This window comes from Elaeis guineensis, chromosome 2 (assembly GCF_000442705.2).
Source record: "Elaeis guineensis isolate ETL-2024a chromosome 2, EG11, whole genome shotgun sequence".
NCBI lineage: Eukaryota > Viridiplantae > Streptophyta > Magnoliopsida > Arecales > Arecaceae > Elaeis > Elaeis guineensis.
In genome coordinates this window covers 106502198-106645979 of record NC_025994.2, presented here as the reverse complement: position 1 = coordinate 106645979, position 143782 = coordinate 106502198, and the positions used below count along the sequence as shown (strand labels likewise).

General features: G+C 38.2%; 8 protein-coding genes and 3 long non-coding RNA genes across 21 annotated transcripts in view; 7 read left to right on the top strand and 4 right to left on the bottom strand.

The window, feature by feature from the left end:
- Positions 1–10929, top strand: part of LOC105046804 (uncharacterized) — an 11313-nt gene extending 384 nt beyond the window's left edge. Inside the window, exons 2-9 of the mRNA XM_010925529.3 lie at positions 4722–7937; positions 8026–8106; positions 8680–8832; positions 9034–9197; positions 9280–9427; positions 9557–9679; positions 9997–10084; positions 10568–10929. Coding sequence (XP_010923831.1) covers positions 4956–7937; positions 8026–8106; positions 8680–8832; positions 9034–9197; positions 9280–9427; positions 9557–9679; positions 9997–10084; positions 10568–10743 — 3915 coding nt within the window. The 5' untranslated portion in view covers positions 4722–4955 and the 3' untranslated portion in view covers positions 10744–10929. The remainder of the gene's footprint in view (positions 1–4721; positions 7938–8025; positions 8107–8679; positions 8833–9033; positions 9198–9279; positions 9428–9556; positions 9680–9996; positions 10085–10567) is intronic.
- Positions 10930–30217: 19288 nt separating this feature from the next.
- LOC105046796 (uncharacterized) lies at positions 30218–33096 on the top strand. Of its 2 annotated transcripts, XR_832337.4 has the most exons (3): positions 30218–31372; positions 31468–32714; positions 32798–33096. It is a non-coding gene; the product is annotated as an uncharacterized lncRNA (long non-coding RNA). The 2 variants fall into 2 exon arrangements; XR_012139021.1 differs by lacking the exon at positions 32798–33096 and having other exon boundaries at positions 31468–32760.
- A 2651-nt stretch (positions 33097–35747) lies between these two features.
- On the bottom strand, positions 35748–47211 carry LOC105046786 (peroxisome biogenesis protein 3-1). Of its 2 annotated transcripts, none has more exons than XM_010925517.2 (7): positions 46918–47211; positions 46640–46801; positions 46347–46546; positions 45974–46104; positions 42415–42542; positions 41659–41898; positions 35748–36357 (listed from the first exon to the last, which is right to left on the bottom strand). In XM_010925517.2, the coding sequence occupies exons 1-7, from the start codon at positions 46929–46931 to the stop codon at positions 36099–36101; spliced, it is 1134 nt and encodes a 377-aa protein (XP_010923819.1). In that variant the 5' UTR covers positions 46932–47211; the 3' UTR covers positions 35748–36098. The 2 variants fall into 2 exon arrangements, with proteins under 2 accessions (XP_010923819.1, XP_010923811.1); XM_010925509.2 differs by having other exon boundaries at positions 35818–36357; positions 46640–46804.
- A 3400-nt stretch (positions 47212–50611) lies between these two features.
- Positions 50612–55625, top strand: LOC105046778 (small ribosomal subunit protein RACK1z). Its single transcript, XM_010925500.4, has 2 exons — positions 50612–51575; positions 55330–55625. Exons 1-2 carry the CDS (start codon positions 50706–50708, stop codon positions 55429–55431), a joined length of 972 nt encoding a protein of 323 aa, XP_010923802.1. The 5' UTR covers positions 50612–50705; the 3' UTR covers positions 55432–55625.
- A 1292-nt stretch (positions 55626–56917) lies between these two features.
- LOC105046767 (uncharacterized) lies at positions 56918–61544 on the bottom strand. 2 transcript variants are annotated; one of them, XM_010925487.3, is made up of 3 exons: positions 61198–61544; positions 57177–57339; positions 56918–57093 (listed from the first exon to the last, which is right to left on the bottom strand). In XM_010925487.3, the coding sequence occupies exons 1-2, from the start codon at positions 61478–61480 to the stop codon at positions 57185–57187; spliced, it is 438 nt and encodes a 145-aa protein (XP_010923789.1). In that variant the 5' UTR covers positions 61481–61544; the 3' UTR covers positions 56918–57093; positions 57177–57184. The 2 variants fall into 2 exon arrangements, with proteins under 2 accessions (XP_010923789.1, XP_010923782.1); XM_010925480.4 differs by having other exon boundaries at positions 56918–57339; positions 61198–61543.
- A 7192-nt stretch (positions 61545–68736) lies between these two features.
- Positions 68737–73484, top strand: LOC105046759 (protein FAR1-RELATED SEQUENCE 5). 3 transcript variants are annotated; one of them, XM_019851758.2, is made up of 6 exons: positions 68737–68965; positions 70048–72372; positions 72456–72610; positions 72700–72912; positions 72989–73052; positions 73130–73484. In XM_019851758.2, exons 2-6 carry the CDS (start codon positions 70050–70052, stop codon positions 73135–73137), a joined length of 2763 nt encoding a protein of 920 aa, XP_019707317.1. In that variant the 5' UTR covers positions 68737–68965; positions 70048–70049; the 3' UTR covers positions 73138–73484. The 3 variants fall into 3 exon arrangements, with proteins under 3 accessions (XP_019707317.1, XP_073108652.1, XP_073108653.1); XM_073252551.1 differs by having other exon boundaries at positions 68763–68965; positions 72459–72610; XM_073252552.1 differs by having other exon boundaries at positions 68763–68965; positions 72456–72592.
- A 4422-nt stretch (positions 73485–77906) lies between these two features.
- On the top strand, positions 77907–95166 carry LOC105046755 (uncharacterized). 6 transcript variants are annotated; one of them, XR_012139020.1, is made up of 10 exons: positions 77907–78148; positions 78235–78356; positions 78454–83586; positions 83915–90152; positions 90240–90374; positions 91958–92244; positions 92686–92853; positions 94002–94076; positions 94178–94283; positions 94387–95166. It is a non-coding gene; the product is annotated as an uncharacterized lncRNA (long non-coding RNA). The 6 variants fall into 6 exon arrangements; XR_012139019.1 differs by having other exon boundaries at positions 92686–92857; XR_012139015.1 differs by lacking the exon at positions 92686–92853.
- Positions 95167–97760: 2594 nt separating this feature from the next.
- Positions 97761–100507, top strand: LOC105046747 (uncharacterized). Its single transcript, XM_010925451.4, has 2 exons — positions 97761–98116; positions 98758–100507. Exons 1-2 carry the CDS (start codon positions 98064–98066, stop codon positions 100274–100276), a joined length of 1572 nt encoding a protein of 523 aa, XP_010923753.1. The 5' UTR covers positions 97761–98063; the 3' UTR covers positions 100277–100507.
- Positions 100508–102384: 1877 nt separating this feature from the next.
- LOC105046740 (uncharacterized) lies at positions 102385–114413 on the bottom strand. The gene is made up of 3 exons (XR_003801564.2): positions 114275–114413; positions 103190–103269; positions 102385–102937 (listed from the first exon to the last, which is right to left on the bottom strand). It is a non-coding gene; the product is annotated as an uncharacterized lncRNA (long non-coding RNA).
- A 382-nt stretch (positions 114414–114795) lies between these two features.
- Positions 114796–133874, top strand: LOC105046722 (uncharacterized). Its single transcript, XM_010925408.4, has 15 exons — positions 114796–114954; positions 117662–118401; positions 118486–118562; positions 118646–118680; positions 118786–118864; positions 119005–119083; positions 121564–121644; positions 121731–121891; positions 122006–122062; positions 123896–124055; positions 127089–127374; positions 129991–130104; positions 130288–130413; positions 132143–132194; positions 133230–133874. The coding sequence occupies exons 2-15, from the start codon at positions 117828–117830 to the stop codon at positions 133386–133388; spliced, it is 2040 nt and encodes a 679-aa protein (XP_010923710.1). The 5' UTR covers positions 114796–114954; positions 117662–117827; the 3' UTR covers positions 133389–133874.
- A 2437-nt stretch (positions 133875–136311) lies between these two features.
- Positions 136312–142451, bottom strand: LOC105046717 (serine/threonine-protein kinase STN7, chloroplastic). Its single transcript, XM_010925395.4, has 10 exons — positions 141881–142451; positions 141704–141793; positions 141445–141564; positions 141238–141342; positions 140471–140639; positions 140297–140390; positions 137781–137874; positions 137625–137681; positions 136945–137358; positions 136312–136629 (listed from the first exon to the last, which is right to left on the bottom strand). The coding sequence occupies exons 1-10, from the start codon at positions 142301–142303 to the stop codon at positions 136471–136473; spliced, it is 1725 nt and encodes a 574-aa protein (XP_010923697.1). The 5' UTR covers positions 142304–142451; the 3' UTR covers positions 136312–136470.
- Positions 142452–143782: the final 1331 nt, after the last annotated feature.

Here is a 143782-nt window from a genome sequence, read left to right as displayed (position 1 = left end):
TCTTCGAAAACGCAGAAGGACGTTTATGCTTTGGTTATTTAATTAAGGATCTCTGCTTTAGAATGTTTGTTCTACTAATTTGATCGAAAATTAGCTCTATTCTGATCGATTATTTGAGATGGTTCTTCTTTTGAAATATCTGAAAATTTTACAATATTTGTAGTTCATTGATTCTGTTTTGCTTTCAGTTAATGTATGATGATTTGGTACTTTGGTGTTCTACTTGATGACACACACAGATGCTAATATCGTATCTAATATTTCTGTTTTTTTTTTTTTTTTTAAATTTTGTCTGATATGTCTATGGTTCAACTGGTTAACCCAGTGGTTGGATCAGTAATTAGAAGAACAAGGGTGTTGGACCTCCCCAATGGACCAATTTGAGAGTAGCTGCTTTCTTTATACATACATACATACATATATATATGTATGTATATATATGTATATATATGTATATGTATGTATATATATGTATATGTGTGTGTGTCTATATATATATATATATATATATATATATATATATATATATATATATATATATATATATATGTATGTATGTATGTATGTATATATATATATGTATATATATATATAAATGTATGTATGTATGTATGTATATGTATGTATATATATGTATATATATATGTATGTATGTATGTATATGTATGTATATGTATGTATATGTATATGTATATATATGTATATGTATATGTATATATATCAAACTGTTTGATATTGCATTTTTTACAGCAGAACCTGTCACTTATCCACATTTTAGGACTGGCATTAGTACCGAACTCCACTCCAACTTAGTGAGCAAATAGTCAATATTTAGAAGCCTGATTTTCTATGGTGTTGTTTGATTGCAGACTTAGAATACCCCGTAATAGCAGAAAATGAGGAATAAGTTAGGTTGAAAATGGAGGCATAATAAGGAATAACTATATTCTGGAATTTCCTTAAAATATCTTTATTTCAATTTTGAGGAATAAGTGGGCAGAAAGTTCTTTTTGCAAATCTCAAAATTGTCCTCAGATCCACGCTTTCAATTTCAGGATGAAATTATGGTGTTTGACAGGATAATAATAAACAACTTCAAAAGGATGGTTCTATTCCAAGACAACCCCACTTTATCCTGCAACCAAAAGTAAATTATTTTAAGGGCCATCGATCAGAATTAAGATAGATCTTATTGGATTGGTTGTATTAGTACAATCTCTTGGACTGCTATTCTGTTCTGCAAATGGGATATAAAATGACATAAAACCACTAAGAACATCCTGAAATATGTACCAAAGGTAAGAATGTAAGTGATGGATCATTGTACCTCTATGGTCATCCAATGCTAAGGGAAGTTCCTACTACTCATCATGCAAGGTTTACGCAAAAACACCCCATGATATGACAAGTGAAGTCCATATATGTGCTTTTGCAAGTTAGTTGAATTAGAACATTTTTTGGATAAGTCAAGACAATTTTGATTTTGTTTTTCCATCATCTAAAGAAGTAATTGAAGACCTTTAAACTTCCAGAAAATAACCTCATTTTCTTATCTCTTGGAGCGGAAACTCTCTTCACTCTCATCAATCTTTATCACCTGGAATTTTCAACATTCAAACATGCACTATCTGTCTTCCATTTGTTGTTTGCTTAGATTAAACAATTCTCCTTTCTTTTTCAATGTCTTTGTTTAAGCTGAACCCCTTATTTTCAGATAAAACCCATCTAAGCAAATGGATGCAGGAGGGCTATAGAGAAGTGTATTAGCTAGGTGTATCAAAAATGTACCAAGCTTAATGGAGCTCATTGAAATCAACAATTTTTTAAAGTTTTATTGCTCTTAAATTACTTTATTAGATAGCAAAACCAAAATCAGAAGTGAGTGGAGCTTCTCCAATGCTACTTTCATTACTCAAATTAATTTCTTCTTTGTTAAAGAATTTCTCAAATCGACTTCCAAAATAGTATTCATGGAACTTTGTCATATTATGGGGTGGTTTTGCTTAACCCTTGCATGGACTCCCTAATGCATGCTTGTGAAGGTATGAAAATCAATCGCTTCCATTTTATACCTTAGCACGTAATTTGGAATATTTTGAATGGTTTTTTGTTGCCTTTTACTTGTACTCCTGACATTTTACAATCTGAGAAAATTATAATAATGTGGATAATTGAAGAAGGTCTATCTTAATTAGATTTATGTCTCTAAATACTGCATTGAAAGAGGAATTGCAGAAAATGTGGTTTCAATAGAAAATTAGGTTTATCAATATTGATTTCTTGCTCATTGACCTGAAATGGAGTTTGATATTGATTTCTTAGTAGTAAGAATCTTCTACCTAGGGTAACATTACCATTTCAGAAAGATGGAAACTCCTTTAAAACTTGAACCCTTGCTTCTTGAGCTCTTTCTGAAAATGTTTTTAAGAAAATCTGTTTCCTGGACTGACTCATGCATCTGGTCCCACTTCTGGTAACTAGGATTGGTGCTAGTGCCAAACTTGTGGAAATACCACTTAGTATGGTGGTAACTTTCTATTTGTAAAATATACATTTACAATGCTTTGGGGGCTCAACAAAAATGTCTTGAGCAAATGAAGTCACTACCATGTGTCGATGTGCTAGCAATCATAAAGTTCTTGTCACTTTTATCTTCCATGTGACTTGTAAGCTAGTTGTCTTGTTCACTCCAACAATACATTATTTTGGTCCAACATGCTCGTGAAAAATCTGTCAGCACATGCATTAAGATCCACAGAGTTGAAGGAGAAGGGAGTATTACTTCTCATGTCTGCTTTTTGTAGGCTTAATTGTTAGACAAGTGTGGCACATATCTAGAAATGTAAGGAGATCACGTGGATTGATTGCATGAAAGTTAAACAAGATATCATTTTGACCACTAGGATCACATCTCATGTAGTTATGACGTATTCATTTGATGGATTTATGCCACTTTTTGTGTTTTGGTTTGATTGAATATGTCCTATCATAACCTAATAGGAATTATGGAATTTGAATTGCACAAATGTGGCATATGTGTGCAAGGTGACCTAATTTGGAACCATGTCCAGGTGTGATACGTGACGTGCAATCTCTTATTCTTGCAGACTGAGGTATAACCTCTGGGATTGTGTACCTTGAGGTTGAAATGCACTTTCAAGAATGCCTCTGCCACCTGCATATATTTATTAAAGAGTATGAATGATGCCTCTGGAATGTTTCAAAATATAGAAATGTAAAAGCCAGAAATGGCATTTGAAAGGTTGATAAATGAAACACAAGTATCACAGCAATCAATCTTTCTATAGAAAGTAAAGATGGTCTAAATCGACAATGCCTAGATCACCACATCCATATAGTCTGGATAAAAGATTGAGTTGAATGTTAGAAGAACTTCTTATGGAGAAACTCACATACTAGATGTTGCATTGTAATTGAACTCCAGTCTTAAATTGAATGTACACCTTCTGTATTTCAGAACCATGCCTTGCTGTTCTAAAGGTATAGCACATGTCAGGAATTTGAAAGAAGTTGTTGCTAAACAATCTACTTTGCAAGGCTAGATTTTTTTCCAAGTATACTGCCAGAGTAAATTTAAAATACTGTTAGGTCTTGAATAGTCAAGTGATATTTAATGAATGATATGTTTAGGCTCTCTGCTGTACTGTCATAAAATATGGTCAGCTTAGATTTTTCTCCTTATTCTTTGAGTTTTGGTATGGTAGTACATGGTCAATCATAGCCTATTACAAACTATAGGGTTACGAAGTTGTCAAAATAATTTAGATTTGCATTTTTCTTAATTGACTTTGGTATGATAGGAGATATCCAATCATAGCATACTGCAAACTATGGGGTTGCAATGTTTTCAAAATAAATTATTTACATCTTTCTTATTGGTATCGTACAATAAGACCAATCATAGCCTACTATAAATTATGGGGTAATGAAGTTGTCAAAATGTGTTTTTATGTTCAGACCATTATTAATCGCAGTGCGCGCGCCTAAAAGACTCTTAAAAATAGGATTACTTGTACAGTTGTGGGAACAACATGTTATATGATTAGAACAATAAGTTGAAGCTCAGCAGGAGATAACTAATGAAGCAGCTTGAGTTGTTGAAGAACTTTTAGAAAGCTAATGTATGCAATAAGCTCTAAATGGCAACGTATATTTTTACTTTTAGAAAATTATTGATAGCATGTGGGTGACAATGTTGATCTATAAGTAGTATCATTGAAACATCATAAGACTTGTTGATGTGATCATATTGTGGAGTTGCCATTATTCCCTCCCACCACCACTATCACTTAAGTCTTTTGATTGCCAGTGAACATAATGTTAAGATGTCTAACTCCTTCATGGACCTCCATGTTATAAAACGGAATAAAGACTTGGGACTCCTTAAAACTTTTTCTGTATAGCACTATATCTCAAAGTTAAATTTATAGATCCTGTGCATGACTTTTAATGTCTATCGTTCACCATTTAACTGGAACAACCGTTCCATTTACTCTTTACCATCTCTGATATGTACTAAATCTTTATCTATCCTGGATTTTATAAAGCATATTCCCTGAGAGGAGGCATGTATATATTTTTTTTTCTTTCTGCAGTGTGCTCTTAAAATCTGCTAAGCTTGTGGTGTATCTCTGTTCTTGCTTCATGAATACTGTGTCATAACTATTTGCCCTGTCTCATTTGCTCTATTCCATTTACAGGATCTGTTTGTTAGATCTAGACAACAAGTGCTGAAACCACATCTCTGCAGAATCTCATTTCCTGTTTTATTGTCCCTGCACAAGAAACAAATTTTGGTGGACTATTATAAGAAATCATCTTTCATGGTCTTGATCAAGGGATTCTTCCTTTTTGAAACAAAAGTAAAATGGAGATAAACCTATAAGAGTTGGTGGACTGTTTGAAAAGAATCCAGACAGTTGCACTGTGATCCAATGGAGTCTGGAAAAGGAGTTGGCCCTGCAAGCCAAAGATTTCCACAGGGTTCATCAGGCTCTGCTAACACCAATGCGAGGCCTCCAGAGATTATCATATCAGGTGGTGTTAGGCCTGTACTAAATTACTCAATTCAAACAGGAGAAGAGTTTGCTCTTGAATTTATGCGAGAACGGGCAATGTCCAAGAAGCCCTCTGTGCCAATTACATCCGGAGATCAAAATGTTGCCCCTGCTTACATGGACTTGAAGGGAATGCTAGGTATTTCACACGCAGGTTCTGAAAGTGGATCGGATGTTTCAATGCTTGCGACTGGTGGTAATCAACCGTTAAAACAGGTGGAGAAAACAATCTTGTCTGAAATGGAAAAAAAGGGTCAGTATGTATCATCAAGGTCAGTGCCACGAGTCTCATCAGGTGAAGGGAGTAGTCGAGGAATTTCTCATGGGTATACTTCTTCTGAGTCTTCTGATATATCGTCAAAAAAAATGAAGTTCCTCAGCAGCTTTGGTGGTAAGATTTTGCCTCGACCAAGTGATGGAAAACTCAGGTATGTAGGAGGTGATACACACATTATTCGAATAAGCAGGGACATTTCCTGGCAAGAACTCATGCAAAAGACCATGGCAATATACAACCAACCGCATACTATTAAATATCAACTGCCAGGGGAGGATCTTGATGCCTTGGTGTCAGTTTCGTGTGATGAGGATTTGCAAAATATGATGGAGGAGTGCAGCATCCTAGAAGGTGGTGAGAGATCACAGAAACCCAGGATGTTTCTATTTTCTTCAGGTGATTTCGATGACACACATTTTAGCCTGGGCAGTATGGAGGGGGATTCTGAAATTCAGTATGTTTTTGCTGTCAATGGCATGGATGTAGGAGCTGGAAAGGCTCCAAGCGGGCATGGCTTGGCAAGCACATCAGGAAGTGACTTGGATCAGTTACTCAGTTTTAATGTTGAAGCTGACAGAGCCAATGCAACCAGAGTTGCTACCGCACCTGTGGTGCCTGCTACTACTTTATCTATGCAGATGCAGGCAAGTCTTTCTAGTAACTATGATACCCATTTGCATTCTTATCAGGACCGTGACATCCATTATGAGGAAGGTGACCATTATGTATACACCACCAGCCACCCTTCTGACAGATTTCACAATTTAGATAGCAGGATTTCCATCCCTATGTCTGTGCCATCTGATTATGAATATAATTCTCAGTGCACACACATCAGAGGAACTTCTGGTCCAATGCCAATCCATGATCTTCCATCTCTCCATCAAGGCATGCAAGAAGGGCTACACAGTGGGATAGATTCACATGATCAAGAAGTATCAGCTAAAGAATCAAAGTTGGCAGTAGACAGTTCCTCTCAGAAAAAAAATGAAGGTGAGAATCTCCGATCTCTGGAAAATGCATTTACTGCATCCATGCAACAGCATGATGTTTCAACTTCAAATTATATGCAAGCCGAGGTACCCTATGTTGCTTCTGCACCAGAGCATTTAACATCTGTGCCACCTATAAGACATAAGCACATAGAGCCTGCACCAGTTTCATCATCAGCTGATGCTGTAAGTGCTGGTCAGGGTTCTGAGTTCAATGAAGATGAGTGCTGCTCATCCGGTGAAGCTTTTACAACTGGATTTTCTGACTACAAGGCTGATATGACTGATCTAGGGTACAATGATCCACCTTCACGTCCTTTCCGAGTCTATCAGTCTGAGATGATCCCTAGAGAGCAGGCAGAGTTCCATAATCGCTTATCAAAATCAGATGATTCAATTGGTTCTCAATTTCTAATGCTTCACTCACGTCCTGGTGTGGCTCAGGAATCTATTGCTGAAGCTCTTGATCCTTCGCATGAAGGAAATCTAGTTTTTCAGCCTGAGAAGTCTTCCTTAGTGATGGGACCACCACTAGAGGATGGTTTAATGCAGTCCGAAAAATATAAAGAGCTGGCTGATCAAATCACTCAAAAGAGTCACTGCAAGCCCATCTTAGCTCCTGAAGGATCAGAAATTGCAAAATTTCCTCGTCAGCCTATTGGTGGTAATGAGCCCTTGACTGGTCAGGCTTGGCATGATCTGGAGGTGCATGCAGTATCTGACCAAACTGATGTCATGAGTTGTGAACAGAGCCGTAAAACAGTGAGGAAGACTCAGACATCTGAATTGAGTCATGCACCTCTTGCCTCAGTTGATGATAAAATCACTATCAATGAGGCCAGACATGTAGAAAAAGGTCCGACCATTGTGGAAAAAAATTTGGTCAAAAGCTATTTCAACGAACCCACTGTTGATGGAGCTGCCATTAAGCAGCAAGGTAGTCCTGCTGTTGATACACACACGACTGATGCTACAGATTATTCCTCGGCTTTCCACTGGACAGGGAGCGGTACTCTTGCTGCTTCTCAAGCAGAACCTTCTGTTCCTCCACCAGAGCGGAGAGATATTATTATGAATAACAATGATCGATTCCCTCCTGATCTGTTATCTGATATCTTTTCAAAGGCTAGGATTCCTGAGGATTCATCTAGATTAGGTCCCCTCTGCAAAGATGATGCTGGCCTCAGCTTGAACATGCAAAACCATCAACCTCAGCGGTGGTCTTTCTTCAGAAATCTGGCCACTGGTGAGTTTGGACGTAACGATGTTTCTCTCATGGATCAAGACCACCTTGGTTATGCATCTTTGCTTACAAAGGTCGAAGAGGGAGTTTCTAGGCCATATCCATTTGCACCTTTGGAAAATGAGGGAGTTGATTTAAGTTACATGGAATCCCAAATTGATTTTGATGGGGCAATGCAACAGGAGGCGTCAAGCATCACTATAGATGATACAGGCATCTTGAACCCAAGTTTTATACCATCACAGATTGCTCATCCTCATGTAATGGACAAGGGTGAAGGTTTGCAAGTAGAGAATCCTTTCTCGAAGTTGGGAGAGAACTTAAGAGCAAATGCTTCGGAATATGAGGTATAGTTTTTTATTTGCAGCATGATTAACGGGTGTGTTTTAACTAAATTGATAATGTGTAAGTAAGATTTCCTTTCTTTGTTTTCAGGAATTGAAATTTGAGGTTGAGGATGTTGCTGGGTCAGCTATAGATACTTCTATGGGCGACTTTGATCTCAGCAATTTGCAGGTTTGATCCTTGGACATATCTGTTAATTTGTGTAGACGAGAGCATATTGATATTTCTGATGTGTCTGTTATCTCGTCTTCAAACCAATAATATTTGGCATTTTTGAAGAAAAAGATATTTATGATGCCCTATCTTGAAGTAGGCAGTTGTTCCACTCCTACTATATGATTTTATCTTGTATGAGCATTAGATCTTAGCTAATGAAAAATGGGTAGGCAGTTAACATTTAGCTGGTCTAATTGTGTTGTCTTTGTTATGCAAAAAATGTAGCATATGATTCTGCATATGTATGCATATGCATGTGATTGTGCTTATACAAAAGGAGTTGGTTGTGGGACTGGAATACATCTGATCTCTCTCTCTCTCTCTCTCTCTCTCTCTCTCTCTCTCGTGTGAAATGCATCTGATCTTGATATGCATGCAGAAGTACTCGGATACAGGATAAATGGCACTATATATAAAATTAATCGAACAAGCCCTGCTAGTCACCTTATTATTATTAATAATGTTCTTGGATCTTATTTTACATGTATTAAGAATTTGGTGAGTATTCTTAAAAAGAGGCATTGGCAGATCATAAAGAATGAGGATCTTGAAGAACTGAGAGAACTAGGTTCTGGTACATTTGGAACCGTGTATCATGGAAAATGGAGGGGCACTGATGTGGCCATAAAGCGAATAAAGAAGAGCTGCTTTACAGGTCGATCATCTGAGCAAGAGAGACTGGTGAGCTCTCTAACCATATTAGACTAATTAAATTATTTCATTCTTCTATTCCTAACCTGGATGTTTAGCCTCTGCAAGAGTCACCAAAACCCTTTTGTAGACAAACTTTTGCTCAACCGATTAACCATCTGACTGGAAGTAAAGGGTTGAGCAGTATTGTTTTACTGGTATATTATGAATGATGAAGAACGCCATTTTCAGACCCTGGAGTTTTGGCGGGAAGCTGAAATTCTTTCAAAGCTTCACCATCCAAATGTGTTGGCTTTTTACGGGGTTGTGCAAGATGGCCCAGGAGGTACCTTAGCAACTGTTACAGAATTCATGGTTAATGGTTCTCTCAGGCATGTTCTACTGCGGAAAGACAAGTAAGCACCTCTTTCTTTTTTTGTCCTATGCTATTCTTTTCCTATAATTGAACTGGCACTTTCTGATAAATGGAATTAACAGATATCTTGATCGTCGAAAACGGCTTACAATCGCAATGGATGCAGCTTTTGGGATGGAATATTTGCATTCTAAAAATATTGTACACTTTGATTTGAAATGTGACAACTTGCTTGTCAACCTCAAGGACCAATCACGTCCCATTTGCAAGGTAAGTTACTGTTTTGCATTTTGATAATTAGTTATTTAGTTTATGCTAATATATGTTCTGCATTCTGGTTTTTCACCCAAGCATCATTTCCAAATTAACTAAACTTTTTTCATAATGAACCTCATCTAGGTAGGTGATTTTGGCTTATCAAAAATTAAACGAAATACCTTGGTTTCTGGAGGTGTGAGAGGAACGCTACCATGGATGGCTCCAGAATTACTAAATGGAAGCAGCAATAAGGTGTCTGAGAAGGTAAACTTTTGATTTATATGGGTTCTTTGTCTTTGTTTATTTTGCTTTTTTGCTGGATAATTAAGAATGGAAGTAGGTGTGGCTCTGGCGACCTGAAACACTTCTCAGGATTTAAGTTGAAGTTCTTCCATCAAAAAGGAAAAAAAAAAAAAAGTTGAACCTTTATTCTTCCATTTTCTATCTGCCTAAATAAATTTCAAGTCTTGGGTCTGCCATTTTAAAAGTGCATTGATTGGTTTTTGAAAATAAAAGATATTGTTATAGCTAGGCTTGTATATTCACTAATATCAAGTACCATATGATATTGATAAATGCAGGTGGATGTGTTCTCCTTTGGCATCGTCATGTGGGAAATTCTTACAGGGGAGGAGCCTTACGCCAACATGCATTATGGGGCGATCATAGGTATGCTTGAATGGGTTTATTTATTTTGGATTTTTGTTTTTTTACTTGTAACTTTAAAAGGTGTGCCTCCCAATAGAGACCTCAGGTGGCAAGTTGCTTTAGTAATCATTCTCCAGGATCCCAACATCATTAGGTGATGGTCATAGGTTCGAGATGCAGAAAAAACTATAAACTTGGTCGGTAGCCTGGACTATTGTAGTCTTTGCCGCTGTTTCTGTATGTTGTGCGTTAGCATGGGTGACTTCATTCTAGAGTTTGAAGTAGCCTAGCTATTTTATTTCTTATATTACACCATCTGGTGTCTGTGCATGCCTTTCCTGGTAAAACCATTTCCCTATTACATCTCTCAAGCAGGCAACTACCGTATCTCCTATCATGCTGTTTCTTGAATGCCTGCTTCGAGCCATCCCGTCTTTATACCAAAAAAGTTATTAAGGGAAAGTGGATATTTTTGCGGCTATATTTACTTTGATTTCAACGCAGGAGGAATTGTGAACAATACGCTGAGGCCACCTGTGCCGGCCAACTGCGACCCAGAATGGAGAAGGCTGATGGAGCAGTGCTGGGCCCCTGATCCAGTTCAACGACCACCCTTCGCTCAAATTGCCAGTCGGTTGCGTGCTATGTCTGTGGCCAGTCAAACAAAACCAGCAAAATGATGAGAAACCAGTACTGATGCATATGGCGCTTGTATTGTTGTTGTCATCTTATAGACTATAAAATCTCATAAACCCTGTAAGATATGCGTGCAACATGTATTGTTTTGAGGAGAGAGATGGATTAGATCCCATCATCTGTGTCATAATTATTTTGAATTTGTGTGTTTAAGGCTTTTCTTTACTTTATGTTTTTTTTTTTTTGGGTTGTTGTGGGTGGGGGGGGGGGGGGGGGGGGGGGGTGGGTATGAGCTGTATGTTTTTATCAGTTCATGATATTAAAATGTATCCATATTTTATAAAAAAAAAGTAGTAGAGAAACTCATGTAACGAGAGTGGCTTTATAGTTACTGCATAAATCAAGTATCATGTCATGATTTCTGCCTTTCTGCATGAACTTGCTTTGTGAATGGATCTTATCCTCCCCAGAATCCATACTGATTAGGTAGATATGATAAATGCTGTTAATCCGCAAACCAGTTTATTGTCGGAAGCTGCTGTTGCCCGAATGAAAAATGACTCTGTTTCAATAGTGACTTGACCATGCTAAATGTTCACTTGGTCACGACATCAACGGGTTAAACCTTATTGAGCATCCTAAGGTTTTCATATGGCTGATTCCGTGCTGCATTGGATGGCATGCTATAATGGCTGAGACAAAAGATTGAGATCCAGCATGGGTGAGCTAACTCAAAAGCTCCATGCAGATAAATGCGTGAACCAACTTTGAACAGTTGTCCTGAACTCAAGGTCTATATGCATGAATATGTTCCTCTATGTGTTGAAGTGTTGCTTAGATTTCACTTCGAACCAAGCCAAAATGCCAAACCATGCCATTATGCACTGAAATCATCCACGTAATTTAGTGCTGCAAACAGTAATGGAAAAGCCGCAATGTAAACAGTACAGAGGTGAGGTGCTGGCTTTGTGCTTGGTTAACTCAAGGGCTTAATAACACTTAGGCTCTATAAAATTTTCTTGAATGAAAAACCTTAATATTAGTTGAATCAAGAAAATTATTTCTTCCCTTTTATGAACACTTGGGCTCTATAACAATCCATTACATTTGCTATGCTATTATGCAATACTTTAATTCGGAAACCAAGTTTTTATAGCACTCAAGCTTTATAATGATTTGTTACAATAGCTGTGACGACGTATAATGGTTACAGGGCGTAGCCGTTATTTTAATGTATATAAAAAATGCGTCATTAGATAACTATTTTCATGTGGTAGCACCTACTTTTTGTCCATCAGCAGATCAACTCTTTTGCTCTTCGCATCTACGCCGCAAAGAAAGGAGCATTCATTATGGCATGTAGATTACTAGAAAAATACACCTTGCCTCCAAGCAGACACATAGCTTTCAACCCCATCAAGTGGTTGCAGTTCAACAGCCAACCGGATGGATGAAAGATCTATTCCAACATATAAAGTAGTTTGATTCAAAGAGTACAGAGGAAATCAGTTAAGGGGAGCTTTCACAAACCTCACCACCAACCCAATTATCTGAAAGCGAATCCATTGAGAGGTCTCCGGGGGGAAATTAGGCATATTATATTGCCCGATTCAAACACCACCCAATCTTATCATACTTCCATTTCTTCTGCTGTGTCATTTCCTGTATCACAGTAAATAAACTTTTCTCATGTCAAATGGGGCCCACACAAGCTCACGTTAGCTTGACTTTTGGCACGTCCATTTGATGGCTACTGACTACCGAGTATTGATCTTAGATAAGATAATATACACAATGAGGATACCGTCATATCCTAATCTCAACAGCTAATTAATATCATACTATGGGCAAATTTATGGAATTTTCTTTGTGTAACCTACTTGGTTGGCTTCCAGTGATCATGATGGATTCTTTTTAACGATATTAAGAGACTAATTACATTATCTTGACGCATACACTCATATAAAGTTTCCATTTCAGAGTATATGGTAAGTCCTCTGTAAACTTGGTCCACCTTCAAGAACTAGATTTTAGGCTTAGCCTAAGCATGTTTAAACATGATGAGTGCTACCCAAACCTATCTAGAAGATACAAGAATGTCATTTCTTTGCTATCCAAGTGTCTATCCAAGTGTGCGTCCATGTTCTCATTTTAGTAGGCAAATGAAAATGAGAAAATAAATAAATCATGCCATCTGTGACAAGGCTTAGATGCATATTATTGAGAATGAGGGTGTCACATATTAGATTATATCTAGAGAATGCCCATCAGGAATATACTAGAACAACAACAACAATAATAATAATAATAAAGAGATCAAGCGATGGGAATTCATGTGCTCCCCACGTGCGTGGCCCAGCAGCCCAAGGACAAGCGGCAACTCCTTCTCCGCTTCCTGAAACCGTACCCAATCTAGATCTTTTAATCCAATCAGACGGCTCGGAATGAGAGGCACCGAGCTGGGCCGGCCGATCATGTACTTGTTGCCGGTCCTTTCAAACAGGCTTGGCCACACATGATTACTTGGACCAGGTCCAATGGGCCACGCAAAATCCGGTGGATTACACGCCACATTACCCCTTGTATTTCACCAAGCCCCGATTGCGCGTTAAGCACCGTGACATTTGCGCTGGTCCACTTGGACCTGGTCCATGCAATAATTTCACGAACCCGAGACGGCATCCGACGAGACGGGTCGGCCCTTCGTTGACCAGTCAACGACTAGGAGAAGATCCAGCGTTGGATTCGCTCTCGGGTGCTTGTCCGCACACGTTGCCGGAAAAGGCCTAAAGATACCCGCATAAAAGTTTGTGTGGGTACCGAAGCTTTCAGTCGTTCGTACCAACGTCATTGTATAAGAGAACGGGATGGGATCCACGTGGAATATTTGGACGGCTGATATAAAACCGCATAGTATTTTCTAAGTAGACGTTTGTTAGAGATTGTCCATCACTTTTAGATATAAATGTAGATTAATAAATAAAGAATTTATTATTTCTTTTCTACTGTCCCTGTGATGTCGCCATCACTTCCGCTGATTGCACGCTTCTCAATTTTTCCTTGCTTGAGACCCAACAACCCGAGGAGAGCGACAGTTTTCTACTTTTTTTTTAATAAAAGAAAATACCTTTTTATTTGTTTTTTGCTTTTTTTTTTTAAAAAATTTTTTCCGCCATCAACTGTGTAAAAGTATATTAGCAGATTTCCTGTGATATTTCTCAGAGCAATATCAATTGCATACTAAATATGACCTACAGAAATGGCATAGGCTGCTTGAGCTTGTTTAATCATTCTTGTATCCACCATCATGCCTGACTAAAATTATAATTAGAATGTCCAATAGAACACTACATCTATTAAACAAGCAAGATATACGTAACAGATTTAATCTAAAGGATATGGTTATGCAGTTGAAGTTAAAGATAGCTAACCAACCAATTAGCAATATTTTGCATTTGCTTCCGCTGAGGAGAGAGAAAAATTACGGGGATCGCTTAGCAGCTTCACAAGATTAAAGACTGAAGGAGAAAATTTATTGGATCACAATAACAGGAGTCTTAAAGTTGAGATCCTTCCCAAAATTGATTTCATGCTAACGCTGGGAAGAGTTTGAAGCGAAGGACTACTAGAATCCCATGCAATGATAAATACAAAAAGATAAAACGGCAAAAGAAGAGGGAAAGAAAAAAAAAAAAAAAAGGGGTGGGGTGGGGACAAAGGTCCCAGAGTCCTGAACTCCAAAACTTTCTTGATGTACATAAAGAAGTAGGAAAATATTTATTAACATGCTTTTTGGAAAAGAGCTCACATAAATAAATAAAATTTTTGACGAAGCGAGGTTGCAAGATCACACCCACCCATTAGTTTTGATTAGGTGAACATATCTATCCCATACGTTAAAGCGCATCCCTCTACTTTCTCTATATGCCAAGTAATATGTCAGAGCTCACTGTGCATACGTATTAGAAGCGAGAGGACCGAATATTTTTTTTTTTATCTTCTCTACTGTCATTGAAAAAAATTTCTATATTGGAGTCGATCGTACAAAAAATTATGGTCAAACCACCGTCGCCTACATGCATATATTAGGACATTCATAAAAAAAAATAATTATATAATATTTATCTAAATTATTTAAATATTTTTAAAATTTATTTATTTTTTTTAATATTTTAACGCATACGTATAAGCGCGTGCGGCCACCTATCTTTTGATAGGTATTTTTGAATAATTTTTTCTATAGTCAGTCTAACTACAGAAGTTTTATTCGCTGCATCTTTCTCTCCATCATCATCGAGCACTAACGTCGGTCATCAAGTAGTTTCCTTCTCATATATTTCTGAAAAAGAGAGGCCAATGTCCTCCCGCTCTCCCGCTGGTCTTCGTTGTTGCTTTCTTTTCGATCCTCACCGGCGTCGAATTCTATCCTCCAATCTCCGATAGGTACTTTTTTTCTATAGATTTTTTTTTTTTTCTTGAAATCTTTCTAGATTTCTTGCAGTAGACGAGGCACAGCTGGTGAAGACGAGGGGATGGGCCGGGGCAGCTGATGGGGGGGGTCTTTTTTTTTTTTTTTTCTTTCCATGAACCACGTGAAGGAAGGGGAGGGAGGGGGGAAGGTGGGGCTGGTGAAGGCCGTGAAGTCCACAAGAAAAAAAAAAAACTCCGCCCCCTCCCCTCGATAGCTCTACCGACCATGGCTCCCACCTCCCCCCACACCCTCACTTCCTTTGGCGGCTCCATCGATCATGCCTTTCTCTTTGTGGCTCCTCCACACCCCGCCCTCACGGCTCTACCGGCCGCACCTAATCCACCGTGAAGCACGTGCGGCATCCTAGTTTGACATACGAAAGCAAATAGTTTTTTGTAATTTAACCTACATGGAAGCAATTTTTAAGTACTCTAGAGCAATAAATATATATATGATGTTAAAATGCGATTATAATTTAAACTTGGGATGCAAAATCGATGGCCAATACTGGGATAACTCGGAGGAGTGCTGGCGATGTTTACCCATGTCTTCGACGCAAGCAGCGGTGCGTTGCCTCGCAATGCTATACACCGTTATCAGCGAAGCCAGATTCAATTCCTCAGAGGTAGTTGGATATATTAAAATTACCATGATGGTAGTTTAAATGACAAATTTGCCTTTGGTGATTTACAATTAACATAGGGTATATTAGATCATGCAATCTAGGGGCGCAAATAGATCTGATCAGACCAGATTATAATTGATCCGAATCCTTGATTGGATCCTATTGCTGGACTCAGATCCAAACCCAATAGAAGATCAAGATAAATCGGATCGGTTCTATAGTTAAAATTTTTGACCTAACAGATCATTTAGAATGGATTGGATCTAGCTATAATCCGATTCCAATCCGAAAATTTCGAATATATCTGAGTCAAATATATAGCCAACTATATTTGAATTATCATATAGCCCATTATTATTAATCACACAAAATACATAATAAATAATATTATTTTCAAAACACATTAGGATATAAATATAATTTTAAACCTATTTATACGTTGAAGATACCGCTCATACAAGTCTCAAATCACAACTTGGATGTTCAAATAGATTTGGATCCTAATGGTATACCGAGTTTACATAAGGTCAAATTGGATTCGAATTCAATAAATCCAAATTCAATCCAGAAAATGGAAGGATCCAATTTTAGAATCCGATCTGACTGTATAAATCCTTTAATTTGATGAATTAGAATGGATTTAAATGAGTGGAATTAGATTGGATTATCGGTTAATCCGATCTATTTGCAGCCTTAATATAATCAAGTCGGGGTCACAAAAACAATTAGGAGAAGCCCTGCAAGCGTTCAACTCTTGCATTGAGTAAAATAAGTCGATCACAACTAAGATGACCTGTAAGGAGCATGTTTTAGAAACAAAAATCTCAAATCAGGCATGATAATATATGATGCTTTGTTTATGGAATCTTGCAGGCCAACTAAGCCGAAGATCTGTTGTGTCGGGAGCTGTAACGTGCTCCTATATTTTTTGCGGGCGTCATAAGATCTCGAGAGCTAATGTCACGCTCCACGAGTGATTTGGCTGGAGGGAACTCTCCTAATGATGATGGCATGGTATAAAATAGACCTTAATTTGTTATGGAAAGTAACTTCCCAAATGGAGACGACAAGACATTCTCTGATCCGATATCAAAAATATATTCTCTAAATATCAGGAGAAAAGTCCTATTATGCAAGCTTGCAGGGCAAGTAATGTTGGAGATATCTGGCCGGGACACCATCTTCATAGAATTTTTTCGATATTATGCATCGCAGCAGAAAGAAAGAAAAAATAAAACAGAAATACAATCAAATACGTGGATCAGTCAAAAGATTCATCTTCATAGGACATGCAAGCTTAACTATGAAAAAAAAAAATTATAAGAGGAGATCACACCCTCAATCCTCGTACATCCAACCTCTCTCTCTCACAAAAAGCTCTCCCTCATAAAAACTCTCTCTAAGATGACCTCCTGAACCCTTGAAGTGACAGTTGTCTGCTGCCTGACAGTCTGCCTGAAGCAACTCTATCTTTGCTCTCTAATGGCTCCTCTCGATCTGCTGCTGCTCTGGATCCTCGGCCGAACATACCTCGCCACACTCTGCGCTCAAGTCTCTGATGTTTCGTCCACAAGGCCTCTTAAAGGCCCTAAAACCCAAACAGCATCGGAGTTACATCACAATCAGAACTCCAACAGCTTCTCGACCGTTCGATCAACATCGTAAGGATCTCCGCATCATCCGATCACACCTCAAATCGAAGACTGACTATTGGATCTTGTCCCATTGCGCCAGATCATGCCTTTGATCTCCTTGGGATGGCTCACAACCATCCGATCACTACCACAATCATCCGTAGCCACCTGATCGCGCACCAATCCATAAGAACCCATTGTGGACCGCAAGAATCGCCTCCAAAAATGCTCTGATCCATGGTGGACCGTGCAAAATCGGACGAAAAACACTCGGTTGGTCCATAATGGTCTCCATGGACTGTCGGTTCACGCACCACATGTGGACCGCGAGAGAGATCCATGCGGGCCATGCCTTCACGCGCTCACCTTCGCGTGCGCTCGCTCCACTGCAGCCTCCACCGCTCCTTGGATCGTGTCACCTTCTTTCGCACATATCTTCTCTATTTGGACTCTATTTGGGCTGATCTTAGGCTCGTTGGACTCCGTTTGTCGTCCTGGATCTCACTGTGGACTCAATGTGGATCGAATCTCAAGATATTAAATACTAACAATCTCCATCTCAACTCGACATTCGACCTCCTCCTAACTCTGAGAGCTTCTAGATCTCCTCATCCACATGCCCTAGGGCAATCATCTGCTGATCATAAATGGACAAACATGAGAGTCGAGCCAGATCGCTCGATCCCATCTCCATCATATACTGTGCTCCTTCTGATTTGAGACCTACTCGGGGTATCTTTCTGCGATAATAAAAATCTCATCCTGCGATATCACCTCTCATCTTTATGAGTCTCCCGTCTCGTGTCCAATCCACCTCCACTTGGAGCTCCACCTCGCTCTGGACTTCTCCTGGCTCCTAAAACACCATCTCGCACTGGACTCCCCACCAGATAGTAATGTCCTCTTGTTCTCTTTTTTTTTCTCCAGAATAACTCTATTGCCATTGAATTCAATCTGTTTGGTGAGATAAGATTCCATCTAAAATCGGATATGTGTCAGATCTCCTCCAATATTCTCACTACACTATCATATGTCCTCCAGCTGGCCCTCCCGATACCTCTGATTGCACAGCTTGATCCATCCGGCAGATAAACAGTACCCTTATTGCTCTCTAGAGAGTCAAACTGCTTCTCTCTACAACATACATGATAGGTGCATGCACAATATAAAATTCACTATTGAAAAGAAGTAAATACCTCATCAGATATCTTCAGGATATCATCCTCTGACTCGCTATTGGCCGTCGCTGCAGTAGCTCTCATCCGATCCTTGAGTTGAGAGCAATCTCTGGCTAGATGCCCCAAATCATCACACCGATAATATCTGACCTTCCTTAAGTCCCTCATTTTGGACTTGGACCGTCCTCGACACGATCTTCTGTCGTTCCATCTGCTGTCTTCTGCTCCTCCAAAAATCACCAAAGCTGAGTTATCATCTAAGCTTGAAGCTGGGTTCTTCATTCTAAGAACCTTGTTCTGGAGAATCACCACAGTGATCTCATCCATCTTGATGGTGCTCTTTCCCACTAGAAGAGCAGTTATCAAGGACTCATACAAAGGGAGAAGCAACAATCACAAGACCAGCACCCCGATCTTCTCCTCAATTTTTTCGTCAATGCTGAAGAGGTCGATGAGGATTTTCTGGAAGTGACTGAGATGCTCCTACACGCTCTATCCCTCAATCATCCGTAGCTGATAGAACTATCTCCAGAGGAAGAGAGTGTTAGTGAGAGATTTTACCATTTACAACTCCTCGAGCTTCGACCAGAAAAACTATCGGAGAAGTTTCGCCAAACACATGAATCACCATCTCATCCGTTAGGTACAAGCAGATTGTACTCACCATCTGCATTTAGAGCCACCTCCAATTCTATATCTTCATAGTAGTCGGCTTCTCTTCACATAAGAGAGTATCGATCAACCCTTGCTGGATGAGCACATCCTTCATCCTTGATTGTCATAAGAAAAAATCATCCTTTCCATCAAACCTGTTGATCTCCACTTTGATTGAGCATATTTTCTCCATCTTCAATCTTGCTCACCACCGCCGCAACTTGATCCTGGTATCTCTTTGCTTTGATACTATTTATTGGGGATGTCTGATCAGAACACCACCTTCATAGGACATTTTCGATACCACGTGTAGCAACAGGAAGAAAGAAGAAACAAAATAGAAACACAATCAAATACGTTGATCAACCAAAAAGCTCACCTCCATGGGGCATGCAAGCTTCACTATGAGAAAAAAAAAATTACAAGAGGAGATCATATCCTAAACCCTCGTACACCAATCTTTCTCTCATAAGAAGCTCTCCCTCATTAAAGCTCTCTCTCTAAGAAGACCCTTGAACCCCTGAAGTGACCACTGTCTTCTACCTGACAATCTGCCTGAAGCACCTCTGTCTCTGCTATCTGATGGCTCCTCTCGATCTGCTGCTGCTCTGGGTCCTCAGTCGAACACACCACGCCACACTCTGCTCAAGTCTCTGATGTTTCGCCCACAGGGCTTCTTAAAGGCCCTAAAATCCAAACAACATTGGAATTGCATCTCGATCAGAACTCCAACAGCTTCTCGACCGTTCGATTAGCACTGTAAGGACCTCTGCATCATCCGATCATGCCTCAAATCGAAGACTAGTCATTGGATCGTGTTCCATCGCGCCAGATCACACCTCTGATCTTCCTAAGATGGCTCACAGCCATCCGATCACGATAATAACATCCGTAGCCATCTGATCGCACACCGGTCCATGAGAATCCATTGTGGACTCCGAGAATCGCCTCCAAAAATGCTCCGATCCATGGTGGATCGGCGAAACTAGGTGGAAAACGTCTGATTAGTCCACAGAATGCGTGTGGACCGCGAGAGAGATCCATGCGGGCCGCGCCTGCACGCGCCCACATGTCCCCGTGCTAGGCCGCATGCTCATGGCCGGCCCACGCACCGCCGCGGCCTCCGTCGGCCCGTCATTCCGTGGATCGTACTATCTTCTTTTGCACGTATCTTTTTCATCTGGATTCTGTTTGGACTGATCTTGGACTCGTTCGACTCCGTTCGTCATCCTGAACCTCCCTGTAGACTCAGTGTAAACCGAATCTCGAGGTATCAAATCCTAACAAGTGGTTCTACAGCCTAATTCTCCATGGTCCAGAATTGTTAAAGCTAAATATAAATTTTCAGGGTCTTGGACGGAACATTCTAAACCAAAGAAATGGTCATACACTTGGGGAAAAGTTACAGTGTGGTTTTCTTATACAATATAATTTCATGTGGGTAATCGGGAATGGTAACAAAGTAAGTGCTATTAATGACCCCTGGACTGACAGGATTCCTATTGCTAAATGGCCTGCTTACATCAATGTTGAATCTCAAGTATTTGGCATGAAAGTGTGTGATCTTATCTCTCCTAATATGGGGTGGAATTATGATCTTTTCTACCAGCTAATGTCAACTGAAATGATGAAACAGATTGGTAGAGTGCCGGTTGGGCAGACCAATTGTTCTGATCAGTTAACATGGGCTCAAGGATTTTCGGACCAGATTAAACTTGAAGATATATATCCTCTCATCTGGGAGATTCAGCCACTCAGGAATCAAAATATATGTTGGGTTTGGAAATTAAAAGTGTCTTCGCGAATCCAATTTGTTGGTGGAAAATAATGTGGCAATGTATCCCGTGCAAGAGTCTGTTGGCTATGAGGGGTATCATCAACAATGATGAAGTGGCTTGTGACCTATGTCCAGGTATAGAGGAAAATATGCAGCATGTCTTGATTGATTGTTCCTTTGCTGGTCAGTGTTGGAATCTTATTAGAAGCTATTATAAAATTGATAGAATTCCTTTATCAATGGCTGGCTTGGTGGAGTTTTTATCTACTGCTGAGGTTGATAGGAGATGGAAATCAGTAATTGCAATCGCAGCTTGGCTGATATGGACTAATCGTAATGATAGAATTTTTCAGAATGTAAATTATTCTTCTATTCAATTGTTGTATAAAATCCCTGGTTACTTTGTTTCTAATGAGAATGATGGCAATCAACTTGGCTCTAAGAATCTGTCGAGGCGCCGGGGTGATCTTTCGCTGCCTGAATTGGGTAGTTCTTCAATATTATCTGTTTCTTGGTCTCCTCCTCCCTCTGAATATCCTAAAGTCAATTTTGATGCAGCAGTTACCAGTAACAAAGTATCAGTGGGTTATATCATTCGAAACTCTAATGGATGCCTAATTAAAGAAGCTGGAAAATCAATATATAATTGTACTGTCCAACGTGCTGAACTTGTAGCAGCCTGGATGGGTTTATGGGTAGCTGTAGTGGAGTTAAAAGCTAATTGTATTTGCTTGGAAGGAGACTATGACTGTTATTTCTGATATTGCTAACTGTGAGGTGGGAGATATCCAGGGCCCGCAATGTTGGTTGATGTATTGTATTGGAAGCTTAAGTGTCATGTATTTTTAATATCTCATGTGTTTAGGGAAGCAAATAAAGCTGCCGATCTTATTGCTAAAATGGCTCTGCAAACAGATTGTTCTTGGGATGCTGATGAAATTATTCCACATGAACTGGCTACCATTTTCAGGAAGACCGTAGCAGCAAAGTTTGGAAACGAAGACTGGAAGGAAGTGGAGCTCAACGGAATTTTGTAAAGATTCTCAGCTGAAGCTAGGTCTCACCGTTTCTGATGACTTCTGAATGCTGAGATAAAGTTGCAGGGACAAATAAGTAGACAGGTTTTGCTGGTAGTTGGTTTAGTTTGAGTACTTTTCTTATGTTGCTTGGGTTCTTCAAGTTAGTTATTGTATCTTAGCTGATTTATGAGGTATTTTATTGTCACGTCCAAAATTTGGGATAAAACACGATCATACTATCGAAGGATACGATCCATGATAACACGAAACCAATCAATCATAATCAACTAAAATTCTTCATAAATAAAATATAATAAAAGATTCAATTTCATTATTCATCAAATAATTAAATCAATATTAATTCGGAGCATCTAATCCAAAAGCAAGTACCAATCCAAATCTCAATATTTGTAAATAGATAACTACAAATCCATGATCATAAAATAAATTAAACTTCCGCTACCAAATTTTTAAGCTTGCTACGTAGATCCCTAAGTTTGGATTCCCTTCGTCAGTTTTAGTCTTATTCCTCTGTATAAAAAAATAAAATAAAATAAATACGAGCTACACCAGTCTAGTAAGTAAAACCTACGCTTCCTTACCAGATCCAGCATAAATTTTTTCATGATAATGCAATAGTTAGAAAGTAACAGATATTATAAAAATAAATATTTCATAGAGCATATAATAAAACAAGTTATAAAGTAGATCATACTTGCATAAATTATGAATATTTTATAAATATGAATTATAAATCATTCTTGTCATGTATTTATGTCATATTTGAAAATATTGCTCACAGATATTCATACTAAGGTCACTATTATATTCATGACAAGATGATATTTCTTAATCAATAGAGTTCTTATTTTGTATACCAACTTTATATCCATTGGCGGGGCCATGTTTCGTATGGATGCTAGCTTCGGATATCGACCTTCCCATAGAGATTCGTTCATAGCTATCTGAGAGCTTTTGAAATTTTTACATCTTTTTCTTAAAATATATATACACATAAATGGAAAAATTATAAAATTTATACTTCATAACTATGATATTTTCATAAAATATATTCATGAAATTAATGCTCATAATAAAATATACTTTTTCATATCACATATACTAATCTTTATTTTATAAAAAATATGATTTCATTAATAGTAATTTTTTGTATAAAAAATATGATTATTTAAAAATAAATAAGGAGCATAAGATCTACTTACCTCACTCGTCCTAGATCTTTAGACTTCGTTAGAAGAATCGACTAATTCTATTAAAATATTAAAAATATAATTATTTTCTTATTTGATGAACTTAGTAGAATTAAATCATAAGAAAAAAAGATTGTTGATCAGATCTAAGCAACTCGATTAAGAAATCATGGAGCTAGCATAGATTGGATCAAGATCAAGATCGATCAATAGAGTTTATCAACAATGGATTTCAAAGATACCAAATATGTCCGATATGGGTTTGACATATGGCACGAATATCAAAGCAGATTTAGGTCAACTTATCGGACTCAACATGGGTTCTTAGAAGAGAAAAACATGACTCGATATAGAATCCATAAGTCTTCTTAGATAGAGAAAGTAGGTGAAGAGAGAGAAAATAAAGAGAGAATCTTCGTATTTCTCAAAAAAAAAAAATCTATGATCAAGATCATCGATGGCCATGTCATGATGACTCCACAGGGGTTAATGGTGATCCAATCTATAAATATATGATAAGGACCAGATTGTGATTGACAAACTGCACCGATATCAAAGTGAGTCCAGAACTTTTTCGAAAAAATCATCTTAAATTCATACTGGGGCTCATGGATTGGTAGAGAGAGGAAGAGGGAGTAGAGAGAGAAGGAGAGAGAGATAACTTAGATAAGTGAGAGAGAGAAGTTCTCTCTTTTTTTTCTTTTCTTTTCTTTTTCTTCCTTTTCCTTCTTTCTTTCTTTCTTTGGCCGAATAGGAAGGAATATGGGTGGGGGCTGGTGGTTCTTGGTCGGAAGACCAGCAATGGATAATGGTAGTAGGCGACCAACAATGATGGGACAGAGGACAGCTGGCGGCGAGGATCAATCGGTGAAGAAAATCATGGGAAAATCATGAAAAATAAGGGATCTGCCCCTTGAAATTTTTTCGATCATCGGTCGATCACCGACGGCCATGATCCTCAGGAAAGATAGATATAGAGATGGGGGTCATGTTCTAGGGGTGTGACACTGTGGGCAATGGTGCTGGTGGTCGGAAACAAGGAAGAGGGGGCTCGACCGAATAAGGGAAACAGGGGTCTTATGCTTTTGTGGGTTTTTCAGCCAATCCGATGGTCAGCGAGGGTGCACGATGCCATGGGAAGGAGGGAAAGATAGAGAGAAAGGAGAGTCGGAGCTTACCTCAGGCTCTGATGACTTCTCCAGCAAAGATTTTGGATGGGCACGATGAGGACATCCACAACTTCAATGGAAAAATAAGAAGGAAGAGGAAAAACCAATGTTTATCGTGGCTGGCTTTGGAGGAGGAAGGAGGGGAGTTATAGGGTGGAGAGGAGGCCGAATTTTTTTCGGATTCGCCTTCCTCTTCGATGGATTTGCATGAAAGAAGACTCCCAACGAGAGTCTTCAATGTTTCTTTTTTTTTTCTATTTTGTTATTATTTTTTTTCTTGTCATACCCTAAGATTCGTGCAAGAAGAATTTTGGGCTGGGTATTACATTCTACCCTCCTAAAAAAAAAAATTTATCCTCGAAACTTGGCATACTTGAGATTTTGATCATTGAAAATACATAACCTTCATACTATCCTTAAGCTTCCAAATTATCTATTTCTCAAAGTACTTATTCCAAAGTCTTCAACATAAATCATTATATAGTATTTCGAAACTAAATTATTTCCATCCGCAAGATAATGAATTTCTTTGACCTCTTAATCGTGGCTTAAAATACCATAATTTCTTGTCTACGAAATTATTTGCTCTTGATTGATTTCACATGAAAATCATAATCTACTCTATCTAGTCTTCATAAATATAAAAAAGTCTAAAGCAGTAGATGCTCATCATAATATCCAACCTTCTTTATCTTTTTTAATTTCATATTTGATGTAACAATTAAACTCTTATCATAGAAAATCTTCAAATCCATTCAAACAAATAGAGTAATAATGTCAAAGCTAAGCAAAAGATATCTATATCCAAAACATTCTACATCCGAGCTCAACCAACGAATATCAATCCACTAACCTTACACTTAAGATGCTCAAAATTCTTTTGATCATTTCTATAATAAAAGAATTAATTATCGAAAATAATATTGCAATATCTAAATGAGTCCAAGTATCAATAACCTTGTCTTTTCATTTGTCATTGACGGTCCCTTTTTACAAAAGTCAAATCTCCATTCATATCACTTATTGCATTAGTATTCTTAACTAGTTTTAGTATAATTCAACTACTGCACTTCTATTTTACACTCTAATATAAACCCATCAAATTTTTCAAGGCTATCGGATGAATCCTGCGAAAAGATCCAACCTTCTAAAAAAAATAGATAGAACTAGAACAAAGCTTTAAGTTTCTTTATCTCTACTATTCCTCGAGCATACCACATTAAAATTAAATCTTGATCCACTTTTTATATATGAAACTATTACATAAACTTTCACTGCTCATCTAGAATTCAATATATTTAGAATTAATTTAGAGTAAGTTAACTTTAGATTTATCCAACAATCAATAGGATGATTCCAAATCAATCTCTCTTTGTAAAACGATTAACTCAAATCTCCAATAAATTGGAAGACCTCCCGCCAATATCATTATAAGTAAAATAAATTCAGTTATCTCTTATAGAGATTCCTTCATCATGATCCTTACATCAATAATTAAACTGACATGAAATCCTATCACTTATTTGTTGAAACACATATAAGTCTTTCAAAAATTTGATAATAACAAGATACCTTAGATCAGTCCCAAAATCTAAACTTTGACTTGCAATAATCAATGCACTCTATTATGTTCAATAAACTTAAGAAAGATCAAGTAATCCAATATAAAAGATGACAATATAAATTATTAAATATTTCACTAATATGTGCATGTCATCCAATCCACTAATAAACCAAATATATATATATATATATATATATATTATTTACCTATAAATTTTATACATGATCCTCTTATAGATTTAATGTTCGAAAAATATTTATTTCTTATATGATGTAATTCTTTCTTAAGCCACATCCTAAACAAATTTATTCTAATAAATCCAAAATTGTAATGATCAAATAATTAATATCAAATTTTGAAAAGCCATCGTGATCTTCGCCCATACCAAGTTTAGAACTCTAAAATTATCTAAATAATAATTGAACAAGTATACATATCAATATATCATATTTTATTCAAGAGTCAACATCTCTCATATTTAGGTGAAGTCTTATTTATCGAAATCTAAGACATAATTCATCCAATTTTTTAATATACATCGTATACCACTTTATGAAAAAAAATTCATTATAATACCTATTGATCCAAAATTCAGACTTTGAATTCTTCCTGCTACTTCTATCATGTTTCTTGTAATCATAACCTTTATATTTAAATCTCACTTATGTCATAGTCCCTATTGATCATGATCTAAGCTCTGATATTACTTAGCCCTAATCACTTATACCATTGTCCCAAGTAATCATAACCTAAGCTCTGATACCATTTCTGTCACGTTCTAAATTTGGGACATAATACAGTCATGCTACTGATGGTACAGTCTATGATAATATGAAGTCAATCAATCATAATCAACTAAAATTTTTTATAAATAAAATATATTTAATTATATTATTCATCAAATAATTAAATTAATATTGGTTCGGAGCATCAAATTCAAAAGCAAGTACCAATCCAAATCTCAACATTCGTAAATAGATAACTATAAATCTATAATCATAAAATAAACTAAACTTTCGCTATCAAATTTTCAAACTTACTACGCAGATCTCCAAGCCTGAATTTTTTTCATTGATCCTAATCTTATTCCTTTGTATAAAAATAAAAAATAAAAATAATATGAGCTACACTAACCCAGTAAGTAAAATCTACGCTTCCTTACCGGATCTAGTATAAATTTTTTCATGATAATGCAATATTTAAAAAATAACAGATATTATAAAAATAAATATTTCATAGAGCATATAATAAAATAAGTTATAAATCAAATCATGCTTGCATAAATCATGAATATTTTATAAACATAAATCATTCTTGTCATATGTTCAGTCATGTTTGAAAACATTACTTACAGATATTCATGCTAAGGTCACTATTATACTCGTGACAAGATCATATTTCTTAATCGATAGAGTTCTTGTTTTATGTGCTAACTTTATATCCATTGACGGGGCTATGTTTCGTGTGGATGCTAGTTCTTGATGTCAACCTTTTCATAGGGATTCGTTCATAGCTATCTGAGAGCTTTTAAAATCTTTACATCTTTTTCTTAAAACATACATATACATAGATGAAAAAACTATAAAATTCATACTTCATAATCATGCTATTTTCATAAAATATATTCATGAAATCAATGCTCATAATAAAATATACTTTTTCATATCACATACGCTGATCTTTATTTTATGAAAAATATGATTTCATTAACAGTAATTTTTTATATAGAAAATATGATTATTTAAAAATAAATAAGAAGCATAAGATTTACTTATCTCACTCATCCTAGACTTTAGTCTTCGTTAGAAGAATCGATTAATCCTATTAAAATATTAAAAATATAATTAATTTTTTATTCGATGAATTCAGTAAAATTAAATCATAAGAAAAGAGAACTGTTGATCAGATCTAAGCAACTCGATTAAAAAATCATGGAGTATAGATTAGATCAAGATCAAGATCGATCAACAGAGTTCATTAATAGTAGATTTTAAAGATACCAGACATGTCTGATATAGGTTTGACATATAACACGAATATCAAAGCAGATTCAGGTTAACTTATCGGACTCAACATGGGTTCTTAGAAGGGGAAGACATAACTTGATATAGGATCCATAAGTCTTCTTAGATAGAGAAAGTCGGTGAAGAGAGAGAAAGTGGAAAGAGAAAGTGGAGAGAGAATCTTTGTATTCTTCAAAAGAGAAATTTATGATCAAGATCATCGAGGGCCATATCATGATGACTGCATAGGGGTTAATGGTGATCCGATCTATAAATATATATGGTAAGGATCAGACTGTGATTGACAAACTACACGGATATCAAAGCGAGTCCAGAATTTTTTTGAAAAGATTATCTTAGATTCATACTGGAGCCCATGGATTGTAGAGAGAGAAGGAGAGAGAGATATAAGTGAGAGAGAAAAGTTCTCTCTTCTTTTTTTTTTCTTTTTCTCCCTTTTCCTTCTTTCTTTCTTTGGCCGAATAGGAAGGAATATGGGTGGAGATTGGTGGTTCTTGGCTGGAAGAACAGCAATAGGCAGTGGCAGCAGGCAACCAACAATGATGGGACAGAGGACAGCCAGCGGCAAGGATCAGTTGGCGAAGAAAATCATGAAAAAATTATGGAAAACAAGAGATCCACCCTTTTTCTTAAAATTTCGTCGATCATCGGCCGATCACCTGCAACCATGATCCTCAAGAAAGATAGATATAGATGGTAGGGGTCATGTTCTAGGGGTGTGATACTACGGACAGCAGCGTCGGTGGCTGAAAACAAGGAAAAGGAGGGAAAAATAGGGCTCTTATACTTTTGTGGGTTTTCCGACCAATCCGACGGCCAGCGAGGGTGTGTGATGCTATGGGAAAGAGGGGAAGAAAGAGAGAAAGAAGAGTCGGGGCTTACCTCAGGCTCCAATGACTTCTCTGATGGAGATTTTAGATAGGCATGATGAGGGCATCCGCGACTTCAACGGAAAAAATAAGGAGAAAGAAGAGGAAAAACCAATATTTGTCATGGTCGGCTTTGGAGGAGAGAAGAGGGGATCTACAGGGTGAAGAGGCCGAATCCTTCTCGGATTCATCTTCCTCTCCGATAGATTCGCGTGGAAGAAAACTCTGAGCGGAAGTTTTCAACATTTTTTTTTCTATTTTATTGTTGTTGTTCTTTTTTTTTTCCTTATCATGTCCTAAGATTCGTGCAAGAAGAATTTTGGGTTGGGTATCACATTTATAACTATTGTAAACAGGTCTGTAAACTCTGAAACTGAGCTTATATATTTGAACGAGTAGCCTTAGGCTCCAGCTTCTATCCGGAAAAAAAAAAAATCTCTGAGATGTGTATGGCTTACAGTACGTAGAATTCTTTTTTTTAGGATGACTCCATGATAATAATCAGATAGTTTTCTGATTTTTTTTTCTGATGATTGGCTGTGTCTATTTTCACATAACTACTAAAGAGCAATCACTACTACCTATTGTCGTATATATTGCTGCCGACTGCATTGTATCGTATATGATGAATCATATGAAAACTTTATTATAGATTTTCTCAGATGTTTCATGTAGCTTCCGTGGGTCCATCCTTTCTGAGTTCTTCACGTGGAAGATGGTATGCCCGACATCCATAACATTCCATTATGTCTACGATGAAATAAATTATTTTTTTGCACGACCAAGGGCTTCAAATAATTTATCAAAATTTAGATATATTATGATTGGGAAAAATCAAAAAATTAAATATCTTATGATTCACCAAATAGCGTATTATAACTTTCTTAGTGCAAATAGGTTGAATTATCATAGAAAAATTAATTAGGGTCAAAAAAAGGAGGCCCCGGCGAGAATGAAGCTTCTTGTGGCTAACCCAGGTTATTATCCTAATCTAACAACCCCGCCCACCTACTACGTACAGCAAAGAATATTGTTTTAGACTTTAGATTAAAGAACGGAATAAACAAATCGATGAACTAACAAAATAAACTTTACAATATAAATACGTACGTACTGCCAACTACTTCTGTCCACGGATATTTTATCTATTTGTTGTCTTTCGGCCAGCTACAGTGATTGATGGATGGACGAAGGGAGAGGGTGGTGGTGGGAAGCCACCAAGACATGTGAGGGGGGGGGTCAGAGAGGCATCCGTTCAATCCGCTTCTGAAGGCTCTTCAAAATCTGAGCCAGTCATTAAATAAGGAAACAAGGCATGAAACGGCACTTGCCGACCCTCCACGCTAACCTTCTCTCCTTCCTTATAAATACATGCCTTCGTCCGCCACTACGGTGCCATCTCCGTCCATCCTTGCCTCCTCTTGAGAGCTGCCTGGCCCAGGGCTTTGGCCAGGCCTGGTGTCTTTAGAGCGGTAGGTTTGGTTTGTTTTCTTTTCAAGGGTTGTCAGTAGTTTAAAGTTGGCATCTTGTTGATATTTAAGTATTCTGTGGGGGCTTAAAGCGTCGTTTTTGGGTCCTGTGGATTCTCAAGTTGATGGTTTCGTGGAGTGGCGTAACAGCTGCTTCTTTTGGGTTCTTTTTTTTTTTTTATATAATTTTTTTTCCTTATGTCTTTTAAGCTCTCTCTCTCTCTCTCTCTCCTCTTCTTCTTCTTCTTCTTCCATGCATGGTTCTCTTGAGATGGTTGGTGGTTTGAAGGATGTGGGGATGGAGCTCCTTGAAGTCCAAATGAGGGCCTTGGAGGGGTAGATAGAGCTGCTGGTTTATGGATTCCACTGTCCTATTCCATGATCTTGCTGGTGATATATATATTATTAGCACTGCAAGTGGTGATCAGAGATGGAGAGAAATGATTGATTGTTTGGGATAGGCTTGTGGTTTGCATAACCCGGGAGCTGCATTAGCCCTGCCTGACCCTTGTTTGGATTGAAGGGAGCTCTACACCTTCTCTCCTTATTTTTTCTCCAGTCCCATCTCTCTCTCTCTCTCCCGGGGGGTGGAGGGGTTTGTGAGAGGACTTGATTCACCTCTTGGTGGGAACATATTGTAAGATTTATTTCGTTTTTCTGATATAAAGGAGTGAATACAGCATCAGAGTTCGTTCTATGGAGGCCTTATATTTGTGCATGATTTCCTGCCTGTTACTTCTGACTTCTAATAGTGGTGCCTATTTTTGGTTGCTTACATGGGTTTCTGGTGTTCTTGTGCCTGTTAGATTTTCTTCGGTTGTTATTGGAGCATTTGATATTTCTCATTTTATTTATAGTTTTTTTAGCCATCTTTCCATTCTGTTCTTGATTATATGGGGCCTTATTCGAAACCCGAAAAAAAAAAAAAAAAAGAGGAAGGGTTCCAAATGGACAGCTCTTTTAACAGGGGTTGGTTCTTGTCCTGCTTTGCAAAGGTGGTGTTTCTTAGGTACATTAATATTTAAACTCTTCAGTTATTTTCTTATCTTATTTTAGTCCTTTTCTTTTTCCTTCTTCTGACTTTTAATTGTGTCCCTTGTGCAGGTGGTGTCGTCATGCAATAGTGTAAGGAATGTTAGCCATGGTTCATGAATCAACGGCCGTTCTAAAGTGTTTTCCGGCAAAACTCTTATCAAATTAGATTAGATTTTTTCCTCTTTTTTTTTGTTGGGGTGGGGGCTAAGAATCCATTTCATTTTTTAGGGGGGCACACAAGTTGTATTCTTATCGGATGGCAAAGGGATCAAATCTTTTTGTTCCAGAGCTTTTAATATATGGTTAGAATCTGCTAACAGCCAAATCCAGCTTTTTGACAACTTGTGGGTGCCATAAAGAAAGGTTCTGTTCACAACCGACCTTTTTTTAAACTATGTTCACGACTGATTTATGCTAGCATGTGAGACCACTAAATTGGTTTGCAAGGGATATTCCACTCTTGATAAAAGAGGATGTGCAAGGAGGATATTAAAAGACTGGGTATATATAGCACTTGTGTTAAAGTTGCCAGCTTGCAGCTTTGCAGTGTTATGTCATGTCAAGGTGAAGATACTGGGATCCGAGTCTTCTTGGTCTGTTATTTTGGATATGGGTTTGCTTAGGGTTAGAGATGGTTTTTATCATTATTAGTGGAAATTGATGAGCAAATCAGGGTTGCAACCTGATGCTATGTCTTAATTAAGAGGGTGCAACCTAATCCGGTTAGGGATTGGAATCTTTCCAATGTAACAAAATCCTGTCTTTGAGCTCAATTTGGTGCCCCCCTTAGTGGACTGGATTGGGTTGTTTGTGTTATGTCAGTTTATAATGGATATTTCATTTTTGGCTACTTTATATTATTCGATCTTATTTGGTAGGATAAGGTTTCTTCCCTGTTCCGCAATCACATCGAATAAAACTGGCTTCTTTATTTACAACTCAATAAGATAAGGTTGAGAAAATGAGAGCCCAACTAAGATTAATTATTCTGGATTCCCGATCTAAATGTTTCGTTGTGGAAGGTTGCTTAAGTTCCAAGAAGCCGTTTTTAAAGTCTTATTTTGTAATGATGGTTCGTGCTTCTGGAAAACCATCCGTACCTTAGGTGCATCCTCATTTGAGCAAGATAAATATTCTTGTTGGGTAATTAAGTTCGAAGGCCCATCAATCATGATGTGGACATGGCCCACGTCAAAAGATGAATCAGGGATGTTGATGGTCCGATGGCTCGCATGTCTCTTGTTTCAGGTTGGGCTATTGATGCTGTACCTGGAAGTATGTCATTGATATCCGTAAATTGAAGCACCCTAATCACAGTCAGTAGCATGTCCTGATGTCTGGATTTTTTTTTTTTTTTTTTTTTGTTAATAAAGGATGCCGATTTTATACTGGTATGCAGTTTTTAACCCGGTGGAATTGGAGATGTTTCCATGATGCCGATAAGGCCAAAAGAACAAGCGAAATCTTCGGAGAGATGCTGCAGGAGCTCTAGTTACCACCCTCACAAACTGTATCTGTATCTGTTTTCATGTTAATATTTTATGACCCATGACGGTCGTAGATGATGTTATGGATCACAAGTCCATAAACAATGGGAACCGACAAACTTTGTTGGGGGGATAATGGAGGTCTGATTGTTTTTTGGATGTGTAACCTAAAATCCATTTGTTTAAACTGTATAATTGGCATTACCTGAATTCCTTTGGTCCACCACTCGGCGCATCATTCCACGGATGACAGCCGTCATCGTCGTCGTCATCACTTTAACCAAAACGATATTATTCCGATCAAATAAATAAGATATAATATGAGTTTGACGGCACTGAAAAGATAAAGGTGCCATGTGCGGCATCTTTCCTTCTCCGGCGCTGTTCTGCTTTGAGAATTGCCAATCTCGTCTGGTATAAAATCCCCTTTCTATCTCACGAACCAAGGCATCAGAAGAATTCAGCCTGATTTTTTTTTAAAAAATAAAATATAAAAATATTTCTTTAATTATAATTTAGTTTTAATTATGTCCATTTGATTTTAAAAGTAAACAACCAGTCGTTTAAATTTTCAACATGTTTTAAAATGATCATGTTGTTTACATCTTTCCCTATTTTTTCCCTTGGCGGCTTCCTTCATTTCCATTTATTTCTCACCGATGATCCGCTCTTCCCTCTTCCCCCTTTCTTATTCTCCTTCTCATTCATTTTTTCTTTTTCATCTTCATTCATTTCTTCTCTTCATCTTCCTCCTCCAAGCCACCATGAGCTCTCCTCCCCATGACAGCCTCCTTCACCTTCACTAAGACTTTCCATAGCCTCTCTTCCATGGTGGTTCTCTTTATTTCCATCCATTGCTTATCGATTACCTCTCTCCTCTTCTTTCCTTCCTTCTTATTCATTTTTCCTTCTCATCCTCTTCCTCTTTTAAACTCGCTCATGAGTCTTATCCATCTACAGTGGCCTCCTCTACTTCTATCCTTTCTCACTGGCAACCAACCTTTTCTTCTCTCCTTTCTCTTCACCCTCTTCATCTTTTTATCATCCACTTTCTCTAAGGCCATCCATAAGCTCTTTTTTTCCATGATAGTTCTCTTTATCTGTACTGATTTTTTGCTGAGAGCCTTCTCTCTCTTTTCCTTCCTTTTCACTCTTTTCTCTTTCTCCTCCAATCCCATCTATGAAGCCTTCAACAATATCCCATCCTTTCAGACCTCTCTTTTTATGGTAGTTTTCTTCATCTTCATTTTTATTTTATTGACAGCTTCTTTCATACGAGCGAAGGATATTTATCTATAAAGAAAAAAAAGTTAACACCATTTGCTAGGAATGGATAATCATTTCAGAATATCTTAGCTTCAAAGAGCAGGCATTTTTTAAATCAAGAGGTTTAGGTAAAATTAGATCAAAATTAAAAAAAATTTATATAATTTATTATTATTATTATTATTATTATTATTTTCATACCACTTCCAAACGTACATGTCAGACCGTGCAGCCTGACCAAGCAATTGAAATGGCTTTTCAGTTCGCTCAGGAATGCGTAAGCGGAACGGGTAGAAAAATATATCATGATCGGAACTGGTCATATTTGTGAGACAAACTCGACCCGTGGGTCTGAAGAACCGGATGAACCTGGGCCTTGTCCAGGTCAGGACGAAGTCATTGATGGGCCTGATCCATTTACGTGCGTGTCTGCGATCGAGCTTGACCATTTATTATTAAAAGACATGCGTGCAACAATCAAATAATCATGTGGCATACTGTTCCCAAAAACACATTGGCCTGAATAATTCGTGTATTATTAAAAACCTTATGATTAAACGATTTATTGAACATCTATATTGATATCTAATGAAGTTATCAATATTTTATTAACATTTAGGACCTGTTTGGCTATTCCTATAATTTGTCTATCCATTTAAGTATGATTCTATATCAACTCCACTTCATCTGGCCTAAATTTTATAGGAGGCTTTTAAAAAAAAAAAAAAAAAAAAATTTGGACAGACTGTTAGGAAAATGTAAGCTAAATGGACCAACATATCCGATTCAATTCTATAGAATTTTCAGCCTCTCCAAACAAGTCCTTACAGTGTTACATTGAGATCGAACTCCTACCACGTAAACAAGGAAAATCTCCGGAGAATCCTTAGCATTCCCCTCGAGCCTCTTGAAGAGCAGCTCATCTTCAACTCAAAGGTGGCTAAAATGAGCTCAACTTTGTTAAGGTTGAATCATGACGGAGCTTGAGCTCAACTCGCTAACACCGCCCAACCACCGGATCCCGTGAAAGGCAATGCTTGAACCCGGCCAATCACCAAGAGTTGTTACTAATCTGGTAAAGCTGACACCTTCGTTACCGATCATTTGGTTGCAAGGAGTTGAACATTTTTTATGGTAGATTGCCTTTGAGTAGGTCTGGACAGATCAGGCCTGTCCCACCTTTGCCCGGTCCACCTGGTCCAGTTCTGGTGCAGCCCGGGCAGGACTCGTCGAGTCAGATTAGACCTCAATGAAGCCTGATTTTACTTGCACCCACCCACCATTTGATAAAAAAATTATTGACTTGAATAAATATATCATCGCGTAATATACAAACTATTATTTTAGTAAAACATTATCTTAAAAAAAAATTATTCCAGAATCATGCAACCCTATCTCAAATGACAGAACAAAAAGTTTCACAGGCCTCTAGAAATTGGTGGTGGTAGTGGAAGAGGGAAGGAGGTCTGTCAAATGAGCCAGGTCAGACGGGAAACCACGAATCAACTATGACAGGAAGGGGGAATTAAAGACAACAGCAAGCATAAGCCAAGGAAAGAATGAACCAGAACAAAAATTACACAGTAGTCAAAGATGCACTGAGAACCTCCTATATCTTGGAGGAGTCTGCTGCTTTCTAAAAGTGAACAATCAGACAGATTCAGGATCCAGAAAGCATTCATGCATGCAAACTAGAGAGCATTCAGAAATACCCTTTACAATGTTACAATTAACATCCAAGTCCATAGTGGTAGAGACAGCCAAAAGAATTAAACTATTGCATAGTTTAATATACAGAAGCTTGTGATCAACCTCCTCGCTACCTTTGTTTTTCTTCACTGTTGGGATATCCACCAACCCCATGCAAGACAAAACCAAGCTCTGTAAATGATGATCCAGGATTCTACAGATGGCAACGTGTACTGGTTACATTTCTTTTGAAGAAACTCAAGGGGGTATGGGCATGTTTGCATAGAGAAGGGTGTAAAACAGTTCAACCTCTGGCAGTCTTCCAATGGTCTGAACGAACTTGTTGTCACTGGGTTCCTCGAGCAGTGGCAGGCTAAGTTGTGTTATTCGAGGCAATAGCTTAGCCAAGGGAACCCCAGAGGGTGGACAAATCCCTTCAAGCTGCATGCTAATATCGTCCACTAGCAAATCAACTACCTTCTTCAATGATATCTCCACAGTATTTCCAAAATCAGGGCTACAAACAAATATTGCTGATATAAGAATCGAGAAGGCTACTCCATTAAATTAAACATAAGTTCAAGAATTCAATAAAGTAAAGGATTAACAGCATTTCTTTCTAAAAGCACAGAATTTTCACCACATACGACCAATGTTTCTTGGTAGTCTCTGTTTCAGCCTGATAAATATTAAAAAAGAAAATTGAAGACTCATAAAGCATATCTATTAGCAAATTCTTCGATATTCAAAACATGTTTCCTTGTCTCGAGCAGAAACATGGTTTGAGTGCGGGATTTGATAGACTTTGGACATGAATGTCAAGAACGAACTCTTCCTCCTAGTTAAAGACAGTGTCCATGTACCCAGCATGGTGCAAGATATAGTCTATAAATGCAAATCTGGCCAATAACCATCATGTAGAGACTTAATACCCATGTTGAAGACTACTGATGTTTATTGCTTGACAGCTGATCTTGCTTTTCAATTCAAAAAGAATAATATATGCCATATGGAAGTGCAGATATCTCTTCATTTCAGAATTCTCAAGTATTTTCTGAAATGAATGGTGGAAACCAGAAATATAACAAGAACAGAATATGGGACGGTTAGATATGTTCCACCTCCCTTCTACAAAGATTCAAATCCTTATTGGCCAGCAGATATGCAGGGCACCTTTCAAAGTGCTGCAAATTATTTCCATGAGAAGAAAGTGACAACCCAGTATCGTTCTGCCAAAGGAAGCACCATGCCCCACATCATCTAAACCTAGTGCTGCAACCTGCTCGCTCCTAAGAAGGCAGATAATTTGTTAAGCACCAACAGTTTACATCTAACTGCTTTCAGTAATTCCATAATGATGAACAATATGATTGGTGCTCTCTCCACCTTGAGGTCAAGCTTCTTCCACAAGGTCAATAAAGACAACCATTAACAGTGGTCCTGCATAATCTCCTACAAGACTCCCGGTCAATAAAAGCTTCACATTATATGTGTGTAGGTAACGTCTTGACTCTTCATTGTGAGAACTAATCTGAGAAAGTCTGAAAAAAAAACTGAACTTCTTTTTTGGCAAAAAAATAGCCCATCATTATCAAACTTGATACAAATTGATTACGAAACTTTCAGTGCATTAATCTTATACACAAGAAATTACAGATGCAGGCCTTTATGTATGTATTTTTTATATAGTCCTACAGCTATAAAGGAAATTGAACATGCTATGGAAGTCTTCTATGTTTGCTACCCTATGAAATAAGGCTCATTGCAGTACAACAGTTGTTAGAGAAGGAGTCATTTTTGTATTCATCTTTTAAGCATGTTGTTTACCTGGTCAGGAGAGCAACTTCAAACTAGAAGATTCCCATCAGTGTTGCCAAATCATAAAATCTATCAATGTAGTGAAGACCACTGGTCTCCCAGAAAAATTGATAGAATTTTCGTTAATAGAGAATGTGTGCGATCTATAATAAATGTATTTGTACATGGATTCATTTCTCAAGTTACCGGCACTAAATATACACAGATCAATTGGCAGTGGTGATGGATCCAATTAAAGGTCTAGACCTGAAGTTTTGCTTCAGATCTGCTTTTTAATAATAGATCAGTATTTATACCAGATGCTTTTCAGAAAAATCTGTTGGGAACAATTTAATGTTTCAGAGGCCTTCAATCATTGGGTGGAAGAAAATAAATCAACATAAGAAAAAGAGGGAAAAGATTTGCTGCAAGTCTATAGAAGAAAGCATAGTACTCTACTCTGAATTTTCATCAAAATTCCAGAAGCATGAGTAAAAGATCAATAGATGGAGTTGGCAAGTCACCATGCCTTGCGAAATATTAGAACGACGCATGCGGCTCTCTCACAGAAAACCGTAAGGTTGCATTTGATGCATCGCCAGGCAACTTTGGAAGGTAATGTAGATTGCCTTCAGGATAGATCGCCACCATTACATTGCCAATAATATTGATTATTGTGCTTGTACACAGGTAATTTTGCAGTAAAATTATTGAAAATCTTGATTGATATGTTTGGGATGACAATCAGATTATCGATAATGTGAAATCAAATTCTCAAAATATCCCTAATAATTTTGCCCTGGTGCTCTTATTTTTTCTTGATGAGAAGTAACAGGAGTGATATGGGTGTAGTGGTTGCACAGAGAAGTGGCAAGCTGAGGGATATGGGGAATCACGGGCACTAAAGGGGTGGACGCATGTGGAGCCGTGGAGGTGGTGGGGACGAGCATGGAGGAGCCAGGGGGAGTGGTGGGAGACAAAGATGGAGGAGCTACGGGCAGACAAAGAGAGATGGAGGAGCCGCAGGGCCAGGAGCGCACGCAGAGGGGGGTGGGGGAAAGAGGGAGGGTTAGGCAATGGGTTTTGTGTGATTTTTTTTAGGGATAATTTTGTCCAAAATTTTTATTGCAACATTGCCAAAGAAGTGGTAATCTAGATAGCCACCCCTCCCTAAGGCAATCCAGATTGCTTCCCATGAAGCAATCTGGATTGCCAAGAGAATCTGGATTACCACCCAAAAAGCATACCAAACGCAATAATTCAGATTACACATTAAATTGCCAGCAATCTGGATAGATTGCCAGCTACCAAATGCAACCTAAGGATAGTGTTGGCTTTGATGAAGCTTATGCTATAGTTAGAACAAGGATAACATGTCATCTCTGATATGACGCTCATTTTCTCAACTAAATCACTAAGATAAGCAACACTCATGTTCATTGTCTTCCTATCCACTTCTACTTCCATGGAGATATTGCTGATTCATTGGCCTGTATTGCATATCCAAGATCCTCAGGTGATACAATACCAAAAACCTTCATACTTCACATATAATTATTCAAAAAATTTGAAGGATTTTTCTATTAACTTGACTCAAACAATTAGGCGAGCATGATATATAAGATGTGATGAGCTCTGAATTTCATACATAGTAAACTTAAAGATAACAAAACAAAGAATGTAATGAAGAGGTAAAAGAGAAGAGATGTGGAATCCACCACGAAAGGTATAGAAAGATTTTATCTAAATTAAATTATAAAATGATGTGAAAATTGTCATCCACAACTATTATAGGATTCCCTAGACAGATATGACTTTGGACTCAAAATTTAGGCGACATTACTAAACTAGAGACTTCCAAGCAAGGATTAAAGTACCAGTACCAGAACCCATCTCTGCTTGGTCCTGGATCAGTATGGTTCTGGGACAGATCAACGACCATTAACAACAAGAATATAGAGAAAAAATTAAAGAGAAATTGTGCCACTAGATAGCAAGCCGTCCCAAGTGTTAGGACAACCATCCCGGAGAGTACCAACTAGGACAACTGAGATGTTCCAGCACATGAGAGAAGCAGTGCCCCAAATGCATCCTCGGTACTGTTCTCTTATAAAAAATGATACAAATATAACACCAGCAGGACATGCTGTGATGCACACTAGGCCCCAAATCTTGCTTCTAAGATTCAAATTCAACCATCAAAAAAATCCAAAGTTTACAAAATATAAAAAAATTACCAAGAGCACATTTTTATTCATTGACACTTAAGCATATCAATGAGGCTATACTATTATACATTATTGCATTATTCAATATTGTATGCTGCAACACTCCGAACCGTGTATATGGTCATGGTCTCCTAAGCAACATATCACTAATATTGGTACACGAACATGCCAACACCCGACTTCTAATGGTCTTTTCTGCCATGTAATTGTAGCAGCTAGCAAGAGATTGTAGTTTACCAGAGCTGGTGCATTGATTAAACATGCAATGCGACATAGCTATTAGCCTTTGGATGGTTATGCAGATCAACCCCAAGCTAGCTGAAAGGCCCTTACACCATATAGGTGATGCTTCTGCAATGCTAATTAAAGATGGATATTTCATACCCCAAACCATTCACCCTAGTGTGAAAGATGGTTGTACCATGGTTTCATTGCCATATTACATATGAAAAAGTTTTGTGAATGGAACAAATACTTTTGTGAATGTAACAAATTATATCCCTCACCCCTTGAAACAGCAATGGTGGGTAGGCTGGGGTTCTTATAATTTATTGATTTCAGAGCAAAATTTTATTGCAAACGGACGAATCATCCCACTTTTCTAGCTCAAAAGTGCAAAATTTTCACTGACATCAATTAAGAACTCAAATTAGAGCCTCCAAAAAGAACTTAGTCAACAGGTCACCACCCAAGTTTCAATTCCAATACCAGTTGCATCTCCTTCCCAAATCTTAAGATAACATTGAATGGTTACCTTTAATGGTTCTGTTTATTCTTGAAGGACTTGCATGGCTCATGATACCAGGCTCTGAAAATTTCAGATTGCCATCATTCAAGCTTAAGGGAACACTGGTAGAAAAAGGTTCAGTTTTCTCCCAATGGTCTGTATATAAGGATCACATACTTCCATTAGGCTAGAGAAGTATGCACTGTGAGCAGCCATAACCATACCATGAATGAATGGCAAATCCAACCACCAATTCTAAACCCAAATAAGTGGATAGACCTGTTTCTTGATGTCTATAAAAGAGAAAAAAAGTTGCTTGAAGGGGATTTTAAAACCATTATTGATTGGGTTAATGGGAATATAAAGGCTACCACCATCTATAACCCATATCTGCTTGTTATGTAGTAAAAGTCCTATACAGCTTTTCCAAGTGATCCCAATCGACTTGCCTGGCTCTGGGGCTTCTCATGCTGTTTTTCATCAGTGGTCTACTGTCATCTTTATTTACCGAATACAGACTGGGATGTGTCCAACTAGGGAATGATCAATGAGGTTTGCCACTTCTTTTCTTTTTCTTTTTTTTTTTAAAAAAAAAGCCTCAGGCTCATGTTCCCTCAACCTTGAGATAAGGCTCATCCAGCAGGCTGCAGCACCTTGAGTCTCAAGAGTAATGCTTAGATAAGGTGCTGACGACCTTGAAATCTAATCCTGGTTTTTTGGGATAAGGTAAATCACCCTGGAAAAGGGATTCCCCATCCACAAACACCAGGCATTTGTCCAACAGAGATGCTGATCTCTTTCAACTGTTTCTGTTCCCGACCTATTTTCTAAAAGGAATCCTGCCAAGAAGATCATATCTGTCCGAAAAGATCTCCTAGTATCCAAAAAGGGCCACAGAGAGACACAGAGAGACTCATGAGATGCATGTCTTCAACCTTGTGTCACATTACAATAGGCGGCATACGCAATAGGTTTAGGTTATTTCTATAGAAGAAAATGCCTTATATCTCCTGTTGGATCCTGAATGAAGCAGAACTTTCTATAGAAATAAACACTGTTTGCATACCTTGATAGCACCATACGTGTCTCTGACATTAGCTGCTCAAGTTTGCCGACATCCATAAGAACAGAGGAATCATCAAAACCTTTGGCAGACATGACCATCATTTGCCTGTATGCAATGGCATTCTCGGGAACCAAGTAACTTATCCAGTAATTAGGTCCACCAATGCTCATGAATGACTCCAGTATCTGTATGATTGTTTCATGCAGTTGGACCGTGCTAAAAAGATCACCGAGCTGCTTTCTGCACATTGTCATTAAAATCCACTAAACAAATGCATCAAATCCATCATCAACGCATGATGGTTGTGGTTATGGAAAAGAACGACATCAAATTCATCATCAACAAAGTAAGATGCCAACTTTTAGTCGAAATATAAATAGATGACAATAATATACAGAAATCAACTATGCTACCACACCATGCTGTTCAACAGGATCAGATGCAAAAATTCAAATAAACTAATAAAAAATTGCATGTACGAATATGGAAGCATGTGCAATGAAATTCTAAATCTTTTGGGGGCATATTGGAAAACTATTTAGTTCTTCAAAATTGGAGGAAAGAGAAGAAATCATAGATAAAATGCTCTTTGTATATGTAGATAGATAGATAGATAGATAGATAGAGAGAGAGAGAGAGAGAGAGAGAGAGAGAGAGATAACATTATAGCCTAATTAAAAGCTTAAAAAATATTGAGGGCAAGACAAAAATTAAGCATGCATAAGAAGAACAGGATGTCTATTAATTAACTCTTACTCTTTTAGAACTCCCATAGCAGCATTCTGCATGTTCATAATCAATGTATGGATGCCATAGGCAGAAAGATAATCAGCAGTTGCTAGAAAGTCTTGCCGCCCATGCCTGCTAAATGAGTCAGATTCATCCTACAAAGAGCAATACGGGGAACCTCAAATTTTCAAAACATGAACTCGAACTCTGGAAGATGCAAGAATAAAGATTTATAGCACTGGAAAAGAATTTAGCACAGATTTACACTATCAACCACAAAATTCACTAAGAACCACCCTAAAATATACCTTTCTCATCGGGCACATCTTAGTCAGTAATTATTTGTAACAGCTATAAATGATAGTTGTAAATTTTCCAAAAGATATATTGAATCAACTACAGCCCTCCATCTATCAATAACTAAATAGAACAGCATGCTTACAAATGCAAACATTTCACTCACCATCACACTTCTGGTCAAGTAACATCAAATTTTTTTAATCATCGATACATATTACAGGTTTCATGGCAAAACATCAATGTCCAACCATAGCAAAGAATGCCAATTCATATACAGAGAAATAAGGAACATATGCCTTAACAAAACTGATCATACTACAGGAACAAAAAACAGGGTAGCCTTATTCCACAGTACCTAATTCAGAACAAAATTGAGCCTGAGTTCATAGGCATATTCCTTAACCATATAGGTATAGTCATAAGCTGAAGTCCTAACTTTGTTTATTCCCCTCCAATTAATCCTCCAACACATACTTATTGCCTCATGAAACATAAATAAAGGAGAAATATCTGGCGTTCATGGATTGAGCTTCTATAAAAATTGTCATTCTTTAAAATATTCAATTAGACCCCTGGCTGCTAAATGGTCTTAACTTAAAACTTTGTCAACTCGATCTTGGAACATTCACAAAAGAGGACACAACACATGAGGCCGAGTCTCAGTTCTGGTTCTTGTTGTGTAATACTATCGAGTTTGATCCCTTTCTTCTTAACTGGATTATGGAATATTACATGTGCATTTATGTCACATTCTCTGATGGCACACATTGAAAATGTTGTCCTTCATGTTCCTGTATCCACGATGCCATCAACTCATAGTGCATTTTCTGAGGATTACAAAAGAAACTCGTCGAGTGCTGATCAGGTGGAAATGTTAATAGCCATGAAAAAACAATAAGTGCAACTTTCTCCAGATATACTGCATGACCTTCAGAAATTGCTATTGACTAAGGACATGATGGCCGCATCATCATCGGAAATGATGAGAGAGTAAATGCCATATTCCTTAGAAAGTACCCATCACCAATCCATCATGTTTGTCTTGCAGTCTCGTCTTGTTATTGTCCACTGTGCCTGCACAGAAGTTACTTCTGGAAGCCTTAATAATCCTAGATGGCAAAAGGCAATCAGGGACAAGTTATCTGCTAAGGTTGCCATTAGGGAAATGAAATGTGGTTTTTTTGATGGTCTACAATGTCAATTAATTTTCTGAAAGAATTGCTACATTGTGAAATACAGAACTGGTTGTGAAAGAATATACAAATCTGCAATGTTGATATTGTCAAACTTTTTGATGGTAAGAAGACTTCAGTTTTGTTTTGTTCAGGTTCTATATTTGCTAACTGCCAAACCAGGCAGGCTTGTGCCTCGACTGAACCCTAAAGATGCTTCTGACATAACAAATTGTAGAGAAAAATATGCATGCAGGAGATTTTGCCATTCCATGGAGAGCAATTTATGGACTAACATAATCAGCAAGAGCATGGTTTGATATGTCAGCAAAGTATTATACTATATAGTTTACAGGAAATCATACCAATCATTATATCTTCATTCAAACAAGAGAATTCAGAATTACTGATCTTGATCTACATATGGAGATGCTATATTTGTCAACAACAACTAATGAAGGATTATCATTATGGACTTCTGAAAAAGGTTTTTCGAACAAAGGAGCTAGGCCAGCTATTATATTTCTTGGGGCAATGTTGCTTGCTCCAAGAAACAGCAAAACATTATGGACTAAAACATTGTCTTAGTCAATATCACTATAAAGGACCTTTGTTTGAAATTTGCTATTATCAGCTATTAATGATGGATAATTTGTTTGAAATTTGCTATTATTGATTAAAATATTATCTTAGTCAATATCACTATAAAAGACTTCTGTCGTCTATCATTTATAGCAACTTAGCAAGACTTTATGATCACCAAATGACAATAAATCAAGCACAAATAACACAAGAATGGGCTCCAATGAGCTCATCACACAAGAAAACATCTGAAAAATTGCAGCTAACTGTCCCATCTCCGACTGTTGCAAGTTACAAATGTAGTATGCAGATGTTTAATCATGTAATGAATCCTGCGATCCTGTCCTAGTTATTGAGTAGGTAGTAGAAGTGTTTTCATTGGCTAAATTTAGGTATGATCCATCTAGCTGACAGTGCAGCTATGGCACAAGGTGCAATAAATATCCACCCTAGTGCCTTGCCAATGTCAAGGGGAGGTTTCTGTTATAGGCACCCAAAAACCCCCTAAGTAGTGGAAACAACAAAAAAGGCTACAGTGCACAAGAAGCATGCCCTTGGATGACAAGAACCACCACTTCATCGGGCCCTAAGAGTCTTGAAAAAAACTTGATGAGGCCTTTGACATTAGATCAACAAAAAGAATAATATGAAATCATGTCATTGAAAACAAAGTGTTTCTTTTTTTTTTTTCAGCAGGTGTGAGGGTTTGTGCTGGATTGTGGTTGGGGGGGGGAGGGGAGAGAGAGAGAGAAGGCAAATTGAAAGTTTCAACCAATGCATCTTCTTTCACCATAAGTCTTCCACCACCTCTGCCTCCTCATGTGCATAGCACACTTATGCATGTGCACATACACCACACTACAACAAACCATTGGCACACAAAACATGCACACTATGCCACATCTCCCTGCATGTTAAATCACAACATCGCACATGTCTGCAGCATTCAGCCCCAAACTGCACACTCAAGTAAAAGCGAAAAGAGGAAGAAACTACACAAAAGCTCAAATAGGTAACTGTTGAGATTATTCCAATGCCCGCATGACATGCCATCTAAAATTTCAAAGCACTCGAGGAAAAGAAAAACTTTAGAAAAGCCAAAGCTCAATAAATGAACTAATTATTGGTCCTTCCAAGAAACACCAATTACCATTAAATATTAATTAATAACAACCAAAGATTTTTAATAGATTACAATAAAACTGCACCAGGAAGAGAGATGCTTGTTTGTATAGGAAAACCTTTCATGGTCCAACTTTGAAAGTTGGAAATCTTACATCTCCCAATTAAGGACTGAAAGCTCAGTAAACTGAAAAGGATTTTTACAATGTTGAGGCAATGAGATTTAATGCAACTTGCACATGATGATGGCCATAACAATGACAACATCACCAATAACAAAAATAATTTTAGGGGTCTTTCCTTGCTGAATTTATGTCAGCATGAGCGAATACATATGTGAAGAACTCGTGAACAAATGTAAAAACATGCACATATAAGAATAAGATATCAGCAAAAGGTAAGACATTTACCAGTAACTGAGAGCTTTCTGAACCGCGAGCAATTTCTAGGTATAGATGCCTCCCTAAGATATTGACCTGAGCCCTAACATACAGGTAAAGCATTGTCATTGACCACAACGAGGAAGCTATTCTCGTGAAACCTGAAAAGGCAAAGTTCATGACAAACAAAATCAGCAGAAAATATCATTCTTTGCAAACAGAAGCACCAACATCCTACTTTATCCCTCAAAATGAGACCAAAGATGCAAATAGAACAAGGAAATCAGATCCCAGCCGAATGCTATATGCTGAGTTACAGAAAAAAACATCCTTTACGATAGTTTAGCGAAACATAAAAAATAAGTAATATCACCACTAAATGTAGCATACAATGATGGCATACTTAGAATTTTAAGCCCTTCCCACAGCTCGAGCTTCTCCTTAGATGTAAGAGCATGGGATTGTCCCTTCCCTTGCATTAGTTTATCAGTCAAATGAGAAAGATCCAACTCCTCCAATATCCGAGACCGCAAATAATGCATAGCGTATGGCAGTGTCGTCGTATCTGAAATTCTTTGTATGTTTTCAAAGTGCGTCTGCAATCTACCAATCAAATGAAAGAAATATTGGATTTTGAGATTTGAGTACTTTAATAATAATTGAACTATGAAATTTTTGGTACAAAGAAAGCCATACTGGGCCTTAATGAGTTCATCAACTTGTCGCTCGCCTTCCAGCTTCTTGTCCAGATCAGAGATTCTTCTTCTGTGATCATCATAGATCTTATAAATGACATAACCACTTCCAAATACTCCAAGAGCAACAAACACTTTCCTCCTATGCCTACTCCAAAAATCCCTGCTTCAGAAATCAATAAAATATATTAATCAACGAGAGAAGAAGCCAGTCCAGTGGCTATGAATGATTGAAACCCAAAAGATAAAGAGATACGAAGAAGGGGAGAGAAGAATCACCTTAAAGAAAGCATGGCTTGTTATCAAGAAACCAAGAAAACCATGGGTAAATCCAAACGTCCAGTAAACATAGTCGAAAACCAAACAAAACAAATCCAGCGGACTGCAAAACTCTGGAATCGAATGGAATTCGTCCCACACTAAAGAAACGAGTTTTAGGGGATAGGAGGATAGAAGAGGTGGGGATCGAAGGAGGAGAGAAGGGGGGATTCTTCCCTCGATTCCGAAGCTTTGGGCGGCTACGGATAGCGAGTAGAAAGGGAAAGATTCGAGGATAACAAGTTCAGGAAACGGGGGACTCCACAATTCTTACGTTCGAAACCCCAGCCCCGGGTCCTCCCATTATTAGAGCGTGGGGTTTAAGTTTTAACTGAGGGGTTCAGGTTGTATCTTTCATGCGGAAAAACGATTGATCTTCTTTCGCGATAGAGACCGTTGGATCGCACCACGCATAGATCTAAAAGCATGCAAACCATAGCACTCGCCTCGATTATTATGCAATCCAACGGTTATTCTTCCGAAGGAAGACGAATCTTTCTTCCAAGCGAAAGATACAACCCAAGTCCTCGGCGACCAACGAGACGACGAGATGGAAGCTGTGGGTGGGTCGGGTTCCGGAACTCGATTTCCGACCAAAACCACATGACCTCTGGTGGCTTTCACCAGCCATCGGATTCCATCTAATCAATGAGGTGATTCGGTTTCTACTCCTATCATTAATGGAATAAAGTTGCAGGAAAATTTTTTTTTAAAAAAAATTAAAAGATAGAATTTTTTGGATGGTTAATTTATTGACACACACGCTCTCTCTCAATAAATTATCCAAGTTAAATATCTTTTTGATTGTTTTTTTTTTGACGGATACAAAAAAAAAAAAACAAAATCTAAACATAAAGCAAGTTACATGAAAAGGAACACTAATATAGCAGCTACGCAACAAACAACAGCGAAAAGTGGGTAAACTATGGCCATGCCTTGCAGAGACATGATATGGACGAAAATAAGGACACAAAAGGCTGAGATATGGCAATAGCCAACAGGGAATGGCATCACTTAAAGACAGAAGAATTACTCGTCAATTTTTGGATAGTATTTGGTTAGTCAAGCCAATAACTTTCTCTTTTCTTAACCCGCATCAACATGAACATGCCTAAAATTGAACAGGAAATATCTTGAAATCTTGTCCAGATAAGGTCTAGTTCAATTAGATCAACTTTTGCCGGCATTGTTATAGGTTTGTTGGGAAGAAAAATAAAAAGTTTGACTATAATTTTTTTTTTAAAAAAATATGGGTCTATAGAAAACCTCTTGCCTTCGTACCATAGATCTTTAAAAATGAGTTCTGTTGCTTTCCCTAAAAAAAAAAAAAATGCATTTGTATGATCGATTTGATGATAAAAAAATTATGTTAGTTGGTTAATGTATGCACCCTTTTCTGTCCATCTATTGTACTTGCATGGACAGAATGTTGTATAAAAACAGTCAATTATGCACCCTTTTCTTTCCATCTACTGTACTTGCATGGATAGAATACTTTACAAAAATGGGTCAAATAGTCGCTCAATCATATTAAGCTCGTATAAAGAAATCACTTCGATATTTTCATTTGCTTGTTTTATATTTCATCTTTTATCATTTGCACTTTGCTTTTTATAAGTTATAATATTATTTTGATTCACATACTTTAGATACAATAAATAATATATGTACTTTATTTATGGAGTTATGATATTATTTCTTTATTCGCCAATTCACATATCTTGGATATAACAATAACAAAATGTCAAATCTTATATGCTTGAGAATTTAAAATTTTATTCTTTTTTAATCCTCAACCTTTCTTTTTCCAATGTATTTTTGTTCTATTTTGAAGCTATTTCATCTCACATTCCACTGACTTGGAAATTAATCCCTTGCTGTCTCCTTTGATTTTTTTTTTTATGTCATTTCTTGTATTTATATTTACCTATTGCAATCACCATGAAAGCTATGCTTCAAACTTAGCATATATATCTATTGTTCTATTATTTTTATTTTGAAATTTCTTTTCGTTTGATGCCCTCAATATTTGGCTTTCTTTTGTATATTAGCATCTTACATATGCGTATATTATCAACAAGGTAGTTTAGAGGAAAAAAAAAGAAAAAAAAACTCTATAAAGGAAAATTGAGTCTAACGAGGGTGCACCCTAAAGACCATTATTGTTAGAAAATTAGATCATACTTGTGTTGCAAATTCATATGTAGCAAAAATTAAAAAACTAAAACTCTACAAGAAGTATTTAGAATTCTAATTTATAAGACTCCATACTTACAAACCTCCAACAAATATAATCTGATTCAAGCTATAAGATATCCGAAAGATGCCAGATATATTAAAATAAATTTTTTTTTACATGCATATCTTTCTAAAATTTAAATTTATGTGAATATTTTTTTAAAATTGATATTTGTATATATACCTTCATAAAATACTTATTTTACATGTATATCTTTTTTTTTTCTTTTTTTTTTTGCATATGTACCCATATCATTTAACGTCGTTAAAAAATTAATGATTTAAAATTTAAATGACTAAAATATCCTTATGGATAGATATACAAAAAAAATTATAAGGATATATATACAAATAGTAATTTCATGAGGATATTCATACAAATTTGAATGTTTAGAAGGATATACATGCAAAAAAAAATTTAATTTAATTTTTATCTATTTCATCTAGATGGATTCAGGTCCTCTTACTCTATAATATAATAACATATTACATAATATAACAATACCGATGATGATATTATATAATATTTTATATATTAGAATACTATATTATATTTTATTTTTATGCAAAATGAGATGATTATGTCCATCTTATAACAACAGGATATACCTTATACACTTCACAAAAATATTTTCGATAAAAATTTTTAAAATAAAATATAATAAGATTATAAATTTTTATTATTACATCATGTTCAAATCCACAATTATGTCCATTCTATACAAATTTACAAGCTATTCATCTAATATCAGATTTAGATACTTTTTTTAGAAGCATATTATTATATATTAGAAAAAATATGGATGATTATGATCTATTTATTTTCTAGATAAAATAATTTTGATATATCATTTGATAAAAAAATAATTTTATCTATATAAATTAATAAATTAAATAAATTTATTATTTTAATTATATATGTTAATTTTTCTCTATTAGAATAAGGAAAGAATTAACAAATCAAGAAAGATATATTTATGTTAAGGATTTTTTGCATGTATACCCTTTCAGATATCCAATTTATGTGAATATTCTTATAAAATTATTATTTACATATATATCAAATTTTTTTTTTTTGCATATCTATCCATATGGATATTTTAGTTATTTTAATTTTAAATCATTAATTTTTAACGGTGTTAGATAATATGGTATATATGTAAAAAAAATATTTTATGAAAATATATATGTAGATATTAATTTTAATATATATATATATATATATATATATATATATAATTTTAGAATAAATTGAGTTGGAGCTCAGAACAGTCGTTTGGGCCGGCTGGTGAAAGGACAAAGAATAGTGGACCGATGCCTCGCAAGGCCTTAAGCTCTGTCCACCAGCTCATGTTAAAGTTAAACCCACAGGCCCACTACGACCCCGAACTCCAAAACCCTAGCACCCTATAAAGCCCTGAATCCCCTTCCCTTCGTCCTCCGAAACCCTAGCAGCCGCCGCGTGCGAAGGAGCGAACGACCACCTCCACCACCACCTCCCCCCGGCGGCGATGGCGGACACCCTTATTCTCCGCGGCACGATGCGTGGCCACACCGACGTGGTGACAGCGATCGCCACCCCGATCGACAACTCCGACATGATCGTCTCCTCGTCCCGGGACAAGTCCGTCCTCGTGTGGAACCTCACCAAGGACGCCCCCCTCTCATCCGAGGGTGCAGGCGCCTCCTCCTACGGCGTCCCCCGCCGCCGCCTCACTGGCCACTCCCACTTCGTGGAGGACGTGGTCCTCTCCTCCGACGGCCAGTTCGCCCTCTCCGGCTCCTGGGACAGCGAGCTCCGCCTCTGGGACCTCAACACCGGCGTCACGACCCGCCGCTTCGTCGGCCACACCAAGGACGTCCTCTCCGTCGCCTTCTCAGTCGACAACCGCCAGATCGTCTCCGCCTCCCGCGACCGCACCATCAAGCTCTGGAACACCCTCGGTGAGTGCAAGTACACCATCCAGGACGCCGACGCTCACACCAACTGGGTTAGCTGCGTCCGCTTTAGCCCCAACGCCTACCAGCCTACCATCGTCTCCGGCTCCTGGGACCGCACCGTCAAGGTCTGGAACCTCACCAACTGCAAGCTCCGCTGCACCCTCACCGGTCACGGCGGCTACGTCAACGCCGTTGCCGTCAGCCCCGACGGTTCCCTCTGCGCCAGCGGTGGGAAAGATGGGATCACCCTGCTCTGGGACCTCGCTGAGGGGAAGCGGCTTTACTCGCTTGACGCCGGGGCGATCATTTACGCGCTGTGCTTCAGTCCCAACAGGTACTGGCTTTGCGCTGCTACCCAGGACAGCGTCAAGATCTGGGATCTCGAGAGCAAGTCCATTGTGCAGGATCTCAAGCCCGAAACGCCCACCAGCAAGAACCAGGTATATGACTGCTTGTCTAGAGTTTTTCTTTACAAGGAAAATGTTGCTTTTGGGTCTTCCCTGACATGTTTGGAGATTCATAGGTCAAAGAAAGATCATATTTTTCTTCCTTGCATGTTGATTAGTACAATCTGAAATGAACTTGCTTGGGGAATTTCTCTGTGTGACTTATCTAGGTGTTTATACTTTATACTATTCATCACATATTGCTGGGCTTTTCCTGATCAGGACCTTAGATTCTCTTGGATTAGAAAATTTTGATTTTTTTTTTTTTTTTTTTTTGCGTTTCTTTGAATGGTGTGATTTAGTAAATTTGTGCGGAAGGAGTATGTGTGGATCTGAATCTAGGGCCGTGAGTTGATGAACTAGTTGTACAGGGCAAATATTACAAAATTGGAATGGGAAAATAATACATTGGAGAAAAGTTGTTTGAAAATTGATTGGCGAAAATGGAGTAGATGGATCATGACTTTAGCTAGCAAATTTCTTGTACTGTTTTGAATTTATTCTATGCATTGGATAGAGTAATAGATGATGATCTCTCCAAGAGGGCTACAACTGTGTAGATGACGTTCAGATGTTCATATAGTATCAAAAAAGTTGAAGCTAAATAAACATTTTATTAAACAGTTGTTAGGTTGGGCAGAGTTTAGGGCTGTGAGAAGGGATCGAGAGCATTATATGAGATCAAGGGTATTTTTTTTTGTTTTGATATAGAACTAGGAAGAATTGATAACTTTGATTATAGCAGAGTAAGCTTCACAACACCAAGAGTGTATGATGGAAAATCTCTCTCTCTCTCTCTTTCCATCCCTCCAGTTAATGGTAAATGATTGTCATGTTCAATCATGTAGAGCTAGGTAGGGTTTGGTGTCTGAGGGATTTCATATGTAGGTTCAAGTTTTGAAAGTGAGGCAAGTTAGAGCCTAGAGATGAAATAAGACTGGATGTGAAGGAGCTTTTTTATCTGGAGGGTTTGGCCTTAAATAGGAGCCAATTGTTGAGGACCTTAAAAGTCTGGCAGGAGGGCAGTCCACTTGCAAAATAAAATTCCATCAACTACAGAGATGGGTCTGCAGCTGAATTGTCTAAAAGCTTTTTATGAGTTTACATATTAAGATCTTTGGACATTACTTGACAGTTATTAAGCACAACTTCTTAACTCCATAAAGAGTATAAATCTGCATCCTATTATTGTGAGTTCCTGCATCTTGCCTCAGAGAAATAAGTTAGTATAATGCCAGTATTTGTTTCAAGCTTCTTTTGAGTCCTAGCTGATTTCATAACGGCCTCAGTTTTTTCAAATGTGAGGATGCTAGAACATTCTTCTCTAGATTATTTTCTAGATCAAGAAGCATTTGCTCAATTGCTACCCCTTCGTCCATGGCAATATCTGCACATGTATGCACATGTTTGTGAATGAGTTTTTTATAATTTAAGTTCTGTCTTGAATGACCATTTAAACCTTGTATTTGCATTCCTTTTTTTGCATTTTTGAGTACTATTTTCTCTAGAAAACTGGGCACTTTGGTTATTGGGAGCATCTCAGCACTATCTACAGTAAATAGAAATTAATGGAGTGCATATTTTATGCATGTTTAACGCATTGTACATCTCTATAGTTTTGTAAGTTTTTGCTGCGAATTATTTGGGACATGCAAGATCAAGATTTAATACTGCCTATTATATAAAATTTTCACTGAGAAATATGTTGTTTTGCAAGTGCTTTCTTATAATGTGTATTTCGTGTCTCTGTATGTATTCCTCCTGCCTATGGTAGAAGTGGTAGATTCTCCTGATACAATTCTGCATATTTTGCAATTCATCTATATGTGAACATTTCTCGTGGTTAGGCATGCTGAGTAGGTCCTAAACTATCTTTTTTCCATGACCTAGATTTTTTTTTTTTTTTTTTTGGTGGCAGGGATTGGCAACCATTTACCCTGCTAATTCTAAAAGTTAAAGACATTTCTTTTATTTCTAAAGTCAAGCATCCTGACAATGAACTTTGAGTTTTATCATAACTAGCTTAGAACCCCATGCGATGTACAGTACATATTTATTTCTTTAAATAATATTTTTACAAATTAAAAATTCAACATAATATAAAAGACATCATAGATGATATCAAATATTTTAAATAAAAATATAAACTCAAAATATTTAAATAACATAATAGAAGGGGAAAACCAGCTGTTCCCAGAAAAAACCTTCGACCTTCGTCCAAGAAACCTCTGCGCACCATATATATATATATATATATATATATATATATATATATATATATATATATATATATATATATATAGTCAAGCAAATCTCACAATATGGATCTCATATCATGTTCATGGTCATCATGATATCTCTGTGCGGCATATAAAACATCTATGGGCGCGTTTGGAGCATGGAATGCTCTAGAAAGGTCTGCTAGAACAGTGAGACAATTCTAGAACCCGCTCCAAGCTTCTTTCCTATCACCAGCTGAAACATCATAGAGACACGGAGAAAGAGCAACAGAAGAATAAAGAAGAAGAGAGTAACACGAGCGAGAGAGAGAGCGGGGAGGGGGGAGATGGCGGCATACGGATATTACTATGGATGGAAGAGCTTCAGCGAGGATGAGGATCGGCCGGAGAAGCCGCGGAGGTTCGGGTTGACGGAGATAAGGAGCCCCGACTACAGCCTCATGGGCAACCACGCCCTCCAGGTTAATTACCCCCTTCTCGCTCTCGATCTCAACCCCGCCCGATCTGGCCACATATCTCATTCTCCAATCTGGCGCCCTCACCTTCCTCGATCTTTTAAACCTTAGCCCCACCCGACGGTTGTCCGTTCTCTAGCTAAGATTTCGGCGAGGCATCTGTGGTCTTCGGCCGATTCCATCTCCAGCGACAAAGAGCGTCCCAATTTCATCGGGTGTATACTTCCTTCGGTCCCCAACTCCACTGTTCTCTCTCTCAGCCCTAAATCTCATCTCTCAGCCCTAAATCTCGCCAATGGAGGCCCCCCCGCCTTGCCTTCTGCTGGGACACCTCTACATCTCTCGGAAGAACAGAGAAAAAAAAAAAAAAACAAAACAAAAAATAGAGGAAGAAGAGAAGAAAGAGTCTATTACCTCAAGTTCGGTGTCCAAAACAATCGAAGGAACGTCGCCGGCGATGGATGGGGTTTTGGAGTAGAGCAGATTGGCGAGGAAGGTTACGTCGTCGGCGATGGACGGGTTTTGGAGCAGAGCAGAGTGGCGAGGAGGGTTAAATAATCTTTTATAGACTCGGATCCTAGATCTATTTTTCTAGCCAGAAATAAAGAAAAGAAAGACTCCCAATGGGAGTCTTCCTCCTCTTTTAATCTTTAAAATTTAACCCTCCAATATGAGATCTCGTCTCTTCTGCTCTCCTGATCGAACACGGAGGAGATCTTATCCAGCAAAAATACTCCTATTCACCTGATCGAACACAGAGGAGGAGACGAACTCCACGTGTTTTTTTTTTTTTTTTAATAATCCACAAGTCACATGGAGGCTTCTCCATTGAGAGGCCTCTGGTTTATATTATATATATTAGATTATCTAGGTTTCCACTACACCAATTCTCTCCTATTTGGTGCCTTTAATGCAAAAAGCTCATTTCTTAGTTGTTTAACATAAGATTTATCTTTGATGGGTGCATCTATTTTATTTTAATGTTATTGACATCTGTTAAATGGGTCGAAGAATGATTGCTAACTTTTTTTCCCTCTGTGACTACCATTGCAGATGCTGTACTGTACAAGCCTGAGTTGGAGCGCTGATGGAAGCACCCTGTTTACGGGTTACACAGATGGTACCATCAGAGTCTGGGAAGTTAGTCGCTATTAGAGCTAAGGACCTAGCTACAAGTCTCTTTTCTGAACCAGTCTGTTAATTTTTCCAAACGAACTTGTGGTATCTATTTCTCTTCTAGTTTTGAATTTGCAAGGCACATGTTTGGCGATCAAATATTTTGCTATTGGATTTAAAAGTTATTTCATAGCTTTTCTACAATAACCTTTGAATGGAAGTAGATTCTCATCTTTGATGTCTTAGCGGTGCTGTTTTGGAATTTTTGATCCCTTTTTAATATTTGAAGTTCTTCGTAGTGGTGCTGTTTTGGAATCTTTGATCTCGTACCGGAACCAAACAAAAGCCCAACGCCAACGTTGGAAGCGAAAACCTTCGGACTGGAGCATTGTGGTACCTATCCTGATGCCACGCATGGGAAAAGATGGTCACTGCTATGCAATATCAACTGGCTGTCACTTTTAAAAGATTTTGGCTATCATTTTCTCCATTCGTTGCTCATTGGTTTTGCTGTCATGGGAAATGTGGAAGGCAAATAACTCGAATCTATGTTCACTAAATTGAAGTGTTCAAATATCCTTTTGCAAATAGGTTGTGTTTTGTTTTCTTCAATAATTTCAATTGCAGGATAAATAAGTTTGAGATTCCCACTTTGACGTGGTATTAGAATTTTGATAAACCCAAGCGGTTGACAGCACAAACAACAGTGGTGTATATATAATCTACATGGCAGATCATTGAAGAGTAAGGATGTTATTTGTGGAGCTAGTAATAGAACCAATTAGTGGTCTCTTGTGGAGAGACAGCTCCAGCGCAAGGATCAGCCGATAGAGGTAAAGCTCAAGGGTGAGCCAAGGACCAGTTCACAGAGTTACCTAAAATAGTATGCTGAGGTTGCTTTCTATTTTTATCGGATGCCACATAATATGCAACCACCTAAAGCACTGATAACGTGCTGATATAGTTTTTAGGTTTTTTCCCCTTTTTTGGGTAGATGGTATCTGATTTTTTTATTGAGCTGCTGAAACTGAAGAATTTTCCTTGGTCATTCTTTTTGTTTCTTGTAATCCTGAAAACCTTTCTTCTCCTCTATGGTGTGCCTACAGCTGTAAGTTCATCCTCCTGCACTTTTCTTCCGCAAACACCTAATGTGCAAAATATTGCTTGTTTAATGCTGGTCTGCTAATAATCATCTTTTAGTCCAAACTCCAGCTTTACGAAGTCAAGATCCCTCCAAGTCTGTAGATGTTGCTTGCACTTTTTCACCTTCTTACAATGAAAACAAAGTGGCTGATCCAAATCCAAGTCTTCCGCTTATCAGTCACCAAAGTAATATAATAAATATAATAGTCTGCTTATTCAGAACTGATGAAGGTATAAGATATAAATTTAGGAGTATTGTTGAAGAAGTAGATTGATGATAGCTGGAATTTAGTTGCTAGTCCAGAGGCTTGTTGAAGAACTAGAAACATTAGAGGGTCAAGGAAAGAAGACCAGCAAATATATCTATATCTGGTACATGATGGAATCCAAACCAGTAAATCAATCTATTAAATAGCTGAAACATTATATAGTTAACATATAAAATACAAGATATTAGAAGAAAGGTGCAAGCAATCGAGCAAACAAATGGACCATTGCCATATCATTTGCATGGGAGCTTCTTGGATCCATATTTTCAAATCTGCTTTCTGGACAGAGCTGGACACCAATACCCCAGAATGTACTAGTCAACATGAAGACATGAATCTCTTTGCAGGTGTTGTGAAAATGTAGGAGTTTACCTTGTTGATCAGTCATCATATGAACAGTGAGGAGCAGCAGTGCAACCAGCATCAAATGGATCTTCAGAGCCACAACAGTGCCAGTACTGGAAAACTTGGCCTGAGTCTGGAGTGTTCATGGTCCCTCCTGTGTAGACACTTTCAAATTTTCTCTTCGTTTCACCTAGCGTCACAAAAAGGAAAAATTAGAAGTGTTGGGTAGGTAACTAACTTGGTTCGCTGGTAGCAAAAAGAGGTGCCAGCTTGTAAGAGCAATGCCGATTCACACAAACACTGGGGACCTTTAGAGAAAGAAGAAAGGAAATAGGTAATAAGTACTCATGAGGTTAGAATTCTGATCATAGATTAGATAACAGCCACTGCAATCTGTATCGCATAGGTAAGTTCATGCTAGATAGGATCATAATCTGACATGGATATGGTTCTAGATTCAATAATATGCAAAAAGGAATACCAAGGATTCAGCAACAGTGATATCTACTAATTCCATCTAAAAGAAATTATATGGAAAATGTCTCATTGCAATGATGTACAAAACAAAAGAGAGAGAAGAGCATATATTAGATTCTTATTTAGAGGTTTAATCCTTTCATGTAGAAATAAGTTTCTCATGACGAAAACCTACGAGGTAAGGATTCTTGATAACATGAAAATCCTCAAATGGTTGTTATAGATCCAAATCCATGCCCACATGTTATTTCAGCTCGTGTATGATAATTGCCTACATCCTTAGACCGTGTAACAACCTTGAAAACAGCCTTTAGCTTCCTCTAATCTATTGAGACAAACAAAGAGAAGAATAAAAATTATAGGCAAGTCAAGGCAATGAATACAAAGGATAAGAACTGAGTGCATCATATACTCCCATTAAAATTTGAATCAGCCTGAAAAGTAGGAAGCGCACCACTCCCCTTTTTATTTTCAGAGCAAGCTTGGATTTACATTTTGAGAAGGAAGGATAGGGCTCAAATTCAACCTAGTTGGCCTAGGAAAATGACTATCATCAGGTCAAGCTAGGGCCTCATTTGGGCCATGATTGAGCTTGGCCTAAGTTATAAGGCAGGACCAATTCTTTGTGCACCGCACATGGTGCAGAAAACCGCACACTGCGCATGGGGCCCAGCCCCTTTTTTTTTCCCGCCGTCTCTTCGGCCCCACGTGTGATCCAATCACTGCACGTGGTACACAAAGAATTTCGCATAAGCCAGTGGCTGAAACTGGGCTTGGACTTACTGGGCCCATCAACACTCTTGCTAGTTTCACTTTCCTTCGATAAGCCTTATTGGATACCTGGCTTATATGCCCCATGGGACTGGATCTAGGTTTTTGTTCCATGAGATGAAGCCTGATAGACCACGAGCTGAAAATCCTAAAAGTCTGAAATTCTGTCCCTTTTTTTGGATGCAGAAAGGATAAATATACTAAACTTTTCAAGATGGGTGATATGACTATTTAAGACTAGTTTCTCGTTATAAATAAATCACAAGCAGACAAATTGTTAGAATTGATTGTTATATATCCATAGCACTTGTTTATTGAATCAGCCCTACTTTGCCCTCAAATTATCGGGCTTCATGAACGTCAATAATTTGTTAGATATGGTCTCATAAAATATGGAGCAAGAAAGCCACACTGGATAAGAAGATTGCAAAAGTCAGCATTGCCTGACCTTCAAAACACCAAGTCAAACATCCAAATTTGTAGCACAGTAATGCAATTTACTCTTTTATACCTCCAGATGAGGCAATTTATATCTGCAATATGGAATGATTTTGTTCTAGATCTGTTGGAACCCATGAATAATTTTAGGTCATAATTAACCATCTATTTTGCTACTCGTGCAAGTAAATCTGAATGAACCTACAACTCATTATTAAATCAGCCTCAGAAGAAATGAATGGCATAATCAACATATCTGAATGTTTAAGAAATCCTAGCTCCTCATCAACCATTTCCTGTCAGCCCTTAAGCAAGTAGTGCAAAGCTTTCCTAACTAAGCTGAATATACTTGTCTCAGATCACAGTGCTTTAAAATATTTAAAGCCATTTAGAGGGATCAAAATCAAACAATCATAATATACCATTTCCATTAAATAAATGCATATACACCCAAATATCACTCCCTTGATAACAAGCTAATGGTGTTTTGGATTACCATAATATAGATACTAGGCTGGCTACAAATCTCACAAAAAAGTTTGACCATGATCCTCACATATTTGCATGATATAGAAAGCCTTTTGAATGGAAAGCCATCAAATGATATCACTTTGACACTAAATGTTGGCAAACAGCCTCAATCCAACAGGGAAAGAAACAAATTTCTTGAAGATACGATGCCTTGATCTTGTTTGCATTTCAATCTAGGACAAAATTGAGATTTCTCCTTTCCCAATAGAGAGAGCTTTTTATTTCCCTACTTTATTGTGGATAACACTTAAAGGATCTACAGGCTTCTACCACACAAGAAGTGGACTGAGAACCCTAGAGTCACTCATACTTTTTCTCATAATGGAAAAGTGGAGAGTGATGAATGGGAACTCTCTTGTAAATAAACATCTCGTTTTGTTATTGCAAGTTCAATGTGGTGGACATAGTTGAACCCATGTTCTTGAAAACCAAAAGTATGACAAAATTTAAACTTAGTTACAGGGTTAATTGTCTTGTTGCTCAATTCAGTTCATAGTTTGTTCCATCCTATGATAAACCAAATTTCTGCTTGCTAAACTATTGTAGGTAATCATGCCATGTGGATAGCGATGATCATGGAAGAGTAACCTTACCATGTGGAAAGGAGAGAATAAAATCTGCAAACATTTCAATTAATTGACTTGCAAACAACTGAATCCAATTGCTTTCAGGACTGGTTCTTGTGTTCCATGACTATCGGGAAATAGCAATGAAAAACATCCAGCTCTTATAGATATCTGCATATGACAGGTTAATCACCTCATAGCACTTGGCCTATGATGATAACAGCTACAAAAGCAAGGTCAAAGAGTAAAAAAGTAAAAGTTATCATTTAAAAAAAAAAAATTATGCTATCTCTTTCTTGTTAAACTCCATGATTCTGCCACACCAAGGCCTAGGGCAACATGTGCCTTCACTCCAAATCAGTCTATACCTGGCCCAAATTTTTGGATTGCAAAAGCATGGTTTCAATTCTCTCCACCACTTTTTACATGCAGCAACCAAACACAGCTAGGTGTTCAGTTGCAAGAGAATTTCTATTCTCTTCCTCTCCGCACTATAAAAGGGGAATAATAAGAATAATAAGTATAAATAAATCGAGAGCACCTGGTTCCACTCTTGTCTAGTAGGAGTATATAACCACATCAACTAGCATCCATGATGGAGATATGATTCCTACTGGGAGGATTTTGAGGTCCAGACAGAAACAAGAGAAATCACAGCGTCATGTCTTCCGGCAATCCTCTTCCCTTCTCTGTTGGATCAAGACTAGTTTCTGACACTATAATCTGGATCATGTTCTCGGTGTTATGTGGGTAATATAATACAAGTCTATCGACTTTTGAGGCAAATTAATGCCCCAACCCTCCTATGCATCACAATTTGCATCATTGTTAAAAATCATCGGTTGAAGCACCACCTCAATAGAACAAATATAAACCCTGAAAAAAGTCAACGACCATGTACTAATTGAATTGTGGCGTTTACTCCCTTCTAAGAAATCAAACTCTCTTGCTTCACCATTAAAAACATTTTATTGCCTAAAAGATTATAAGTTTATAACTTGGACCTCTTAAAAGTTTGATGTACCTCTTACTAAACAATGCCAATAACCATAAAATGAAAACCACCACAACTCAAACATCACTTCCCATCATTTTAAGTATTCAATTCAGTATCGCATAAACAAGAGGACATCATAATAAAGATGCGTGAATGGCGGTGATTTTTCCTTCTTTTCTATTGCTTGCTTTCCACCCACTAACAAGAAAACAAACAGATCATCTAATCAAAATCCAGACAAATTGAATGGAGGGAATTGGGTACTGACCGCCGAAATGGGCGGTGTGGAAGCGGCAGGCCGTGGGATGGTTGACGGAGGGATCAAACTGAGTCTTGCAATTCTTGCACGTCTTCAGCACCCGCCCGGGGTTCTTCCCGCACCGGACGGCGGCAGCGGATCGCCGTTCGTAGGCGCGCCCCGGCGGTCCGGTCAGCGGCAGAGCGAAAAGCCAGACCGGCTGGTTCGCCGGCGATACTCGAGGCTGGCCGAACCGACCGGCGCGCGGGAGTGGGGCGTGGACCGGCCCCCTGGCGAGGAGCTCCAACGCCATCGTGAATGCAGCGGGACAAGATCAGACCTGGTCGCCAGCCACGCTAAGAAAACAGGTATCGGACATGTGAAATGCACGTGCCAGCAATTGAGGTTATAGTGCGGCGTGACAATGTTACTTGCCATCCATTAGAAGGCTGGAATACTCTTAAGTGAGATGGTGACTCTCTCTCCTCGATCTTGTGTTCCAACATCTCTCTTTCAAAAGCGGGCTTCTACCAAGATAGAGCGGTAAATCACTAAATCTAATCTAAACATTCATGTGCAAAAAAAATTTAAAGTTCGAATGCACTTACATATTTGAGATGCTATGGAATTACGATCTAACATGATTTTATGCCAATACCTAGATGAAAAAAAGAAGGGTTGTATTTTACTATTTTACATGTTGATGGATGAGGGGAGGGCGAATGCTCAATTAGGAACTTAGGATAGGCTTTCATTATTTGATTAAATTACAGTCCTAATCATCGGTTATACATGTTTCTATTGAAATAATCATGAAAATTTTACATGCATTGTAAAATATCACCATCTACTGTTTATACCACTTCCATCAAATATTCTTTCCTCTTAAATTAATTACATGCAATACTTCGGCTATATAACATTTTGCCAATTGGTGCACAATAATCTTTTTTTTGATGGAAATTGGTGCATTTCACTTATCCATTACAAGAGGCCATCTCTCTTGAGGTAATGGCTATAATACCTCTCTTGAGGTAATGGCTAGAGGTTAACGACTAACTTTATAGATTTGGATCCTCATAATTTATGTTACCTTTTCGAGAAAGAGATCGTGATATCAAATTATGTGGAGTTTGAAGGTTTAAAACTATAATTGGTTTGATGTTGAGGCTATGATGATGCATCACAAACGACAATGAGTATCATAGAGCTAATTTTTTGAAATCAAGTAATTGTAGGACAAGTTATTGATCTATAGGTTGAATTATTTGAAAGCAAAGGAAGAGCTCTCTTTCTCCCCCCACACCACCCCCCCAACCTCTCTCTCTCTCTCTCTCTCTTTTTGTTTTTTTATTTTTTTGTTTTATTTTTGGCAATGATCATAAGGCTGTATCTAGTCAACTAAGTCTTCTTATGTTGGGTGGATGTCTGGTCAGGACACCACCTCCCAAGATCTTTTCAGTACCACGCGATACGGCAGGAAGAAAGAAAAAATAAAACAAAAGAAAAACAATCAAAATACGTGGATCAGCCACAAAAAGGCTCGCCTCCATGGGGCATGCAAACTTCACTATGAAAAGAAAATTTTACAAGAGGAGACCTCATCCTCAACCCTTGTACACCCAATTCTCTCTCATCTGAAGTTCCCCTCACAAAAGCTCTCTCTCTCTTGGAAACCCCCCTGAACCCCTGAAGAGCCTGGCGACCGCTGTCCAGGAGCCTCCTGCTCCTTCTCTCTCAGCGCTCTCGCCTCTCTCTCTCTTCTCGGGTTTGTACGGCCTTCGTACGGCGCAAAAACCGATCCTCCACCTCTCTGTTTCGTCACAGGACCCTTTTAAAGGGTTAAACAGAGTTTAAACTTGATTAGAGAGGGATTAGGAGTCCTAAACAAAGCCAAAAAACCCCCTGAACCGTCGGATCAAGACCGCAATCTCTCTGGGCCGTCCGATCGCGCTCCGGTCCACGGAATAGTATCGTGGACTGCGAGAAATGCGTGGGAAACGCCCATGCGGTCCACAGACCCCGTCGTGGACCACCCGGTCCACGGTGGACCAGGGCAAAGGGCCAGCAGGCCACTGGCCTGGGCCGGCCCGCGCGCGCGGGCCGGGCCGCGTGCCCGCCTGGGCCGCGGGCCCCCACCGCACGGGCTTGGGTCGCGCGTCTCGCGTCGGCCTGGGTCGTGCATCCCGCGCGCCACCGCCTGCGGCCGCGCCGCTGCCGCCCGCCGCCGGTCGCCGGCGGTCCTCCACCGCCTCGATTCTCGTGCCGACTTCAAAAGCTCGTATCTCCTCCATCCGAGCTCCGATTCAGGTGATCTTGGTCTCGTTGGACTCCGTTTTTCACCGCGAACCTCGCTGTGGGCTCAACATAGACTGAATCTCGAGGTGTCAAATCCTAACAATCTCCACCTCGACTCGATATTCGGCCTCCTCCAAACTCTGAAAGCTTCTGGATCTCCTCGCCCCCATGCCCTGGGGCAATCGCCTGCTGATCATGGATGGGCAAACATGGGAGTCAAGTCAGGCTGCTCGATCCCATCTCTGTCGTATGCTGTGCTCCTCATGACCTGAGACCTGCTCGAGGCATCGTCCTGCGGCAATAGGAATCTCACCTTGCGACGTCGCCTCTCGTCTTCCCGAGTCTCCTATCTCGTGCCCGATCCACCTCCTGGAGCTCCACTTCGCTCTGGGCTCCACCTGACTCCCAAAGCTCCACCTCGCACTGGGCTCCCTGCCAGGTAATAACATCCTCTGCTCCCCTTCTTCCCCTCCAGCACAATTCTATCGCCGCGTAACACCCTCAGGATTTCTCCACCAGCTACCGTCCTGTAGCCTCTCGAATCCAGTCTGCTAAGTGAGATAAGATTCCGTCTGAAATCGGGTATGCATCGAACCTCCCCCAATCTCCTCGCTGCACCGTCATGTGTCCTCCAGCTGACCGTCCCAATACCTCTGATCGCATAGCTCGATCCATCCGGTAGATATACAGTGCCCTCACTGTTCTCCAGGGAGTCAAACTACTCCTCTCTGCACACACATGATAGGGGCATGCAGAATCTAATATCCACTGCTGGGAAGAAGTAGATACCTCGTCAGATATCTCCAGGACATCTCCATCTGAATCGCTGTCGGCCGTCGCTACAGCAGCCACCGTCCGATTTTTAAGTTGAGGACAATCTCTGGCTAGATGCCTCAACTCCTCACACCGGTAACACCTGGTTTTGCTCAAGTCCCTCCTGGACTTAGACCACCCTCGTTACGATCTCCTGTCGTTCCGTCTACCGCCTCCTGCTCCTCCAGAAGCCACCAAAGCTGAGCTATCGCCACCTGAGCTCGAAGCTGGGTTCTCCCTCCTGAGAACCTCGTTCTGGAGTATCGCCGTGGTGACCTCGTCCATCTTGATAGTGCTCTTCCCCACTAGAAGAGCAGTCACCAAGAACTCGTACGAAGGGGGAAGAGACGCCAGCAAAACCAGCGCCCTGGTCTTCTCCTCAACGTTCTCACCAACGCTGAGAAGGTCGGTGAGGATCTTCTGGAAGTGGCTCAGATGCTCCTGCACGCTCTGTCCCTCAGTCATCCGCAGTTGGTAGAACTGCCTCCAGAGGAAAAGAGTGTTAGTGAGAGACTTCGCCATGTACAGCTCCTCGAGCTTCGACCACAGCACCGTCGGAGAAGTCTCGCTCAGCACATGGATCACCACCTCATCCGCCAGGTACATGCGGATGGTACTCACCGCCTGCATCTGTAGCCATTTCCAATCCCGCACCTCCATGGTGGTCGGCTTCTTATCGCACAAGAGAGCATCGATCAACCCCTGTTGGATGAGCACGTCCTTCACCCTTGCCTGCCACAAGGAGAAATTGCTCTTACCATCGAACTTGTTGATCTCCATCTTGATTGTTCCTATTTTCTCCATCTTCAGTCTTGCTCACCACCACTGCAATCTACGTCCATGTACCAACCTGGCTCTGATACCATTTGTTGGGTGGATGTCTGGTCAGGACACCACCTCTCAAGATCTTTTCAGTACCACGCGATGCGGCAGGAAGAAAGAAGAAACAAAACAAAAGAAAAACAATCAAAATACGTGGATCAACCACAAAAGGGCTCGCCTCCACGGGACATGCAAACTTCACTATGAAAAAAAAATTTTACAAGAGGAGACCTCACCCTCAACCCTTGTACACCCAATTCTCTCTCATCTGAAGTTCCCCTCACAAAAGCTCTCTCTCTCTTGGAGACCCCTCTGAACCCCTGAAGAGCCTGGCGACCGCTGTCCAGGAGCCTCCTGCTCCTTCTCTCTCAGCGCTCTCACCTCTCTCTCTCTTCTCGGGTTCGTACAGCCTTCGTACGGCGCAAAAACCGATCCTCCACCTCTCTGTTTCGTCACAGGACCCTTTTAAAGGGTTAAACAGAGTTTAAACTTGATTAGAGAGGGATTAGGAGTCCTAAACAAAGCCAAAAAACCCCCTGAACCGTCGGATCAAGACCACAATCTCTCTGGGCCGTCCGATCGCGCTCCGGTCCATGGAATAGTGCCGTGGACCGCGAGAAACGCTTGGAAAATGCCCAAGCGGTCCACAGGCCCCGCCGTGGACCACCCGGTCGACGGTGGACCGGGGCAAAGGGCCAGCAGGCCGCTGGCCTGGGCCGGCCCGCGCGCGCGGGCCTGGGCCGTGCCTGCGCGCGGGCCTGCGCGCGCCTGGGCCGCGCGCCCGACTGGGCTGCGCGCCCGCTTGGGCCACGCACCCGCCTGGGCCGCGGGCCCCCACCGCACGGGCCTGGGTCGCGCGTCCCGCGTCGGCCTGGGTTGCGCATCCCGCACGCCACCACCTGCGGCCGCACGGCTGCCGCCCGCCGCCGGTCGCCGGCGGTCCTCCGTCGCCTCGATTCTCGTACCGACTTCAAAAGCTCGTATCTCCTCCATCCGAGCTCCGATTCAGGTAATCTTGATCTCGTTGGACTCCGTTTTTCACCGCGAACCTCGCTGTGGGCTCAACATAGGCTGAATCTCGAGGCATCAAATCCTAACATCTTAGATTAGGCTTAAGTTAGGATCAATCAAGCATGATCAACCTAAAATATACTAGATAGAGAACAAGGGCAACCCAAGGCTATTCTCGTACCGACTTCAAAAGCTCGTATCTCCTCCATCCGAGCTCCGATTCAGGTGATCTTGATCTCGTTGGACTCCGTTTTTCACCGCGAACCTCGCTGTGGGCTCAACATAGACTGAATCTCGAGGCATCAAATCCTAACATCTTAGATTAGGCTTAAGTTAGGATCAATCAAGCATGATCAACCTAAAATATACTAGATAGAGAACAAGGGCAACCCAAGGCTTAGTTTCTAAACACAATCAACTTAAATTTTACAAATTTATCTTATAATATATGCTTAAAATTTATTAGCAATTCAGATTCATTTCCAAGTGAATATTATTAGATAAGATATTTAGATACCTCATTTATATATTCTATCATGTAGGAATCTTATAGGCCAATAACCTTAAATCCCTATCTAATCTTTTTTTTCCTCTCAAACTTGCCCATATTTCCATTATGAGGAGCAAAATGCATGTTGGCTTGCGGCTCGCCTATTCTCCATCTTAGACCTTATCACCTTTTCAATATTTTGATTTGTAATCTTTGATCCAAATTGGAGATATTTGAATACTTTTTGAGAGAATGCAATCAAAGATCCATCCAATTAGAAAATTTGTTATGTCTAAATGGTTCCAAAGAAGGCATCTATATTTTTCTACATCCAATCATTATTTTGTATATCAAAAATTTCACTCCATCAAATATAATAAACATGGTGCTATACATTGAATGAGCATAAGCCATTACAAGTACATCAATCCAAATAATTTTTTTGCTAAAATTCTATATATATTAGTAACTCCTCTAATAAAAGAGAGGGAGTTGTAGATTGAGATGGTTAAAGGATTGACAAAATTCACTTCTAGTAATAAGCTAGAATACCATATACCTTATATGGATTTCAAATGAGGTTTGGATATAGCCAAGTTAACAACATCATTACGATAACTCGGGACATTATTCAAAAAGATTAGTTAGAAGATATTATTTAGATTCCTTGATCTTATTTAAGATCTTCTCAATAAATAACTGATGTTGGACTAAATATATCCGTATGGGTCTTTATTGACCCCCCTCCCTTCAGCATACTCATCAAATTAAGATCCAAAATCATATAAATCTATTCATAAATATTATGATCGATAAATGATTAATCCTAATAAATCGGTGTTATAGTGCCTTCTACTCTATGTGGCCTATGGACTGGATCAACTCTGATATTATCTATAACAATTCAAGATCTTATTCAACAAGACTAGCTGGAAGGTATTATTTAGATTTTAAGATCTTCTTAATAAATAAGTAATATGAAACCAAGGTTACATTTGGTAGCTGGCAATCTATCTAGATTGCTTACAATTTAATATGGTAAAATGGATTATTGTATTTGGTATGCTTTTTGGATGGTAATTCAGATTGGCAATCCAAATTACCTCATACCTCATTGGAGGTAATTTGGATTGTCTTAGAGGAGTGGCTATCCAAATTATCACTTCTTTGACAATATTACAATAAAAATTTTGAATACAATTATCCCTCAAAAAAATCATATAAAATCCATTGTCTAACCCTCCCCCCTCCCCCTCACCCCCTCAGTGTGCACCCTCAGTCTGCGGCTCCTCCGCCCTTATCCACCCCATCCCTTGGCTCTTCCATACCCATCCCTACCACCCCACGGCTCCATACACAGCTGCCCCTCCTTACCCCTTAGTGCCCACGGTTCCTCACATTCACATTCTTCGGCTTGTCATTTTTCCGTGCCACCATCATATCAAATCGCTCCTGTTACTTCTCATCAGAAAAAAAAAAGTATCAGGATAAAATTATTGGAGATATTTTGAAATTTTAATTTCATATTACTGTTAATCTGATTGTCATACCAAACATATCAATCAAAATTTTCAATAATTTTACTATAACATTATCTGTGTATACCAAATACAGTAATCAATATTACTGATAATTTAATGATGATAATCTGACATACTACTTTTCAAAATTATCTTACAATACATCAAACATAGCCAAATATATATCTGCTGACCCTCACAATTATATTACAATCGAAGTTGTGTCCGTGATATTTAAACTAAAAGTGCACCGGATGCAAGAAATTCTCCATTTTATGATAGGATACAATGATCAATTGGCTGCCAACTTCTACAAAGTTGCATGTAATGCATCTAGTCCAAACATTCCAAGCACAAACTATCCTGGTTCATAACTAAAACTCAATGAAGCCGTGGAGACCGAGAGAAGATGGAATAGCCTTCCAACGGTATTGAAGTTGTACGGGAGTTCGAGGGACAAAAGACCATCGAAGAAAAACCAGCCGGGACCATTTCACGGGCCGGCCGTGAATCCTACCTGCAATTCGTTAAAAGTAAACCACAACACAAATTAGCGGATGAGATATGTTCTAGATAAAATGAACGGCGGATCTAGGAGATCGCATGTAAGTATTTACGCGCGAGGCCGGATGGGACCTTGGCTTTTCGTCAGTACCCTCACGCGAATTCTATACGGACTCTCGCGTAGGACTTCGTTCCGTTCTTGCCCCTCTCCTCCTCGCTGGGAGGCGGAAACCGCCCAATCCTAACCCTAATCCACTCTCCATCAATCCACCGGCGTCCAAGGACCCTAGAAGATCCAAAAAAATCCGTTCTCTATCTTCTCCGCTCCATTTTGATCCAGGTATCTTTTTTTCCCTGAATTTTTGGATAATTTTCTTCACTTTTGGGTCAAATTTGAAGCTTGGGGCATCCAGTTTTCTGTTTTTAATTCTTAAATCGAAGATTAACATCACTTCCTGCGATTCTTTTCTGAAAGGTTCGGTTTTGGTTTTTGAAGTTCTCATGGGTTTTAAGTGGGTTTTTTTTTTTGATAATCAGCATCTGTTTCGATTTTATTATAATTATTTGAATAGTCATCGCATGATACGGAGCTTTGGATCATTCATCCTTTAATTTCATCTTCTAAGCTATAGACAAGGTTAGCTATCCTATTTTTCTTATACTGTTTGTTCGAAAATTGAAAATTGTTTATACAGTAGTTTGCAATTTTCGGAACTTTTCAAAGAGTTTGGGAGAAGCTGCTTGTACTTGTTTACTTCGTATGAAATTATAGATATGGAGTTGGAGTTGGGGTTGGTGGGGTGCCCCCTGCCCCGGGGGGGGGGGGGGGGTTGTGGGGGGAGGGTTTTACTGAACTGGAATTTTCTATCAAATCTTTTGCTTAGGTTTCAAAAGATGGGGTTTCAATGTTCTTTCTTCGAATATATGGTGGTTATAAGTAAAAGACAGCACCACAGTAATAGTTTAATCAGGAGTCTCATAAGCAATTGCATTTGGAAATGCGATGCAATTATCTTATTCAAACCACTGAAATCAGTAGCATTCATTTGCTTATGCATTGTCTGAGTAGAGTATTATAATTGTTGGAGTTGCAAGTTAGTTTCTATAGTATTGCTGATTCTAATTGATGATTTAGTTTCCATAGGGTGCGGTGATCTATCTTTTGGATGCAGTTTTTCATCAATTATCAATTGATCTTAAATTGATACAGTCCTGCATCAGCACTGTATGTGACTCGTGTGAGAAGTGCCCAAAACAAATGCTTGCTTCTAACTCAAACTTCTTGTGTCACTTGCTTGGAACACTTCGTTTGCTTATTTGCTTCCTTCTCAGATTTAATAGTTAGTTTGCAATGGATGTTTTTCGCGTTGGCTACTCTAAATTACTTTCAGCTAGTGGCTAACTTTTTCATTTTTATCTCAGAAATGGACCCACCTGGTTCTTCTTCGGATAATGGATCTCTGGAAACTGGTGAAGATTCTCAAAGTGATAAGGAGAAAGATGATGCAGAGATAGATAATATGTCACAGGGACCTTCTACTGGAGAGAATGTTGTGCAGAAGATATCCCAAAATTCAAAGGAAGGTGACTCTAGTTCTGTAGCTGTAAAAGATACCAATAATATTGATAAATCAAAGGCCTATGGGAACTCACAGTTGGAGCCAGAAGTTGGTATGGTATTTCATTCAGAAGATCAAGCATATGCATTTTATAATAGATATGCTCATCGAAAGGGTTTTAGTGTCCGGAAGGGTCATCTTGGCCGAAGAAAAGATGGGACTATACGGAATAGAGTTTTCCTGTGCAGCAATGAAGGCTCTCGTCAGAAGCATAGTACACATATGACAAAGAAACCACGTGAAGCTGTGAGAACAAATTGCATGGCTCGTATTGAGTATAAAGTGAGTCGTGATAATGTATGGGTTGCAAGTAAAATCATCTATGAACACAACCATCCACTCGTACGCCCGCATAAAGCACACTTGTTAAGGTCTCATAGGAAGTTGTTGGCTCAGCGTGATGGAATGCCAAATGTTGCAGAAACGGGTAATGATGTAGATAAACCTGCTCAAGCTTTGGAATTTCTGGTGGAAGAGGCTTGTGATGCTGAAACTGTTGGGTTTCTGTTGAAGGATCAAAGCACCTATCTGCACACCAACAGGATGAGAGAACTTGAAAAGGGAGATGCTCAGGTTCTTTTAGAATTTTTGAAAGCCAAGCAGTTAGAGGATCCTTCCTTTTTTTATGCCATACAACTTGATGATAGAGAACAAGTGACCAACTTCTTTTGGGCAGATGCACGCTCTATACTTGATTTCTCCTATTTTGGTGATGTGGTCTTATTTGACACAACTTATAGGACGAACAAGGGTGAAATACCATTTGCACCATTCATTGGCATAAACCATCATAAGCAAATTGTGGTATTTGGTTCTGCTTTGTTATTGGATGAAACAACAGAATCATTTGTTTGGTTATTTAAAACCTTTATGGTAGCAATGTCTAGACGACAACCAAAGACAATCTTTACAGATCATTTCCCTGCATTGTCAAGGGCAGTAAGTTTAACATTGCCTGAGACATGTCACCGTCTTTGTTTGTGGCATATTTTGCAAAATTCAGCAATACATATGTCCCATGTATATAGCAGTGAGCCCAACTTTCAGAAGGATTTCAAAAATTGCATATATGAAGGTGGCTCTGAAGAGGATTTTCATACTCAATGGGTCAATTTGGTTAATATGTATGGCCTTGCAGGAAATGCATGGTTGGATGATTTATATGCAGTACGAGAGAAATGGGCAGTGGTTTACCACAAAAATTCATTTTGTGCTTCCATGACAACAGCGAAATGGAGTGAGAGCATGAAGAATCACTTTAAAAAGAATTTCAACAGGAAGTTGCCACTTTCCAAATTTTTAGAGCAGTATCAAAAGTCATTGATTCGGTTTCGTGAGAAGGAACTCTATGAAGATTACAAATCAAGGCAAACTAAACCAGTTTTGCTGGTTGATATGCCCATGTTGAATGAAGCAGCAGAATCATATACAAGGTTGGTATATAATGAATTTGAGGATGAGATCAAGAGTCAGCTTTCTTGTCTTTGTGAACAAGTTGGTTTTGACGGGACTATAGATGTTTATAAAGTTTCTGTTCCTGAAAAACACTGTTATGGGATTGTTGAATATAACCCATCCAATTTGATGGTCACCTGTAGCTGCAAAAAGTTTGAGACTACTGGCATCTTATGCATGCATGCATTAAAGGTTCTTCTTTTTAGGAGCATTCTTAGCCTCCCATCTCGGTATATACTAAAGAGGTGGACAAAGTATGCGAATGTTGAGGTCATGTCCGATAGACATCGACCAGCTGCTGACACTGATGGTCAAGAACCTTTGACATCGCAATATACCCGGGTTTGCCATAAGGCAATTACTATTGCAGTAAAAAGTGCATTTTCTGAGGATGCCTTACAAATATTTGAAAATGAACTTGAGAAACTGATGTTGGAAGTAGAAAATGTGTTACATATTGCTCCATTGAGTAGGCAGACAGATGAGGAAGATGTGACAGTCATTGATGATATGCAACAGAACGCATTTGAAGGAAGTAAGAAAAGACGGGGCCGCAAAGGTCGCCCTAAGGGAGGAGGACTTGAGCAGAAACGGAACAAGAAAACTCAACCCACTTCCAGTTCTGTTGACATCGTTTCCCAGAACCAGCAATCACAGAATAAGACAAAGACAAGTATGTATTTCTAATAAAAAAAAAGTTAAGTAATATTTTCCATAATTTATTTTTTTCATGCATTTCAATTTTCATTGGAAAAGTAGGACAAGCTGATGTTTTGGGTCAAGCAATGGTGAATGAGTCCTCAAATGTTCCTTCATATCCTCTGGATGCTACACCATCATACTGTACTCCAATCCAAATGCAACCCTCAGGATGCACATCCTTTAGTCAAGAGGTGGTCATGCCTGCTCAGGTTTTGTCCACTTACTTATATTACTGATGTCATAGCGAATCAAGTTGACAACCTCTCTAGTTCGCTTACTGAGTGTTAATCTGTTACAGGAATCATTTACACCCTCACAAGGTGTATTTGACCATACAATGGCAACCCAAGCAGTAAGAAATCCTAGCATAGCATGGTGCACCGCTAGGGGCTCTGTTGGTGTTCCTATGCAGATCATGCAGGGACAATCCAACAATTTTGTTAGTTGGATGGTTCAACCTCGTGGTGTTCCAAATGTTTCCCTGCCCCCACATCATCTTGATGAACCAATGGTATGAGATAATAGACAAATAGAATGTTGTTCTTTTTTGCTTGTTTTACTTAGAGTATCATTTTATTTTTGTGCAGCATTCTGCTCTTCCAACTCAACATCAGTCATTGTCCCGCAAGCTTAACTTTGATATAAACAAAGGTAGAAGAACAACATTACTTATTTATATCGACCCCAAATGTTCCTATATGAACTAACAAAATATCATTAACTGTCAGGTAACTGACTGGGACTTCATTTACAAGACATCAATGATTCCGCTTGGATCTGGATTGCTTATTAATGGGAACTCCATATTGACCTTTCTGCTTTCAGGGAGCTCTGTTCATGGAAGTATCACAGCTATATAATCTGATGTAGAGTGTTTATCATCTAAGGTTATCTTTTTGTGTTGCATATTTTCTGAACATAAATTTGTTTGTATTGTCAATGTCTTAACTATTTCTGTCAATAGACAAAATTTCTGTCTGAAGTAATTGTAGTTGCTTCATTGCTGAAGCAGATAAAGTTGTGTTTAGTTGCCCATAGAATGCAAAATGTCGCATAAATTTTGGCCCAAATTATTTCGCATCATTAGCATTCTTTCAGTTATTGGTACTTTGTTTTGAGAGATACCTTGCTTGTTGGTGGTTAGTCCATCTTTAATATGGAAAAGCTGTCTGTGGAAATTCTGAATGTCTAAGGGCCTGTTTGGGAAATCCAGCAGGATTGAGCTGGGTTTCCTATAGGAATGGGCTTGTTAGTCTGCCCAGCTCCTTTTTTCCTAAAGGCCCGTCCAGGTCTTTGCCTAAATCCCATCTATTGGCCTGTCGGACTGCAGGATAAAAAAAAAAAGATTATGAGGACTTTTTTTCTCCCACAGAATTTGGGGTGAAGAAGGATCTGGTTGATATGGCCTCTTGGACTGCAGGATTATTAAAAAAAAAAAAAGACATATAGAGGACTTTTTTTCTCTCACAGAATTTGGGTTGGAAAGGGATCAGGTTGATATGGGCCTTGGACTGTGTAATCCATGATGCAATGGCAAATCCAGCCGAATCCTGCTGGATTGGCTCTAATACAGATGAAGAAATTGTTTTCACTAATATGGTCTTTCATTGAGTTGGTATTACAGGAAAAATTAGACAGGCTAGCCATGCAGGGTCTGAAAGTGGAGAAGCTGGAAAGAAATCAGTGGAATGACTTGATTGTAGTGTTTCCAAAATATGTTGCTGCGGGGGAAATGAGTTACAAGTTGCTGTTGTTGTGTTCTTCTTCGCCCGGAAGTTCCTGCAGAACGTGTTTTCAGCTGAGGTTCCAAGAGGTGATTCAAGTGCTATGTTCTTTATGAAGTTTAGGAGCGTGGTTGGTGCTCAGTTCAAGGCACCTGTGGATGCCGCCTCTTAAATGGAGAAGGCTTTCACGACAAGGTCAGTAATAACTGTTGAAATGAGCTGTTTTGTATCATGTATTAGGTTCTCATTGTGGTGAAGGCCTTTTTGGATGTTTGGATTGGAGTTGTGACTGCCCTCTCTTGATGTCCTGGGTACTTTGAGGACTCCTCTTGCTTTTGCCTTTTAGATGCTCAATCTGCTGTTGTTTGTACTTTAAAAACGCTGGTTGTGTTTCAGTCTGTTTAATAGTTGCGACTTGTTCCAGGAGCTTGTAAGACTGGTTCTGATGCTGTTTGTGTGTCATCTGTTTTGCTATAGGGATTCTGGCTTCTTATGCTTTCTTTGTCCTCCTCTTCTCTGGATTTTGTTATGTTTGTTTTGTACTTTTTTGCTTTCTATCCATGAATATTTAGTGGTTATGTTTATTTTGTACCTTTTCGCATTCCATCCATGAATTTGTGGCGGTCTGTCAGACCTCATATGTTCTAAGCTTTCTCAACAGAAAAAAAAAAAAAAGGAGAAGAGTTCCACATCGAACATAATTTGCATGACTGCATGCAGTTTTGGTCGGTTTTTCACGAGATTTTTGAATCTCCAGTGAAGCATGGAAATAGGATCCAGGTGCAATTTACTTGTTCCAATGCATTTTGTAGCCCCTGCAGTATTTATGTTTTTATATAGCTGCCTGCATGTACCTGTGAGTGCATTTGTTGATACCAAATCAAAATAGATGACTGTTAGTGGCTTTTTATGTTCGCGAGTACGTGTCTTCACACTTGATCAAAAAAAAATATGATTCTAAGTGGATGTTCAAGCAAGATGCAAGATGAAGCTTTGAAAAGCTCTCTTGAGCTGTTTTTCAATTAGAAAATGCTTGTTGGACTGCAGAGCCAGGTTCGCTGTAGGGCCTGGCATTCATCTATTGGCTTGGGGTTGAGGGGGCCTCGAGGACCCCTTTGGTGGATGTTAAGCCACATGGTGTACCAAGGACCATGGTCCCTGATCCAATGCATATGATACCACCAGTTTGGGTTTTCGCTAACAATTTGGGTAGAAATTTTAAAAATAACAAAATCAAACGTAATTCTTTTAAGAACATTTATATGCTTATTTATCTATAATTGTACAAGTGAATATGAGCTGAGCTTGATGGGCCGTTGGACTAAAGATGAAGTCATGAAACTATAGTGTGAGAGACAATTCAAAAACCTAAAAACTGGACTAGACTCTGACTCCAAGGTCAGCTGAATTGAGTCAACTTGAAGACTCAGATGGAGTACCTAATGAGTTTTACACACCAAGACTCAATAACGAACTATAAGTTGTAATAATATTGTATAGGTCTATAAATTACTAATTTTCAATGGTATGCATATGATACATATATATATATATATATATATATATATATATATATATATATATATATATATATGTGTGTGTGTGTGTGTGTGTGTGTGTGTAATATATGCACTCACGCTGACGCATCTAGTGTAACTTCATAAAGTTATACTATTTTTTTTTTTTTGAATTGGATAATAGCGAACTTACACCAATGATCTGAGTCATTGGATGCAATCAACAATCTTTAAATTATTTATATATAAAAAATAATATGATTTAGAGATCTTTAGTTTATATATCAAACAATTGATTTTCTTTATGTTATTTAAAATATTCAATTTTTTATCATTTAATGCATATGTTCTATAGTTTCAAAATTACATGATTTTTAGTATGCATGCAATATGGAGATAATAGATCACATCTAACAGGTTGGATTATTAATATTGGATCCTCACCGTCTAATTCAAAAAAAAAATTGTAATTCTATAAGAGTCACACTAAGTGTAAGTTGACATGCAACAAAACATTCATTAGGATTTAAATAATAAAGCAAAACCAATATCGATGCAAATTCAAGAGGCATCAACTACTAGTTTTTCTTAAGCAAAAAGGTGGAAAATCGGCCTCTTGTGTCATTGTTTAATGGAATGGGAACAAGGGCAAATTGGCTTAAAAAGCTTAGGCAAACCTAAACTCTCAAGCTAAAAATACAAGGCATGATGTGCCTTATCGTGAATTGGTTCCCCCCTTCCTGAAAATCTCACAACATTGATATAAAGCTATTCAAAACAACATGAACCTTCCCCAACCCATATGATATAACACTGCTCAACCTCAAAAAAAAAAAGAGAGAGGAGGGGGGTGGAGGTTAGAGTGCCAAAAAATAAGGAGCTCTTTCACACGATGTGTGCTATGAGTTGTATGTGTTATTTGAGCATTGAAACACCAAGACCAAAACTCTAGCCAAATTTCCAATCATGAGTACACAAAGTTAATTGAGGAGAAGAGAAGAATAGCATGGAAGGGAAAAACATTCAGCAACCAACCTAGATTGAGTTGTGCTTGGGGTTGACGGCTAGGAGTTAGAGGCTTAAATCTTCAATTTATATAGTGGCTGCCGGTTGGTTGTTGGAATGGTCGGCATCAAGAGTGTTTAGAAGTTGACAGCTCTAGCAAGCAAGCAGCAGATACCCTACGGACTATCAAAAAGATAGGATGGTGGGCATAAAAAACTCCCAAGATGATGGGAAGTTAGGAAGTTAAAAAAAGCTTTGCGAATGGGGCGTTGAATAGAAAGCTTGCATAAAATAAACCCATTCAATATATACTATGCTTGCACAATGTTAAATGATGTATGGACTTTAAATACAACTAATTAAATTGTGGACATATCTATGAGAGACTTGGCAAGTGAGTTAAATCCGATCTAGAAATCAAGTCTTATACAAAATTACAGATTAGGTTTCTTGCTGGAGCTGAAAGTGCCCACTCTTTTTGTTCATATTTTTGATTTAATCTTTTTATTACTGGATACTTCATAGGAATAAATCACTATTCTTTTTCGTTACACATAAAAATAGATTTCAAAAATTTATTTTTCAATATCTTTCTCCCGGCACGAAATAGAGCTTAGCCTTGAAATAGTGGCATCATGCAAAAAATAGACCTCCCTGCATCAATTGAACTATAGATACAACTATTTCTCAAGTTACCCATCTACTGCCAATTTATTAAACTAGGGGATTAGTGGCATGTCCTTGTCTAGATTGGTTAAGAATGAATGTGGTCATTAGCAATCCAATCAAAGTTAGGACTGTAGATGTCACTCTATACCAAGCGGAAGATAGTATTATGTTATATCAAATTTTAAAATATTTTTAACCTGTTTATAATATATTATTATATAACATAATATGATAAAATAATATATTATTATGAAATAATATAACATCATATATGATATTAATATTATATTGTTATGCACACAATACAAACTATTATTTACTACTACAATATTATACAATATACTAGCAATATAATGGACATCATGACATATATTTTATATAAATAAAAAGTTTGGTATTTAGTTTTACCTATGGTATTTGGCATTTAAAAGGAAAAAAAATTCGGTATTTCTATGAAATTCTTTGCCGACTTATGCGGACGTTTCCCAGGTTTGCGGACTTCCGTATTATTTTGGAAGCAGTTGGTCGGTGGCCGAGACGGTATATATGTAGCACCGCCGGTGAGAAATTCGAAACGAACGAATGAACGATCGAGCGAGGCAGGGGCAGTGAGGCCGAAGCCCTAAGTGGCGCACGCTCCTCTTCTCCTCCACCGCCATCGCTGCTGGCGCCGGCGTTTTCACTCTCCGTTGCGGTAGCGCCGCTTTCAAGACGTCGCTCTCTTCGCTTCGCTTAAACCTTCCACCTCCTCGTGCAGCCGGGATCCGAAGTACCCCAAAAACGAGAGGAAACCAAGTATCAGGACGCCTTCTACAAGTACCACCACAATAAGGTCCCTTTCTCTCTTTCTATGTTCCTTGTTTCTCTTTCTTTCTGGATGATTTTTGCGTTTTCGATTGATCAAAGGATTCTTGTCAGAGTTCTTCAAGATTCGCCTTACTTGTAGAAGGATTGGGAACACCACTTCTTGGTGAGTATAATCAACTCGCCAAGATCCTTCCACCTTATTGTACAACCAGGGATCGGAAAACCACTTCTTGGTGAGTATAATCAACCCGTCAAGGGTGTCTTTTTTTTTTTTTGTGTAATTTTGGATGCTTGGATTCCAATATTTATGGTATTTCTCGTCTTACCTAGCCATCCGGTGAGAACGATCGCGCTTCTGGAGGCAAGTTCTTGATAGATGGGCTTTCTTCTCTTTCTTTTTTTTTGGTAGATATCGTATTAGATGCTTCGGATAACGTACTACTCTTCCAAAGATGCAATCTTATGCCTTGATTTGATTTGCTGTATGAATCAAGGTCCCAGACAAGGCAAACTGCAAGGAGACCTTGGTTTAGGGAGGCTTTGTGCTGGACACCATTTGATCTTTGTGTCAAGATCTGTCTAGTATTTGGTCATATGTTCTCATCAAGATATAATCAACTCGTCAAGATCTGTCTAGTATTTGGTAATATGTTCTCATCCAGGTATGATAAACTCGTCAAGATCCTTCCACCTTATTGTACAACTGGGGTTCCAAAGTACCCCAAGCACGTGAGCAACTCAAATGTCGGGACGCCTTCTACAAATACCACCGGAATAAGATTTCTTTCTCCCACTCTCTAGCTCTCTTCCTTTTTTTTTTTCCCCTTACGATTTTTGCGTTTTTGATTGATCCAAAGTTTCTTGGCAGAGTTCTTTAAGATTGGCACTACTTGTAGATGAACCGGAAATCCACTTCTGGTGCCGTCAAGATTTTTTTTTTTTTGGTAATTTTGGATGCTTGTATCCCAATATTTATGGTATGTCTCGTCTTACCTAGCCATTCAGTGAGACCGATCAGGCTTCTGCCTGGAGGCAAGTTCTTGAAATATTAGATTCTTGATAGATCGGCTTTCTTCTCTCTCTTTTTTGGTAGATATCGTATTAGATAATTCAGATGACATACTACTCTTCCAAATATGCAATCTTGACCTTGACCATTTTTATGGAAAACCTTGATTTGATTTGCTGTATGAAATGAATCCAGGTCTTAGACAAGGCAAACTGCTGATGCATGAAGACATTGGTTTATGTGATGTTCTTTTATTTCACATTGTTTTCTTGCCAGCATAATATGTTATGCATGAGCCTACTTGCAGGGATAGTTTAGATGGAGGCTTTGTGCAGTAAACCATCTGATGTTTGTGTCAAGATATGTGTAGTGTTTGGTCATATATGTTCTCATCCGGTACTTCTTTAACTATCAGTAGTTATCCAGATCATCTTGATCTGCTCTCTTGTTTATTTAACAGTCTGCTTATTAGAACTGAAGGATGTAGCATTTCTTTATTTGCTTCAGCAGTTGTTTTATAATCGTTTATTCTTTGAAGCACGTGGCTGATGGATTTCCAATATCTTATAGTATTGTTATAGCAATTTATTATATCTGATTATTTTATGCCTACTTCTTTTGTATATGTGGATTGGTTATAAAGTCGTGTTGTGATATTTTTGATATCTGTTGGTATCTCTGTTTTTGGTTATTTTAAATGCCAACTACTGCTACATAGGCACATTTAATTCACTATGCTTTTTAAATAGCAAAAGACACAAAGATGTTAAAAAAAAAAAAAAAGCAGAAGATATTGAGGACATCCAAAGATATAATTGTATAATGTTTTATAAAATTGCTGCTTTAAGATTCTGCCTGTCAAAGATTCTATCTAAAAAACCATTAGCTTTTAAGGGAAACTTTAATTTGAAAAGAAGATAAAGTTAGCTCTTGTAAAATTTGTAGTTTCTAGTTCTTTATCTCTCTTTTGTGTCTTTACTTTTACAAACTCAGTTTAATATCATATTTATTTATTATGTTTCATTTTTATAGCCATTTCTGTATGGTTAGTCTTTATTTTATTGTATTTCTTTGTTAGTTCGGTAAAGTGTTTTTTTTTTTTAAATTAATGTTGGTTTATGTACTTCTTTCGAATTTTATTCTATTTTTATCTTTTCAAAAAAGAATGTTATATTGGAACCCTTTTAGTTTCACTAAAAGTTCCCGTGTGGCAGAAGGGATCGATATGATGTTTAAAGGTTTGGTCAAATAAGAATATGCTATAGCTAGCACCATGTTGGTATATGAGGAAATTTCTGGGTGACAACCTTCTAGCATTTTTTCGCCAAAAATTCTGGTTTTATTTTCTTTTGTATTCCATTTTGCTTCCATTTTCTCTTCATTTTCCATCTTTATTGTTCCTTCACAAATTCAGCCTCATATTGTTTTGTTTCATTTCTTTTCAATGCTTTACTCTTTGCTATTTTATTTCTTCTAGTTTTCAATGTGGTTATGGGTGTGTTCGATTTTGCATATTTAGTTGGAATTTTATTTTATTTTGTTAACCGCTTTGAAGAGAATGCTTTGGGTGCTGCTTGGTTATATAAATGAGGCTGGTTCAATTTCTGAGGGTTTGGTCAAATAATCACATGCAATGCTAATTGATGGTGGTGCAAGGGAACTTTTTGTGATTGAGTGGCCCCCTTTAACATTTCTCTTTTGAGAATTTTGCTTTTATATTTTTCTTCTGGTTCTTTTTTTGCATTTTCCATTTAATTTTTGTTTTACTGTTACTAGTTGAGCTTATTGTTATTTCATATTTATTATCTGTTTCTATACATTCCTTTTGCAGTTTGCTTTATTATATTTTTGTTATCTGTTTCTACATAGCCCATGTTCTTTATATTCTGCTATCTGGTTTTATATATATGCTTGCTATTTCATGATGCTGTGGGGCTTGCCCAGCAACACAAGAAGCCAATCCTGCCATGTGGTAAATGGAAGTGCCATTTATCAGGTCTGGCACGATTTATGATTGGTTGGTCAAATAAGGACATCCCATGCCTTTGCCACATTGACATAAGGGAACTTTTTGTGTGGACCTTTTATGTGATATCTTGATGACAGATAGCATTTCTCATTTTAAATATTGGTGTTGCAGTTTCTTTTTTATTCCTTTTTTGATTTTTTTTTTGTTTGCATTTTCTTTTTTGCCTTTATTTTCACTTCACAAATTCATTTTTGCATCTTCTATTCTTTTTTTTTGTAAAAAAATAATTTTATTATCTCTTGTACTTTTTATACTCATGATGTTCATTGGTTTGCTAGTTCTGTAATCTGCTATTATACTTTTGTTTGTTATTTAATTTTCTTTTTATTATTTGAATAAGAAATGATAGTTAGCTCTTTGAAGAGAATCCTTTGGGTGCTGCTTAGTCATATAAATGAGGCTGATTCAATTTCTGAGGGGTTAGTCAATGACATGCAATGCTAATTGATGGTGGTGCAAGGGAACTTTTTGTGATTGAGTGGTACTCTTTAACATTTCTCTTTTGAGACTTTTGCTTTTGTATTTTTCTTCTGGTTCTGTTTCTACATTTTCCATTTAATTTTTGTTTTACTGTTACTAGTTCAGCTTATTTTTATTTCATATTTATTATCTGTTTTTTTACATTCTTTTTGCAGTTTGTTTTATTATATTTTTGTTATCTGTTTCTATATAGCCCATGTTCTTTATATTTTGCTATCTGGTTTGATATATATGCTTGCTATTTCGTGATGCTGTGGGGCTTGCCCAGCAACACAAGAAGCCACTCCTGCCATGTGGTAAATGGAAGTGCAATTTATCAGGTCTAGCACTGTTGGAAATCTGGGATTGATTGAAATCCCATGATTTTTGGGATTGATAAAAATCTCATGATTTCTGTAAATGGGACTAATTGTAGGGACAGATTTGTATTTCTAAATTAGTGGAGATTAGCTATAAATTAGTAGATAATAATTTTCTGATTTCTAGAGATTTGTAGAATGTCAAACTTTCCTAGAATAGCAATATCTTGCTCTATATATATAGCCTATGTATCAGAACTTTTTCAAATGAATGAATTTCAAAATTTTTTTCATGGTATTAGAGCATTAGGCTCTTTCTGGGAGTTGAATTCTCATCACGGAAGCCTTCATTGCCGAAATCATACCGCTGTTTCTGTGCCTTGTTCTTATCCTGTTTTTTAGTCTGAAACAGAGTGTTTTTGCATATTTTTCTGTTCAGCCTTCCTTGCTGAAATTTCTTACAGCCTTCATTTCTATTCTGCCTTTATCTTTGGCCTTCATAGCCCCTTAATGCTTTTTCGTTAGTCTTCATCACCATTCTCCAAAGGATTTCAATATGTCTTCCACAAATGAGAAAGCTACTACTGCTCAATCCCAGATTACTGCCCAATTTGAAGAGATAGCTCTAAATCAAACAACGGGGGAATTACAGAATATTCAATCTGCCTACAGATTGAATGGCAAAAATTATATGAAGTGGTCTCAAGTGATTCAAAACTTTCTGAAAGGGAAGGAAAAATTAGGTCATCTCCTTGGTACTGGACCTAAGAAGGGAGATCCCAGATTTGATGCTTGGGATGAGGACTCCATGGTCATGTCTTGGCTATGGAATTCCATGTTGCCAAAAATCAGTGATACGTTTATGTTTCTACCAATGGCTAAAGAAATATGGGAAGCTGCATAACAGACTTATTCTAAGGTGAGAGATGCTGCTCGAGTCTTTGAGATTAAACTAAAATCTCAGCCACGAAACAAGGAGATCGCTCAGTCACGGAGTATGCCAATCTGTTGAAGAATCTATGGCAAAAAATGGATTATTATCGGTGTATTGAGATGAAGTGCAGTGATGATGCAGCGGCATTAAAAAATTTCATTGAAAAGGATCGAATCTATGATTTGCTTGCTGGGTTAAATGTCAAGTTTGATCAGATGAGAATTCAGATATTGGGAAAAAAGGATTTATCTTCATTGAATGAAACCATCTCCATCATCAATGCTGAAGAAAGGTGAAAAGGAGTTATGCTTTACTCTCAACCCGTTGAAGGATCAGCAATGTTGGGAAAAAAACAATGATAAAAAACCATCAGCCCCTAATGCTGCAAATTCAGAGGTTGGGAGAATGGAGTCTCAGTCCTCAAACAAAGATAACCTCTGGTGTATCTAGTGCAAAAAGCCTCGTCATACCAAGGAGCAGTGTTGGAAACTTCATGTAAAACCATCAAGTTCTTAGTGGAATAAGGGATCTAGAAGTGGAACACAATGAAGCTAGGTGAATATGACTCAATCGAGGGAAGACATGTCATATGATGCTATGAAAATCAGTGGTGAAGGGCAGAATGAATTCAACAAAGAAGACATTGGAAGGCTGAGATCACTTCTTGACTCATTAAAGAAGTCTATAGGTACATGTTCATTGGCAAAATCGGGTAAGCTCCATTCCTTATATGCTTTAAATGCCTCTAGTTCAGATTTTTCAAATTTCTTGGTTATTGATTTCGGGGCTACGGATCATATGACCCATTCTTCACACAAATTCCTCACTTGCCAACCCTGCCCTAGCAATAGAAAAATAGCCATTGCTGATGGATCCCTAGCCACTGTTGCAGGCTAGGGAGACATTATTCTAAGTCCATCCATGACCCTTAAAAATGTGCTACATGTACCCAAGTTATCCACAAATCTTGTGTCTATTCATCAACTTACAAAAGATCTAACTGCAGTGTGGTGTTTTCTCGTAATTCTTGTGTATTTCAGGACCAAGTTACAAGGAGGACGATTGGACATGCTAAGGTGAGACACGGGCTCTACTATCTTGAATTACCTAGCGGCCAAGTGAACAATGGGAACAAATCACCTCTCTCGCTTTTGTCCAGCAACTCCCATACCAGTAACGACCAAAATTGGCTTCATCATCTTAGACTTGGACACCCTTCCTTTAGTACTTCTAGTGTCATGTTTCCATCTTTATTTAAGGATGTTAATGTAAACGATTTTCATTGTGATGTTTGTGAATTTCCTAAACATCGACGTGTTTCCTTTTCTTTGAGTAATAAAAGAACCACAGTTCTTTTTTCTTTGATCCACAGTGATATTTGGGGTCCATCTCGAGTCTCCAACATTTCAGGGGCTCGTTGGTTTGTCTTGTTTATTGATGATTGTACTCGGATTTCATAGATTTATTTGTTATAACAAAAATCTGATGTGAGCAACATTTTCTCATTTTTCATACAATGATCAAACTTAGTTCAATGTTGGAAGTAAGAGGTTGAGGACAAATAATGCTAGAGACTACTTTAATCAAAGTTTGTCCTCATACTTTCAAAAGGAGGGTATTGTTTATGAATTTTTATGTGTTAACACACCCCAACAAAATGGGGTTGTCGAAAAAAAAAATGGTCATCTTTTAGGCACTGTTCGTGCTCTTTTGTTTCAAAAAATTGTTCCAAAAACCTTATGGGGGGGGGGGGGAAGCTATTCTCATTGCAGCTCACTTAACAAACCGCACCCATCTCAGGTTCTTGATTTTAAAAGTCCAATGGAGGTGCTTTCTCAGTATTTTCTAGATTTCAATGTGTCAACTAAGTTAGCTCCTAAAGTCTTCGGATGTGTCTCATTTGTTCATGTTCACTCCTGTAGTCGGAGCAAACTTGATCTTAGAGCTCTCAAGTGTGTCTTCATAGGATATTCACCTATCCAGAAAGCATACAAGTGCTACAATCCTAGCACTCGTAAAACTTATGTTTCTGCTGATGTCACATTTGTTGAACAAGAAAGCTATTTTTCTAGTCCTTATCTTTAGGGGGAGACATCATCTTTGGAAGATAAAGATTTGTTTTTGAAAGAACCATTCATGTTAGTCAAAACATCTCCCATGCAAACTGAACCTATTTATGAAACAGAAACAAAATCTATGGAGTAATCTCCTAATCTGCCAATTGAGTCATCTTCTAATCTTTCTGAAAATCCACCAAGAAAACCCACTCCTGCAAAGCCACTACAGGTCTACTTAAGAAGAATAAAGCTTGTGATCAATCCTATGCAAGTTCAAGAAACCGAATCGTCACTTGGGAATGAGGTAAGTCCTACTGAAGTATCACCTACTGTTCTTGATTTGGACAAGAAATTACAGAAAGTGCACACAGCATCCTTTATCTCATTTTGTGTCCTTTGAAAAATTATCAACCTCACACAAAAGCTTCATCACTTGTTTAAACGATGTAGCCATCCCACAAACCTTATTTGAGGCACCTGGCAAAGAGGAATGGAAGCATGCAATGAGAGTAGAAATGGAAGCCTTGGAGAAGAATAAAACATAGGAACTAGTGGAATTACCAGCTGGAAAGAGACTGATAGGGTGCAAATGGGTTTTCACAGTGAAGTATAAGTCAGACGGATCCATTGAGAGGTATAAAGCAAGACTAATAGCCAAGGGATATACATAGACTTATGGAGTGGATTAATAGGAAATATTTGCACCAGTGGCGAAAATGAATACAATAAGGGTATTGTTATCTTTAACAGCAAATTATGATTGGACTTTACTGCAGTTTGATGTGAAGAATATTTTTTTACATGGAGACCTTGAGGTGGAAATCTATATGGAAGTTCCCCTGGCTTTGGTATAAATCTGAGTAAAAATTAGGTATGCAGACTGAAAAAGGCATTGTATGGGCTCAAACAATCTCCTCGGGCATGGTTTGGAAGATTTACTAAAGCAATGTTGAATATGAAGTTCAAGCAGAGCCAGGATGATCATACATTGTTTATCAAGCATTCGGCTTCAGGGGAGTCACAGCATTGATAGTTTATATGGATGATATTATAGTAACTCAGAATGATCCAGATAAAAAGGAAGCTCTTTGGAAGTATTTAGCAAAAGAATTCGAAATAAAGTACCTTGGAAAATTAAAGTACTTGTTAGGAATAGAAGTAGCTCAGTCCAAGGAAGGAATCTTTATTTCACAACAAAAATATGTTCTTGATCTGCTAGAAGAAACAGGTAAGCTCGGATGTAGACCATCAGACATGCCTATTGAGCCAAATCATAGACTTCGAGAGTCTATGGAAGGAGAACCAATTGATAAAGGCATGTATCAACGACTTGTTGGGAAGCTAATCTATCTATCACACACGTAGCCTGACATCGCATACGTAGTGAGTGTGGTGAGTCAGTTCATGCAAAATCCTAAGGATGTTCATCTCCATGCAGTATATTGGATCTTACAATATTTGGAAGGCAGCCTAAGAAAGGGGATTCTCTTCAGAAAATGCACAAGTATGGAAATAGAAGCATACACAGATGTTGATTATGCAGGCTCTGTTACCGACAGAAGATCATCATCTGGTATTGTACCTTTCTTGGTGGGAATTTGGTGACCTGGAGGAGTAAGAAACAACTAGTTGTAGCAAGATCAAGTGCAGAGGCAGAGTTTCGTTCAATGGCACTAGGTATTTGTGAGTTGTTATGGCTCAAGATTATCCTAGAAGATTTGAAGATTAAGTGGAAGACTCCAATGAAGCTTTATTGTGACAATAAGTCTGCAATCAACATAGCTCATAACCCGATTCAGCATGACAGAACTAAACATGTGGAAATTGACAGACACTTCATAAAGGAGAAGCTTGAAAGCAAGCTGATTTGCACTCCCTACATTTCTATAGAAGGCCAATTGGCAAACATCTTAACTAAAGGATTGACAAGTTCAACATTTCAAAGGATTGTGAGCAAGCTAGGGATGGAAAATATCTACTCCCCAGCTTGAGGGGGAGTGTTGGAAATCTGGGATTGATTGAAATCCCATGATTTTTGAGATTGATAAAAATCCTATGATTTCTGTAAATAAGAGTAATTGTAGGGACAGATTTGTATTTTTAAATTAGTGGAGATTAGTTATAAATTAGTAGATAATAATTTGCTGATTTTTAGAGATTTGTAGAATGTCAAACTTTCCTAAAATAGCAATCTATACATAGGCTGTATGTATAGCCTATGTATCAGAATTTTTTCAAATGAATAAATTTCAAAATTTTCTTCAAGCACGATTTCTGTTTGGTTGGTCAAATAAGGACATCCCATGCCTTTGCCACATGGACATAAGGGAACTTTTTGTGTGGACCTTTTATGTGATATCTTGATGACAGATAGCATTTCTCATTTAAAATAATGGTGTTGCAGTTTCTTTTTTATTCCTTTTTTGATTTTCTTTTTGTTTGCATTTTCTTTTTTGCCTTTATTTTCACTTCACAAATTCATTTTTGCATCTTCTATTCTTTTTTTTTTTAAATAATTTTATTATCTCTTGTACTTTTTATACTCATGATGTTCATTGGTTCTCTGGTTATGTAATCTGCTATTATACTTTTGTTTGTTATTAATTTTCTTTTTATTATTTGAATAAGAAATGATAGGGATGGCAGCTTAGTCACACAAAATTTCCTTGCCCTATCGGCGGGGAGGATTGGTGTGCAATTCATGTGAGCTTGTGGAATTTAATACGGGTTGGTCAAATAATGATGCGCCTTGCCGATGTCATGTCAGATAGGAGCACTTCTTATGTGACGGATGGTCACTTTTTGCATTCGCTTTTTGAAAATTCTCTCCTTTAGTTGCTTTTCATTATGTTTTGTTTATATTTCTTGTTTATTTTACATCACTTTCACTTTCACAAACTCAGTATTGTATTCTTTTTTTAAATTCATTTCCATTTGTTACATAGTTTTAATTTTTGAAGTTGTAATTTATTTTAGTATTCTGGTTTGGAATGTCATTTTATTTGTATTTTGATTTTAATGAGTAATGCTTTTAAGTCACTGCTTAAACACAAAAAATTCCTTGTGCCCTGCGGTAGAGTGGATTGATGTGATTCCATGGGGCTGCTGCAATTCATGAGGATTGGTCAAATAACAAAGTGCCATATTAGCGACTTGCCAGCCCAAGGAACTTCTTGCATGGTATTGGTGCCCTATAACATTTCATTATGGAATTTGGATTATTTTGTTCCATTTCTGTCTATTTTCAATCTTCATATAAACTTCCAGAACTACAGTTTTGCATCTTGAGTTTTTAGTTTATTTTCTTTTATTTCTATAATTAGTATTTTTATATTCGTTCATTTTTTTAATGTCTGTGTCATAAACTGATTTTCATGTTACTTTTTTTTTGAGAGAGGGGTGCTATGTGGTACTATTTAGTCATAGAAGAGTCCCTTGTGCCACATGGTTGAGGGAATTAGTGTGCTTTGCAGGGGCTGTTGCTATTAATGAGGGGTCCAATAATGGCATGCCATGCCAATGCCACATCTGTCTAGAAAACTTATTCCTGGGACGAAGTTTTATTGTAGCATTTTCCATTTTGAAATTCATTTTCATATTTTATTTTGTTCCAATTTGTTTCTATTTAATGTTTATTTTCCTTTTTAATTTTCACACTCATGAGTCATGAATTTAGTTTGTATTTTCTATTAGTTTATGTTTATTCTATCTTTATTATCTCCTTTTTATCAATTTTCTTTAGCTTTTTTTTTTTTGTTTTTTTGTAGTATCTAGTTTGTTATCTGGTTTTACATTTTTAGTTTTGTATATTTGTTTAGAATTTCATTGATTGAAAGAATAGTGGTATGGGCTACTTGACCTCATAGTAGTCCTTGTGGCATCTCAAATTTTGTGGTAGGGTGTGGCTTCCCACATCTTTTTTTTTTTATAGTTTGAAGTTCAGTTTCATATATTCTTTATTTTTTTTTGTTATTTTCTGTATTTTCCTATATCTGTATTCAATTTCAGAAGTTCAGTTTTGTATTCTTTTTGTTAGTTTTGTTTCTTTTATTTTTATCATACGTATGCAGTTGTTCTTTTTATTTTCTTTCTTTTTTTATTTAATTTTCTGTAATTTTGTTCAATTCATGCTCCTTAGCCATTCCCATATATGATAAGGTCTGGATGATGATCATGATTATGTGTGATATCAGGTTTAGGTATTTGCTGAAGAGAATGTCATAGGACACACAGGAGCTTGCAAACTACCATCTTCCCTCCCGCCTCCCGGGTGCGCACCACCCCCCCCCCCCCAACCTTTCCTCTGAAGATATCCTTACAGTTTGCTTTATCCCTGTTCTTATACAATATTAGCAATTCTTAGAAAGAAAAACGAAAAAGATAAACTTATAGCCGTTCTATGATTTTGATTGAATCACTGTTAACAAGGCTCAGCCTTGCATTGGAATTAATGGTGTAATAGGATCTGTAGCCATACTAAGATTGATGGCTTAATACATCAAAACTAGCATTGTTATGTGTTTTTAATGCCTTAATACACCAAAACTAGCATTAGGCCTGTATGAGAACGCATGCTGCTGTATGATGGCTGAGATTACATTGATTACATGATTGTTCTATTGAGCATTTCTAAATAAATGCATTTTTTTTATTTTGTGGATATTCTATTAATGTGGCTATTTTTTTTTGTAAGCTTCTTACCTACGAAGAGTGGTGCATAGATGATCACCTGACACAACCCCAATTTTTGGTTTATAATAGTATAGATTTTCACTGCTTCTGTATGATGCCTTTGCTTCTTATTGAGGTGTGGTTTTTTAGGTTAATGCTAACTCTATCACAGGTCAGTTGTACTGCTGGAAACACTGTCTTCCCACTTCAAGCTGCCCTTTCCAGATGGGTTGCCCCCTTTTTTCATGCTTATGATTTCTTACCTCTCATAATTGCACCTGTTATTCTGATACTTGCTTTAGACAGTTGGAGGAGCCTTGGAGGGGTAAGGGGGCCGTTTAGCAGCCTAAATTGGTAAATAATAGTACTTAGTTCTTGACACTGATTTTATGTTTGTTACATATTTGTCTTCGGAGAGAGAGAGAGAGAGTCATCAATTTGGAGGTCTCTCCAATTGTGTTATTGTAATTGGTGATTGAAAGCTACAGGAGAAACTTGCCAACAAAGACTAGATGATCTGCAATAACTTCTATGTCCATATGATGGCAATGTGGGTATTTTGTTTCTATCTGCTCAGTGCCTCGTTTCATAATTAACAATTCTTCTATTATTGATGCATCCGCTTCTAATGCTTCAGTATGGTGATTACACTGTGCTTTCTGCTTTTCTGGAAGATTCATTATCAGCTTTGTTTGAAAGAAATGGCTTCACACTTCAGAAGTCAGTAACTGCAATTGATTGTGAACTGCCTCTCAAAGTAGATTTTGGCTTGGTAAACTTCCACTGAGAATTACATTATGAGAAATATTTTAAATCTTGACACTATTTTGTGTAGAACAAGTTATTCAAATATTATGTGTTTATGCATCTTTACGGAACATCTGTATTTTTTTTTTTGGGGGGAGAAAGGAATGGCTGTAATTGAATTTTCAACTATCTTTATGATCTGTAAGTGATCTAACTGGATCCAGAGCATCATTTGAAATTTAAGCAACCATTGACAAACTCAAAACAGTAGGCACTTGGGTATTGAAGGGTTCCAGAAATATGTTGAGATGTGGTTGGAAATCTTGATTCAATTTTCCCAGTTAGATGGCTGAACTTGTACAAATGCTAGGGATGAGGGTCATATGCTAAATATGAGCTTGATTAGGAAGGGGGCTCTAATCTGAGTGGTCTGGAAAGAAGAAAACACACAGGTAGCTGGCTGGAAGTGGTCAGCAAGAATGGATGCTTACTAGGACAATGGCTTTGGCCACCAAATAAGTGTGCGCATTAAAAATAATATATATATATATATATATATATATATATATATATATATAGCAGACCCTGATCTAGATTGTCTAGCTTGATTCACATTGTTGACCCTTCTCTATCAGCTTAAGTTTTTTGGATTAATTGGTTAATTAACATGGTTTTGAACTTCAGATTTGCTAGAGGCCGTGTGTTTGAATCCCTTGATTTAGTTATTCAATTATATATTTAATTACCCTTGGTTAGTTTGTTTGGTAATGGCTTGTATAAAGAGTGCAAGTAGATGGTGGTGGAGAGAGAGAATTATCAACGCAATCAAGATGTGGGATGTTGTGTAGGGGGATGGGACAGTGGCAGTACATGAAATTTGCTTAGCGGTGATAGGGTTTACTAATTAGTCAACATGGTATTAAAGCACAGATTTGCTAGTTAAGAGTTCAAATCATCTCAATTTAGTTACTCAGTTATCTATTTAATTATCCTTGGATATTTGTTATTCTGAACCTGGGTTGTCTAGACTCAGTTTCCTGTCCTTGTGCATGGTCTGGGTGGCATGTGAGAGGGGGTGTTGAGCCTGAAATACATGATTGTCCATTTCTCTATCAGCTTAAATCTTTTGAAATCACTTGATTATTTAACATACGTTTTGAAGGAAATATGTTGTTATTGTATAGATATATAATCTTCTTGTTTTCTCTTGGTTTATTTTTGTCAGCGGTGGTATAGAAGTTATATTTTCATTGCTTGGTTCTGCAGGTTGTAGATTTTGAAGAGAGATGTTCGGGATCAGCTATTTCAATGTTCCATTCTAATTTGAGTGTTTGGTTTTCATTTATCACAAATGGGATTGTTGATTATACCACTGCCTATAAAATGCGTCACTGCCATTATCTTCTATGTTCGTCTCAAATGGAAAATGTTTAAATTCAAGAATGATGCTTGTTAAAGTATTTATCTGTGTGCATGTTCTTATCTGCTTGCAATCTTTTTCCATCTCATTTATGTACTTTGACTATTCTTTATTTTCTTTAATTTATTTATAATCTTATTGGACTTTTTTATGTTTTAACGATACTTTTTTTTCTCTTACGATTGTAGGTGCAGAATATGTACCAAATTCTGCAATGCAAACCATGCTGATTCCCACCAAACAGTGCCTTTGATAAGTAGTTGCTAGGTTGATGGTTAGCTCAGGCAAATGGTGGATGGTCCCATGGCATGTGGCTCCAGAACGTCACTTGCATATCTCTGGGTTTCTGGCATCATGGAGAGACAAAAGATCTTGTAATTATAATTATTATCATCTAGCCATTTCTCAACTATCTGGGACCAGATTTATGGATCCTCACTCATCAAGTATTTGCCAACAAAGTGTCACAATGGAGGTAAAGATTCTCACCTTTTTCTGTTTTTACTTCATCGAGTGCTACTAATGTTCGTTTTCTGAAACGAATAGCAAGTGGGGTATGAGCACCATTCCTCTCCGATTCATACAGCTTATTGTCCCTGTATCACCTTACTGTCCCTACTACCTTTCCCCTAGAGTATGGCATGTATCTATCACATGTTCTTTATTCGTTAATTGAAAATATATAGAATTTTTTAAATAAATAAAAAAAATAAAGGAAGGACTTTGAGATCCGGTTCTTATCAACTTACCAGTCCCGATTTCACAGAATAGGACAATCATAGGATGGGGAAACACAGAAAAATGTGTGAGGATGGGAAAGCACACGGTCAAACAAACTTCATGCAAGGACTTATTATATAATAGAATATAGTAAATTAAATAAAAAAAGATTCATATGTTGCTTATATTGTTGTAGGCTAATGCAAGTTAAGAATGAGTTGAATATTGAGCTTGGTATACAAATTTGGCTTACCGACCAACAGTGGGTGTTGAGGCTGTTTCTGTGATAAACAGCCTACTTTCTTAAATCAGGAGACTTCTACCCGAGAGTATCCGTGACAAGACTTAATGGCATGTGCTTAATGTAGGTAAATAAACGGCACATATTTATTTTTGAAAAATTATATGATGCCCTAATTTTTTAGAAGACGCATAACCCTCAAGGTTGATTATGGTTGCCCATCAAAGGTTGACATTGTTTGAGGGATTATACTTTAATGTTATATAGGAGAAGGTCATCCTTGTCCTGGTGATATTGGATTGAGCTGAAAATATTTTCAGTTCATTTGTTTCACCCTTAATGGGTCTGAACTGCCGTTCATCTGATTATAATTGTGGTTGGAAGCTTCTAGCTTGGTCTCCTCATTTGCTTCTGCATGGTCCATGCCTCCTTGCATTTCTCACATGCTTATGTTTTGGTTTAGAATTGTGTATCTGTATATAGAATTGAATGTACAGGGGAATGGCCCTCCAAATGAAGCTACACACTATGGAAAGTTGAGATAGGGTGATGATCTGGTTATATAAGATTTTATATATCCATACACCTCATAAGAATGAATTGCTGGATTGTCACATCCAACCATGAACCTGAATGTCAATGTCATCTTAGGGTGTTTGTATGTGCATGACTTTGCCTTTTTTGATTAAGTCTGATCAACCAACAGTGTGCTTGTGTGACCCTGAATGTGCAATAAAAATAATGCCAGCTAAATCATCAATACATTCAATGCACCTTGATGAGTCAAACGTACATAGAGATTCTTAAAGACTTCTTTCAGTCGGATCTTGTTTGAAGTGGGATGGATAATTGCTGCTCAAACATCATGATGTTTGATGGCATCTGATAAAAGCATTCTACCTCTCACAAGTTCCATCCATAATACACAGGAAAACATACGCATAAGTGTACATACACACAACATCATTTTCTTTACATTTACATGGGATGAATGGAGATGAATGATGTTGGATGTTGTGCAGAAGTAATATCAATCAATAAGGCTAGCTTTAAGAAAATTACTGTTAATATGACCAGAAAGAACTTTTTCTGATGCCATGTTCATGCTCCCAGTAACTTAAACTAGAAATACCAACTAATGGTTTGAAATTTGAATTTGTCATCATTTGTTGCAGAGATGTTCCCTACTTGATTTTTCTACAGTCAAGAGCCTGTAATTAATTATAAGTTTTCCTAAGAAATGATGCTCTTTTTCTTTTTTTTTTTCCCAGACTTAATCCGTATCTTCTCTTGTTCTACGAGGGATCTAAACTTTGTTGATCACACCAGTGATCTTGGATGAAGGAGTAAGTACAATGGCACATCTTATTCAATTTCATATTGGCCCTATAATTAAGAGTGAATTCATAGCATCCCTTTCTGATTTAAGTTCTCTCTTTCCTGTCAGCCATCACGGATCTGGCCAATTGTAGTTAATCCAGGAATCTACTTGGCGAGGACCACAATTTTTTTTAATGCTTCAGATAGGCGGTCAACCTCATAGATGCTTTCAGGTTCTTCATAGGCACCTTCCTGCACACACCACCATATTTCATCAATTTTAAATTCCTTCAGCTGCAGTCTGAACTTATCATTTATCATACTCAACTTCTACAGTTTCCCCATGGGTCATTCCCAGACGATCCTTCAGGATTATTGTGGTTGGGTTGGGAAAGTCTGCCTCGAACCCTGCTCACGTATTTCACTAATATAGTATTATTCAAGAAGCTATTTTCATTCCGTTGTATGCAAGCTCCCCACGTTTGAAAACAACAGTGAACAATGACATTGAGGTTTATGTCGTGGAACGCTTCTCCAGAAATAGAGCCCCACTATCTCAACATGAGGCGATTTTGAAGTGCGTAGTGCCTTTTGCAAGGAAGTTCCATAAGGGTGATCCCGTTCTTAATCAGACTGATCAGGAGATTCTGGGTCCTCGGCACCATCAACCTGTCCCTGGGCCTGATGCTCTGCCCGGAGGAGTTTGTGGACAGATCCATGCTCTAAATGGACTCATTTCAACGTTGTGAAACCTGGGTCAGTTGATGAAAAAAAAAGAGAATCTGGTTGAGTGGAAGTCAGGGTTGAACTCGTGCAAGGGTGTAGAAATCCTAGAGGCATCGTGGGATCATACAGAGCATCATAATGGTATTGAGTGCTGGTATTAGTGCCACCTTCAGGACTTATTTAGCCAACCCATATTTGATGGGGTTTTTTTGTATCGGTTCTTACAGCGCCTACATACTTCAAGGGTATATATGGTCCTGTCGAGATTCTGAGGTTGGTGCACTGGTGTAGCTTCAGAGTTCTCCATTTGGATTACTTGGCCTGTTTGTTGGCTGTCTTCCCATAGAAGCCAAACTCTACAGCCCATATTATAGATATTTTATTTTATTTTGTGTGCGTGTGCGCGTGTGTTTTTGTTGGGGGTGGGGGGGGTGTGGCTGGGGGCGGTGTTTGGGGCATCGCTTCCGAGCATTTTGTTGGACACTGGCAGCTCTAAATTTTTCATTACAATGGTTTTCGATCAAAGTGCTGTCCGAGTCAAGATAGATTCTGGTGCTCTATGATTGAGAGAGGAAATTATAGTATATGCAGGTCCGTTTGTTTCCTTAAATCAAATCGACAGTATGGTTGTTCAGACTGCATAGTCTTCTTTTTTGGTTCGTTGGGGGTGGAGGCACGATGCCGCTTAGTGCGTGAGAGTTTCCTACCCCTTATGATAGCTTCCAAGAACAAATTAGTATCAACTCTTGGGTATTTAGGATATACACAGCACACTAAACCCTTCAAAAATATGGGGAATTTAGATGTAGGTGCTTAAAGAACCAGACAGCAGATTTTGGTATATATTGCTCTCCGTAGATGGTGAAGTCGATGCATTGAAGAAACACTACCTTGCATATGCTAATCACTTAACACTACCTTGCATATGCTATTCACTTTGACTATGACAAATGAATTATTGGAGTATAGAGAAACATAGAGCAAGTTAAACTTCTATTTTTGTTTTCAAAAACCCAACTAGAAAAGCATGCTGGACCGGATCTGACTATAATGAAACTTTTTTGTTTGTTTCAGTTTGACTTTTCTAAAAACACTTAGACTTCCATTATCGAAAAAATACGTTTAAAGTCTTCGGAACTAAAGATTCAGTGCTTTTGATAATTTGAAAAAAAAGTAGAAATAGAAGCATGGAATGCGAGTTGATTGGCGAGAATTTGTCTTCCACATTAATCTCCGCCTGCAATTATTTAAGATAAATAAAAACAAAAAAACAAAAACAATGCCAAACAGCGTCTAAGTGTTCAGTTTCAAGCAGCTGGATCAATAATCCTGGTGCTATGCATACTTGAGTTTTGCTCAGGCTGAGAAGATCAACTAATGAGGATATAGAGATTGACCAATGTGCTAACAAGAATATTTCTGTGGAAAATAATGCATAAAAGATTGCCATCATGCAGCTATTTTCAAATTGCTAAATAATATAGGAATAATCTCTGACGCCGCATGCCTGATTGGTAGAAATGAGAATGGATCTTTCAAGCATGTGCTGTTGGAATGTCTGCAAATAACAGTTAATCGCAATGTGATTGGTTCTAGCAATGTGGATTGGTATCACTGTTGCATATTCTTGTTCTTTTTTTTTCTTTTTTTTTTGGAGTATCATAGAAAATTTTATTATGGCACGTGGAGGCAAGTTTCACGCTTGTGGTCATTCTTCATTCTTTAGGTAGCATTTGGCCTAGAATTAGAGGCTATTTTAATCAGGGGCACAGCAACATATTGCTTAACCTCACTTAACTTCAATTTCGCTTTTACAGGTTGAATTTTGTTTGGTAGAAATCAACCAACTTTACAGGCTGAGGATCAAGCAGCGTGACATAATCTCAAAATCCTGACACCAATCTCTTTTCCTAAACCCACTCAAGCCAATCCATTATTGTTCCAACTCAGCCCAGTCTAATGATTGGAGGTAAATGCCCAAATCTTATACGAGGGATTCGTTTGGTTCGCAAGAAGTGGAGAGGGCAAGAAGTAATTCCTAGAAAGTGGAAAGGATGCCTCTGATTTGATTAGAATTTTAAGAGAAGAGGGAATGAAAAAAAAGCACTTTTCATAAAAAATCACTTTCCACGTCTCATGAAAAATAAAAATCTATAAAGAAAATAGATTTTGACATTTCATATGAGATGAATAGTGATGGTGCTTTTTTCTTACCCAAAATATTCTGTTAAAATCTACGACTAAGATTTTGCAAAATATAATAGATGGTTAGGATGAAGTACTAATAGTGATAATACAATACAATATAATATAATATTATAATATTAATTATATTTTAATATTTATACTAATATAATATTTTTATTAATATTAATATTATATTTATATTAATATATTAATATAATATTATTTTATTAAAATATTAATAAATTTATCATATTAAATTATTAATATTGTATTAATATAATATAATATATAATAATATTATATTAAGATAATAAATTATTATGATTTAATGTTATATTATAATATATTAATATTATTTTTATATTAATATAGATATAATATTATTATTTACATAAAATTTAGAAGCAAAATGTACGGTCTTATATCTATTAAAGATATAATAAGTATTCTACGTAGTGTTCCAAAAAAATGAATACTCAATCAAATATAAGCAACTCTTTCAATAAATTAATTTTTATGATCAATCAAATATATTAATATTTTATTAATAAAAAATAATTTTTAAAAAAATAAAAAAAATATTTTTTTTAAAAAAAAATTCTTGTGAAACAAACGAATCCGCGATGAATCTCTCTTGTACCCAATTAAGACAATCATGGTTATAACTGAGACACTGTTGATTATAGGTTTTTTTTTCCCATAGTGCAAGATGCTAGAATGTTAAGAACGAAAATATGAACAATCCATAATATCTGATTGGATTAGAATGGCAAGTTCAGAAGGAAGAGCAAAAATATGGAGAAGAATTGAATTAAGAATTTAGAATTCGAATAAAAAAGTTTATTATAAAGTTTTCAGCTAGTGCCGGCAAGGCACTCCCCAAGACTAGTTCGTTTCTGCTTTGGAAAGGATTAGATCGACCGCAACCTTTGCTTTCCATTTCTTTCTTTAATTTTTAAGCAGAAACCGTGATGTTATCGGGCCTGTCTGGAACAAGCATCTATCGCATCAACCCGGTCCAGACAGGAATTGGAACCGGAGTGAAGCGAAGACCAGAAAGTGAGAATTGTGTTTAGGGTTTATACGAGACCGCGAATTGGATGCTCGACAGTCGACTCCTCTCGAACTCTTCCACAATCCATGGATCCCAAGGGTACCGATTCTCTGCTCTGTTCTTCTTCTTCCGAGTTCCTTATCTGCTCTCTCTATTATAATGCCGTATCTCTTTGTGGTTCCTAGGAGTTTCTAGGGTTTTAATTCCCTTCTCTCACCTGATAGACGAAGAAATTAAGGAATAGATACAAATTTCGATTCAAAAAAACTCTTTTTGAGGTTTAATCCTGGCTTTACCTTATCGGAATTGAATTATTCTCCTCAATTTCTTCAATTGATCGCCTAAAACGGTCGAGCAGGCCACAACCTTTGATCGAATAATCCTTTTGACTAGTTCCCACTGGTCTGGGAAATCAATGGTGGGATCACTCTGTCATTTCTGCTGATCTCCAGAATCGACATAAAAAATTGGAATTTCCCATAAATAGAGGATCTTGATGCGTAGAGTTGTTCCTTTTACGCTCTTATTTGATTGTGTGCATTTGGATTAGAGATGGGTCTTCTCTGTCACCTACATCCACTAAAAAAGACCGCAACAAATGCTGTTAATTCCTCTGATAAATTCACAAAGTTCGTTTCTTGGCGCACCTTTCCTCATAGCCCTGCTCTTGTGGTTAGATCTATCAATCCTTTCCCTAAATTATATGATGGAATTTCTAATGGGAGTTTGATGCCTGTCAGCAAGCAAATGCACCAACGCAGTGGCAGTCAATTTGAGTTTCGTGGAATGAGCTTTCGGCTTGGTTTTCAGAAATCCTTTCACAATCCGTCAAAAACCCAATTTTTTGTTGAGCCTGCATCTGCCGAGGAAACCCCAACTTCAGATAGCAGGCAAATCTTAGAAGATGCTGAAAAAATTTGGGAGATTCTCTCCAACCAGTCCAATTCTAGCATCCCATCTTCCCTAGATGAAGCTGGAGTGTCAGTTTCGCCAGTCATTGTGGCAGAAATCCTTAAGAAGCTAAGCAATGCAGGAACGCTTGCACTGGCATTCTTTCGTTGGGCTGAGAAGCAGCAAGGTTTCAAGTATAGCACTGAGAGCTTCCATCATCTAATCGAAGCACTTGGCAAGATTAAACAGTTTAGATTAATCTGGAGTTTGGTGGAGTCTATGAAGCACAGGGGTCTGTTGACCAAAGATACCTTTGCACTGATCACTCGGAGGTATGCCAGAGCTAGGAAGATCAGAGAAGCCATTGACACTTTTGAGAAGATGAGTATGTATGGGTTGAATCCGGAATTATCGGATTATAACTGGTTGATTGATATTATGAGCAAATCCAAGCATGTTAAGAAGGCCCAGGAGATCTTCAATGACATGAAGAGGAGGAGAAGATTCACTCCTGACCTGAAGACCTACACCATTCTTTTGGAAGGTTGGGGGCACGAACTGGATCTGAAGAGGTTGAAGGCAGTTTATCAAGAAATGATCGATGAAGGCTTCAGACCAGATGTTGTGACCTATGGGATACTTATAAATTCTTTCTGCAGGTCCAAAAGATGCGATGAGGCCATAGAGATCTTCCATGAGATGGAGACAAAAAATTGCAAGCCAAGTCCTCACATATATTGTACTCTGATCAATGGCTTGGGTTCCGAGAAAAGATTGAGTGAAGCTTTGAAGTACTTTGAGCTATCTAAAGCTGGTGGTTTTGCCCCCGAAATACCTACTTATAATGCTGTAGTGGGTTCTTACTGTTGGGTCATGCGATTTGAGGATGCTTTTAGAGTGGTCGATGAAATGAAGAGATGTGGGATTGGCCCGAACACCCGTACTTATGACATAATTCTGCATCATCTTATAAAAGCCGGCAAGACAGAAGATGCCTATCGGGTTTTCCAGAGGATGGGCAGGGAGGCCGGTTGCGAGCCCCAGCTTAATACATATACTATGATGGTTAGCATGTTCTGTACTGAGGAAAGAGTAGATATGGCTTTGAAAGTATGGAAGCAGATGGCCGAGAGGGGAGTTCTTCCTTGTATGCACATGTTCTCAGCATTGATCAATGGACTATGCTATGAGAACAGGCTGGATGATGCTTGCAAATACTTCCAAGAGATGCTGGATAAAGGGATTAGACCTTCAGGCCAGTTATATGGTAAATTAAAAGAAGCTCTTCTTGATGGTGGAAGGAAGGATTTGGCCATTGATATGGGTCTGAAGCTGGAGAGACTAAGGAAGACCTTAATACAAGGTTAAGGATAATGGTTAACAGTGCGGCATAAGTTTTTTTTCACTGTTTGACATGTTATCCTTCCATATGTTATTCCTCAAGCACATTGGTTTGCCTAGAAAAAAAAGGGACAAAGCTATGCTGCCCAGGTGGGTGAAAACATCACAGTTTTTTCAGTATTGTTACCAATATTTGCGAAATACATGGAACAGCAGGAATATATCAAAAAGTTTCAGAAGCTACTGAATTTTTTTCTATAGCTATTATACTGTCTCAGGCAGCCTAACAAGGTATATCATTACTAGGGAGAGTAAAAGTTGCTCTGGTGAGAGTAGGTTGCATAGGTTTAGGGTAAGCATGTTTTAATTTAAATCAGTGTTTCTCTAAACTCTGACTGAAGCTTGTGCTTCAAGTAGCAAATTATTGTCATATAAGTCTGGTAAGCACCCATCTGCGAAGTCTAGAGAATCTTGGCTGCTTGCAGAATTGACAAAATGGCAATGTATCCACAGTTGGGCTCAACTCTTATGGTTTAGGATGATGCATTAGTCTGAGCTTCAAAAATTGAAATGTCGAAAGAAGACTGAGGGTACCATACTCATTTCTCAATATTCCATTTTGCCATACTGATTACTTTAGACAAAGGACACAGTACTTGTTAGGAAAGTTTTCATTTTTCCCATAGGCTAGTAGTTAAAGTTGGTCTTCAAAAGTGAATAGTGTTGGAAAAGGAGTTGAGTTAGTAGTCAGAACTCCCTGTGGTGCTAGAGGATCCTCCAATCAACTTCATTTCTTTTATCAGGAATTTTGATGCACCAGTCCCTTATTTGAAGTCTGATCCCAAAATAGTCCTTAAGTAAAGTCTGATCCCAAAGTAGTCCTTTTCACCGTGAAAAAGAGGATGTATTTTCTTGCAAAATCCTCTTAAAATGGTTTAGCTCCCATTACGTGGTGAACCGAATAAGATATCTTCATTGTTCAGCCGAGAATTTTATGCTGTTGGCCTCCCTCATTAAATGTTTATTTCACCTGTAAATTGTAAGCCTCACAGGCTCAGATCTTCCTGAGAGAGTCTGATTATTTTTGTTCTCTTCCAGTCTCCAATCCATCCTGAATCTCATCCATTGTGCTGGCAAAAGCTTAGTCACCTGTACATTTTTTCCTCTCATGCCCTAATTTTTTTATTGTATGCCATCAATAAAATTGATGTTAGGTTCGCATTCTTGCTTAGACCATTCCATTAGCATTGGCAAAATTTCAGTTTTGGTAGTTTGTGAGCACATGAAGTTGCTTGATGACTTTGACGATGGTCATGGGATCCCTGCTACATTCTATTTTCCAATGATGAATAGTTTTCCAAAATAAAATAGAATTCTTGCTGTATTTTGGACAGCTGGGAGGCACACATCATATTGATGAACCAGGAAAGCAAATTATAAAAAAGAAGTAGAAGAAAGACAGATCCTGACCCATCCATCATTCAAAGAGCTCAAAAAGTAGATACCAGTGAAAAAAATAACTAAAAAGTGGATACCGATGGCAATGAAGTGGAGATGTAACTGTGCAAGGGATCAAACAAAACCTGTACCTCCAGCATGCGAAGCAAAAACTTTACCTTTTGAGCTACATCGCTCTTGATAAGAGAATTTCTTAATTAACTAAGAAAACAAAGCTCGAAACATTCTCTCAAGTTTGTCACTCTCAGCGCATGCCTTTTCGATTCCCAATCCCTCTCAAAACAACTGGACCTCATGTTTGGTCATCCAGAAACTAAAAGAAAAAAAGAAAAAAAAAGATTTTTCAATGATGAAAAAAAGCTATTTCTGCAATCTGTTAGTTTTTGTGCAATCCAAGCAGCAGTCTTCTAACTTCTTTAATTTTCCTGGACTTTCTCCAAGAAACCAATCATACCCTTAGAAAGAAAGAAAAAATGCTTAACAGAAATCATTTTGTCATAGTGATGGGACAGCAAAGAACGCTGAAGGGCCACCAGCCAAAGAATTTGTTGTTTGATGTGGCCATGAATCTATCAAATCAAGTTCAGTTATTACCATGTATGGACCATAGGGAATGCCAGGATCTTATACCTGCCTCTGACCTATATCTACAGCAAGATATTAAGAACAATGAAAGCTGATAAGAAAGGACATAATGGTACAAGACATCCAGAACCACTTTGCTTTCAATTGCCTCTTAAGTCTTTAAGCAAGGATCGCTGAGAAAGTAGAAGAGCAATTTCATTGAAATGTTCCCATTAGGAATTTAGCATCTCTTCTAATTTCCTATCTATACTTTCTTTTGAGTTCCCAGAAAACAACTCCAGCATCGAGGCCTCCAAGATAATCTTCATTCCGTTCTTCAGATTTTCAAAAATTGGGCTTAATTCAGTTCTGTGCTTCATACTGCTGTTGAATCCTCTGTCATCTGCTCTGTTCCTTTCTCCTCATCACTCCCACTGTCAGCTTTATTTCTGTTCTGGGAAAGCTTCTGTTCTGAAGCAGATTCTGCCTCACTTTTTTACTTCAATCGATCTTCCGTAAATCCCACACATGGGGTTTTGGAGTGGTTGAATCTGTTATTGGAGCAACTAAGCTTGGTTTCCCATCATCTATAACATCATTGACCAATCTATATTCCTTGGCCTCCCACCGGTGCATGAAATTGTCACGGTCTGTATCCACTTCAATCTGCAAAGCAATATAAGACGATGATGATGAGCTGATGACAAGAACAATTCTGGAAAAAATGGATTAATAATTGCAAGCAACTTAATTATGATCCCAACTGCTACCGGTTGCTCAAGTTTTCCTGTTAATTCTTGAGAAAATTTTGTTCATCTTTACCCTATATGGCACATCATTTCTCTAATCTGTAACCCCATTTCAATTGCCTAGCATAACAAAAAAAAGAGTACAAGTGAAATAGAGAGAAACAACCACCTCTTTTCAAATGCATTGGTGGAAGCACCCCTATGTGAACGAGAGTGCAACTAAACATGCTTCATTTATAATAGAATTGCCTGATATAAAAACAAAAAAGACATGGATCATAATCGGGTTACATAACTATAAAACCATAAAATAACCAAAACAATGGCATGTTTATCAAGAAATAGGTTTTCCAATAACCAGACTTTCATTGCCAGCTTACAGGATGTAATGTCAACAGGCTTACTCATCCACATTAAAATGTACAACAAACCATAGATTTAAAACAATAGCAATGCACATACTAAGCTGCTTGTATGGAACTAAAATCATAACCTAACCTAGCAATGCAGGTAGTAAGATACTAATAAGTACACTTTATCCATTTATAGAAATATAAACACCTAGCATGGCTTTCATCCTGGCTGAGATACGGCTAACATCACCACCGAGATATCATTTTGTATCAGATCCTTAAATTGGCTGATATCTCATTTTTATTTATTTTATTTTGTGGTTTCTGAGTCTACCACTTTTATAATTTAATGCTTGCTGACAACCCCTGGTGTCATATCTTAGGGATTTTGACATGTTAGGCTTTTTCTCCGATCCGATCCAAAAAGAGGAGCATCTGATTTTTGGTAATTGAGATCTGTTGGAACAATACAACCGACCTCCGACTTCTGCTCTACATCGACCGAATGAACATATTACACCGATTTACAATCGATTGATCGACTGAGAATCGGCTATTACTGACCAACAACTGATGACTTAATAAGCCTTCGATCGAAGACCATCGACATATCAGAGTTACCAGTCGATGGACATTCGGATCTTTTACTGACTTATCAGTATTACCGACATACAGTCAGCTTATTTGTTCAACACATCCTAACCATTGTAAACGATTATCAACTATGTGTCACGGCATTTAGTGGGAATTAACGACCCACTAACTCCATAATAATGGCCCGATAATTTAATGCCATAAAAAATGGGACTACGTGTTTGACGGTTACATCAGAATTATCTATAAAAAGGAGGTAAGTAAGCAGCACCGGATCAGGATAATTTCTGGACCAAGATTCTGCTACTCATTTTATCTACTATTCACCAACTCCTCTCTGACTTAGGCATCGGAGGGTCCCCATCGGACACAACTCTGATATGTGAGGACTTGATTTTGTAGGTACTCTTCACTGACGACAGGCGATAAAGAGTTGGCCGTAATAGATTGACGCGCTAGGTAGGAGGAGAAACTATACGATCAACCATGCCGAAAACTAGAGCCCAGCATTCAACTAGATCGGCGAGGCACTCTTTCCGTCGGGAAGATGTTCCTCCCCTACCTCCGGTAGCAGACCTTAATTTCTTGTGTCCTGTGGTCACCACGGATGCGCAAATTACTGCACTCATGCAGCAGATGAACGTTTCGACGGAGACAGTCAAAAACTTCCAGCAGCAACAAACCCAACAGTAGCAGCAGCCGCCAATAGAGCAATCGGTGGCTCAATTGGGTGCCGTCTAGGCACAGCCGCCGTCCTCCACGGCACTCACCCTCCTCATCTCCGGAGCGACCGTCTCGACACTCCCATTGAGACAGACAACTACATTCTCGACACTCTCATCGTGCCACTCACTATTTGCAGCGTTCTCCTTCTCCTTCTCGTGCACACAACATCAAAAAGGGGAAACGACCACGGATGCCTTCTGTTTCTCCTTCTTCGAATTCTTCAGGGGGTTCCACCCTCGGAGTTTCTCAGCAACAGCGACTGGATGACTATGAATGCAAGTTTCGAGAAATTGATCGTCAGCTCGCCCAACTTCAGGTGGGAGGTCGGAACTCTTCCAACGACTACGACTTTCACACTGCCCAACCTCTCTCTCGACGTATTCTCGATGAATCGATTCCTTCTCGGTTCAAGATGCTACAAGTGGAGTCATACGACGGCTCCACTGACCCCATCGACCACTTGAAGAGCTATAAAGCTCTCATAATGATCCAGAGGGCAACCGACGCCCTCTTATGCATTGGCTTTCCGGCGACTCTTCGGAAGGCTGCTCGAATCTGATATTCCGGGCTCCAGTCGGAAAGCATCAATTCTTTCGAGCAGCTTGAACATTCCTTCGTGGCCCCACTTCAGCACAAATCGAAGGCCGTCATGAACATCCAACAGTCTCTTCTCAATCAAGCAAGGTGAGACAGAGACACTGAGAGATTTCGTGGTCCGTTTCAATGCGGCCACACTTGAGGTCAGAGACTTCAACGAAGACATGGCTATATCGACTATGAAAAGAGGTCTGAAGAGATCCAGATTTACTTACTCTCTTGACAAAACTTTTCCTCAGACCTATGCTGAACTTCTGGAACGCGTGTACAAGTACATTCACATGGATGAAACTGCTTCTGATCGATGTCAAACAGATGGAAAAGATCAGAAGAAGAAATAAAAAAAAATGAAGCTTCGGTTGAATCAAGTAGGCCGACTGTCAATAAGCAAGCTTCACCCTGACGACAGAGTCTGAAATCGAACTATGGCAGGTATGACTCCTATACTCCTCTCATTGCTCTTCGTGCGCAGATCCTGATGGAGATCGAAGGAGCAGAATACTTATGACACCTCCCACCAATGAAAGCACCATCGAGGAGCCAAGATAGGAAGTACTGTCGGTTCCATCGTGATCACGATCACGATATCGAACAGTGTATCTAGCTCAGAGATGAGATAGAAGTCCTGATCCGATAAGGCTACTTTGAAAAATTCTGAAGAGATCAACCGATTCAACCTCCTACTGACCGACAACCTCAACCGCAAGCTAAGGGGACTATCAACAATCGACCGACCGCAGGAGTGATCAGCATGATCTCCGGATGATCAGACTGGGGGACAACTTTCGAAGAAGAGTCGGCGAAGAAGCGGCGACTTGATAATGTAATAATTTTTTTGGAAGAAGATGCTCAAAGAATACAAACTCTCCATGATGATACTGTCATTGTTTTGACAACGATAGCCAATTATGATGTAAAAGGATTCTTGTAGATAATGAAAGTTCAATCGATGTTTTGTTTTACTCGACTTTCTTCCGAATGCGATTACCGACTGATCGATTCAGAAAAGTCTCGACGCTATTGATTGATTTCACTAGAGATGCTGTTACTGTGGAAGGAGAAATCACTTTCCCCTTAACTGCAGGAACTGAACCACAATAAAACACTGTTCTTGTGACCTTCACGATTGTCCGGGTTTCCTCGACTTATAATGCCATACTCGGACGATCTAGTCTTAATACTTTGAGGATAGTGATCTCGACATATCATCTACTGGTTCGATTTCCGACAAAAAATAAAATCAGAGAGATGCGTGGAGATCAGCAACTTGTCCGATGTTGTTTTCTAGTTTCTACACAAAATAATAAATTTGAAGACTCTTTGTCCGTCGATAAATTAGATCAAAGAGAGAATGAGGATAGGGGTGAACCAGTCGAACAATTGGTTTCCATCCCGTTAAAAAAAGAAGACCCTGAGAAGACGGTCCAAATTGAATCGCAGCTGTCTAATCTAGAGCGACAGTAATTAATAAATCTACTCAGAGCAAACACCGATATTTTTGCTTGGTCGGCAACGGATATGCTAGAAATTTCTCCAAAAGTAATAACTCATCAGCTTAACATTGATCCGAAGGTCAAGCCAGTAAGATAAAAGAAAAAATCTTTTACTCCTGAAAGATAGAAGATCATTGACGAAGAAGTCGATAAGTTTCTCGCAGCTGGCTTCATCAGAAAAGCTACTTATCCTGATTGGCTCGTCAATATTATGATGGTGAGAAAAGCTAATGAAAAATAGAGAATCTACATCGACTACACAAATCTGAATGAGGCTTGTCCGAAGGATAGTTTCTCCTTGCCAAAAATTGATCAACTGATTGATGCGACTTTGGAGCACCGACTTTTAAGCTTCATGGACGTCTTTGCATGCTACAATCAGATTCGGATGGCACCTAAAGATGAGGAGCATACAGCCTTCGTAACTGACAAAGGCATTTACTGCTATAAAGTAATGCCTTTCGGTTTGAAAAATGCTGGAGCCACTTATCAATGGTTTGTCAACAAAATTTTCAAGACATAGGATGAAATATGAAAGTGTATGTGGACGATATGCTGGTGAAAAGTCCTCAAACAATTGATCATGTTCGAGACCTAAAAGAAGCCTTCGGCACACTTCGACGACATCAGATGAAGTTGAACCCGATAAAGTGTACATTCGGAGTAACTTCTGGGAAGTTCCTCGATTTTTTTGTGTCACAATGAAAAATCGAGATCAATTCTCAGAAAATAAAGGCTATCATCAACATGAAGCATCCTACTTCCAAGAAAGAAATACAGCAGCTCAACGAAAGGATCGTTACATTCAGCCGATTTATATCAAGGTCGGTAGAAAGATGCTTGCCTTTTTTCAAGACCTTGAGGCAATCAAACGACTTCATATGGTCGGATGAGTACCGACAGTCCTTCAAGGACTTGAAAAAATACTTGGCATCTCCATCTTTGCTTACAAAACCAAAGGTCGGAGAAACTCTGTATCTTTACTTGACGACATCAACGGAGGCAATTAGTTTGATGCTTATCCAAAAAGATGAAAATCGAATTCAACAGTCGATCTACTACACCAGCAAAATGCTTCACAATGCCGAAGTGAGGTATTCAAGAGTGAAAAAAATGATTTACACTAATTATATCATCACAATGGCTCCACCCATATTTTCAAGCACATCCAATTGTCATCTTGACAGACCAGCCGCTGAAGACGATCTTACACCAACCTGATACATCAGATCGAATGGCAAAGTGGATGATAAAGCTTGGTGAATTTGATATATAATATCACCCACATCCATCAATGAAAGCACAAGTTCTAACCGACTTTATCATCAAATGTACAGTATCAGACAATAAATCCGAGGATGAAGCTAATGACAGAATAAAGCAGGCCACGACTCCCGAACCCAACTTAATGTCAGCATGGGTGCTACATATTGATGGAGCATCAAATGCGCAAGGCAATGGAGCTGGTCTCGTCCTCACCAACTCCGAAAGGGTTATTCTGAATATACCCTTCGGTTCAATTTCAAAGCTTCCAATAATCAAGCCGAATATGAAGCACACTTAGTCGGCTTAAAAATTATCAAAGAGTTTGATATCGACAGTCTGAAAGTCTTCACCGACTCACAATTAATTGCTGGACAGATCAAGAGCGAATTTAAAGCCTGAGACTCTATTATGATGAAGTATCTTCAAAAGGTGAAAAATCTAACTTCAACATTAAAATATTTTGAAATCTTTCACATACCAAGGACAGAGAATATTCGAGCCGACGCACTTTCATGACTCGCAATTTCTTCTTTCAACTCATTGGGTCGGACATTCGTCGAATGTCTTGAACAGCCGAACATTGATAAAGTCGAGAAAGTGCTATAACGCACTGATGAACCAAACTGGATGGATCCGATCGTCCAGTACTTGACTGATGGAACTCTTCCTACAAATTTTTCAGAAGCCAAGCGACTCAGATGGACGGCCTCTCAATATATTTTAATGAATGGACATCTATACAAGAGGTCATTCTCTCTTTCCTTACTGAAGTATTTGGGGCCAACAAATGTCAACTATGCACTCATAGAGGTTCACGAAGGGATTTGTGAAAATCACTTGGAGGACAAATTTTTAGCTTACAAGATCCTACGATAAGGATATTATTGGCCCATCATGAAGAAAAATACAGCTGAACTTGTCCGAAGGTGTGAACCATGTCAGAGATATGCAAATATACAACAACCGACAAGTCAGTTGATATCAATTGTTGCACTATGACCCTTCGCACAATGGAGAATCGACATATTCGGTCCTTTCCCTCCGGCATCTGATCAGAAGAAGTTCATAGTGGTCGCCATCGATTACTTTATCAAGTGGGTGAAAGCTGAATCTCTGACACAAATTACTGAGAGAAAGATGGAAGACTTCATTCAAAAATCGATCATATGCAAATTCGGTTTGTCACACACCATCATCACAGACAATGATCAGCAATTCGACAATCAGAATTTTAAAGAGTTCTGTGTGAAATTTTATATTACGCACAAACTCGCATCGGTCGGCCATCCACAGTCCAATGGAGAAGTGGAGGTAACAAACCGAATGATTTTATATAGACTCAAGACCAGACTGAATGAAGCTAAAGACTTCTGGATAGAAGAGCTATATTCGATCTTATGGGCATACTGAACGACTCTTCGCATACCAACGAGAGAATCGTCATTTAATTTGGCTTATGGAACAGAAGCGATGATCCCACTCGAGATCATATTACCATCAGCCAGGGTGGAACAATACTGTGAGCCGAGCAATTCAGAATATCAGAGAGCCGACTTAGATCTACTTCTAGAAGTCCGACAGCAAGCTCAAGTTCGGATGGTAGCCTATCGACAAAGAGTAGTCTGGTATTATAATGCAAAAGTTAAACCAAAGATTTTTCGTCTTGAAAATTTGGTCTTACAGAAAGCAGAAGTCTCAAGACCTCTCGACCAAAGAAAATTATCTCCGAACTGAGAAGGACCTTACAGAATAACCGAGATACTACAATCGGGCACATATAAACTGGAAACTCTTGAAGAATCAGCTATTCTCCGAACATGGAATGCTGATAATTTGAAAATGTTATCAATAAAGTTGGCTGTATATACACTATTCAGAATGAAACATTGTATTTCAGAATCACAAGTTTCAGTCAACTGTGAAGTAGTAATGGACCGACGAATAGACGGTCAATTCATCGACTATTGACTATATTTTAATGTTTTACTGTAAAAATCGATACATCGATTATATTCTGGTTTTCATTGTAAAAGCCACAATACTGACTGTGTCTTGATATCAAACATATCTCAATTTTTCACTGTAAAAGTCGATCATATTCGAATGACTATTATGCTCACTTGTATTAACTAAGCAGAATACTATGCCAATACGATCAAAATTGGATTGAAATTATACCGACTCGACTACGATCGATCGAAAGATATTCGATTTGCCACCGATTATCAAATAACTTGACATACTAACTTGACTAAGGTCGGACTCAGGGTATTCGGCTTATGATCGTTTATCCTAATACTTACAAATACTTCAAATAGATATGCAACTAACTGATGGTTCTACAACTACTATCGAATGTTCGGCTTATCGATCGATGTTTGGAAATTAAATAATTACTCAATTATTATCAAACGTTCAGTTTATCGATCGACATTCAACTACTCTACGACATTATACACACAAAAAGAGAGTTGGTACTTAGAAAAAAAAATATTCATTTCATTGAAAAGAAGGATTACAAAAGTGGACTGAAGTCCAATTACAAGTATTTGATTACAAAAAGAAAGCAAAAATTACATCGATCACTGGTCGCCATATTCGTCTCTTTGTTTCGGAGTGGCATCAGGGACTTGGACAACTTCCAATGCTGTCGGTGTCCTCTCTTGAGTCGGCACCGCATCTTCTTCGGCAGCTCCATCTTCTACCACTGGAGAGACGATGCTGTTCAAGTCGAGGTCCAAATATAATTTTCCGACCGCATCCTGACCGTCTTCATATCCGACGCAGTAAGAGGCAAACCTGCCTTCGAGGATATCTTCTTTAAACTCCTTCGAATTCTTGAAGTCCTCGATTGTTCGGTTCAGAGCCTCCTTCGCTGACTCTACTTCCGCCCTCACCAACTCTGCATTGGCTCTTGCAGAAGACGATTCTTCATCGGCCAGTGCCAACTTTTTCAGGCTGGCCTGATGTTGCTCACGTTCGGCTTCGAGTTCAAGAATGCACCAATCTCTTTCCTATCGAAGCTAGTGAATGGAATGTTTCTTGCTCTTGATTTGCAGTTCAAGAGCCGAGATGTTTTAACGAGCCGAATCAAGTTCGTCTCTAGATAGTTGAAGGTCGATGGATAAGCGAGAGACTTCCTCTTGAAGCTTTGCCTCCTGCTCGATCACCATCCGAAGTTGCTCAAGGACAGCCGTCTTCTCAGCATCGACGGCCACCACCTTATTCATCCATGTCTGACGGAAGTCGGCAACCTTCCCATAGCTGACCTCCAGGTCAAACATATTATGTGCCAACTGTAAACAGAAGATAAGTCGGATCAGATTAAAAAAAAAATACAAAGGAAGAATTACCCCAAGTATCATCAGGTAGAAAGAAGAGAACATCTCAACCACAGTTCTATTCTTTCGGTTCTCCCGATTGGTCAGGAGAAGAGCGGTTTGGATGAGCCATCTGGCCAACGTCGAATTGGCCAAAGCCGACTCATCCTCAGAAAGTCGGATGTCAAAATGAACTGTTTGACCCGCAGACGTTGCATCATCCGCCAACGTCATCGGTGCCTTCCCCGGTCTCCTGTCGGCGGTCCCACATTTGAAAGCGCAGGGAAGCTTGAACTTGATTGCGCCAGAGAAACTCCCACTGAAAAAGCGACCGACGCAACTGCAGACTGTTCGGTTTGACCGCAGTCTCCACCTCGGCCCAAACCTCAATTTGGTGGAGCTACCGATGTTGCTGCGGCAGCCCCGTCTTCTCTTGCCGCCCCTTCTTTAGCAGACGGCACATTGGGGAGCGCTGTCAAAGCTGACAGCATCGGAACCGGCTCGAGAATCGATGCCAATGGTACGTCAGATTCTCCCACCGGCACGAATGTAGATGCCCGACCCTTCTTCGATGGTCGGGAGGGTCCAGCTTCGGACGCTGCTGCCTTCTTCCTGACAGCATGCTGGCGAATATCAACGATCGATACTCGCATCCTCGACTGCATTCCTGCAATCAGACTAAGAGGTTAGCACGGTTCAAAACTGAACAAAACCAAAAGAAACTGACCGACTATGTGCTATACCTAAAGAAGTGACCGAACTGAGACCGACGTCGTAGAGAGCTTGTTCGATCATTAGCTCTCTCTGCGGCGGAGCCGTCATATCCTTCAATCGATGGAAGTCCTTCTGATCACCGACCTTTACCCGCCTGTTATCGTTGGGGCTGGTCCTTGGATCGCCCCAACGGAATGGGAAGCTCCATGAAAAAGAAGAAGAAACAAAAAAGAACTAATTTTTCCATCCATAAATGACGATGGAAGACCAGTAATGAAAGATAGACCCTTCTTTGGGTTGAAAAATACCAATCCTTGACCTTTGGATAAAGATAGAGAATAAAAAAGCAACGAAAAAGGGAGGGATGAGGTTCAGTCGGTATTAACCAACACAACAAAGCAAAGCTGATTATTAGTCGGATCGAATTCGATGCCAACTGAGCAGGACAAAAACCATAGTAATCCAAAATATTTCGGATGAACTTCAAAATCGGAAAGCGAAGACCTGCTCAGAGGTCCTCAACATAGAAGGCCACCTGGCCCGAAGGAGGAGAGTTCAACCGACCATCGGCACCAGATGCAAAAAGTTGATATTGCTTCGAGATACGATATTGTTCCCAGAGCCGCTCAACATTCGATTCTGAAAGTGAAGAAGCCTCCACTTTCGGACCCGAGGGGGAGTCGTCAGCCGGATTCTCCGACCGACCATCCCGAGAGTAAGAAGCCCTAGCCATGAGAGAAGAAGACTAAAGAAAACAAAAAGGACCCAAGAAGGAAGGACACTTAACCTGAAAGCTAAAAAGAAAAAGGTCTGGCGCTGGGACGATCCTCCGATAGAGTTTCTGCGGCAAAGAAGATAAAATGAAAAGTAAAAGGCTGGCCGAAACCGATCCTAAATATAAGATCCCTCAACGGTCAAGATGGAAGCGATCAAATCAGAGTCTCATCAGATGACGACACGTGGCAATATCTGGACCAACCATTGATCGGATGGTTCGATGCACCTACCCCACATCGTGCCACCTCACCATCATCCGCGTGAACAGCTCCGACCCAGTGACATTTGGACACGTGGCCAAAATTTACTTATCAGGGTCATATCGTTCGACGTCGAATCATCTTTCTGAAACAACATCTGATACAGACGTCTGGTACCGAATTATCCTATCGATGTAACAGCCCAATAATGATTTTGCAGTCATGAAAATGATAAAACGGTTGAAGAACCCTCGTAATCAAGTGATTTTGCAACCAAGTTGGGGCTCGAGGTGACATGTGACAACTCCCTTCGTCTAATATGATAGGCCATGTGATAAAATACACGTCAGGCCATCTTGGACTTGAGAGTGGGGGGCAACTGTTGGGACAATACAACCGGCCCCCGACTCCGACTTTACATCAGCCGAATGAACATACTACACTGACTTACAATCAGTTGACCGACCGAAAGTTGGTTATTACTGACCAACAACTGATGACCTAATAAGCCTTCGACCGAAGATCATCGGCATATCAGAGTTACTAGCCAATGGACATTCGGATCTTTTACCGACTTATCAGTATTACCGACATACAGTCGGCTTATCTGTTCCACACATCCTAACCGTTGTAAACAGTTATCAACTACGTGTCATGATATTTAGTGAGAATTAACGACCCACTAACTCCACAATAATAGCCCGATAATTTAGTACCATAAAAAGCGGAACCGGGTAAGTGAGCAGTACCAGATAAGGATAATTTTTGGACCAAGAGTTTGATACTTATTTTATCTACTGTTCACCAACTCCTCTTTGACTTAGACATTGGAGGATCTCCGTTGGACACAACTCCGATCTGTGAGGACTTAATTTTGCAGGTGCTCTTCACCAACGACAGGCAATAAGAAGTTGGCCATAACAGGACCAAATAATTCCTGTTAGTAAACTATGGACTGATTTGGTAGATCGCAGTTATTTAACAAAGATTTCATTTTTGAATTTTCTAGTTTCATAAGAAGAATTGCTTAATGGACGATCCACTCTTCATTCATCCATTTAACAAAGTTCTTAATTACTAGCAAGAAATGCCATGCTAAAATCGAATGGCCATGAATTTATTTCAACGAATACACATGAAACCACTTAAAAGCAAGGAGCGACTCAAATAGAAAATTCACCCAATTAACCAATTAAGCCAGTGTTTATGAGAACCTGGGAAGAAGCATGTTACTGGTGTCGAGCTTCTCGAACCTCGATCCAAGAAGTCCGGCCACGTATCCGACAGATCCCACCCCTCCGACAGCGTCTTCCTGCGTCCCGCAATCGCGGCGGTTCTGACTGACTGGTCCGCTTTTGCACCGAGTCGGGCGGCAGCAGGAGACGGCGGTGCCGCCTTTCGCCCCAGGGAATCGAAGAGGAGGCCACGAGAGAAGAAGAAAGAGGAGGAGAGCTCAGAGGAGGGAGGCGAAGGCGGCAACAGGAGTCCATGAAACCAGCATAAAATCCATCCAATCCTGGCCCTAAATGAGTCGCGCCTAGCCAATACGACGCGTTGAGATCATGCCACACGTACATATAACAAGCAACCGTTTTCCCACGTGCATCTCTCGAGCCGTCGGATGATAAAAACCAGAGGATGTGAGGGCCAGCCTAGCCGGAGTTTTTTCTCGGGCTCGGTTCCTCGGACCGGATCTGTTTTCCCTTCCGCTGGAAAAGGCGATCACCGGGGGGTGACACCACTCGGACCGTCCCGAAAGAAGAACCCCAAGCGGGCCAAGCCCTTGGTCGGCCCTGCGAGAGAAGCCAAGCACCGTACCACTGCTGGAGAAGTCTCCCCATCCCGTAACTCTTTTCCCTTCTCCTTTCCTCCTCTTCCGTCGGCCATCACCAAAGTAAGTCAGAAACAATTTGTTCTTTTTTTTATTTAAAAAAAAAATCTTCCAGCCAGTATGCTTGTTCTATTTGAATAATTTTCTCTTTAATTTGATGTTCGATGGCATATGACACGGCCATCTTCGCCTCTCTTATAGTAATTTATTCTGAGGACCGCCTATTCATGATGCCTGTTTCATATTCTTCTTAGCATCACGAACTCGAAATGGGCATATGTTAGATGCCGATGAATTGTTTGCTGAAATGTTATTCCTGGCAAAGCGGGTCAGAAAGAAAGGAAGTCTCTATCATTTTGGGCATTGATTCTTTCATTTTTGATATCATTCAGGGGAAGGATTTGCTAGGGTTCTTATTTTCCAAACTCCATAGTGTATGTAGTATACTTGTTGGAAGATAACGAGTAAGGGGCCCAAGATATGATGCGTGATATTTTCTAGCTAAAACAAGGATTAAAAATTTTTTTTATATGCAATAGCATACAATACATAAGCTTTGTTGCAGGCTAAGAATTTGTATAGGGGGATGGCAGGACTGGGTGGTGCAAACTAATGCACTAGTGCGTCTTGTTAGTGGACATAATGTTTTGTAGCAAGAACTGCTTGGTAACATGAGCATTTCTGACCCTTTTTACTTTGACTCGGCAATTCCAGGCATCTTGCATAGTTCATTGGAATCCATCTAATTCAATCGGTCCCATTTGTATAGTTTTGGTGGCAAGATCTTAGAGTATTTTTCATATGGATTTAATTAATCCAATCGTAATTCTGTCAGGCAATACTCATGCCTCTTTGCCTGATTCTCTTTATCTTGGTCCTTTTCTATCAGTGGCCTTTATTGCATTGCATCTGTATCACAATTTTTCAAACCAGAGGCCACAAGAGAACATTTTGCAATCATAAGATGTTCTGTTAGGGTCACTTGCTAAGAGATAAGTGAAAATATTTGTAATCTAGTGAGTTTTACTTTTCTGGTGGAGATTTCCTTGTGAGGTAGCTGTCTCAAGATTTGGAACAATGATCGGTCATCATCATCATTGTCATACAAGCCTATCGTCTGTTAAATATGGTCTTGGCCCTATCGTCTGTTAAATATGGTCTTGGCTATGGAGCATGCCTCTAATTCGAGATGGTTTCTTTGAAGGATTGACTAGATTTTATGGATAGCTTTTTTTAGGATCAGCTTATAGCTTTGTAAGAATCCATGCCAAATACTTGAAGAAAGTAAATAGAGGCCTGCAACGGAGACTATATGGCCCATTGGTGACTGGGCATTAGTCAGACATGCATTATTGGTCATACCTTGATTAATGCAATTAGACCACAACCGCCCAAAATTACCCTGAACTCGGGAAGAGATGAAGCATATGGAGATAATGGAAGATTTCTTTTTTATTTTATTGTTAATTAACAAATAGTCAATGCTGTAATCAATTGTGATATGACATGTGCATTAATTTAGCATGAATTCATGTTGTTTGATTGTTATTCGAGAGGAACTGTTGGTTTAATGCTGGATTTCTTTCGAAGCTTCAATTGATAATTTCTTTTATATTCAAAGAAACAAGTCCCTTGTTGTTTCACAATTTTTTTGCACTTGCTGAATTCTGTCCCCTTGGTTCGTCTTTTGATTCTTGACCATGCCATCTTCCCAGTTGAACCTCTCCATGCCAAGCTCGTCAAAAAATTTGTTCTCTCTTTCCCATTTTAAATTCCAGGCTTATAACTTTGTACTTATACAATTTGCCAATCACTGAAATTTGGGAAAAATCCAACTCCAATTCCTACTACCATAATTCAAACTTAAAAGGGAGAATTGAGAATCCTATGCAATTGAAAAACAAAGATATGAGCATGCAGTGAAAGTTCTGGGCTCAATTTGTATTGTAAAATATTGGGTTGATTTTTTTTTTTTTAATTGTCCCAGTCATTTATCCATAATATTCTATTTGTTTTCTATAAAAGAGATCAAAGTTGGGAGTTACGGTCTGCAAAACAAAGCAGTTTCAGTTTTAAGATTGTTACCAAAGCATGGTTTCTGTTAGGACTATAGCACCAGAAACAGTAAGCCATGAAAACTTCCTGCTTTTCATGATTTGAAAATTTGGTATGGATCTATGATTTTTTAATTATATGCTTCTTCATATGCATGATTTGACTTCAAGTCAAGTTGTAAAGAACATATTTTGGAAGCTAGGAATTTTCATTCTCAGGATTCCTAGTTACATAAATCCTTGTCATGCAAAATTTCTTCGCAGTTGTGTTAAACTGTCAGTCCTATATGCACTGAAAATATATGTCAGTCATGGAATGAACCCCAAATGCAGTTATGATTAAGAGGATTAAGCTATAACAAGTGATATGTCTCATTCCTGTTAATTAAATAAGGATTTTCTGTTTCCTTGAAGCTAAATTAAGTCTGATAGTGGTTCAATTTGTCTAATTGATCCATTATTGGAAGCAGATCAGTTGGTTGGTGTGCATACACTGAGACATATAGATATCAATTGTCCCATTAGTTTTAATATATGATATATGGGTTGCTAGTGCAATGTTACATATTCTCAAATAGTTGAAATGTTGAATGCTCTGCAGATGCAATTTAGCTGTTCATCATTTTCTTTTAGAAGTTTCTGTCATTTCATCTTAAAACCTTAACTTAAATTATTCTGCTACTCATGTTGTTTTTGTGCTTGTTAATGTCTTGCAGGCTGTGCCTTTAACATTGAGCCATAGACTGTTAGCACATCAAGGATCTTACGTGGACTATTTTAAAGAATTCCACCAAGTTTCTTTGTTATTTCTTAAATTAATATCTTTCAGGTCATATGTGTGGCTGACCATCTAATTAGTGTTAGTTTTCTTGCTGAGAACTTATGGTTAACTTTCATGGACAGCCATTGCCTCCCGGAGTTGATCCACTGCCACATACGTCTTCAGCTTCTGCTTCAATGAATCCTTCAGTTTCTTATCTTCCTCCACCTTCTGTGAACATGCATCATGATGGACATCCTAACAACTCAGGAAGCCTCTTCCCTCTTAATCCATCTAATCCATCCTTTCCTAAAGCTCAAAGCCAGTGTCCTCACGTACAACCACCTTCCCAGTTTGTATGTTCACCTGGTAGACTTCCTACACCAGCTGCTCAAAGTGTACCTGCTCAAGCATCCTATAGTTCTTCTCATGGCACAGGAAACCCTGTTGTAGGAAGTACTGGTTTCCAATACTTGCAGAATATGTCTAAAACAACCTCATCCTGTATGTCTGCATCTAACCCTGGTGCAGAAATAAAAGTGGCAGAAGCAGAAAGCAATACTTCTAAGCCCTCAGATGCATCTCGAGATGATTTGAGTAGTTCAACCCATTGTGATGACAACATAGTGGATCGACAGTTAGCTGTAAAAACTGAAGTGAGCGAAGAAGCAAGCAAACAAAAAGGGAATGCAACTGGTAATGATCAATCTACTTATTATGCTATCAGATAGATACAACTCTGGATATAAAAATATTGATCCAAATTTGTTCCTGTTTCAGACATTAGACAGCAGAGGTTTTCTGCTGATGTTGAAGTTATTGAATCTGCTGCCCAACTTGCTGTTCTGCATGAGCAGGTATGATTTTTAAAGAAAATGGAATCTCTTTATCATGCATCTATTCTTTGAGATGTTAAGTGGTCTTAATTTGTGATAACCAGGAAATTGCGACCCAACAAATCATACACAATCAAAGGTCTGTCTGTTTCCATTTCTTCTTATTTCAAGCCAGATCACATGCATTGAACAATAAGTGCTCCAACTGTCTTGTGATGTTGTTCTTATCCTTTTTTGACCTTAGACAAGCAAGAGGCACAAATGGACCTGCAGAAGATAGTAAAGACATTCTCTCTGGACGTTATGATCCCAATGCATTAAAGGTGAGCATTTTTCATGCTTTGTTCTGTGCATTTTAAATAATTTAATTTTGAGTTCCCCACTGTGTGACTTCTTTGTTACTTCTTTCTCAGTCAAAATGTCAAATTACTATGCATCTTTTTATTATCGTTGCTTCTTTTAGGAACATCTGCTGAAGATAACCACCGATCATCGTGCTGAAATGGCCAACAAACGTGGGAAGATGATCCACCAAGATAACGGTTGGTTCATTATAATCCATTTTTCTCATCCTTTTAATTGTCTGTTCCTAACGTTTGTCAGTTTGCTTTAAGTTCAGTCTACAAAAGTTAGTTCTTTGTTGGAGCTTATCTTAGCTCCTGAAAATTTGTTTCTACGCATCCAAATCAAGCACCTGCATTAATATTGACTACTGTAGTGCGGCCTTTCCGGTCATGTTATGTGTTCTGTAAACTACTAAGAGCTGAGTTTTGTAATGCTACTATCAGTTAAACAGTTGTTCAAACGGAAATTGCAATCTGCAAATCAAGAACAAATGAAGGAACCAGTATTGGATTAAAAAGCAGTTCTGTGTTGCAGAAGATAGAAATTGGAAAGCATGCAAAAGTTCATGTCATGGAAACCAAATGGTACCATTGGAAACCCATTTCTCCTTGTTTGCACAGTTTTCTCATACACAGGCCATTTTTTGGTTGGCTCCCTCATAGTTTGCTGGTGTTTTCTAGTTTGAGGAAACTGTAAGTTGATATCTCTGCTCTGTGAGCTGCTTAACTGATTTGGAAAACCTGTTCTTGAGTAACTGGCATCAAAAGCTTGTTTTCCTGGTTCTTTAGGGGAAACAACTCCAGCTTGTTAAGCACAAATAGGCCAGGGCTTAGGCCGGTGCACATGTTTTAGGTGGGGATCTGGGAGCTGATAATCTGATCTGAAAAGAATGGTTTAAGAGACTTTTCTTTTATATCATGATAAGCTGAAATCAGTGCACATTTTGAGGCTACTTGTTACTCTCAGTCAAGTACCCAACAACCTTACAACCTTTTTTGTTGACCCTAGAATTCAATTCTTATACTAGTTGAGCTCTTAATTTTCATCCTTAATTTTTGTTCATATTAGTTGTGAATAGAAGATGTTGACCAATGTTGCATGCTATTTCCTCAATTTTAGAATTAATGGATAAGAAAGGGGAAAAACGCCTTATATGTGTGAGCCACAAAAAATGAGGTCTATGATGTTCTAAACAAGATGTTGTTTTCAAGAGAAGGTGACCTAATATGTTGAATAAATTTAGTTTGAAGATTCATATTAGGTCTAAGATATTAAGGATGGAGCAAAAATGTGATAGTTTGTGAAGAAAGGACTTTATAGAAGTTAGCAATATTTTAAGGATGATTGCATTTGGATAGACGGGCAATTCAAATTAGAGACATGAACTTCAAGTTTGATTGGAAGGGCAGGGCATTTGGAACATATGAATAACATTAGAGCGTGTAGTTCCATCCCATGTGTTGTGAAGTTTGAGAACTATTAGATGATTACAGTTTATATGCCAGATCTTTATTAGTTAAGGTGGTCTACTAATATACTGAATAACATGTCAGGCCATTTCCACATAGCTGTAATAGATGTTAAACCAGGTGATAGTATTCTACAAGAACACATTTAGCATGGTTCCATAAAAAAGGTCATCCATTGGGCTTTCTTGGGCAGTTGACAAAATGCAAATAAATAGAAGAGAATGAATGTGATTGTACTTTTCTACTGCATTAAGAGGTATAAATATGATAAAATACAATGATTGGTAATTTTGGCAGGCTTCAGGGAAGAAGGGTGTGTTACAAATATGAAGTTGGCAAAATGATGGGCTATTAGAAGCAGCGGCAAGTGGGGTCTACTTTTGTAGTATATGAATATCATTTCAGGTAGACCTGCACAAAGGTTTAGCTTTGGGGTAACACTTGTAATGATAAGTTGTCACTATTTCTTTGGAGTACAACAAAATGTTGGGAGGATAATGGTCTGAAGTCCAACACATGGAATGCAATATAAGTGAAATATAAGAAACAAATTTTCATAAAAAATTCTGCCTTGAATTCTACTCTAGTGTGATTGTTTTCACTTTTCATGATCCTTGGTTGCATGTAATAATTTAAGAGCGAAAGAAGTTATACCCAATGTTATTAGAGGTAATGACACAGAAATTTGCTCTGAAGAGAATCATGTTATCATTGCATGCTCTAGATATAAGATAATTACTAGACAATGCTGAGAGCTGCATTTTTATCTAGAATGTGGTCTAAAGAGAGGCGCAAACACGTTTGATAGTCCTTGGTAAAATCATGTGGGGTAGGCTTTAAAATCTTTTAAAAGAAAACTAAGAGGTAATTAAGTCACATAAAACATGTATGAAGTGCTGGAAAACTGATTATTTTGTTGATATCGGTTCCACTGGTGAATTAAGGGGGCTCTGCTAAGATGAGGCTTACGTCTTCATGGAGAGATTAGATATGTAGGGAAGGCCTCTGATAAAATGAATTGAATCTCCAAAAAGAGTTGTCAGAATTGTCGTGTTAGCATAATCTTATCACCTTTTCAATTCTTTAACGATGCATATGTTTAAATGTCTGATGTACTTTAATTTGTTTGCATGACTGAAACTTCTTCCTTAAAAGTATTCATGCTATCAATGTGCTTAGATTTTCAGACTTAAGTTTTGTCATATCAGGCAACATGGAAATTGGTAATGGCTATGGTGTACCAGGTGGGGGTGCTTATTATACTACAACACCATTAAATGCCCAATCTAGTAAGATTGCTTTCCTTTATATGGGTGTTTTACTACCTTTAAAGCCTTTTTAAAGTGGTTGGCCATCTAAAGTTGGACTGTTCTAGGGAAACCAAAGGATGAAACTCAACAAGTGAGCTCCACAGCTGAAAAGGAATCAGATCCAAAGGCTGCTCAGAAAGAGCTACCAGAATATCTCAAGCAGAAGCTAAAAGCTAGGGGAATTCTTAAAGATAAAACAAATGGTGCCTCTGTGACAACTGAGAATGCAAGTCCATTTCTTGTCTCCAATACTTAGTTGTTATATAATTCCTGTCATGATCTATCTTCTTATATTATCTTGCAGTTTACGATGATTGACCTAATTGACATTGAATTGCAGAAATTGGAACCTCAACATGATCGGATGACAAATGTCCTAAAGTTGCCTCCCTGTTGGGTGAGTATCTAGACATACATACGTAATCTATGCTTTCACAGAACATGAACGATTGATATGTAATTCTACTGCTAGATGTTTGTATAATAAGCTTTATCTTCAATGGAGGTATTGCTTAAGTGTTGACAGAAGACAAATGAGTTGTATTTTACTAGTAATCTATAGTTTTGGCTGTTGAGGTGTTGTCAATATTTGTTGGGTGTAATACATGAGCACTATATGTGCAGAAAAAGAATGATGAAACTCTTTTCTCAAAAGCTTAAGAATAATAAATGGTTTGCCTAGAACTTAAATCTATAAAATAAGAGATATCAAGTACTTGTTACTCTGTTTAATAAATTTTAGGATACCTTATATTGTTGCAAAATATCTATCAGTGACTTTGTAGCAGTGTTGGAACAGAACCTCAATTTTCTCCTTCACTTATTTGTCATCCTGGTGAGTAAAAATTGTAAAATATTTGTGGAAATATAAAAATTTGGACAACTAAGCCAAAAACCTGGGTAAGTGTGAGAGGATAATGTTGGAAGGGAGCTGAAGAAATGCACACATGGTTAGAAGCATGTCATGTATCTAAGATATGACACCAGGGGTTCTCTGCAAGCATTAAATTATAAAAGTGATAGACTCAGAAACCACAAAACATAAGGGAAAATGTGGGAAACTTAAATGAGCATGACTATTATAACTGTAGAATAAGGTCTTATGTTGCTGGAAAGAATTGAGAAAAGTCAAAAATAGAGTTTCCTTCTTGGTGGCCAAAACATGACTAAACTGATGGGCCATACAATCATACTTACCATATATTCGATTTAGTGGTCTAGTGGCCCAGTGAGCTTTGTTGTATGAACAGTGCCTGCATTTTTAAAAAGGAATTAGTCTGTGAGCAGTGATATAATTGTTAGTATACTGTTTTATCTGTTATTTAATGCTATAGCAGCTAATAATATCCATTATTTTTTTGTTATTTGACCGGTGAATAACAAATAGTAATCACATAAACTTGGAAGAGTGTTGTGTATCATTATTGGCCGTATAATTGAACTAGTGTTTTCTCTCAGAAACCTAACCTTCATCTGTTGTTCCGACCATTCAATGGCGAACCTAATCAACAATCTCTGTTAAATTAATAAATAACATGGAAAATGGTGATACACTTTGTGGAGCAAGATTTTATCAAACCACAAAGATAGGACCCACTCAGCAAAGCAATGCTTCTGTATTTTTGTTTATTTAAATCGTATTTGAGCATGATATACGCACATGAACTGTGTGAAAATGAGATGTAAATGTAATTAGCCATTTATACTTCGCTATTAGCATGCGGACAAGATATTGTATTTTTTTCATCAAATATATATATATATATATATATGTATGTATAATATTGAACATTTTGGCACGTAAGGTGGATGTAGTGAAGTTTCATTGTGATTATCAACGGGAAATCTGATATAAACGGGATTAGATTTGCCCTATAGGAGTGATTATGATATTTTGGTTGTAATAAATTCTATGCTTTTGTGTAAGAGTCTCTCTGTATTCTTGCTGCATCCTGGAAAATATCATCTTATTTATAGGTTAGAATCTTGATCTACTTTGTATGTCTTTAAGGCACACACTCTACTGACAAAGTCTAGGTAGTTGTATAAAATCTTCTAACCATCCATTTTCACTGTGCTGCATGTCTTCAACATTTCTGTAAAAATCTATTGTTATAATTAATACATGTCTCAATGATTTATGTAGTTTGGGTCAGAAAGAAAGCATTTGAATCGTAGAGGTGGCTGTTGCCACATAAGTACCACTGACCACTGGATTTTCATTTTATAGGTTGAGGCAAAGGACCCAGGTAGTGGATACTCATATTTTTATAATGAGAATACTGGAGAAAGCCAGTGGGAGTGTCCTACTGAGAATGCTGCTTGTGCCCCGACTCCAACCCCATCACCTTTGCCAGCAGATTGGGAAGAGGCACTTGATGATTCAACAGGTTTGCACACAATTTCCTGTGTGGTTGTATTAGAAATTTAGACTTCTGAATAAGTCCTATTTTATTGATGCTAGTCGTATTCTTGCTCAACCATACAACAACTGCTGGAGGATAATCAGTGAATCGCAAGTCCAGGCTCCACATTATATTTAAATGCATTTTGTGCCTATCTGATTCCACATAAGAAACTATTACCATGTAATCGTCAATGATGTACATGCATAAGCTTGCACTTCTTAGAAATTGGTTGGTTGAAGTTTACAGAGATGGTCCCTGTTGGCCTTTCTCTTATCTTCTGGGACTTTAGATAGCATGTCTTTATCCATATGACTGGCCATACTTGAATACCAAGACTTTGTTGATTAATGATTGTCAGGGCCTTCGGAGATTGCTGTTTGTGATAATTCTCATATGAAGTTGTATTTTATAGATGCAAAAAATTATTTGTGTTCTTTCTCATGTTCCAAAGAGGTGAATAGAAAGCCCTATCATGAATCATTCCTTGATGATAGTTAATAATATTTGTTAGTAATGTTATGAGTTATTTATGTTGTATTTTATATATTGTGTATAGTCTGCCTATGCCGAAATGCGTTGTTGTTCCAACCACTAGGAAGCACGGATATGGCAAAATGGCTGCCAAACCAATGTCGGATACGTATCCATATCGTACTGTACTCCGTATCTTTATAGCAAAATGGCTGCTATATTTTTAAGAATTTATCATATCTCCATATCCGTATCATACCGTATCCATGTCCCGTATTGTATCTGTGCTTCCTAGTCCAACCATCACATTAGCCAGTTAAGTCTCTCTCTCTCTTAAAAAAAAAAAAAAAAGAAAAGAGAGAGAGAGGTTAAGTTCAGGAGCTGTCGCTTTTATCGACTTTATCTATAATGGGTTAGTACCCCAACTCATTGCAAGACTGAGACAGCACTAATCTCAGCATTGGAGATTCATCATAAGATACTGTTTTCATCAATGGATGTGTGCGACCTTAACAGTTGTTTGTGGTGTTGTTTTTGCTGAAAAGGCTCTCAAATTTGTAATCCTGTTGATGAACTAGTTTGAAATTGAATTATGAAGTCTGGATCTGGTAGAGGGTTTTTAAACTGAGAACAAAATAAATTTTTGGCTCCAATTGGCTTGATAACCAAAGGGCCAGATTTGCAAAGGGTCAATTGAATCCAATAAAGACACAATCCTATCCAATTAGTATGTATAATATAAATTCACAATAAAGAGGTTGAGCCTTGGTGCAATGGTAAAGTTGCTCCATTATGACTTGACAGTTATGGGTTCAAAACACGGAAACAGCCTCTCCACATGTTGGGTAAGGTTGTGTACATCTGACCCTCTCTAGGTGCTGCAATGTCGGGAGCCTCATACACTAGGCTGCCCGGTAAATTCATAATAAAATGCAAAGTGAGTTGCATAATATATTATTTTACAAAAATAACCCACTTCTCATCATTCCCAACCAGTGTTCCTTAATCCCTTTATCCCAACTAACGTCCCTTCATCCCTGCTCTTGTTTCATTTCCCACTCTTCTATTTTCTTGTATGATTTCCTCTCTTCATATAATCCTAATCCTAACATCAACGAAGGAGCAGATTGGATATTCAGTGAAAAACTGAAATGGACTTGGGTCTGCTGTTACATGATTGCAGATCAGTTAGTGCTTGCAGATAAGAGATAGGATTGGGATCAACCAATCTTGTCCAGATTTGATCTGTTATCGATCTTCTAGTCTGTCATCAAAATCTAGCATCTGTTCAGCTTTTGGAAATTCATGGGAGTTGAATGAATGGATTTGCTTTATTTCCCAGTGCCTCCTAAGCTGGGTTGGATCAACATTGTCACATTACCACCATATTGCCAGATTATTCTGAATTGTGTATTTTGTGGGTGAATCATGTATCCTAGCTTATTTGGCCCAAAACAACTTGAGGGTAAGTCAGTATTTGTATGCTTTTTAACTAAGGTGGTGGTTTACATATATTTTTGGTTTTGAAAATAAATTCATTGAAACTCTTGTAGCAAAATGCAATGTCTAATTGATCCTCATCACCAAAATAAGTTATTCTCCAATGTTGGGAAATGGACCCCTTATGAAGCATATCACATGTCCTCGGTATGAAAGATGTGCACCCAGTTAGGTACTAAGTAAACTTTGGTTGGGTCTGCCTCACTCGGCTATCAAAGCAGCAATAACTCGGTACCAGGCTATATGGATCCCTTAGTGCCGGGACATGCAAAGATATCGCATATGGAGAAAACAGTCTATCTTAAGCCCTAACACCAACAGCATAAGATTATCACATATAGAGAAAACAGTCTATCTTAAGCCCTAACACCAACAGCATAGTTGCAATCAGAATTGTTCTCAGGTCACCTTGTTAGTGTTTTAGGACATAACCAAGTATTGATATGGAGTTGCTCGTTCTGGCAACTGAGAAAGGTCACCACTATCTTATGATTATCATCCACAATTGACAGCCATATGATTTGGGTCCCCTTACTATGTCTGTAGCTGCGACATGTTTTAAGGAATAAGGAATCAGAAGAGTGGTTCTCTCTCAATTGCCCAAGGCAACCGAGTTTCCTAAAATGTCCTTATGGATCTTTGGTATTTTATACCTTGTTGGCTGAGATGAAGGGTACTTCGAACTTATCAGTGCCTCATTTTGTATTTAATACAACAAATTGTGGTTTTTTTGACACCACTTCCAGCAATTTTATGATGCATGTCAATTTGCTAAAGTTTATTTGACATAATTTTTTTATGTCTGATTTCATCTTCTTGTCTAGCTAGTTCTCTTCTCATTGCAATTCTTCTTTATCTCCTCATTGCGATTCTTATCTATCTGTTAGATTTTCCTGTATGTTGAATTTTTTTATGAGGCAAAAACATCATCAATATGCCTCTCCAGTTTTTCCATGCTAATGAACAAAAAATATTACTTGTCTTGCATATAAATCTACTTTTAATTTTTCTTTTCCCATGTGTAACACTTGTTAAGTGTATTAGGGCAAAAATACTATTACAATACAAAGACACATGTATCACAATGGGAGCGGCCAAATTCAATAAGTCAAGTTGTTTCGCCACATGCTACAAAGACACATGTATCACAATGGGAGCGGCCAAATTCAATAAGTCAAGTTGTTTCGCCACATGCTACACTCTTGGCTGCTGGAGGTGAAGCTACTCAAACTGCTAATCATGAGCAAACTCATATGAAGAGATGTTTAGGATGTGGTGGATGGGGCCTTGGCTTAGTTCAGCCATGGGGCTATTGCAATCACTGCACACGGTACTTTTCAGTACAATGCTCCATGTTGATCATGTGGATGCTTAGATTTGCTTTCTTCACTTAATATCGGATATAGCTCAATTGTTATTGCATTTAGAAAAAACACTTTTTAATGCAAGGTGGTACTGTGAATGTCAGATTGCATGCTTTCCCTTTACGTCCAATTAATTATTTTCCTAAAGAAAATTAACTTTATTTCATTGTTTAATGATTAGAATTTAGACTTATTCTCGTTGTTTCAAAATTCTCAGCAGTGTTAATCTAGCCTAAGGAAGGGATTAGGTACTTGATAGTTAAAAGATGGCTTACAAGCTAAAAGTTTTCTTGTGATTGGTGGTGAAAAAATGAGAACTTTTCTTCCATTTTATCTTCTATGAAAACTTTAAGCATTATATTCTTCATGTAAATTCCCAGTTTTATCTAAATTGGTTTCATTTAGTTTCCTTGAGCATTTGACACTTCCTGTCTCCAAACATTTCAACCTGTGGATGCATCTACAATATAAACAATACAAACATACATATGTTTATACAAGATTACATATTTAATGCTTTCTTGAGTAGCCAATGATGATTTATATCTTAAATACTTCAAGTTTACTCATGCTTAACTGAACATTCTAAAATTTTGTGCCAAATCTGATGCTTTGGATTGATTTAAGTAGGACATACTTATTTTTAGATTGCCAAGAGGTAAGGTTCAATGAACTAGTACCAGGGGTTGTACATCGCAAGACCAATTCGGCATGGTACAATACGTACCCTATTGAACCGAGGCATACTAGAACTGAGGGGAGGGAGGGAGGGAGGGAGTGGGGAGAGGTGAACCAGTTGTCATTGCTGTCGAACGGAACCCTAACCACCAACATGTTGCATTGTCATGCTGTTGTCGTCTTGAAGAGGAAGATCGGGAGGAGAATCGAGGGAGATAGAGGAGTATCGAGACTGAGAGATCAGGAGAGAGGGAGAGGAGGAGAGGGAGGGAGAGGTGTGTAGGTTGTCATCATTGTGGAATGGAATCCTAATTGCTGGTGTCATTCTGGTGTCACATTGCCCCATAAAGGAAGAATGGGAGGAGAATCAAGAGAGGGAGAGAGGAAGAGGGGAATCGTGATCGGAGTTCAGGAGAGAGGCATCAAGACTTTGAGAGATAGGAAGAGGATCAGGAGGGGAGGGGGATCCATTCAACAAAAAAAAAATTGGTTGATCTACCAGTCGAACCATCTTGGTAACCGTCCTGTCCAGTTCGGTAATGTCCCAAACTGCCTAGATTGGGATGGTTTGGCGGTCACTACCAAGAGGTGTTGAGTCCAAGTGTCCAAAAGAGTGGCCCTCCATAATTTCTAAAATAAGAAGTGATATGAACTCTCCAGGCAACAATGGTGGCAACTGATACCCACACAAATAAGTACTCATGTGCATACATGACAAATACACATAAGAAGAGGATTTCTTTATTTGGATATTGACTAGTATGTCGCTTGTGCAATGCACGTGGGGGGATGCATGGCTGGTTAAGGTCTTCTAGATGTGTGAGCCTTCTTTTCTACATTATATCATGCATGAATAATAGATATTAGGAAGGAGAGTTCTGCAAGAAGCCCCTTGACATGTTTTTCCTTTCTCTTGGTATGCAGCATCCCAATTAAGGTTGAATGTTAGGGAATACTAGGCACTTCCATGATATTGTTCCCAGGAATCTCGACTTTGGAGACCAGCTATGCATGGCTGGACTGCAAGCCTTTAGCATTGTACATAGTAGATTGATTCATCATTTATGATTCTTGCCAGTGGCAATGATAAAGCCTATGACAAAAACCTGTTAGGTCATTATTTTTTGCTTCTACCTTCATTCTAGAGTGACTGTTCATGACAATTTAAAATTTATGGGAGAGTGATTTTTTGATGGATGCATTTGTAACGTACAATTCTTACAGGTTTCACTAACCTCCAAAAAATATGAAACTTAGCTTTTGAGGCTGGGATATGCATAGCCTCTATCAGAATGTCTAAAAAGAATTATTACAATGTTTGTTTTTTATAGCTGTTCATCAACACTAGGATATCATTATGAGTTTCGTTATCATGAAGCAAAAGCTTATGCATGACTATCCATGTACAAAACCTGTATTAGACATTAAAGGCTATATAGATTAGTATTTCTTATTGAGCTTGTTACCACGTTAAAGCTTAAGTAGGATTTGTCTTTTTTTTTTTTGGTCTCTTCGAAGAAGGGACTTCTTTGTGGTGCAACTTCTAGCATTTGAGAAGTTAATGTTGCGTGACAGTCTTTATTGATCACAGGGCCAACAGTTTTAGATATTGTGAGGTAAATGTTATAACATTTACAGAAGCAAGTCAATGAATTTGCGGAAGTACCACTAGTAAATGTTATAACATTCTTCATTTAGCCTAAAACAATAAGCAATTTTTTCTGTGTATTTTCTAGCTCCATTATTGAGGTAAGCTGAATACATGACAAACGAAATTCTACTATTGATTTCCATTTTCTTCCATCGGTTATTGCTAATTTTTGTAATATCAAATGTTTTCAACACAAAGTTTTAGCCATACTATGTGATGTTTGCAGTTTGACCTTAAGTTAATTCTGATACAGGGTTCAGAATCTTCCTTTTCAACAACATTTATCTTTGAATGTGCATGGTCAGCTACAAACAAGCAAGCTGGCTACCTCCAAAGAGCATTCAGGAAAACCAGTGCCCAAGCATAAGTAATTACTTTGCCGCCGCTAACTTGCATGAGTAGTATTAGGCTGTATGAATTGGTTACTCATTGCCTTTCGGCAACCAAAATGGTGCAGCATGCATTATTGCACTTCTTTCAAATATAGAGGCAGGTCACTGTTACTTGTATGTATTATTTAGCTTTACACCAGACTGATTTCCCTCTGCAGGTCAAGTCCCAAACCTCCATTTGGAAAAGGCAACAGAAGGGACCACAGGAAACGAACATATAGTGAGGATGATGAGTTGGACCCTATGGATCCGAGTTCGTATTCGGATGCCCCACGTGGTGGCTGGTATGTTGTGCATCTTCGTTATAGAATGCATATTGTCTTAGAAGCAAATAAAATAGCAACCACAATCATGTTCCTTTGTATCCTCCTTTCCTTTTTTTTTTTTTTTTTTTTTTTTTTTTTGTGATGAGACCTGTGTATATCAGTTTGCTGCTACAGGATCTGATTATTATACAAGTCAGAGCTATTATGGCTAATCTCAATTGGGTATCAGAAAACTCTTTTGTACAGCAAAAGTTATGCGCTTTCATTGTGTATTTTGAGGGTATTTTGGTGTCTTGGACTTCGTATTGCAGGTTGTTGACTTTATTCTGCATCTACTCTTTTATGAGCTTGGCTTATTGCACCGCAGGAAGATTAATTTGTTCAAAGTTCTTTTCAGTTCTGATTTGGCTTTGGATTTGAGCTTAGGAGATTACCAATGGTCATCATGCATTGTAGTTGCCTATTAGAGTATTGGCTGTAGTTGTTTTGAAGCAAGGTTCACTGTGTTGGTACCGGGGTTCAGGTCGGTCAGCCGGCAGCACGGTTTGGTATGCCTCGGTGCCATTCTGTGCTGGGCCCATACCAGCATAGCAGGGAGGGCAAGGGAGGGGGAGAATGGGAGAGAGGAAAAGAGAGGGAGAGGGAGGGCCACGGAGGCTGCTGGAGGGTGCGAAGGGCCGGAGGAGGGGCTCTGCCTTCCAAGCGATGGAAACAGGGGTCCATTGGGCCCCTGTTTTTTTATTGTATGATTTTTAAGTGATGTCAACAACACCACCGCAGCCTTGTTCTAAAGTATCTATGCAATATCTGCAAAAGTGCTATGAGAATGCTCGTTTCAACTAGAAGTAGCCACCATAACACCTGCTACGGACTATGACATTGCAATAATATCTTCTATAATATGCATAATATTTTCTATTACAGTTGTATATTCCTATTATTTGCTATAGTGCCTGATATGGTTTCTGCTAGGAGTGACTTTATTTAGGTACTTATTGGACTATCGGACAAAGTTCCGTGTGATCATCTCACTTAGTTCTCATAGAGGTCACTTTCTTAACAATGCAGTATTTAGAGGATCCTGCTACAGTCAATCTGCTACAGGGATACTTTAGTGTTTTCAGTTCATGGTTGCTTCTGCTAGTAAAGTTTATAGACTCAGTAAGAATTAAACTGCCTGCCCATATTGTGCCATCTCTATGGTATCTATAATTCTATATGTTATCAGCAAGCTACAAGATTGTGTTACCCTGTGCTGCGTACCCAAAAAGATGTATCAGCACATACTGAGGTTTATCTCTTTGATGTGGGTCAATACAGCTTAATACATGGCAGGCTTATACATTTTAAACCTGTACCTGACCATCTTGAACAACATATGTTCTACTCTAGGTGGTCAGGAAATCTTCCCAACCAATTCTTTTCCATTTTCTTTTACCATGAAAACTTGAAAGCCTATTGGACACAATAATGGTATAGAGTCATCATTTTACAGTGGATTATAAATGGTAAAGCTTCTCTTCATTTGATGAGTTTGCTCTTGACTTATTTGAGAAGCTTATGTATCTGTAGATATTTTTTGACCCTTAACCTTGATTTCAGCCCACATTGACATGTTCACAAGGAGTTCAATTTGGTGCATTCTATTCTTATCTCATTCATTATAACGCATAGAGTGCAAATAATGAACATCTATGCATTTTGTCAAATCATTAACTCTTATCTGATTTTTACCATGGTTTTGCAGGGTAGTTGGCCTAAAAGGAGTACAACCACGAGCAGCAGATACCACTGCTACTGTAAGTATTCGCTTAATTGATGATGAATCAGATGTATTTTCCATACATGCTTTTTCATTAGTATGTTTTTATTCTTGCTGGGGAAAGTGAATGCATCCTTAAATTCCATTACTAACACTCTAGCAGTTAAGCTGGTGAGATTAGTGATCTCAGTAAATGCACATGAAGCATAAGACCACATTATTGATAAAAGATAACTGAACTTTAGTCTGTTTTTTGTTGTAATGCTTTTGCTTGATAAACTTGTTTAACGATGATATAGTGGAAGATTCTGGAGAGCAACTTCTGTTTTGACTTTTAAGCATGTCAAGGCCTTGATAAATAGATATGTTTCTTCAATGAATCAGAAAGGCAGTCTATCCAAGTGACTTTCTGCGTCTATGTGATTGCACACTGTAGAAATTCGTGATAATGTATAAACCTTAGTAGTTTGAAATTAGTAGTCTATCAAAAGTGATTTTGGTGCCTATATTTCTTTTTTTTTAATAACAAAAACCTGAATTTTTATGTATGAGTACTTCACTGTTTTGGTGGTTCTGCATTTCATATCATGTAAGGATGAAAAAGAAAAGTCAAAATGTATTTCTGAAAGTTGTCATGGCCACTCTTATTCCAATGCTGCCATTCTGTAGCAGTTTTTTTTTTTTTTTTTCCTATCAATATTAGTTGAAACACCGTTGTGTTACTGGAGAGTGGTAGCAGACCAGATGGATTGTTGGCATATATAGGTCCTTGACCGATGGAATGCAGATATGCCTGTGTCCTGAAGTTTCATAGATCAGTTATTGCTGCTTTCATGGCAAAGAGATGTTTGCCATTCACTGCAATGTGAATAGAGATTCCAAATCTCAAGAGAGAGTTTAAACTTGGTGTTCAAAATTAAAAATCAAACTTTTTAGTATAAAATTGTCCATTTCTACTGATATTATCAATAAGGGTTTCATTTCTTTTGGTGATTTTTTTGGTTGTCACCTGTCAATTTTATTGAATAAATGACAGCATGACATTAATTTTGTATGTTTGTATGAATTACAGGGTCCTCTCTTTCAGCAGCGTCCATATCCTTCTCCCGGTGCTGTGCTGCGAAAGAATGCTGAGATTGCTGCCCAGACCAAGAAACATGGTTCTCACAATCATATGGCACCCATCTCAAAGAGAGGGGATGGCAGTGATGGACTGGGGGATGCAGACTGAGTTTCGTGTGAAGCTAGCAATCCCAGGGCACTGGACTGAGATATCCATTGGTGTTTACCTGGGCAATTTGCAGGAATCCTTGACCCAACCTTGGTGGAACTGAATAGCTTCTGTTTCCAAAACCTGTCTACCTATAGTTTGTTGCTGAAGACTTTTGTTCGAGTCTTAAACCATTGGCAATCAATAGATGCAGGAATCATCAGCTGAGATCAAAGCTCTGGTTAGAGGGTTAGACAAGCCTCATTGTTTTAATCTACACAAATGAGGTGGGTGGAGAACTCATTGTCCTTGGATGAGAAACTGCTCGGCATTCAACAATTGAAGCTGGGCATGCTAAGAACAGCTTCTTGTGTTTAAGAATTCTGGATGAATGTATGTGTATCTTTGTATTTCTAGATATATTGGTACATTGCATAACGTTATGTTCTATTGTTCTGTGCCGAACATTTGTCCCCGTATAGTCAGAGCTCCTAAACTTTTTGGATCGTTGGACTTTGGATTTTTTGAACTGGTTTATCAGGTGTCATTCTTGTACATGAAAGGCTATCAAATTCTTTCCCTAAACTCCAAACACGTTAGAAGTATTTTGAAAATTAAGACAGGAAAATTGTACTTATTCCGTTTTATTGACAGAAGCTATAGTAAAACATGTTCAGTGTTTCGGCCCTGACCATTTTTGGCCAAAGAGCCATCCCCTTTTTTGCCATAATCTGTCCTTTAGGCCTATCTTGGGTTCATGTATATTAGCTAGGGAAGCTTGGTTCGCTGTCTTGGTGGTCTCAAGCCTCTCTCTATCTAGTCCAGCAGCGATCAGTCGCAGTATCCCCTTCTGAATAAGTTTCTTATGTCCTCGCATCCCTGGAGTTGCAATGTCCTCCAATTGGTTTAATGGATCGGTTTGGTGCTCTGAATTAAGAATTTCCTCAAAAGTAAGCGAACGGCCTGGTGATCGAACAGTTTTTTTGGATGTTTTTGGGACCAATACTTTAAATAGTGGTAATTGTACAGGATTCGTCCAAATTTCTAGAAATGTTTCATGAATAATGATAAGAGAATTAAAGAAAATGCTGAAAATACAAGTGGAGGGAACAATGTGACTATCGTTTTTCTCGATAGTTTCTTTCTTTTTCTTTTTTTTTTTTTTTCCTCACGTTATTTGGATGCGAGTCTTAAATCCCTTAGTTTTAATCATATTTTATTTTTATTTATTCCATTGATGAGGGAAGTGCTAATTGAGTTGGTGGGTTGAATGCTGATCCATATAAAACATGGGTTAGGTTGTTTTTGTACTTTTCAACCTGATTGTAAGTGGGCAAGATATAGGGTGAGGATTTGTTGCCTGGATTTGACCGGATCCAGAACTAACCTAACCCAATCTATTGCCACCCCTAAGAAGAGCAAGCTGTATCAGCCAGCTGGTTTTGGATACAGTTGGTGTCAATGAAACAAATTCATGGACTTTGCAGCCTCTTGATGCTGGTGATTACGCTGTCCCGGACAGTCCGTTACAAAAATAGAGAAATTCTGTCTACCATTTTCGGTGGAGAATAAATATATCACTTCACTGGATTGGACTATAGTACAATTAATAATAAGGCAAGCATTTAATGTAGTTCAATTTTTTTCTCTCAAATTTTTTCTGACCAAAATATCCTTTCCCTCCTGTTACTTTATTTTGCTCATGTTTGCCCAGAATGTCATAGATAATAACAGAATATTATAACAATCAACAGGATGTCATAGAAAATAACAAGATGGTATAATAATGATATAATATCCTATGACATCTTATAAATAATCATTAGAAAGTAATATTACTGACACAAGATATCATACCAAGCACAAGATGTCATAATATTATTCGGAATGCCATAAGATTAACAGAAAGTATAATGCATCAAAAAGAAATAATAGGTTTTTTTTTTTTTGTTCCATGACATTCTGAATAATATATATGACTTCCTATGTCTTTATATAATATCTTGTATCAATAATATTATTTTTTGATAATTATTTATAGGATGTCATACCATTATTATGATATTATGTTATTTTGCATGACCTCCTATTGATTGTTATGATGTTCTGAATAATTATTGAAAAGTCATATAGAGATGCAGAAAGTCATATATATTATTTAGAATGATATAGAGCAAAAAAAGAAGACTATTATTACTTCATGATGCCTTATATAATTTTTTATAAATCTTATGATATCCTGAATAATATTATGACATCCTATGCTTGATATGATATCTTATCTCAGTAATATTATTTTTTGATAATTATTTACAAAATATCATAAGAAATCATACCATTATTATAACGTCCTATCATTTTCTATGATATTCGATTAATTACTATGACGTTCAGTTATTATCTAAGACATCTTGACTAAGCATGAGTATAATAGAGTAAAAGAAGAGAAATGATATTTTGATCAAGAAAAATTTGATAAAAAATCTGAGCTACATTAAATACATGTCCTATTATTAATTAGATCCAATCAAATGAAGTGGTATACTTTTTCTCCACCAGAGGCAGTGGTCAAAGAATTTCTATACAAAAAAGACTTTTAGCCTGAACCTGGGTGAAGTTGGCCCAACCAACATCAATTTGACCTTATCCCTAAAATCAGAATGAGATGGTTGATAGAGGAGATTCAGGCTAATGAGGTTCCAAATAAATACACTCATGGGCATGAAACAAGCCACCCCTTGAACAAGCTACGGAAGGAAGATCATTACTGCAAGTGCAAGTGGTTATCATATTGTTGTATGCATACCAGAAGCTAGAACACAGATGTAAGACCAAGTAGAATCTGCCTCACAGAGGTCTCACACACTCCTTTGTTGAGTTCAGCATATCAGACCTGGTGATAAACTCTTCAAATTAAACAGCAGCATTTTGTTCGATATCAAAATGAACAGTGGCAATGGCAAATATTGATTTGTTATCATTTCCATCATGTTTGCCCATATATACATTCACCACTTAAGATTTCATCACGAAACATTAATCAAAACAGTAAATTATGATGCTACTGTGAAAAATTTACACGGTGGACAACATATGTTTCTACTCATTCTTCCCTGGGAATCCACCTGCTCCACCATAAACTTTTTCTCTGCCTGTTTAACTCATCCATGCTCTCATTGAGTGTTCTTACGATTTTCCTCTGGAGACGAAGAATGGATGCAAGGGCATTCCTTCGAGCACCCCCCTTTCTTGGCTCAATTTCCTGTAGATCAGTTTGTAGAAAGTGGCGAGTATTTTGAAATCCAAAATTATGGGCTCAATTTTTCAATAAAAATGCAGTGGCTAATTGTATCACTCAGAATGGCTATGACAGAAAAATTGCACCATGTAGAGGTTGCTATGCATACATATTATCTAATATCAGAAAATTTATCTTGTTGACTTTCCGGTATCTGGTGTGGAGAATAAAGAAGCTCATATCAGCTGGATTTCCATGCCTATATCCTAACTTGGAATAACTGCTCAAGAAGGCAAATGTCGATAGAAAGATTTGATAGATTATAGCTAAGTAACGTACCCTCATCTCTTGAAGTTGGGCTTCTGTGAAGCCACCTTCTGTCTTTGTCCCAGATCTTGCCATGAGTTTGATGACCCAGTTGGCAGCTTCACTATAGTCCTTTTGAGTAGCACGAAAAAACTGAAGCCTTAAGTTTTGCATGACTGAAAGACCTAAAAGTCCTTCACGGTTGAAGTATGGATGTGCTAAGGCAGCTTTGGCACTGGTTCTTTGCCCTGCTTTGTATCTGACCATTGATGTGAGAAGCTCCCATCCAATTCCCCCATCAAAATCCAACAATTCAAAGCCCCTTCGGAGTTCTGGGCTAGCACGAGGTTCTACTGATGTTCTCCATGCATTCAAGTCATATCCACACCTCTTGAGCTGGCGATTGAATTGTATGAGGCTGCCGTCGGTTCGTAATGATGGAAATGCCTAAAGAAAATACAATGTCATGCAAATAGAGAAATGCAATGTTTGATTTCCACTTGACAAACAGTAAAGGAAATTAGACAACAAAGATCAAGTCTCATGTCCCACAGAACTAATTTAAGGGGAGCTATCACTCTTTCACCAGGTTCCTTACAAACAATCCAAATGAACTCCGTAAAGAAAAAACAGTAGAACAGTGCGATAAGAACCTAACAAAGACTGAAAGTGAACCATGACTGCAACCTCCATCTGAACCAACGTGTGCTTACCATTTGCAAGAATATAAGCCCCACACTGTACATGTCAAATCTGTCAGGCAAATTCATCTGATAAGAAGACACCACAAAAGGTGAACTCCGGTCTTCAGGGAAAATCAAAAAGAATACAAATAAAGGAATTTGGTTGGCTCAATTTACAAATAACACCTGCCATAGGACTGGAGACAATGCAGTTGCCACTGGAGCAGAGGGCGCAGAAGGTGTTTGTGTACTCATGATGTATTGTTCAGGTGCAGCATACCTGCAAAAACAAAAGGTTAAATTAACATTCTATGGAAACTGTATAGAAGTGACTCACAAGCGAATGTACCCTTAGGCCATCATGATCTTCTTAGTAGTTATTTTTAATAGTTAATCTTAAACTATTAAAAATTACATAATATAAAAAAAATTATGATGATTTTTAATAGTTATAAATATATTTTTATACTAATATCTTAAAATTACCACAATATAAAGAAGTTGTCTAACTATTAAAAATTGTTAGAATTCTAAAAACTCAACCCAATAAATATTTTTAATATCTATTTTTTAATATTTTAAAATATTTTTAGATTTAAAAATATTTAAAAATAGCTATTAAAGTTATAAAAGATATTTTTATAGCTTTTCCAGGAGCATAGATGCTCAACCCATACCACTTTAAAAAGTGTGTTTCTTATACCATTTTCCTATGTCAACCAAACATGCAAAAATTACTCTCCCCAGTATCATATACCCAGGCATCAGCTTTCTAGAAAAAAATTCCAACGAGGTAAAATTGTTCCACGAACCAAATGAGTCCTTTGAGAAATTCTACCACCTTCCATTCTACAATCATCTGAAGACTTCTTTTTTTCCAACTCGACATACCATGCTCTTTCTTCCATTATACAATTTTCCTATATCAGAGGGAGAGAGAGAGAGAGAGGAGCATTAGTTTATTCCTCAGGATTTTCAGGTCCTGCAGTAGAGGGTTGCAGTGGTAGAAGATGGAAGGGAGAAGAGTTGAGAGAGCTATGCTGCAGCAGTTTGAGGAGTAGACTTGCAAATTTGGAATGATAATTTTCTGTATATGGAGATCATTTCTTGGGTTGGAAAAAACCATATGGAAAGGTTATGTTGTGGTTCCCCGGCATTTCTTTCAGTATTATTATATGCTATTTGTGAACAAGTTAATTTGCATGCTATTCTTTACTTTGCATCTGGCTCCAAGTCTAAGGCAAGCAAGGGCTACCAATGATTGTTGTGGCCAGCAACATATAAGGGGTTCATTACATGACCTGAATTCTTGTTCATGTCTTCCTAATACTGAATGAAGTTACACATAGACTGGGAATGTCATCCGAGTGACCTAGCCCTGCCCCACCTCCTCACCCTCCCTTCCTTACTTCTACTCTTCACCTTCTATTTTTAGCTCTTTTCTTATCTTTTATTTTTCAAATTTTAATTTTAATTCTTCAAAGAAGATGCTGGCCAATTGTGAATACAACAGATTTTTCCCCCTTTAGGTACTGTGGATCAATCTCTAAATTTGATACCCATGATCTTATATCATTACAAGTTATTGAATCCCTATTGAGGCTTGACTATTTTCACCCTCTTATCTCATTCCAATAACATTTATCATGTAATTCATGGAGATATAAGCATAAATCATATTCAGGTTCTTTTCATTTTTATTATTAGTCTAATGTTTATATGAAGTCAACATGTATTATGTGCCACGTCTTCCATACCTTTACATATTAAAAGTACAAAAGCTTGTTACGAATGGAAATTAGGTACACATGTTCCCTATTTCTCATCCCTTTTCTTATGTTCCGAAGGCTAGTCGACAATATAAGGTTTTGTTAGTGTTTTGAGTGCTGTTTCCAAATGGATTGGTCTGGAAGATGACCATCGTCTTAGCTGTTTTAGAAGGTGGCCAAGGTGGAGGCCTAGAGTCCTAGATTAATATTATGTAATCGGTATAAAGAATGATCAACTTATGAATTTGCATGGCATTTGCTAACTTGTAATTTCCCAATGACTTCCCAAGTCTTAGATAATATGCCACACTTCATTTTTGAATGATTATCACTACAACCTAGTTTTCTCTTCATATTTCTCATTTTTTTCTCATTTTTTATTTTTTGTGCCACCTTTATGTCTAGCAAGTAGCAACCCACATATTTCGCCTAGGCATCAGGAAACCACCTACATGTCCATGTACCGCCTATAGTCAATGTCATCATAATTGGACCAGGTTAGCAAGCAAGCCCCTAGCTGTCCATTTATTGCTTATAGATAATAACATCATAATTGGAACATATTAGCTGTTTAGACTGGTGAAATGCTTAACCAGACCCTTGACCAGCCCAATTGCCTAATTGGATTGATTTTTCATAAAACTCACTTTGAACCATTTAACCTGCTTCTTTTTTTTTTCTTTTTATGGAACTGGCCAATCTTGGAGGGTTTTAAAGCCACCTTGAAAAGTCAATAGGAGACTCCTTCCTAGCTAAGGTTAAAGGCCAAGCAAATTATCTGCCACCAAAAGTAAGATTCTCAATATTTACTTGTCCAATGCTAATCAACAAAGCACGATAGCTAGATTCTTTCACCAACAGCAATAAACTAATTGCGAACTGATCAAAGTTTTCTTAGTCCATAAAGTAGATTCTACTCATGGCTTAAGATACCTTGGGTCCAAAAGAAACTCCTTTGGAATATAATTGATGCCCACTCGCAAATCTGCTGCAGCCCCAAGGTCGATGATTTTGAAGGTGCGAGACCCTGTAAATATTTTGCATATACATTAAAAGTGCATCAGTACAGTATAAATTTTAGAAATTCATGCACATCTGAAATTTTACCTTCAGAGAAGATTACATTTTGGGGCTTCATGTCTCTATGAACTATCCCAGTTGAATGCAGACCATCCAAAGCAAATAAAATTTGTCTCATGATTGTTTGGATAATCCTATTCTCTCGCTCTAACCCCTTTGGCTGATCTTGGATCTCTCCAAGTATCTTTGTCTCTACCTAAATCCATTTATATCATAAAAAGAACTGATCCAGAGCAGATGAACCAAAGATATTCAATTTCTATACTTATCTGCCCACATACGAATTAACAAAGAAGGTCCAAAACAACATAAGGGTGAAGCACGAATGTAAATAACAACCATCTTATAAGCATTGGGACTGTTAAGCTATTGTGACTGGAAATACCAGTCTATATCTAAATTTCTTCAATGAATGTATTCATATACTCATATAAGGATTTTTGACAATACATTTATGATTAACTTATAATAATCTATACGAGCATTGTGTTCCTGTTAAAAGCAATCATGCATCGTTAGAATGGCTACTAAAAATCACCCAATTTCTCCTCTTTTCCATTTTTTGGTGAAGTTTTAATTGCACTAAACCTAATTGGGGTCACCAATATCCATGCAGCCTTTATTATATCCCGAATTGCAACTTAAATTCTATCTGGTAGTCCTACACTGACGAGCATCATAGCATTTAACAACTAGCTCGACTCTTCTTAAGATTGACATCAACACAGATGAACACAGAAAAGGTAGTAGAAGAACCAGAAAGAAGTTAGCATTACAAACAAAGTGTTACTTACATTGTAGGGAAACTCTTTGCTTAGCATCAGATCAGCCAGGGTTTCCTCGCCCTCAAAACGCCATATGAGCCAATACTCACCTGCTCCTTTGCCTTTCGCTTTTTTCTGAAAAGCAAAGCAATTTAAGCATCATATCTTTTAATACGATGCTGACATTAAAAGGCACCCTCATCCCATTTGATCATCAATAGTCATGAAGAGGAACACCTCAAGAAAGCCGTAGACAAATTCCGCACAGCTGCTCGCGCAGGCCCTCCGCACGCGCTCGTTCATCCATATCTCCACCGCACCATATTCCGTCGCCTTCTTCAACACCAGATCACCTTGCTTTGGCAACCAACAACATCCATCCAATAGCAGAAAACGGACAGGCCTCAGCTCAGAAAAAAAGAATCGAACAGATGATAGACAACATCGAAACATGAGGCCAAAACACTTCTGAAAAAAAAGCACGAAATGAACAGACCTTGGACGCGGCCTTGGGATCAGACAAAGAAACTTTGTAGACGACGCCGAAGGCGCCTTCGCCCAGCTTCTTCCCAAGGACGATATCATCCTGCCATCACATGTCGCATTGAATTGCATAGAACGAAGAGGGGACAAGGGAACGAGGGGGGAAAGCTCGCCAGCAGGCAAGAAGAACCTTGCGGACGGTGGGGCGGAAGAGGCGTTCGAGGAAAGCGAGGACGAACATGTCGAAGAAGCCGGGGGCGACGCCAGGGGTGGCCCAGAGGTAGGAGACGGTGGCGAGCGCGAGGGCGAGGCCGGGAGGCGTGACGGTGAGGCCATCGGACCGGGGGAGGGTGCTGCGGTAGATGATGTCGCCGCACTCCATCACCGTGCAAGGGAGCCCAACGCCGACCGCCAAGAAGAGATCATCGAGCACGGGCCATGCCGCCGCCCTGGTGGTTGTGGAACCGGCGGCGGACTGCTTCCGCCGGCGGCCGCCGAACGCGCTGTTGCTGCGATTTAATTTAAGACTGCTCTTGTGATAGCAACCGGAGAGGAAAGAAGAGGAGGAGGTGGGGAGACCCAAGCCCAGGGCCACTCCTCCCGCCGTGGCCATTGCGCTGCTCTGCGGTTTAAGACTACCAGTATGGTACGATTCAGCAGTTCACGAGAATAGGTTCCGTTCTCGCTGTCATTCGTTGCTTCTTCAACATTGCTGCCGGCCCTCGGAGTCGTGGGAAGGTGGGAATTGGCTTAAAATTAGCCTCCTTTGCCTTTTTGTGGTGGAGAGAGGTGGACGCCGAAGAGATTAATTGGACAGCGTGCCGCGTTCATGGTCCTCGTTGCCCCAGTACCTGAGGTTGATGAGTGATGACCTTGGTGACGTGGCAACTGGATGCGCCCATGAGCCTGCTCAATTAATCATTTCTTCTGCCATTTTTTCAATGAAAGAGGCTATCCACAAAAAGTTTTTTTTTTTTTTTTTTTTTTGGTAAACTATGCACAACAAGTTTGCCCAACTAATCCGGGACGGAGAAGTTCTTTGTGCACCGTGAGCGGCGTGAAAATTCTGAGGTGAAACATACTATTTTATCTCATTAATCGTATGATTATTATTTTTAAATATATATTAATATTTATAATTTTATTTTTTAATTTAAAATTTTAAATATTATAAATATTTTAATATTTTAAAAAATTATAATTTTTTATATTCATATTATGACATCTTACATGCAGAAATTCATAATTTGACGTGTAAAATATCATAATTTAATATAAAATATTATAATATATTATAAAATATCATAATTTTTTTCAAAGAACAATAATATTTTTGTCATTCAAAATTTTCAAACAAAAAAATAGAACTGTAAATATTAAATATATATTAAAAAATAGTTAGATAAAAATACTCCTCCCATTTTATGATATTTTGAGCTATATTATAACATCTTGCACGTAGAAAATTATAATTTGATACAGAATATCATAACATGTCACAGGATATCATAATTTTTTTCAAAAAGAAAAAATATTTTTATCATTTAAAATTTTAAATAAAAAAATAAAATTATAGATATTAAATACAAGTTGGAAAGCATTGGCTATATAGATCAATCGGATAAGATGGTATACTTTACATTAGATTTTTTACATCACCCACGATGCATAAAAAATTTTTCATCAGAAATGAGCCATTGATCGACTGATCGTCGAGTTCATCCCATAATTAAAAATCTCCCATCCATATCCATTGCATATCTATCTCAATCTGAATCTAATCTAATCAGATTAGATTAAATAGCGATATGGATTGAATAGATACGAGAGATCAGATCGAATCGAATAAAAAAATTATTATATAAATATTATAAAATAATTATAATTTTGAAAAAAAATTAAGATCCTATTGGATTAGATTTAAATCAGGATATATCATTATCCATATTCAATTCATGTCCGTCTTAAATTTTAATTAGATCGAATCGGATCAGATACCTAATAGATCGGCTAAAATTGGCATCTCTATAATAATGTTATCTTTTTTTTCAAAAAATTAAAGAAAAAAGACCCAACTATTTATATAGTATTT

What these genes read in the sequence shown, in the direction of transcription:
- LOC105046786 (XM_010925509.2), bottom strand. An exon ending in GGAAGGGCTTAAAATTCTAA is followed by an intron (nt 46,105 to 46,346) that starts GTATGCCATCAT and finishes TTGCCTTTTCAG; the next exon opens with GTTTCACGAGAATAGCTTCC. An exon ending in CAGAAAGCTCTCAGTTACTG is followed by an intron (nt 42,543 to 45,973) that starts GTAAATGTCTTA and finishes TGCTCTTTGTAG; the next exon opens with GATGAATCTGACTCATTTAG.
- LOC105046778 (XM_010925500.4), top strand. Translation starts at nt 50,706, where the DNA reads ATGGCGGACACCCTTATTCTCCGCGGCACGATGCGTGGCCACACCGAC. An exon ending in CGCCCACCAGCAAGAACCAG is followed by an intron (nt 51,576 to 55,329) that starts GTATATGACTGC and finishes CTACCATTGCAG; the next exon opens with ATGCTGTACTGTACAAGCCT.
- LOC105046767 (XM_010925487.3), bottom strand. Translation starts at nt 61,480, where the DNA reads ATGGCGTTGGAGCTCCTCGCCAGGGGGCCGGTCCACGCCCCACTCCCG. An exon ending in CCACACCGCCCATTTCGGCG is followed by an intron (nt 57,340 to 61,197) that starts GTCAGTACCCAA and finishes TTGTGACGCTAG; the next exon opens with GTGAAACGAAGAGAAAATTT.
- LOC105046759 (XM_019851758.2), top strand. Translation starts at nt 70,050, where the DNA reads ATGGACCCACCTGGTTCTTCTTCGGATAATGGATCTCTGGAAACTGGT. An exon ending in ACAGAATAAGACAAAGACAA is followed by an intron (nt 72,373 to 72,455) that starts GTATGTATTTCT and finishes TCATTGGAAAAG; the next exon opens with TAGGACAAGCTGATGTTTTG. An exon ending in ATCATCTTGATGAACCAATG is followed by an intron (nt 72,913 to 72,988) that starts GTATGAGATAAT and finishes ATTTTTGTGCAG; the next exon opens with CATTCTGCTCTTCCAACTCA.
- LOC105046747 (XM_010925451.4), top strand. Translation starts at nt 98,064, where the DNA reads ATGCTCGACAGTCGACTCCTCTCGAACTCTTCCACAATCCATGGATCC. An exon ending in ACAATCCATGGATCCCAAGG is followed by an intron (nt 98,117 to 98,757) that starts GTACCGATTCTC and finishes GATGCCTGTCAG; the next exon opens with CAAGCAAATGCACCAACGCA.
- LOC105046722 (XM_010925408.4), top strand. Translation starts at nt 117,828, where the DNA reads ATGGTTAACTTTCATGGACAGCCATTGCCTCCCGGAGTTGATCCACTG. An exon ending in ACCATTAAATGCCCAATCTA is followed by an intron (nt 121,645 to 121,730) that starts GTAAGATTGCTT and finishes GGACTGTTCTAG; the next exon opens with GGAAACCAAAGGATGAAACT. An exon ending in GGCACTTGATGATTCAACAG is followed by an intron (nt 124,056 to 127,088) that starts GTTTGCACACAA and finishes TAAGTGTATTAG; the next exon opens with GGCAAAAATACTATTACAAT.
- LOC105046717 (XM_010925395.4), bottom strand. Translation starts at nt 142,303, where the DNA reads ATGGCCACGGCGGGAGGAGTGGCCCTGGGCTTGGGTCTCCCCACCTCC. An exon ending in ATCCCAAGGCCGCGTCCAAG is followed by an intron (nt 141,565 to 141,703) that starts GTCTGTTCATTT and finishes TGGTTGCCAAAG; the next exon opens with CAAGGTGATCTGGTGTTGAA. An exon ending in GAGTTTCTTTTGGACCCAAG is followed by an intron (nt 137,875 to 140,296) that starts GTATCTTAAGCC and finishes TTGTTTTTGCAG; the next exon opens with GTATGCTGCACCTGAACAAT.